Source organism: Euphorbia lathyris, chromosome 2 (genome assembly GCF_963576675.1).
Source record: "Euphorbia lathyris chromosome 2, ddEupLath1.1, whole genome shotgun sequence".
Lineage (NCBI taxonomy): Eukaryota > Viridiplantae > Streptophyta > Magnoliopsida > Malpighiales > Euphorbiaceae > Euphorbia > Euphorbia lathyris.
Genome location: NC_088911.1, coordinates 56,077,060 through 56,221,238, shown reverse-complemented (window position 1 = coordinate 56,221,238; position 144,179 = coordinate 56,077,060). Strand labels below are relative to the sequence as shown.

Genomic DNA, 144,179 nt, shown 5'->3' with positions numbered 1-144,179 from the left:
TTACAAGGGCTTCAGATTCTCAATAATATCAAGCCGAATAAGGAAATCTTGAAGAGTGATTCTCAGTTGGTAGTTTGTCAGCTCCCAGAAAACTTTGAAGCTCGAATAGACACAATGAGAAAGTTATTAACATTATGGCCTCTAAACTTCAGTTCCCAAATATAAATCCTTAAACTTTACATTATACTAACATTGAAATGTTTATATTATTTGATTTGGTGTTCACCTCTTGAATAACCGTTATCTGGTATTTGCCATATACTTGATGGGTAACCCGTCTCGACTCCTTTATATAAAAATATATTGATAAAGGTGAACACCAAATGAAGGGAAAATGAAGATTATAAAAAATGAACTATTCATTTTTAATGTATTTTAATATTTTGATAATTGGAGCGATTGAGAATTTTAGAATTTGGAATATTTATTAAATTTATAGATGAATTATTTATGGATGGTGTGTTAAATTTGTAATATTTTTTATTTTATGTATTGATTATTAACGGATACCTGCAATTAACATAGGACGGAAATGAGATTCATGAAATATGCCCGTTCAGGATAATGAGATGGGTACGGATAATGAAAAATCAAACAGTAAGGTTTTGGGATTGTCACTATCTGCGGATATCCTAGTGTTATCGTCCCTAACACTACCCTCTCTCTTGCCATAAATAGGGACAAATCTGATTTATTTAATTTTTTTTGTCAAAAGTGCATTAATAATATAAAATGTAATATAATAAATACTAAATTTTTAATTACAAAAGAAATCGATTTCACACTGCGAGAGTCTCATATATTTTTTTAGAGATCCTAAGTCGTTGCATGGATAACGTGATATGTCAGTCAAATAATTTGATGTCATATAATATTTTAATAAATACAATATTGGTATTGTATAATTAATTCATTATATAAAATTTTAGATCATGAAATATAAACCCTAAAAATAAACTATATACATCAAATTATAAATCTTAAACCTTAAACTATATGACGTAGCATGAAATTATTATTCCAGCACAGGCAGGTCAACCCTAGGCATACGCCGAAAGTGTGACCACCTAGGGCCTAAGGCTAAAAGGGGATTTTTTTTTACTATACGTATATAGTACAAGTTATTGTTATAAATGTGGTTATAATATTATTCAAACTTAAAAGGGATCTAAATAATTTAATATTTCACGTCTAAAAGGGACCCAAATTTCTTATTCTTTTATTGGAATGTATTTTAACTTTTAAGTACAATTTTTTTATTAAAAATATCATTATCTCTTCTCAATCAATTATCAAATGACAAATAGAGGTACTATACTATGAGTGATGTACACACAACTACTCTCATACCTCAGGGAGAACATAGAAAGCAACAATATGCACATTGTGGCCAAAAGGGACCGGACGTGTTTCGTGTGAAGTGTAGTGATGCAATATGAAAATTTATCTAAAAGACTTTAAATCTTCAACAATTGGTCATTTTTAGTGTTATCCTAAGTATTAAACACATATTCTTTAACTAAATGTGTAATTTGGAAAATAATCAAATCTTTTTCTCAAAGCTTCTCTCAAATAACCAAGTATTAGGTGTGTGCACCACTCCTTGAGGCTACATAGAGGCTAATTTTAGAAAAATGACTTAATTCAGTTTACACTTTCAAACATCCCCTCTTGACGCTGGGTACTTGGTGAAATTAGTTCACCTTTCCACATAAGCTACTCTGAATGACATTCTCAAGTATAAATTGTATTTCTCTAATTAGCTGGTCTAGTCAAAGTTATATGGTCAGTTTTATAGCAAAGTCGCCATTATAAGCGACGATTTTTCACTCACACCTCAAATTTGAAGGGTCAAATCAAACTTCTTACGATGGTCAAACTTCTCCTAACGGCCATGTTACTTCCGAGGGACATCTGGGAGGGTCCAATTATTGCATCACGTACACGTGAGGAATCATATCACATAGTTCGATATTATTGAACACTTTGAACATTAGATTTCTAAAAGACAGTCTCCATCCGGTTTCAGCCAAACTTGAAAATTCGATAAAGTGGGTCACGAATGATTAGTCTTTAGAGACTAGATGATACGTGGACATTCACTTACTTGACCAATTGCTAATTAATTTAAACTCTAATAAATAGTTTTCCCTATAATACTGATAACATCGGGATATTATCGCAAGGACCAAAAGAGATAATCGCCTCAAGTATGCCATGTGGCATAGGAAGCCGCCTGGCGGATCCCCCTGGGTTAGCTCTAAGAGATCCGCTGGCGGATCTCTAAGGCGGATCTCTCCATTTACTCAAGTAACGGCTAACCGTCAACTCGGCCATAATGATCATTAAATGAATCATTAATAGTCTTAACCCGCCAGGTTAAGAGTAACTTGTAACCGCCATTAAATGAGCATTAATGGAGACTCTCTAGTTACCTAGAAGTTACAAATCCATCTACTATAAATAGCCCACGTCTAGGCTATCAAGGTATACTCACTCATACTTGCTTTTCGCTAAGCTTTGTCCATTCAGTTTATTCTCCATATTTGTTACTGACTTTGGCATCGGAGTGTCCCCGGCCGATCCCAACGGCGCCTCACAGGGACGTGATCCGATCAGAAGTTTCACTAGTGTTATCAATTGGTGCGGTGAACGTGGAATCCTTAACCCAATAAAGGATTTTTCGGTCACATTGAAACATCATGAACGATGAAATACTAAATCCCTCCTCAGGGATCGAGTCGCCAGTAATCACACCATCCAGTGCTGGGCACACGAGTACGACCGCTCCCACAATGAATATCGATGGAAATATGCCCCCAGCATCCTTCCTTGATATGTGCGTTCTGGATATCGAGGCGCGATATGGGATTGAAATTGGAGACCGCCTTCGAGCGTTCACAACTATTCCTTATAGTAGTACGGTTTCTACGTCAGTGGTCTCGTCTCTACCTCCGTTAAACTTTGGTTTGGGACCAGGGGCTCGTAGCTCTTCATTCCTTCAAGCTCATAACGTAGATTCTACGGTAACTACCACGGCGCCAAGTGGATCACGACCAGTTATGAGGGAGCTGTTTCCTGGTGAAGGAAGCCGTAGGAATGACGTGGTCCCCCCTGGCGGATCAGAAGTTCCAAGGTTTAATCTTGATGGGCCGAATGTACCCAGACGACCACGGACGAATTCGTCCCTTGGGGGATTTAAAGAGCCCATTCGCAAAAAGCACAGAAAGAACAAAGATAAGCAGCCAAGATCTCCTTCGCCCCGGCGAACGAAATCTTCACGCCGTGGCAGATCTCCTCCATCTACTGGTCGTAAAAGGCGTAGTAGACCGGAAAAAACGTCTCATTTAGGAGGACCGCCACCCCATCCATCTTCGGGAACTGTTGGACACACTCTGACAGGAGGTCAACAAGGAAGAAACGATCTGAATCCTCCAAACAAAGGAAGTGGGGAAGGAGGCAATGGAGGAGGAAGGGGAGGCGGGCGAGGAGGACATTCGCCATCGGATTCATCGTCCGAATCAAGTTCTTCATCTTCTCCGAGCAGATCGCCACGAAGCGATCGTCCCAGAGCGGAGCCGGAGAATTTCGATGACAGAGTCAGGGCCCTAGTGCTTCAAATGAATGAAGAAAATGCTAGGCATAATCCATTCGCCAACAGGGATTCGCCTTTTGCGGCTTGGATTGAAGCAGAGGAAACCGAAAGAGCGTTTAAAATAGCTAATCTGGCAATTTATACAGGTAAAGACAACCCGGAGGCTCATGTTCGAAAATACAGAATCATGGCCAGACTCAATCGAGCCACCGAACCTGTGCTTTGCAAAATGTTTGTCACCACGTTAGGAGGCCCGGCTTATTTGTGGTTTCAATCCCTACCTCCAGGCTCAATAAACAGCTTCGATCAATTGAGCAGGGAATTTTGTGCTAAATTCGCCGGTTGCATTCCTGCAGTGGTGAAATCCGGAAAGCTTTTTGAGTTAAAACAAAAGGCGAATGAATCCCTCCGAGACTATATAGACACTTTTAATCAATTGTGTATACAGATTGTTGACGTAGATATCTCCGTAGCTGTGGAATGCTTTATGAGAAACACTACTTGTAAAAGTTTACAAGAAGACCTCATCCGCAAGAAACCAACCAGCATGGCGGAGTTAATGGAACGTTGCAAAGATTTTATAGAGGTAGATGATATTCACCGAGGCTCACCATCATCGCCAAAGAAGGATCGGGGCGAATCCCGCTCCCGAGACCGAGATCGGGACAGAAACAAACGTCAAGATTCTCCTCGAAACAAACGAAGAGATTCCAGGAACAAATCAACATTCGTCACCTCCTTCACACCTCTTGATGCTTCTAAAAGTGAGGTTCTTATGTGGATCGAGAACAGCCAGCACAAACGGAGCATTTCATACCCCGAGCCAAAAGGGGGGGAGTATACTAATAAAGGTAAGGATCCTAAAAATTATTGCAAATATCACAGGAAAAATGGCCATGATACGGATGCTTGCTGGGAGTTAGCTCGAGAAATTGAACGACTCATTGAAAGAGGTAAATTGGATCGGTTCATCCAAACGGAAGGAAAAGACGATGATAGATCCAAGGAGGATCCAAAGAAGAAAGGAAAGGGCACTATTAATGTCATAGCTGGTGGACCTGGTTATCAGCCAGCATCAAAAAAGGCAGAAATGATCAACCTTGATAGGATATCATTAAATCGCCCTTTCTCAGACGCAGGTCTGGAGATTGCACCCCATGCGGATGCACTGGTCGTCACAATGATAGTTGAAGGCTGGGAAATTAGACGGGTGATGATTGATACGGGAAGTTCATGTAACGTCATCACTCGAGAAGCATTCATCAAACTCAAAGTTGATCCTGTCCAAGTGGAACCAACTATGGTCGATATTCTGGGAGTCACTGGTCATACCATTCAGACGAAAGGCCAAGTTATTTTGGAGTGCGAACTTGCTGGGGATGATCAAATTTGGAAAGGAGATCTGGAGTTCTCAGTCCTAGATAGACAATTGGCCTACAATATTATTCTCGGACGACCATTTATCTCCGAAGTTGCAGCCCTTATCTCTATTCGCCATCTAACACTTTACATTCCTACGGTCAAGGGGGGAGTGATGGTTAGAGGTTGTCAAAAAGTGGCTCAAGAAACTTATTCGGCTTCGTTAATGATTCGCCCTCAATCTAAAAAGGAAACAGAAGAGGAATGCACCACAATAGCAATGGATGAGGATGATGCGGAGGACAATATATTACCACACATGGCGAATCTCTCGAGCCAACATAAACACTTGGTCAGAGAATGAAATACACCTATGGTCTTGAGTACTCTTTTTTCTTTAACAAGCTTTTTCCCACGAGGTTTTTCTTGTTAAAGGTTTTAATGAGGCTCATTTGCAAAGACCTATTTCCTGTAATAAGGTGTTTCTTCCATTAATAAAGATTGTTGGTTTTGTTATCCATTTTCTTTTTTATGATTCACTACTGCAATATCAATATTCCAGTCATAAAAAGGAGGCATCCAACGCTCCTCACAATCACAACAGATCTGCCACTTGGCAGATCATGGTCACCAATAGAGTTAAAACGATCCTTGGACGCAAGGTCTTTACACTCTCTTGTCCTTCCCTAAGAAGGACTTACAAGTCCTACGGGCGGATCGTTTCACCTCAAAGATAGGTGGCAAAACGAACCCCTGGGAAGCTTTACTTCCTCTAAGGAGGAATAGAACAGCTTCAAACCTTCACAGAGGTTCATACGGTGAAGTATGGCTGGCCACTTACTTCAAACAAAAATCCTGAACATATTCACATTCAAAACACTATCGGGCACAAAGTGTAAAAGTGAATTAAATAGCAATGTTTGGAATCATACTGGTTTTTACAAAAACTTATACAAACAAAAACTAAATGATAACAGGGGCATCCCCTTTTGCGCTTCCCTCACCCGCAGGGCACACCGGAGGATCCCTTTTCTCCACAGTTGTAGATTCGCCACCAAGAGATACCTCCTTGTCCCCTTTTGGTTCTGAATCAGCCTTAGACGGTATCTCCTGAGGATCATCCTCCACAGCTATGGTAGAAGGCTTAGCCTCAGGCAAGGTTCCTTTCATCCATCTTCTTACATAATCGCGGAGATACCCTTTGGCATCAGGCATCTTCTTGAACCTCGCTACATCCTCCGGCTCAGGAACGGCGAACTCATGATCTGTGAAATCGATTCCGGGATGAGCTAAGGAGAAATACGCCATAAGCATCTCTCCATAAAAGAATGTTTGTTCGCCTGCCGTGTATTCCGCCTCCCCGAGAGCATCTTCATGATTTTTAGCATCGGAGGCTATCTTTGCCTTTAGCTTCTGTATCTCCTCGTCTCAGAGAATCAAAGCAGCTGTGGCAGAGGCCAAGTTCGCATTAGCAGAAGCAAGGTTGGCATTGGCGATGGCAAAAGAAGAATTGGCATTTGCCAACTCTTTCTCCAGCTTCTCAACAGTAGCCCTATCCTGAAGCAGCCCGTTCTCCAAGGTACGTAGGCGAGCATACAGCTGAGAAAAGCAAAATAAGTTAGCCAAAAAGCAGAAACAAAGAAATCATCACACTCTTCCAAAAACTTACTGAAAGAAGCTCCGATTTTCCCTTTTGGACGTGGATCGATCTGGGGATTTGGTCATAGCCCCTTTGTACTTCTCCTACTTGTCCTAGAGCTTCGTCCAGGTTATTCAAAAGCGATTCATCCTCGAAAGTTCGTCCAGCAAACTTGGGGGACCAAGACTCGCCAGTACTGGGCTTCACCGTCTACACAAGTAAGAAAGACCATACGCCACTTCAAAATCCGACGAGCAGGAAAAAGAATTCAGAGATGCATTACCTGAACCGTTTTTTCAGTAGTCTTGGCAGATTTAATGGCATCCGCCATTATCTTGGTACTCCCAACGGTATTGGGCCGCCTCTTCTTTAGTGGCGGGTCAGCAGTCGTCTCCATAGGGCGTTTGCCCGTATCAGTTTGGGGGATAGCCTCTTGATTTTTCTTGCGGGCTTCCTCTTCTCGAAACTGCCTGCGCGTCTCTGCAAGAGCACGATTTGCCTTAGATGCAGCCCTGCCAAAAGAAGATATCAAAATAAATTAAAGCTCCAAAAATAAATAAGGTACCTTGATCAAATTGAGTTATTTTCGAGTAAACAAGTTGATCCTCCACTCGGCGGATCAAAGGAACGTCGCTCATCATGAAGGCTAAGGCATCCTCATAGGTCCAGGCATCCGCCTTAATTTGCTTCATGAGATCCGCCACAGTCTCATCACCAAGCGTTAAGATTCGCATGTCTCCCGCCATGTGTAGTGGACGAGAGTTCCAGACTAAAGGAAAGTCCAATGGCTCGTCCTCCTTTATCCTCACATAGAAGAAACTCTCATCTCAGCTGTGCACGTTAGACATTTTGTGGTAGAAGGGCGAATAAACACCAAATTTGGCGAATGTAAGATAGGACTCTGACTTCCTCTTAGAAGGTTTATGAAGGGCTCTGAAGATACAGCCATTATACGCTACGCCTAAATTCGACGCCAGATAACAATCCAAGGCCATATCAAGCCAACCATTAGGATGTAGTTGGCTGACAGCGATGTCAAAATACGAGAGGATATCCGCTAACATCTTGGGAAGAGGAAGGCGAAACCCTCTCTCAACATGACTACAAAAAACAGTAAAAAAGCCTGTCGGCGGATTGGAAGGGCGTTGATGTGAAGCAGGGAGTTGGGTTTCATAGTTTTTAATCCACGGAAAGCGATCCGATAGGTTCGCCAAATCCGCGGCACTCATGCGAGACGAAGTGGATTCTGCTCGAGGTTTCTTCTTCCTAACAGGAACGGAAGAAGAAGCCATTGAACCCAAAAACCAGTTACGGGCACCGGCCGGAGCGAAACTAGAAGGAAAAGAAGGATTTCCAGAAGAACGAGTTCGATAATGGCTCCACGCCGAGTTATTGAACTCAGCTAAATCGGAATTAATTTCTCCGGCGAGAGATTGGGAATCCTCCGACGAGGACGAAAACGAAGACGAGGACCAACTAAAATCTACTTCAATGCGAGGAGAAGATGGCAAATTAAAAAGTTCTGAAGTTGACCCCAAAGACGAAGATGAACTTCTAAACATTCAAAAAATGATATAAAGAACACTTACATGGAAACGCAGAAGCTTGAGGTTTCTGAGAAAAAGCTCCGAAAAGCAGAAGAAAATGGAAAGCAGGGGAGAAAGTGAACTCCGGAGAAAGAAGACGGCTTTTTAAAACGCTCCTAGGGCAGTGTGATTACACGTGTCAACCATCAAAAAACCTCGAACAGAGTGCTCATTAATGCGGAAGCATGTGACGGCGCGCAGAAGTCTAAAAGCCCTAAAGGACTTTGAAGGCATTTTGGGGGGGGCTTCTGATAACATCGGGATATTATCGCAAGGACCAAAAGAGATAATCGCCTCAAGTATGCCATGTGGCATAGGAAGCCGCCTGGCGGATCCCCCTGGGTTAGCTCTAAGAGATCCGCTGGCGGATCTCTAAGGCGGATCTCTCCATTTACTCAAGTAACGGCTAACCGTCAACTCGGCCATAATGATCATTAAATGAATCATTAATAGTCTTAACCCGCCAGGTTAAGAGTAACTTGTAACCGCCATTAAATGAGCATTAATGGAGACTCTCTAGTTACCTAGAAGTTACAAATCCATCTACTATAAATAGCCCACGTCTAGGCTATCAAGGTATACTCACTCATACTTGCTTTTCGCTAAGCTTTGTCCATTCAGTTTATTCTCCATATTTGTTACTGACTTTGGCATCGGAGTGTCCCCGGCCGATCCCAACGGCGCCTCACAGGGACGTGATCCGATCAGAAGTTTCACTAGTGTTATCAAATACTAAGTTTATTTACATGTATATGTTCTATATGTTAAATATAATATGCAAATATGCTTGTGAGGTTTTTTGAGATATAGATTATTCTTTACCAAGATTTTCCTTCAAGCCAATTTGAAATTGTTTATTAGAAAGTTTATTCTAAAGAATTCTTTTATTCAAATCACATTAAAAACTATTAAAGTTGAAAAGATTTTATTTCTAAAAATACCTTCTATTCTGAAATCGTTTTATTTTCTAAATCATAATGATATCATATATTTCAAATCACAAGCACAACAATAATTAATACAATTAAATAGAGAGTGTTGAAACACATTTTCACATGATTTTGATTTGACAAAATTATTTATGTGGTTGATAAAATATTCTAACACATTAAATTTAAATGCTTTGAATTATTCACACTAATGTGTTTGTCCAATGTTGACTTAATTTGATTTATAAGACATTAAGATAAAAAGCCTAAAGGCCCATAAGAGGAAATCAAGCCCAAGTCAACAGATCAAGACCTCACGGCCCATAAAGACAAAACGCAGTCGTTCTAAGCAAAGCACTAGCTCAGCATGAAGAAGGATCGAGAAGCCTTTTATCAATTGCTTCAAGATGAAGCTGCTGAGTTGAACGACAAGAAGTACAAGTCAGCGGCAGAACAGAACCAACTTAGAGACAAAGTATTTCTACTTTGGGTAAAGCTCAAAAGACGCAGTAAGCTGTCTGGAAGACTTTACTATAAATGTCGAAACATTCTGTTCATCTGACGAAAAGTTGTTGAGCACTGCCGTAGACAGAAGATACAAGAATCTCATTGGCCAACGACACTGAGCACGTCTAGAGTGAAAGCGACAGGAAGCCGTTAGCCTCCAACGGTTATTTCAAAATTCGAAATCACCGGTGCTTGAAGTGTCACTATAAATAGTCCTCTCAAATGCTTCATTCGATGCAGATCTTCAATCAAGTCGAAACGCTGACCAAATTCATACTTGAAGTTCTGTGAGAAAAGCAAAGCAAATCTTACACCAATTCCAATTATTGTGTAAAAGTCTAGAGTGATTTCATTCATCTAAAGTGTCTTAGCAATTGTTGTTTAGGACAAACACTTATCATTTCTAGAAGAATAGAAAGGAGAAGCTGAGTACTCGGTTATAGTACTCATCGGTAGTTATAGGAGTGAGTAGAGGAATAGAGGAAGGTACTCTTGTATACTCAGCTTCTGTTGTAAAAGGTTTCATGCTCTACCTTTAAAGAGCTCAGTAGAGGATTCAAAAAGCTCGGAACGAGTTCTGGGGACTGGACGTAGGCGGAGAGGCCGAACCAGGATATGTCTGCTGAGTAACATATTTCTAACCTTTAAACTCCTTTATATATTGCTTGCTATAAAACTGACTAAGTAACGAACTCACGCTGAGTTGAGTGCACTAAGAAGCTGAGTTCAGGAATAGACTTAAATGCTATCTCCTGACTCAAGGAAAGAAGTAGACTTAGTCACCAGTTGACTAAGCTTGTGTCTTAAAATTACTTAGCGCCGTTGTGTAAACCTTTTCTCAAAAAGAAAAGAAGTCAGCCTTAACGAACAAAATTTTAAATAGTTCCTATCCCCCACCCCCCCTTGGAACTAACCTTGTCACGTTATACCGGACCAACAAGTGGTATCAGAGCTTAAAAGCTCACTGAGCAAGATATAACTATCTTGAGCTGATCCCCACAATGGCTGAGAACAGCACTCGTTTCCTCCCAGGAAATCAGACAACTCAGATTCTTCCTGAGGGACTGTCCATTACTCGGCCTCCTCTGTTCTTTGGGTCTAACTACACCTTTTGGAAGAACAGAATGAAAAATTTCATTCAGGCAACAAATATGAGTGCATGGCTTTCTATAGTCCAAGGCCCATTTGTTCCTGTTGAAACTGTTGACGGCCAAATGGTTGTCAAAGTTGAGGTTAAGTGGACAGAAGATGACCTCAAGAAGCTACAAAATCATGCTTCGGCTACAAACATGCTTCACTGTGCGTTAGATGCTGCAGAATACAACAAGATTTCAGGTTGTGAGTCAGTGCAGGAAATCTGGAAGAAACTGGAGGTCACCTATGAAGGAACCAACAAAGTTAAGGAGTCCAAGGTGAACCAGCACATGTGGTTGTATGAGCTGTTCGAAATGAATGATGATGAAGGAATCTCTGAAATGAACTCAAGGTTCACAAACATAATCAACAAGCTCAAAAGACTTGGCAAGATCTTTACTGAGGAAGAGCAAGTCAAGAAGATACTGAGGAGCCTTCCCAAAAGCTGGCAAGCTAAGAAAAATGCTGTTGAGGAAGCTCAAGACTTGACCACCTATAAGTATGATGAACTCATTGGATCTCTGCTGACCCATGAGATCTCAATGAAGAATTTTGAGGTGAAGGAAAATTCTGAGGACAAGAAGCAAAAGTCTCTTGTCATGAAAGCTGACTCCACTGATGGGAGCTCAACAGACGATGAAGAGATGGCCATGTTCACTAGAAAAATGAAAAGGCTATTCAGAAAGAATGATAAATATTCCAAAAAGCCTTACAAGAAGTTTGACAAGTACAAAGCTGAGTCTAGTGACAGCAAGTACAAGAAGGACAGCTCAAAGCCCATCACATGCTTTGAATGTCATCAAACTGGCCATATCAAATCAAGTTGTCCTACCTTGAGGAAGGAAAAGAAGAACATCAAGAAGGCAATGGTGGCAACCTGGAGTGATAGTGATGAGTCATCATCATCAGGAGTTGATGCCACTGAGTCAGCAAAGATCTGCTTCATGGCAGATGAGCTTGCTGAGCCTTGTGTTTCTGAGCATGCTGACCCCTCCATTGCATCTGACGATGAGGCACACTCAACTGAGGTAATATCACTACCCCTGCTCAGAAATGAAATGATAAATGCCCTGAGTGACCTCTACACACTTATCAAAAAGTGTAACAAGAAGGTTAGAGCACTCAGCAGGCGATGTGATGAGATTGAAGAGGTCAAACTGAGTGACCTTCGATATCTTCTCCAAGACAACTCAACTTTGCATAGCAACGTATAAAATATGCACAAGTTTGTCTCTGAGGTCTAATCAGATTCTAAGAAACTGAGAAAGGATGTCACATCTATTCAGAATCAATTCAAGGTTCCAAATAAAAGAAATATTCCTCTGAACACTCAGTACCGAAGTACTAGTCAGCAGAGATGGAATCCTCAGCGGAATGTCCAGTGTGACTTCTGTGGGAAGAAGGGACACACCACAAAGGTGTGTTGGCATGCTCAACATTTGGGTGCTGACCAGTCAGTGAAATATCCTAAACGGAAGGTCAGCTGTGATTTCTATGGGAAAAATGGACACACTGTCCAAGTTTGTCGTCATAAGATTAAGTATGATGCTATACCTGCTGAGCCTAACAAACAAGGACCCAAAAAGACTTGGGTACCTAAAGATAACTAGATATATTGCAGGTAAGCCTGAGGTGTGCTGAGAAGTCAAAGATGTGGTACATTGACAGCGCATGCTCGAGGCATATGACTGGTGATGAAACTCAGTTCATCACACTTGTGCGTAAACAAGGTGGAAGCGTAAGTTTCGGAGACAAAAAAAAGGGTAAGATAGTAGGGTCAGGAACCGTTGGTGGTAATCCTACTATTGAGTCAGTCTCCCTACTCAGTGGACTTAAATATAACTTACTCAGCGTAGCTCAGCTATGTGATAACGGGAGAAAAGTTATATTTGATAACACTGGATGTAAAATACTCGAGGGAAAAACAAATGAATTGATTTTAACTGCCCCTCATATTGATAATGTCTTGATGCTGAATTTGGAAAAGAAATTTTCGAAAAATGTATGCTTAGTGTCAAAGGAAGAAAATTCCTGGCTATGGCACAGGAGACTTGGTCATGTAAGCATGGACCTCCTGACCAAATTAGCAAGAAAGCAATTAGTTGAGGGACTGCCAGAACTTAAGTTCGAAAAGGATCAATTATCCAATGCTTGTCAGGCTGGAAAACAAACTAAAACATCTTTTCATAGTAAAAACATTGTCTCAACCAAGCGTCCACTTGAGTTGCTACACTTGGATCTCTTCGGACCAGTCCAGCCGCTGAGTTTGGGTGGTAGAAGATTTTCCTTGGTCATTGTAGATGACTTTTCTCGGTACACTTGGATCATCTTGCTGAGTAGCAAGGATGAAACCTTTGAGACGTTTTCAACATTAGTAAGAAAACTTGAAAATGATAAAGACCTAAAGTTAGCTCACATCCAAAGTGATAATGGTGGAGAATTCAAAAACCAACAGTTTGTTGAATTTTGTGAAGCCAGCGGCATTGACCATAACTTTTCTGCTCCTAGGACGCCTCAACAGAATGGGGTAGTTGAAAGGAAAAACAGAACCTTGATTGAAATAGCCAGGACAATGCTGAGTGAGCATAGGCTTCCAAAGTACTTTTGGGGAGAAGCTGTCAACACAGCTTGCTACATACTTAATAGGGCTCTAGTCAGACCCATATTAAAGAAGACTCCCTACGAACTTTGGAAAGGACGAAAGCCCAACATTGGATACTTTCGTGCCTTCAGCTGTAAATGTTTTATTCTAAATACTAAAGACAGTCTTGCTAAGTTTGATTCAAAAGCTGATGAAGCTATCTTTTTAGGCTACTCAACAAACAGCAAAGCATATAGAGTTTTCAATAAACGAACTCAGGTCTTAGAAGAGTCAGTACACGTTGAGTTCGATGAAACTAACCCTGCAGGAAAAGACAAGCAGCTGACTGAGGATGATCCATACTCAGCACCCGCTGACCAAGAAATAGCCACTGAGTCACTACCTCAAGGGCTGACCAAAGGTAAAAGCGAAACTCGAATTGTTTTCACTGACCAATCTATACCTGCAGAGATTGTTGAAACAAAACCAGCTCAAGACATCACTCTACCAAAAGAGATCAGAATACCAAGAGGACACTCAGAGAGTGCCATTCTTGATGCTGCTGAAAACACCATGATGATAAGAAATCAACTCAGGAGATACCTCAGCAACGTAGCATTCGTCTCAGTTCATGAACCAAAGAACTTCTCTGAAGCTGAGCATGATGAGTTCTGGATGAGTGCAATGCAAGAAGAACTTGATCAGTTCAGAAGAAATGAAGTATGAGACTTAGTGCCAAATCTAAGAAGCCAGAAGACCATAGGAACAAGATGGGTCTTCCGCAATAAGCTAGATGAACAAGGGAACGTGGTCAGGAACAAAGCAAGACTTGTAGCTCAGGGCTATAGTCAGCAAGAAGGTATTGACTACGGTGAGACCTTCGCCCCAGTGGCAAGGCTAGAGGCTATAAGAATTTTATGTGCATATGCAAGTTATATGAACTTTAAATTATTTCAAATGGATGTTAAGAGTGCATTCCTTAATGGAGTTATAAACGAGGAAGTCTATGTTAATCAGCCTCCAGGGTTTGAGGATCCCAAGTTCCCAAACCACTTTTATAAACTCAAAAAGGCTCTGTATGGTCTCAAGCAAGCACCACGTGCTTGGTATGAGAGGCTGACCAGTTTCCTGCTGACTAGAAATTATGTCAGAGGTAAAACTGATACAACCTTATTCATTAAGAGGAAGGGTAAAGATACCCTACTGGCTCAGCTATATGTTGATGACATTATTTTTGGTGCCACTAATGAGTCCATGTGCAAGGAATTTAGTAAGCAGATGCAGACTGAGTTTGAAATGTCAATGATGGGAGAACTAAACTTCTTCCTTGGACTTCAAATCAAACAAGGGAAAAATGGCATCTTCATCAGTCAAACTAAGTATGCTAAGGAGATATTCACGCTGAGTGGTTATCTTAAACTGAGTTACTAAGCACACGAATTACTCCTTTGCGTAGAACTGACTACTCAGAACATTAAACGTTTAGAATTCTTAACACTAAGTGAAAGATCCGTTGCACAAATTAATGCTAAACACGCGAATTAAATAGCCACCTAGGATGACGTAACCGCAATAATTAGAAAATACATGCGCCGATTGTGTCATAAATGCCAGAATCTTTGTCGGTTGAGTATCTCGAGGTCAAACGTCCACCTTAATTCTTCAGATCAACTCGACACCTCTATAAATTGTGGACGAATTCCCACTTGTACCTCTTTACGCTCAGAAATTTCTGGTATTCAAATCTTCTCTTTTCTAAAATTCCCAAACTTCTCAAATTTCTCTAAGAATCATGTCTAACGATTCTTAGAACATCTCTGGTGCCGGTTACGATGATAACCGCTCCGATGAAAACCCTCCATCTCCTGCTCAGCAGGAATATAGTGAGACTCCCACCAAGTCTCAAGAACCTAGTCAGCGTGACCACTCTAAGGTCACTACCCCGAGCAAGAAAACACAAGCTGACCAAGCTACCTCTTCGAAAGGGAAACAGAAGCAGGATAAGGGAAAGAAACCGATGGAACATACCTACTCCCTTGTTTACAGCAGCGTAAGGGGATATAAAGTTGACCATTCCCACTGGTTCTTGAAGGGATTTGTGGAAGCTGAGCAACCCTTCTATGAGTGGATCTCCAAGAACGGCTGGACCGAGCTGTTCTCGACTCGAGAAGCCACCTACCCTGAGTTAGTGAAGGAGTTCTACACTAACCTAAGAGCCGCTGATGACAATAGGGACTACATGGTCACCAAGGTTCAAGGGAAAGATATCTTCATCAACCCTCCTTACCTTGCCTCACTGCTTAAACTAAAAACCGAAGGAGCTAAACTTAGAAAATCAGGTGACCAAGATAAAATTGATTATCCCGCTGAGTTTTGCAAACCTGTCGGTCATGTCGGGGAAATATCGAGTACCTCCATAGGTCAGAATCAAAAGATGGCCCATTACATACTGACCAACTTTCTCTTTCCAAAGGTCAACTCCACCTCCTCAGTGTCGAACTTCGAGCAGTGCTTCATCTGGCACATGCTGACCTACCAGCCGATCAACATGCCAGTCTTTCTGATCGGTGGTTTTCAAAGAAGTACTGGAACCCTTAGGTTAGGCTCCCTTATTACCAGAATCCTCAAAGATCACCAGGTAAATTTGGTTGAGGAAATACATGTCTAGGGGACTGAAATTACTGCAACTACACTATTTGGCTTGGTCTACGATCAACCCATTGTCCCTAAGAAAGGAAAAGGGGCCGCTGTTCAGGAAACAGAGGGGATGCAGACCAGAGAAGGAAAGAAAAAGAGGAAAGCTCAAGCTGACAAGCAGGACAGAAAGAGGAAAGCTGTTCAAAGCTGTTCCAAAGATAATGATGCTCCACCGAAAAAGCTTCGGTTTGTGTCCAAAGGAACAAAGCCTCAAGTTGCACAAGGTCAGGCTGAGCCTAAGTCGGCAGAAAACCTCAAAAGGCAAGTTGAGCCTGAGGAAGAAGAAAAAGAGGACACTCCTGAGCAACCACTTAGAAAGAAGAAGAAGATCTCTTCAGGGTTGAGTCCTATCAATGCACCTCCGCTTGACGTTGTCATCTCTGAAGACTCTCACTTTGTGAGAATTCAGGGAATTGCTCTTGAGAAGAACCCCACTGACCAAGATAAAGAAGAATTGGTAGGTCAGTTTGATGCTGAGGAGACAGCAGATGTTGAGCAACATGAGACAGCAGATGTTGAGCAACATGAAACAACCAACACTGAGCAGGTTGAAGAAGAAGCTGAGCCAACAGTAAAGGATCATGCTGATCAAGGGGCAACTTCACCTACTGACTCAATTGAGTCCATTCCTGCTGACCCCTCTCCTCAAAAGACTAAGAGATTAAGGAGACTTAAAAATAAGGCTCATAAATCCCCAGTGACTGATCTTATGGATGACTCACCACTACGGGATCCGATCACTGATCTCTCCGGTATGCAGTTTAAGTTCTTCTCAAATCCCACTGAGTCTCCTCCAAGAGAGCACCAGGAAAAGCAAGCCTCTGTTTCTCAACCGAAGGAACATGCCGACTCAATTGCTACTCAACATCAAGTTGATACCGAGCAAGTGCTCGAAGTTCCTGCTCCTCAACATATTGAGCTAGCTAAGGAAACACCTGCTCAGGTCAGTGCTGAAACACCTCAACCTCCTCAAACCAGTCAGCTTCAGCCTGACTCTGAGCAAGTAGATAATTCTGCCGATCATCCTCTTCCACATCCTCAAGTGCAGAATATCAACCAGTCAACTCCTGCTGGCAATCTAAACTCAAGTCCAGCCGCTGATCATGATGGCACTTCCAATAATGAACTGAACCAAACACCTCCTCTATCCGGTTCCACTCATATTCCAGCATTTGGGCCAAACTTTGATGGATCCTACAACTCCTTGCACGCTACTGAGTCTGGTCGAAGAATCATTGACTCAGCTCAAGCTCTACTCCAAGACCTCCATCAAACCAATGCCGACGCTGCTGGGTCAGTTCCTGTTGAGCCAACTCAACTTTCCTCTGTCACTCAGCTTCTCACAGAAATCAAAGGTCTTAAGGATCTTCTGAGTGTCATGACATCACTCTAGTCTCAACAGCCCAAGCAGGAATCAATAGTAAAGCTTGCCGAACTCCAGCTGACAATGGTCAATCACATGAACTCTCTCCAGGGTCAGTTTCAAAACCTTTCAGCTGCGAACTCCTTGTATGCAACTTCTGCTGAAGTTCATCAACTCGTCAACCAGCTTCACTCTGAGCAAGCCAGAACCAACGAGCAACTCTCTTCCACCTCCCAATGCTCCATTGAGCAAATTAGTGAGGCTGTCCGTCTATTCAACTTGAGTAAGGAAGAGATGGAAACTGACCAACTCAAGACGAATGAGCTTCTGCAACACTCCCAATCCATCTTCAAACATGTGCGTCATTCTAATGCTCAACGTCGGTATTATGACTCGGCTCTGCTTAAAATGTTTCATCAAGCCTATGCCATGCTGACTGACAGTATCACCTGGGTTGGGAAGTCTTAAGAATACATTCTGAGTATGCTCAGTGCCTCGGTCAGGGTTCCCCGCTCTATCCTCGATGATGGTGTTCCTGTTTTTGATGGTATAAATGAAAGCACGCGCAAGCTTAAGGCATTCTCTGTACGGTTTACTCGTGCTACCCTCAACGACACCTTCATTCCTCCTCCACCCGATACTGGCAAAACGGAGGAGAAAGAACAAGCTGAAAGAACTCAGTATACAGGAGAAGCATCTGGAAGTCAGCAGAAACAAAAGGGAAAAGCCAAAGAGCATTCTGCCCACATCAACTACAAGAAAAAATAGCTTGACTAGGATTGCTAGATTTAAGCTTTTACAACTTGTACTCTTTTCCTTATGTATTTTGTTGTGCTGACCATCAATTCAAAACTATGCATGCATCTACATTTTTTTTCAAATTGACTAAACTTTTGTGATGCTTACTTATGTTTTGTGCTAAACATTTAACGTATCTTCATTAAAACAACTGTGTTATGTGCTTACATTGCTTCATGATTGTCTGCTGTGTTGATCTATAAGTTGACCTCTTTTACATGTCTTCTTAACTAAAACTCATTGAACAAAGAAATACTTAGAGTACTCTGATATCTAAATCTTCCGCAGAACTTAACTGAGTTAAATAGAATATGTTCCATGAGCTGACCTATTTCTGAAAACTGACCTTAGACTTACTTGATTAAACCTTGAAATGTTTAAAGTAAAACTAAGTCAGTAGCTCAACCCTTACGGGGGAGTATCTTGAGAAAAACAAGGTCAACTATCATGGGGGAGCTCAACACTGAGTTCCTTACTGAATATTTTTGCCAACATCAAAATGGGGGAGTTTGTTGAAACACCTTTCCACATGATTTTGATTTAACAAAATTATTTATGTGATTGATAAACACATTAAATTTAAATGCTTTGATTTATTCACACTAATGTGTTTGTTCAATGTTGAGTTAATTTGATTTATAAGACATTAAGATAAAAAGCCTAAAGGCCCATAAGAGGAAATCAAGCCCAAGTCAATAGATCAAGACCTCACGGCCCAGGAAGACAAAACGCAGTCGTTCTAAGCAAAGCACTAGCTCAGCATGAAGAAGGATCGAGAAGCCTTCTATCAATTGCTTCAAGATGAAGCTGCTGAGTTGAACGACAAGAAGTACAAGTCAGCGGCAGAACAGAACCAACTTAGAGACAAAGTATTTCTACTTTGGGTAAAGCTCAAAAGACGCAGTAAGCTGTCTGGAAGACTTTACTATAAATGTCGAAACATTCTATTCATCTGACGAAAAGCTGCTGAGCACTGCCTTGGACAGAAGATACAAGAATCTCATTGGCCAACGACACTAAGCACGTCCAAAGTGAAAGCGACAGGAAGCCGTTAGCCTCCAACGGTTATTTCAAAATTCGAAATCACCGGTGCTTGAAGTGTCACTATAAATAGGCCTCTCAAATGCTTCATTCGATGCAGATCTTCAATCAAGTCGAAACGCTGACCAAATTCATACTTGAAGTTCTGTGAGAAAAGCAAAGCAAATCTTACACCAATTCCAATTATTGTGTAAAATTCTAGAGTGATTTCATTCATCTAAAGTGTCTTAGCAATTGTTGTTTAGGACAAACACTTATCATTTCTAGAAGAATAGAAAGGAGAAGCTGAGTACTCGGTTATAGTACTCAGCGGTAGTTATAGGAGTGAGTAGAGGAATAGAGGAATGTACTCCTGTATACTCAGCTTCTGTTGTAAAAGGTTTCGTGCTCTATCTTTAAAGAGCTCAGTAGAGGATTCAAAAAGCTCGGAACGAGTTCCGGGGACTGGACGTAGGCGGAGAGGCCGAACCAGGATATGTCTGCTGCGTAACATATTTCTAACCTTTAAACTAATTTATATATTGCTTGCTATAAAACTGACTAAGTAACGAACTCACGCTGAGTTGAGTGCACTAAGAAGCTGAGTTCAGGAATAGACTTAAGTGCTATCTCCTGACTCAAGGAAAGAAGTAGACTTAGTCACCAGTTGACTAAGCTTGTGTCTTAAAACTACTTAGCGCCGCTGTGTAAACCTTTTCCCAAAAAGAAAAGAAGTCAGCCTTAACGGACAAAATTTTAAATAGTTCCTATCCCCCCCCCCCCTTGGAACTAACCTTGTCAGGTTATACGGGACCAACAGAGAGAGCCATTGGTTATATTTCCCTCGGTGTGTTAAACCTTGGAGTATGCTGCCTCTAGTATTTGATGTGGTTTCTACACAAAGAGTCCTCTTGGATTGCTTTTGATCTCTGAAGATTATGTCGATCTCTAATGTTTGTCATCGCTAGTCGAAAAAAATGCTCTTTTCTAATCGGAGAATTTTCTCTCATTAGATCTTCTTCAGTCTCTCTCCAGATTTTCTTTCTTTCCTCTTTCTCTTTGTTACTTTTGTCAAGTATCTGTGCTCTTTTTAATAAACTGATTTTTATATTTTATTTGGAAGCTTAATTATGTCCAACTCATGAGATTAACTTACCAAAAATATATTAATTTTGATAAATTTTGGTCAGTTAATTAAATGATTGTGTAAAGACCTCAGATGGTCCTAATTTCACGGAAGCCTATTACAGCATTAATCTTGGCCGAAGCCTGGCCAAAGTCATGGCTTCGGCCATGTTGATCGGCCGAAGAATGTCTTTAGAGATATATTCGGAAACACGTGGACCAATGAACATGTTGGATTCCAAATACACGCTCCTCATGTTCAGAAATATTGTGGTACGAAAAGACAGAGTCTGAAGACCTATCAGGTGTTATCACGTGTCCATGTGCACTTTATTTTATCTATAAATAACAGAGACATTCCACAAGTTCAGGTATCTTACTTCAACTGGTCAAAACTTCATTTTTCTGTTATACGTTAGCAAGATATTATCTCTAATATCTTCTGACTTTAGTATCGGAGAGGGTTCGCCGGAACTCCGACCCCTTTTCTGACGTATTCTATGATCTCAGGTGATCGTGGAGAAGTAGTTTACAAGAAGTGCGATATCACTGTTATTTCACTCACATTAGACCTTATAAATAAGGTTTTCGGTAAAATGGAAGCAACTTCGTAATTTTTGGTTGGTTATTTGTAACTATATTAGTAACACGGTAAATATTTTAGACACATTAATTGAAAAAAGTTGTGGTTAACTTGTATGTTACAGACTTAGGTCTTGTTTGATAACCCATTTAATGACTTAAATTAAAATATTAAGCACTTATTTAATTTAAGTGCGTTTGATAACAATTATTTCTCCACCACTTAAATTAGTAAATTAAGTTAAAAAACACTTATTTTGGTAAGTCAAAATATTTAACTTAACATTTTAAGTTAAACATTATCAACTAATATTTTTATAATAATTATATCACTCAATATTTTCAGCACTTGTAATATTCAGCACTTAAATTTTAGCACTTAATTTTCAGTTTTATCAAACAGCATCTTAGTTTTTAGTATTTTAACAAGTTTTTTGTGACTATATAGTGGCACGTTAAATATTTTAAACGTAATTAATATTTAGAATGTCCTATTTGATAATTAAATAACAGTAAAACCATCATTTTTAATTTTTCAATGACATAAGACTAATATTAATATGTCTTGAAAATGTTAGTATTAAATTTAGACAATCTAAAACAAAATTTGCACTTCATCAAATTTGGTCCCATATATATAATTAGGGTGTGTGCTACTATTACTTTGTTAAAAGGCAAAGTACACATACTTTGTGTTTCATGCCATTCATCTAAAAAATATACCAATCTCATCCGTTCATTTATTGGATTAATTTCAACCGGTTACTTATTCTCTCGGTTAGAGATTAGTTTCTAATTAACCACTACAACCCCTTTTTTCTCTTCTTTATCTGATTATGGATTTACAACTTTGCTCCCTTCCATATAATTTTTTCTAATTGCCATTCTACAGCACTCTCTTCTTATTCTTTTTTTTTTTTCCAATCCCCGTTGTTCATTGAAATTTCTTATTTTTAACCATGTACTTCAATTAAACCAATTAAGATCTTAGCTTATAATAACCTCGACTTTAATTAAAAAATCAATTCAAAATTCTCTAATTTGAAGTGAAGCATATATTTAGTGTTTGACATAATTTATTTACGTAAAGTTATACTTAATTTTCATAAAATTATTATTTTACTAAAAATTTGAACTAACATCGTGAAAAATTGAGTTTCAAGTAAACTTTGAATTTTACGTAAATCTTCTATTATTAAACATAATATTGCAACATGAGCTTAATTTACATTAACTTGTTATTTTACAAAAAAAACCATAAAATTCTCGAAAAATCGAGCTTCACGTAAAATCGTTGAATTTTACATAATTCACATATTATTAGATATAATTTACTTGAAATGAACTTAATTTATGTAAAATAATTTTAAAAAAATTCACTAACTTCGCAAAAACCTTTGAACTTTATGTACATCGTCTATTATTTGACCAGTCACTTGTAGAATTGAGAATCTACGACTAGCCCCAATCGATGGTGGGGAGCAACAGCAATAGTGACCGATCACCGTTAGAATATAGGTCCTTGGAGAAGCGATGAATGAACGACTGTGTAGGAGATTTCTAATCAGTGAAATGGAGAGGAATTCTGGAAAAAAAAAAGAGAGGGATAAAGGATTGGGACTCGTTGCTTTAATATTTCTAAAAAGAAGGGATAAGTAAGAAATTAATTTTTACGTTTACCTATCATAAATTTTAAATAGATTGGTTTACTATTATATGACTCGATATTTCATTATCACATACTTTTCAAATATCATGTCTAAAATATACGTAAAGTGACACTTAATATACGTAAAGTTGTTACTTTATAAAAAACATTTACTTTACGAAAAATCGAGTTTTATGTAAATCCTTTATTTTTAAACATAATTTACGTAAAGTGTGACTTAATTTATGTAAAGTTGTTATTTTATAAAAAATAACACAAACTTTGTGAAAAATCGAGTTTCAGGTAAAATCTTTGAATTTTACGTAAATATTTTTATTAAGCCTAACTTACATAACATGTGACTTAATTTACGTTGATGACTAGTGGAGAATTTCCGATTAGCTTCCGTCCCTGTGGGGGGTGTCGTTGGGTTCGACGGGGGGAAGCTCCGATGACAAAGTCAGTATAAGTTATGAAAGAGTAAACTGAATTGACAAAGTAGGGTTTCTAGGATTGTGTGAATGTGTACCTTGATAGCTTGAGATGCAAGCTATATATAGTTATGAAGTTGTAACCTTTAGTAACTAGAAAGTCTCCATTAATGCTCCATTAATGGCGGTTACTGGTTTCCTTTAAGTATGCCCGTTAGCTTATTAATAGCTCATTAATGGTCTTTATTGCGGGATCGGCTCAGCTGTTCCACTGGCGAATTGAAAGGTTATGGCGGATCGCCACATAGGTTTGATTGCGGATCTCTTATAGTGAAGTCTTGGTGATCTGCCTATCGGATCTCCTTGCTCGATACGCCGTAACACTTCGGTATCTGGTGATCAATACGCGGCGGTTCTAGGCGAATATCTCCTTTGGTCCTTTGGATAATATCTCAATGTTATTAGAAGCCCCCCTAAAGTTCCTTTAAAGTCCTTTAGGGCTTTTGAGCTTCTTCGCGCGCCGTCATGATGACTTGCATTGATGGTCACTCTGTTCGATGCCAATTGACGGGCAACACGTGTCATGGGCGCGCCGCTCGAGGGGAGAGAAATCGTCTCCTTCCTTCCTCTCTTTCTCTTTCTATTGCATTTGCACTCTTCTCCCATTTTCGTCGAGTTCTTTTGCCCAGAGTTCTCCCTGAGTTCGGAATCTTTCAAAGCTTTTAACTCTCATGTAAGTGAATTTTTTGCTTTGATTGCTGAATGTTTAGGAGTTCTTCTTCATCTTCTGGGTCTACTTTTGAGCTTTTTAATTTGACCACTTCTTCCGAAACAGTAGTTAGCTGGACTTCTTCCTCTTTGGAGATTCTAATTCTTCCGAAGGTACTGTTAGTTGCGATTTAGCTGAGTTGCGTAACTCGGCGTGCAATAGCGGTCGAACTCGTTCAGGTAAGATTCGGAACCATCCCGTCACCGTTGCTCGTCTTGCTCCGGCAATAGATTCTAGGTGGTTTTCGGGGATGGAGGCATCTTCTTCAGCCCCGTTTAGGAAAAAGGCGCCTCGTGCGGAATCCACTTCCTCTCGTATGAGCGCCGCAGATTTAGCGAATCTGGCGGATCGCTTCCCTTGGATAAAAGATTACGAGACAAAATTGGCGGAAGCTCATCAGAGACCCGCCTGTCCGCCAACGGGTTATTTATCTGTATACAGTTGTCACGTAGAAAGAGGGTTCCGGCTTCCTCTTCCTAAGATGATGACGGACATCTTAGCTTACTTTGACATCACTGTCAGCCAGCTGCATCCAAATGGCTGGTTAGATGTAGCTCTGGATTGTTATTTAGCTTCCAATTTAGGGGTAGTTTGTAACCCTCGGGTCTTCCGAACTCTTCACAAACCGACGAAATGAAAAGCCGAGTCCTTTTACACCTTTGCTAAGTTTGGAACCTATTCGCTGTTTAGTGGCAAGATGTCCAATGTTCATCTTTGGGATGAAAAATTCTTCTATGTAAAGATAAGGGAGGGCGAGTCTCTAGGATTTCCGTCGGTTTGGGGTGCCAGACCCTTGCATATGGCTGGAGATATGCGAATATTGACAGACAGTGATGAGCAAGTGGCGAATATCATGAAAAGCGTCAAGGCGGAGGCTTGGACATACGCCGATTCCTTGGACTTCATGATGAATGACATCCCTTTGATCCGCCGGGAAGGGAACGAGATTACTTATGTGAAGTTTACACAACTTGATGAAGGTAACTTTGTTTTTCCTTAAACCTTGATTATTTTACGGTTCTTTTTGTCAGGGGTTTGTCTAAGGCCAGTCACGCTCTTGTAGAGATACGCAAGAAACTGAAGGAGGATGAGGCTTGGAAGAAGGGGCAGGCAGCAGATCCCCAGAAGGGTGCAGGAAAGCGTCCCGTTGATACAATGGCTGATCTTCCTCTACAGAAGAAGAAGAAGCCTACAACTTCCAGCGGACGAAAGTTTATGGCGGATGCCATGAGAGCCGCGATGCCCACTGTGGATAAAGAACAGGTAAGCTGCTTTGATGTTTCTTTTTCCCATATTGTGAATCTAAGTTTTGATCTTCCAATCTTTGTGCAGATGGTGAAGCCTGATCTGAGCGGTTACTGGTCCGCCAAATATGGTGATGAGGGATCTTTGAGGAATGAATCCGTCATCAATGACCTGGACGAAGCTCTTGGTCAATTAGGCGAGGTGCGGAAGAGTCAAAATGAGATCCCAGGATCAGCCCATGTTCAGATGGGAAAAACGGAGCTTCTTACGGTAAATTCTTTCTATCCTTTTTGCATTTTTGGATGAAAGAGTGATCTCCTTTGGGGAGAGTTTTGTTGTCGTGCTTTCGCTTGAATTGGGCTTTTGCATTGATAGGTATACACCCGTATGCGTGCCATGGAAGCGGATCTCCTTCAAGGAGTGGCAGACAAGGCAACCATTGAAAGGTTAGAGAAGGAGATTGCCGCGGCCAATGTGAACGCTGCGTCCGCCATTGCTCTAAAGGATGCTGAGATCCTTAAATTGAAGAAACAAATGGATGCGGATGCTAAAGAACATGAAGCTGCCTTAGAGGACACGGAGATTTTGGCTGGGGAGCGAGCTTACTACTACGGCGAGTGGATCATGGCGTATGTCCAACTGGCGCATCTCGAGATTGATTTTACAGATCCGGAATTCATGGTTCCTTGCGTGGATGTGGTCCTTAGGTATCGCAAAATCCCAGAAGTCAAGGACTACATCCGTGATCAGATTCGTAAGATGATGAATGGATCTGCCGAAGAAAGCAAACCCCTTGTTGATCTTGAGCCAGAGGGCCTCGATAAAGTGCTTCCAAAAGCGAGTGACCAGAATGAGAAGCTGATAACCGAGGATACCATTCTTCAAGGAGAAATTATTTCTGTAGAGAAGGAAGCCCCTTTGGAGGGCACATCTAATGTAGTAGATGCTAAGGAGGATGCTCCTGTAAATGTTTAGTTTTGTAAAACTAAGTACAATTTTTGATCCTCGCTATAACTATTTATGTTTACTTTATGCTTTGTGCAAGTAAATTTATAGGCTTTAGGATTGATTTGAAGTAGGTGGCCAGCCATACTCCATGGTGCGAACCTTTGTGAAGGTTTGAAGCTGTTTTATTCCTTTAAAGGAAGTTAAGATGCCTTAGGGGATTGATTTGCTACCTATCTTTGAGGTGAATCGATCCGCCTTTAGGACTTATGAACCCTTCTTTGGGAAGGATGTAAGAGAGTGTAAAGATCTCACGTCCGAGAAATGTTTTAACTCTATCTTCTAATGGTGATCATTTAAGGATTGATCTGCCTAGAAGATTGTTCTCCTATCTTTGAGGAGAAAAAGTAGCTATGTCGTGATAGCATTACTTTTTGTGTGGGAAGCGTTGGTGCCCCCCTTCTTTTTTAATCTGGAATATTTATATTGCTACAAGAAAATACTTAAAAAAGAATTTGACGAGACAAGAATTGCTTTTTATTGAATGGCGATATGCCTTATTACAGCAAGCGGGTCTTATATGTGAGCCTAATTAAAACCTTTAATAAGAAAAACCTCATGGGAAAAAAGCTTACTAAAGGAAAAAGAGTACTCAAGACCTTGATTACATTCTATTTTCTGGTGAAATATTTGCGGAGGTTTTGGAGATTCCATGTACGCGGCAACATATTTCCCTCCATGTCTTGAATTTTAAATGTGGCGAATCCAATCTTGTTGATTATTTTGTATGGACCTGTCCAAGTGAGTCCCAGCTTTCCTTTCCCTTCCTTAGATTGGATTTTGTCTGCTCTGCGGAGCACGAGGTCTCCCATATTCAAGTTTACAAGCTTGGCATTTTTATCATGATAAGCTGCGATCCGTTGCTTGTAAGCTGCCATGCGTACATATGCTTTTTCTCGCTTTTCCTCCACTTGATCAAGACTTGCTTTCAATCTTTCGCTGTTTTCATCCTCGCAATAGAATGCAACTCTGTCACTTGGGACCTGTATTTCAACTGGGATTACATCTTCCACACCATGAGAAAGGGCGAATGGCGCCTCGCCAGTGGCTGTTCTGGGAGTAGTGCGATACGCCCATAGGACGCTCATTAACTGATCCGCCCACTTTTTGTCATGTTCCCCCAATCTCTTCTTTATCCCTTTAACGATCGTCCGATTTGTAACTTCGGTCATACCGTTAGATTGAGGATAATAAACTGAGGCGAATCTGTTCTGAATGCCCAATTTTTCACAGAAAGCTTTGAACTCTTCACAGTTGAATTGCGTTCCATTGTCAATGATAATCGTGTGGGGAACTCCATACCTTCCTACGATGTTATCCTTGACGAACTCCACCATTCGTTCAGCAGTGATAGAGGAGACAGCCTCAACCTCTACCCATTTGGTGAAATGATCCACAGTCACTACCACATACTTCCTCTGTCTTCGGGTAGGAGGAAATGGTCCAACGATGTCAATTCCCCAGACTGCAAAGGGTCGACCTTCGATGATGGGCCTTTGAAGGTGTTTAGCTGTGTGTGATTCATTGGCATGAATCTGACAATTATGGCAAGATTCTACTAACTTTTGAGCATCAAGTTCCGCTGTTGGCCAGTAAAAACCCGCTAACCTGGATTTCTTCAAAATGGAGGCAGATGCCTCATGAGCTCCACAAGTGCCTTCGTGCAACTCCTTGAGGATCTGTTGTCCCTCTTTCGGTATGATGCATTTCATCCAGGGGTGGCTAAAAGACTTTCTGTATAAGCAATCATTTATCATGGAGAAATAGGCCGCCTTTCTTACGATCCACCGAGCTTCTTCCTTGTCCAAAGGCAATGTTCCATCTATTAGATACTGGCGGATGGGTGATCTCCAATCACTCTCCACAGACATGAGTAAGGATACCATCTCCGAGGCGAATGCCAGCACTGTCTTGACCTCAAACGGGCATTGCAGATCCGCCCAATGCTCCCTGCTCAAAGCCATTTTGGCTAGGTGATCAGCCTCTGTGTTGGATCCTCGGGGCGCATGGATCAATTCCCACTTGGTGTCTTTGGCTTCGAGGTGATTTAGCAGTTTCTTAACCTCGTCGACATATTTGGCTAGAATATCATCTTTTACCTCGAAATTCTTGATCACCTGGTTGACCATTAATTTGGAATCGATGTATATTACGATCCGCTCGGGAGTGATTTCCTTTAGCAGGCGTAGTCCCAATATTAAGGCCTCATACTCCGCTGCGTTGTTGGTTGTGAGGAAATCCAATTTTGCTGCGTAGTGTAGCTTTATATATTGGGGACCTTTGATCACGATGCCAATACCTGCACCTTCAGCCGAAGAAGCCCCATCCGTGTACATCGTCCATTCCTCAACTTTAGATTTGGGGAGATTCATTCCCTCTTCAGTGAATTCATTAACAAAGTCTGCCAAGACTTGACTTTTCAGGGCTGATCGGCTTTCATACCGAACATCGAATTCCCCTAGGCGGATTGCCTATTCCATCAATCTCCCCGAGGTTTCTGGCTTTTGCAACACTTTCCTCATGGGTATGCTTGTACGAACTATGACTATATGAGCCTGAAAGTAGGGCCTGAGGCGAATTGACATGGTGACGACGGCCAGCGCCATCTTATCCAACTTGGAATATCGGGTTTCAGCATCTTTTAATACTTTGCTCACGTAATAAATCGGATACTGTTGGCCATCTTCTTCCCTTATCATGACCGTGCAAACGACTTTATCTGTAACCGAGACATACATGTAGAGATTCTCACCTTTCAAGGGTCGACTCATCAGGGGTGGCTCCGTGAGAAACCGTTTGATCCCTTGGAAGGCTTTTTCATAATCCTCGCTCCATTCGAACGCCTTTTGCTTTTTGATCACTTCATAAAAGGGTTGGCATCGTCGAGCTGAACACGAGATAAACCTGCCCAAGGCCACGATACGCCCGTTAAGACGTTGTACTTCTCTAACATTCTGCGGCGTTTTCATTTCCAAGACTGCTTTGATCTTGTCGGGGTTTGGGCTCACACCCTTTTGGCTGATCATGAATCCTAAGAATTTTCCATACGTCGCTCCAAAGGTACATTTCTCCGGATTCAATTTAATGTTGTGATGTCGGAGTACGCTCAGTACCTCTTTTATATCATCAGCATGCTTCTCTACAGTGGTACTTTTGATGATCATATCATCCATATAGACAGAAAAGTTATCACCTTTGCTTTCCCCGAATATTTTGTTCATCATCCGTTGATAAGTTGCCCCTGCATTTGAAGCAATAGGTGGCTTGGTGTGTCACGAACGAAGTTTTGATTCTATCCGAAGGCTCCATTGGAATCTGGTGATAACTCGACTTCACGTCGGTGAAGGAGTACATGGCGTGTCCTGCGGTCCCATCTACTAGGATATCAATACACGGCAAGGGGTAGTTGTCTTTAGGAAAAGCTTTGTTGAGATCTGTGAAGTCAATACACATGCGGTATGATTCGCCTGCTTTTTTGACTAGAACCACATTCGCCAGCCATTGTGTATAAAGTACTTCTTCGATGGCATCTGCCCGTTTGAGCTTGGTGATCTCCTCTTCTATCACCTTCTGCCTTTCAGGGCCATGGTTTCTCCATTTTTGTGCCACCGGTACCGCGTCTTTGTCGATGTTGAGTTTGTGAGTGATCACATCTAGGCTAATCCCTGGAAGAATCTTATCTTTCCATGCAAAGACATCTTCTGACTCATGGAGAACCTTGGTGATAGCTTCCTTAATTTCTCCCTTTAGCCCTTTAGCCATCCGTACCTGTTTTTCATCCGCCATGAGGTACATCTCTGTTTCACCCAAGGCCATTGTGACAAGTTCTTCCTCGTCCTCATTTTTAGACTGCGGGCGAATCATCAAAGATGCCGAATACGTCTCCTGAGCCACCTTTTGGTTTCCTCGGATCATTACACCTCCATTGGCCGTGGGGATGTAAAGAGTTAAGTGGCGTATGGAGATGAGAGCTGCGGCTTCGGAGATAAAGGGTCGCCCAAGGATGATATTGTAAGCTAACTGGCCATCCAGGATGGAGAATTCTAGATCTCCTTTCCAGATTTGATCTTCATCGGCTAACTCACAATCTAATGTTACTGACGTGGCCTCACGCGGTTGTGGAGTGAGGCCAATCTTAGGGATAAGTGTACCCCGTCGTTATCAAGTAATAAAATTCTGGAAAGTCCAGGTATCGTCCACAGGATTTATTTCTGCAAGTATCGAGTTACTTGGTTTCAGGTGTTATCTAGGCTTAGGGGGTTTTGAGTTGGTTTTTCTTAAGTTAATCTACTCCTAGGTTGGATTATACTACTCCTAGCTAAGTTATCTGACTCTAACTAAGTTATTCTACGCCTAATTAAGTTACTCTACCCCTAATTAAGTTAAACTACTCCTAAGTGATCTTTTACCAATGCAATTATCCAAAGGAACATGAAGGGATACGATGATAATGAAAATAGATTGTTTAAGCCATTGAATTAAAAACCTAAGTCACTTGTGTCTGAGGCGATTAACCCGACCTATCCTCCTAAAGTCCCTAGTTCGTGATTCCCTTGTAAGGCCAAAACTAGCTCTAAGGCTCAGCAATTTGGGCTTAATCTTCTATAGGGTCGTCAATCCTATAGGCACTGACTAGGTCAGATTCAGCTCGCAATATGTGTCAACTTGATTTTGGGATTATCGAATGAGTTAAACCAATCAGACAAAGCGTAAGACAAAGATTAAAGCATTAAAACAATTGAATGAACAAAAACCATGATATATATCAAAGATGAAAGTATTGTCACGAAGTTACAATGAACCTAGGATTCATAACATGTATCAGAGGCTAGACAGAATGTAAAAGAAGAAAAATCCCTTTCAGGGAACCTGTCTACCAATGCAGGCGTCTTCCTAGGACTTAAGGATGGAGCTTGAGAAATCCTCGGTGAGCGGAGCTTCGGAGGTGTCTTCAATGGAGGTTTGAAGGATATGGAGGAGGTGGAGAGGATTTCTCAAGATGAAAAGCTAGGAAAATTACAAAAGATAAAAGATGTCTAATTACATTGGAAAAATCCTATTTATAGACGTGGCTCGGGCCCTTTTCTTGACCTATTTTCGTGTCCTTATGCAGGTAGGAAGTCGTGGGGTCCATCGTGGCGTCGTGGGGGCGGAATTGGTCTTTTTGACCAATTCCCGCAGGTCTGCTCGCCGAGCAGGGCGAGCTGCTCGGCGAGCAGGCACAGCCTGCTCGGCGAGCTGGCCTACGAAGGCCAGCTCGCCGTGAGCTGGCCGCGCCAGCTCGCCCGAGCAGGCCTCTGAGGGCCTGTTCGACGAGCTGGCCTAAAATAAGCCAGTTCGTCGAGCAGTTTAGCCCGATGCGCACCCGTGCGGTCGCCGAAATGCCAATAATGTGTCTTTTCGCCCGAACTTATCCCTGCGCATGCACAAAAACTCCAAACAACATTAGTCCAAAGGCTAAATTGACCCACCAATCGCTTATTTTGAGCAAACGCTTCGTTTGGTGCGACTTTTGACGGATCAATTAGCTTCAAAAGATAACGGAATTATAATATGCATGCCAGTTTGGCCGTATTTGCTTAAATCGATCATAAAACGAGCCTAAACAACGAAAAGTAAATAAAACATTTCCAATTTCTAACTAACTCACACAAAAGAATTTAAATGCGAGAATTGCTCGCTTATTAACTAAATAACGCTAAAACCCGTCCTAAAACCGTACCTAAAGATAGGGGTTTTTGACCCCTATCAAACCTCCTCGCACTTAAAACTTTACTTATCCCCAAGTAAACTAAAAAAACTAAACCCGCAATCATAAGCAAGCTAGAAAACCTCCCGGTTTGACTAGGTGCTTGACACAATTTCGAGCATCTGTAATTACATGCATTCGGAAATACAAAGTAGAGACACGATATCCAAAAGCCGCATTTCAATTATCATAGGTCATATATTTTAAGAAAAAGGACACATGTTCAATTAAACGAGCTTGAGGGGATCGCTAAGTAAGACACCTCACCATGGGTAGTTCACTCATTTCACACAATTTTGGTGGCTAAGGTGTTTACTCTCGGCTTATTTTCTTGCTTAGGATCACGTTGATTTTGCACGTTCATCCGAGTTCCTCTACTATGCTATATGACTCCGATGATATCAAAAACAGCCTCGAATTGGGGTTGTAATGTGGTTAGAGGGTTAAAGGTACAACAAGGGTTAATAGTTCTAGCGCTAGAAAAACAAAGTTTCAAATGGCTTTAGCAAATATGAAGTGACTGAGTTTTTTATTCATTCCTTATTCTCTTTTTAGGATGTTTTCTTGAGACGTTTTGGTTTTAAGAACTGGGGAATGAAGTTCTCCCCTTTTTGTTCGTCTCTTTTCTTTTCTTTTCTTTTTCTGTTTTTCTGTTTTTCTCTTTTCTTTTTCCCCCTCTTTTTTTTTCTTTTTGGGATAGCGATGCTCATTCACTTTTTAGCCTTTTGGCTTGCTACTATGATGCCATAAACAAAGATAAAGCGCTAGAACGACAAAGGCTCGATGTGAGCTTTGCAAAAATGTAGGGTTAAGTAGCAAACCAAATGATGGTTTGCAAAAATTGGGTTAGAACGAAAGAAAAATCTATAAACTACAAAAATATAGGCTCAAAGGGGCTTCCTAGAGTGGATGAAAAAGGGAAAATAAGGTAAAGAAAAGGGTTAATTCTAATGAGGTTGATTCATCGTTTATCATCTCAAATCATTGCATGTAGGTTCAACGCAGTATTAGGTGCAAAATCTGTAATCTTTCCACAAGTCAAAGCATTCACACAAAAAATGTCAAGAAAAAGAGCTTTTTGATGTTCGCTCTTAGGCTCAAGTTCAACTCACAATTCTTTGGGTTTCAATTTTGTGTTTACTAGTTTCCCCAAACTCAAGTTTAACATCACATGCCTTCAATTCTTAAGTTATCTACCTAAGTAATGATTTTAGCATTTCTTCAAAAGTAGGGTCTAAATGCAAACTTTAGCTCATGCTTTTACAGATACAAGGATTGTGTCCTACACCTAAACTAGTTGTCATGCAATCTTAGATTCGGTTCTCAGCCCTCAAGTACAAATAACGAAGTTTAGATTCGAAGGAGGTTCACGGTTTTAGGTCCTAAACATGCAAAACAAAAAACTAAACTAGACACGACGCAACAAAAATTTAAAAATTTTACAAGTTTTGTAAGTTTGTCTACCCCTCCTCCTCACACTAAAAATATGCAATAAGTTCCAACATTGCATCACAAATCAGAAAGAACAAGTGCAAAAAGTTAGGGTGGAGAAGACAACTTACTGATCGGCTGGAGGAGGTGGCCACTGCATGTTGTAGCGCTCACAGTAGTCAGCCGCTACGTATTCAAGGCCCGTGAGCCTTTGGTCCATGTTCTGTTCGAAGGTAGTGAACCGTTGGTCCATTTGTTGAACAGTATTGAAGGTCCGAAGGTTAAGGTCTCTCATTTCTGCCATCATGGTGTTAATGGCGTGGAATTGGGCCTCCGTCCCCGGCCCTTGGTGTTCCGTTTGGCCATCTGTTGCTGCAGCTTCTTCTTCCTCAGGTTCGTCGTGCTCTCCCTCTCTTAGTTGTGGTAGGTTTCTTACCCGTTTTCTTTCTCTCCCACTTGAGCTTGCCCCTCCAGATGAGTTCCTGTTCAAAACTGAATGGAAAGTAGATTTTCCCAAAAATGCGGAGTTAAGCAAGGTGGGGTGGAAACCATCTTCCCGAATATCCAAATCTTTGAATTGGTTATCAAAGAAGTTGGTGACCAAATGTCCAAGGCCAATGGACCCGCGTTTTTTACTTGTTTGGCTTGAAAAGCCTTCAAAGATGGCTTTGATACTATCAACGGGTTTATGGTTGGCCACACACCACAGTATGAGCAATTCTGTCTTTGAGATCTTATTGCTCTCGGTTTTGCCTAACAAGTTGTGAGCCACAAACTTGTGTACAAGGTTTAGCACTAGGTCTAAGAGGTGGATTGGGCTAGCAGTGCGGGAGTCAAATTCTGATAAGCCTGTTAATTGTTCCCAAGCTTTATCTTTTGTCATGGGTTCCTCAAAACCCGAGACTGCCTCTGGATGGTTATAGACTCCCATCAAGGCTGCTAACGTAGTGTCACTAAGACGGTAGGGTACACCGTTCAGTCTGAAAGAATGCTTACCACATCCCACAGGCAACTCTTTTTTTAAGGTGGTCAGAAACTCTACAGTGAAATTGTAATACACTAGGGTCCTTTTTGTGGCCAACCTATGCCAACCGTGGAATTTTAGGATTTCATTGAAATCCTTTTCCAGACCTATAGATGCTAGATATTTCTGGTCAACAGTGATTAGAGTAGCAAGTTCTTGCCTAGAAAACCAACGATATAATAGCCCCTCTCTCTCATCGCCTAGCCCAAAAGGTGGGTTATACTTAGCTTGCAGAGCGTCACTAAATTCGATGTTAGAGTCGGCTTCATTGTCAACCGTGATCTTGGCCTTACCTTTCCTTCCCATAGTGCCTGAGAGATAGACCAAACGGACTAGTTAGAATCTCTTCACAAACATAAACATAAACCTCCAAATAACCAATAAATAGGTAAAACCATAGTTTAGAAACTTAGGGACCAAAACCGTAAGCTTTCAGTCCCTAAGTAATTTCACCCGTAATCCTTAAATTCGTCCAAAATTAAAGATGCCCAATGACTAAAATGTGTTAAGAATGTGATATAGAACTCTATTGGCAAGTTGTCAACTATAAACTAAATAGTTGAACTTTGAGCTAAAATGGAGATTTTTCCCAAATTGAGCAATTTCTCCAAATATTCACAAATTAAGAACAAAAATCATACCCAAATCACATATTGATCATAATGTAACTATATATTGCAAGAATATCAAGAATTAAAAGCAAGTAAAAGGTTATTTGAGAAAAAAGATAAAAATCCAAAACTTAGGTTTTGTCCCAAATCCCACAAATTAACACCCTAAACTAAAATCTAAATCTAGAAACATGTTAGAAATCAAAAATAGGTAAGAATACATACCTTAGTTGTTGAATTTGGGTTAGTATGGAGGATTTGGGGTTTAGGTTTTGTGAAAAGGGAAAAAAAGAAGAAAAGAAAGAGAGAAGAAGTGAAGAAAGAAGGAAAGAAAGAAGAAGATAAGGAAGGGGATGATGAGTCATCCCCCATCTTTATCTTTTTATTTCTTATTACTTTTTCTTTCTTTTTTTTATTTTTTTTATTTTTTTCTTTTAGAGAGAGTATGGGGTGCAAAGCTTGACAAAATATATATAAAAAAATATGAAATCAAAGACTAACAATCAAACTTAATCAAAACAAAAAGAAAAAATGCAGAAACAATTGTTCAAGCTTGAAATTAAACCGAAGGGAACTCGATTTCTCCCCCTTACTCAATCCTTTCTCAGGATCTTTGGATTCTTCTCCGTTGTGCTTGGGAGAGAACCCTGTGGCCTTTCCTGCCTGTCCCTATTGATCTGGGCTACCTGATTGCTCAGATCCTTGCAGAAAGCTTCATTGTTGGCAAGCCTAGCTGAGATCTCCTTTAAGAGGTTAACCACCTCGTTAGATTCCTCAGGAGGTTGCATTGGCCCTTGGTTCTGCTGTTGATATGGGGGCATGCCAAGCCCCTGCTCTCTATGTTCCTGAACAAAACCGCTGGGAGGTCGAAGCACATTCTGATTTGAATTCCCGTAAGATAAGTTCGGGTGCTGAGGCCTCCTGTAGTTGTTGCTATTGTTGTAGGAGTTGTGGTTGTTGGGGTTGTAGTTGTTATAGTTCTGGTTGTACCTCGGTTGCCCCCCAACATAATTGACCATCTCCACCCCATCTCCAGCGAAAGGGCTCCCTGCTTGACAGTCCTTTCCATGGTGGCCGCCGCCACAGTGCACACAGGTGGGAGGTTGGCTGAATTTAGCCAACAGGACGTCCATCTTCCTACTTATGTCCGCAACACTTGGATTTTGTTCTTGTTCTTCCACAGCAAACACCCGCTGCCTTGTGGGGCCAGTGAGTTTCTCCTCTTGCCACTGCACGCTCTTCCTAGCCAGCTCGTTAATCATGTCATACGCCTCTGTTGCTGTCTTCCTGAACAAATCTCCACCCGCTGCGGAGTCTACAATAGCTCTGTTGGTGGGTGTCAGTCCGTGATAGAAGACGCTCACCAATTGATGCTTGGGTATGTCATGATGAGGGCACATGCGCAACATTTTTCTGAATCGGGTCCAAGATGTGTGGAGCGCTTCGTGCTCGGGTTGGTGGAAGGATGTGATTTCTCCCCTGAGCATTGCTGTCTTCGAGGGAGGAAAGTAGTAGGACAAGAATTCCTTCTCCAATCCTGCCCAAGTCGTGATTGATCCGGGCTCCAGTGTTCTCAGCCATTCCAAAGCTTGCCCAGTCAGAGAAAACGGGAACAACTTCAGCCTAGCAGCATCTTGGGGAACCCCATTTGTTCTTGCAGTGTCTGCGAACATTAGGAAGCGATCCATATGATCATTCGGGCTCTCATGTGCTTCTCCTCCAAACAATCCGGTCTGTTGGATCAGGTGAATTATACCGGACTTGATTTCGTATGTATTAGCCGGAATGTTTGGAGCGGCAATGCCGGACAAATGCTGGTGCCGGTGTGGTGCCAGGATCTCACTCATCAGACGAGTGTCATTTTCTGGCCCGATGTTCTCAGTGTTCCGTTCATTGTTCCGTTCATTGTCAGTCATCTTGATAGGTTCGATGATCTCGTCTTGCTTCAGCTTTCGGATTTGTTTGCTCCTGCGAAGAGTACGTTCAAGTTCAGGGTTAAGAGGGACACACGGTATTTTCGCTGATCTCGTAGGCATACGCTGAGAAGAAATAAATACAAGAAATAAATGAAAGCGGAAAGAAAATTATACACAACATACAAGGTTGCACAGATTTATACAAATATTCTTATTACTGACATATATAGATTGATGTACATGGTACAACTAGTAGAGATAAACAAGTATGCATAAATATGACTCGGAATATGGACAAATATAAATATAAGAATGAACAAGTATAAAAGGTATAAACAAGCACAGACAAAAAGGTATAGATGAATTTGACAAGTATAGATACACGTTTGTATAGACAAGTATAAATAAGAATAGGTATGAACAACTACGCATGTTATGAGAGAACATGGTAGATATAAACAAGTATATAAATAAGTATAGATGTTATAAACAAAGGGTATTTACAATGAATGCCTAAACTAACAAATCGACCTTTGGTTCAATATTGCAGAAGCAATAAATCCCCGGCAACGGCGCCAAAAACTTGACGCGGCCTCAAGCGGTTGTGGAGTGAGGCCGATCTTAGGGATAAGTGTACCCCGTCGTTATCAAGTAATAAAATTCTAGAAAGTCCAGGTATCATCCACAGGATTTATTTCTGCAAGTATCGAGTTACTTGGTTTCAGGTGTTATCTAGGCTTAGGGGGTTTTGAGTTGGTTTTTCTTAAGTTAATCTACTCCTAGGTTGGATTATACTACTCCTAGCTAAGTTATCTGACTCTAACTAAGTTATTCTACGCCTAATTAAGTTACTCTACCCCTAATTAAGTTAAACTACTCCTAAGTGATCTTTTACCAATGCAATTATCCGAAGGAACATGAAGGGATACGATGATAATGAAAATAGATTGTTTAAGCCATTGAATTAAAAACCTAAGTCACTTGTGTCCGAGGCGATTAACCCGACCTATCCTCCTAAAGTCCCTAGTTCGTGATTCCCTTGTAAGGCTAAAACTAGCTCTAAGGCTCAGCAATTTGGGCTTAATCTTCTATAGGGTCGTCAATCCTATAGGCACTGACTAGGTCAGATTCAGCTCGCAATATGTGCCAACTTGATTTTGGGATTATCGAATGAGTTAAACCAATCAGACAAAGCGTAAGACAAAGATTAAAGCATTAAAACAATTGAATGAACAAAAACCATGATATATATCAAAGATGAAAGTATTGTCACGAAGTTACAATGAACCTAGGATTCATAACATGTATCAGAGGCTAGACTAGGGGTGAACTCGAGCCGAACCGAGACCGAACAGGGACAGGCTCGGCTCGGCTCGAGACATGTTGAGATTCGGCTCGGCTCGAGCTCGAAGCTCGCCGAGCTTGGAATTTTAGAGCTCGGCTCGAGCTCGATATGGGTTCGGCTCGAGCTCGAAGCTCGACGAGCGGCTCGTCGAGCGGTTCGACGAACGGCTCGAGATCGAAGCTCATCGAACGGTTCGAGCTCGAAGCTCGTCGAGCGGCTCGTTTTGATTTTATTAAAAAAAATAGTTTTAAATAGACTCAATTTTACTATAATTAATATTTTATTATCTAAAATCAACCTTCTAACGAAGGAATGCCAAATTTAAACTCCAAAAAACAAATACAAGCATACAATCTACAACAAATATAAAATTAAACAAATATAGAATGTAACAAATTCGAGTTTAATATGTAATCTACAACCACAGAGTTTCAAATTTGCCACAAATTCATCAAGCGAAAGAAAAACAGTCCTTCATAGAACACAATCTAATAATCTAATTCTAGGCAATCGGAAGAATGATTTCAATTGGTCTGTCTTTATCATCATCACCCTGTAAATATGATTGTATTGTATTAATATATAATAATTAACTATAATACATAAAAGAAATACAAAACCATCAAAAATGAAATAAATATACTTACTTTCTTGACGTCCTTCAATCCATAAGTCGACGTACACCAATCTGACGTGCAAATCAACATTTGCACCGACTCTGGTGTCAATTTAGATCGATAAGTATCGATAACCCGACTTCCGGCACTAAAAGTAGACTCAGAAGCAACAGTGGTAATAGGAATAGCTAAGACATCGGTTGCCATTTTAGACAAAACACGGAATTTGCTAGATTTATCCTTCCACCACTCCAAAGCATCAAACTTATGTCCTTCATTAATACAAGTTCCATCCTCAAGGTACATATCAAGTTCTGATTTTTTAGTCTCAGCTGTTTCCCCACTTCTCACAACTTGTAAAATTCTAGACATTCCTGGAAGGTTTTCCCTTCTACCAATATTTGAAACTCCATTTCCAGATTCCCCAAATTCCTCCACTATATGGGGATACATACTTTTGTACTCATCATACAATTCATACAATGTATCTCTAACCTTGTTAATATTCTCCCTAACAAGATTTGGAGGAAACATAGTAGGAAATGTAATTTCAACAACATTCATTTTCAAGCGAGGGTCTAACACTCCACCTATAGCCATAAGCAAATTACACTCACTCCAATACTTATCAAACCTTTCTTTCATGTTTTTTATCATGCCTCTAACAAAATCATCAAAAGAATCAGAATTTTTATCCAACATTTCTTTTATATAATAAACCTCACTAAGAAAAAAGTTAGAAGTCGGATATTCTGATCCTGAGATAATATTAGTGGTTTCATAGAAAACCTTTAAGATCTCAAGCAATTTCTCAATTTTACTCCAATCATCAACAGTAGGACAACAAACATAATCGCTATCCTCTAAAGCAAGTCTAGAAAATACCTCCTTGAACTTGATTGCACAAGCTAGCATATCATAAGTAGAATTCCATCGAGTCTTACATTCAAGAACCAATCTCCTATCTTTAAGATTAAATTGTTGGACAAGCTCGGCAAACTTCTTCAATCTATGTTCACTTCCATTGAGATAATCCACGGTGTCATGAACATTCTTAATGATAGGCTTGACTTGCTTGAGACCATGTTGCACCATAATGTTCAAAATATGTGCACAACAACGAACATGAAACAATGCACCACCACAAAGCAACCTCTTGGTATGTGAGAAAGTGTCTTTCATGATTTTTATGCAAGAATCATTTGCACTAGCATTATCCACAGAAACTGTGAACACCTAAAATAAAATAAATATCGATTAAAATAACAATAAACTAACTTGTAAGGTAAAAAAATATTATACAAAGCAAAAAACTACTTACTTTGTTTTCAATGCCCCACTCTTTCAAACATTTGAAAATGCTATTTGCTATGTCTTTGCCTTTTCGAGGAGGAGGTAGATGGAAAAATCTCAAGACTCGCTTCTGTAGCTTCCAATCATGATCAACAAAATGACCCGTAAGAACCATATACTCAATCTTTTGTGCACTTGAACGCCACAGATCAGTGGTTAATGAAATTCTATCCACACCTTTTAGAATGTCTTTCAATTTCTTTTTCTCTACCTCATAAACTTTCTCCATATCCTTTTTTATAGTGGTGCGTGACACAGATGTCCATTCGGGTATTCCCCTCTTCAACATCATGTTAAAAGATGGATGTTCCACAGCTGAAAATGGTTGTTCAGCCATAGCCAACCAAATTGCCATCCCTTCTCTAAAAACAAGCTTATCAAACTTACCATCATGTAAAGCACTAACAGCCCCACAATTTGATATACCCAAGTCAGTTGGCAAAAAGTTAATTAAACTTTGTTGCTTTACTTTTAACTTCTTTTGCACGCAATTCTTCAAATGTCTTTTGAAATGACTTGTAGTGCCGGATTTCAACACACTAAAAGAGGTTTTACAATGCTTACATTTTGTTTTCCAATCCCCACCTATAAGTATAGGATCCTCCAAATCTTTCCACACTTCGGATTTTCTTGGTCTCTTAAAAGGATGAGCCGGATCTTCATCATCTACATCCTTATGTGAGTCCTCTTGAGTTTCTGCTTCTATATTTTCTTCCTCCTCTAAATGTAACATCTCATTCTCATCATCAAGATGTACATAATGCTCTTCTACAATAGGTGTAGATGAACAACCCGGTGTTGATAATGGTGCACAAGTAGAGTTATTATCTGTGAAAAAAATAGTCAATAAGAAAGTAAATTACTAATAATCATTACAAACACTTATCTAACAATTAAAAAAAATAGACATTAACAAATTTTAATGAAGTTATACAATTTTGAAAGAAGTTTTACTACTTTGGACTTCAAACGTTTAGATTTAGTTATGTTATTGGTTAGTAGTAGCAGTATGATCAAGTTGTACAAGATTTAGGTTAAAATGACTTTGATTGAAATACTTTTCAAAGTCGCTTTGTCTTATAAATTGAAGTTGTACAAACTGATACATTATAAAGCTAAGGAGCAATTGTCATTAATTCCCAGATGTGCCCAAGATGTTCACTTATATATACGAGCATGCACACAAAACGAATATTTAAAGCTTTGCCTAATCCACATCTAAAATATATTTTCTGCAATGAGAAAGATAGTGATAATATCCTAACAGTAGGTTGTCCAAATATTCATTATAATATATCAGAATGACCCATATGGGGTTATTATAATTAACAGGACCCATCAAGAAGACTGGTTAAACTTTCAAGCCAACTAAAACACAAGCTTTCAGTCTGAGTGCAGCCTCCGTTACACTAGCAATTCAATGCATAGAGAACTGAACAACAGTCCAGCAAATTACTACATCAACTTCTATCCACTGAAGCTCACAATTCACTCAACTTAGGAATGTACATTCAGCTTCCAACAAAACAAATTACTTATAATGCAGGTAACAACTTCAATTACTAGCTAGTTCGACCATGAATGATACAACCTATACACTTCATGCTTTTACTAGTAACTAGTTCAAACAAGCAAGTAGATTCGCTACAAAAACAATATGAATTGCATATGAATAAGATTCACTCTGCAAGCAATAGGGATTGATTGCATATGAATAGAGTTGTCAATTTCTGACATGACAATACAATTTACAAAGACAACCAACCAAAAACAATCCCTTTGAAAGGATTATCACTTTGTTGCATTTATATCAATCATATGATCATTTTGACACTTGTTCATATGAAGGGAAGACATCTATTGTCAATTGAAATCCTTAATTTACTTATTGAGCGAGCTTCTAAATCTATCAACTAAGTTACATTCTCATTTATGATTTCAACCAAGATCGAAGTGAACTATCTTCCCTTCTTTGGAAGCAATAATATCTGCAACTACTACTCATATAATGGACACCGTATACTCTTCTAAAAGTTAGAAGTATTAGACTCAAATCAATATAACGTATCTAACCAAGATCAAGATGAAATCTCAGTAATATGTGAAACTCCTATTGAAATTGATATGATCTTAAATCTTCTATTCTGAAAATTCCATATAGGCAGAAACCATTCATTCACATTAACACAAATCTAAACAAAAATATTTCAGGATGCGACTAAACAAAAATACTAGTGAAAATTGAAACAAAAAAAACTGCTTACCTAAATCACAAATACAGAAAGAGAAAAACAGGGCAAAAACCAAATGTAAGTAATTGTATGTAATGTATACTAATGATAACAACCCAAATTATTCTTGAATAAGGAATAAGGAAAAATTAATAGAAATAATGGCAAACCATTATTCATTCTAAAAGAGATATTTATGCATGATTAATGTGGAATTAATGATAATTAATGCAGGGGCGAATATGCAAATAATGAGAAAAAGGAAGGAGTCTCTAGCATTATGCCACGCCACATTGACCATGGCGAGATACGCCATAACGAGATACGCCCGATGAGAGCGAGTAGTGGAGACCCGCCATAGCTCTCAAGGAGAGCGTACATACGCCTTGACGGATCAAAGAATATGAAAAGGCGCCTTTATTACCATCCATGAATGGGAATAAATACAATTAAATGGCAATTAATAGCCATTAAAGGGGAATAAAGACTTGACTGTTCGAATACCTCAACTCTGAGGGTTTCAATGCTAAATGCTGGGATTAATGGAGAATTGATAGCAATTAAAGATGAGTAATGACACAACTCTTCACCTGCTTCCCCATTAATGCTGAAGGTTACAGAAACCTATATAAATACCCCAGCTTCCTAGGATCAAAGGGACACTTACTGATTCTCTACTTTTATGCTTACAGTTTATTCTCAGAAATATTACTGACATTGGCATCGGAGTGTCCCCGGCCGATCCCAACGGCGCCTCACAGGGAAGTGCTCCGATCAAGGTTTTTTCCCCGAGTTATCAATTGGTGCGGTGAAGGTGGATCTCTAACAATCATAAAATCTTGATTGTATAGAGTTTCACAAAGAACAAAACAATGGAGTCAACAGAATATAAATCACAATCTCAAACTTTGGCTCAATCAGTACAACAAATCTATCCAAAGATACAGTTCTCCATATATTGGTGGGAAAGAGTTTTCTACATTAAATCTGGAATTTTATGATGAAAAAGATAAGTTTCCTCCCCTTTCTTATTCCATTTTTAATTAAAGAAAATTGAGATCCCTCACTCTGATAAAGTGCTATGAATATCATTACATGTTATTATGATAAATTTAATAAACTGTGAAAGATGAAGTCATAGACACAAATCTTTCATTAAATCTTGCATGCTTACTATGCCCTCATATTTTTATGCATGACAAGTATAATATGATATTATCATTGAATTAGTACAAATGCATGTATAAGATCCGTAATCTTGGGATTCACAAAAAAATCCATCCATTCAATGTGATTTTGTCATTTGATATTAAAATATCATAAAAGGGCTCATGTAATTACAAATGATTTAGATCTGGTCGGTCTTTTGGATGAACATGCATATAACTATTAGAAGAAATTACAAAAAAATCATATTTGGTTTTTCCTTGTACAATTCACCATCTATATATGACTTTTCTCCTATATAGTACTTTTAATATCAGAAATTCATATTTTTGAATATTGTTTTGTCAAACAGTTATTTCATTCCATTTTTTACAAGGATGTGTCTATTCATATAAAAACTGTTTATTTGACATTGTTAGAATTTCTGTTACCAACACAAGAGACTTGAAAATATTGAGTCTATTTGTAATTATCCTATAATTGTCCCTAACTATTAAGGCCATTATGGGCTGATGAATTACCAAATTGGATAAACAAAACTTTCATATCCTGAGCTAACTACAAAATAGTGCAAGTGTCAGTTTCGGATCAGAACATTAATTTATGCAAAATTCTTAGGATATACATGAGAATTCCTTAAAGATTGGAGGATTGTATGTGAAGGTATGTGAGAGTGGATTTAGAGTAATTTTCCTTACACTCTAAATTGGAGGAGAATCATAGTACATGTATTTTTCTTCCAAAATTACCCTTTCTCTTTTATTTTATTCGTACAAATGAAATGATATAAGAGTAATTTTATATATAACTATATTATTAAATCATCACTTACCTTTTTTTAATTACGCCTCATTCAAATGAGCCTCTAATGATCTCTGAATGCCATTAATGTATGGATGCACAATATTAATTGCAAGTAAATAGCAACTATGTAAGATATCTTACCCAATATAGTATGTCATAACTTTTATGACGTTTAAAATAAATATGCTATCTTGGATATTAATGCGCATTGAAATACAAAAGGACATTATTCTTAAACCATTCTCATTATGGTTATTTATTAAGAATTCATTATGATATTCATGTGCAGTAGCAATCTTTATGGTTATGACCGTTATACGTGATATTATTATTAAAACAAGCACAATTAAAATTCTATTATGAATTTGTTTGACATATAATATTTACTCGGTTTTATCCTTTGACTAAGTTCATTCTAGAGTCAGGGGCCAACGTAAAGGAATTACTAAATTTATTCTAAGATGAACTAAGAATTCCATAAAGAGACATTGCATCGTACATGATATTTGCCAACAAAGGTCAATGCAAATAGTCTTTCACTATGAAGTCAATTCCATGGATCAAGCCATTGATCCCCAAGGTAAGTGAATATAGCTTTTATGCCTTACTAGAACCTTTTAATAATGGACAGGGTATGCCCCACTTCTGGAGTTCTTTCAGTGCTAACCCACAGGTACAAGGGAATTGCTAATAATGCAACCAGTGCCAAACACTAGCATGAAAAATAAAGCTCAATCCAGAGAAGTGTATATTCAGAGTCACTTCAGAAAAATTCCTTGACTATGTCATTAGCAAAAAAGGAGTTAGAGCAAATCCAGATAAAGTAAAAAGCCCTGCGAGGAAAAAAGTGAAAAGAGCGCCTAAATAAAAGCCATGCGAGGAAAAAGGTGAAAAGAGCGCCTAAATGAAAGCCCCACTATGGGTGAGAAAAATCCAGAGGTTGAACGGGTGGATCATCCTACTAGAAATATTGTCAATAAGCATATCAAGGTATAAAACAATTCCTAGCAGAACCACCCTTGATGAGCAGACCAATCTGAAGGGGAGACCTGCATTTGTATCAATCTGTCATGGATAAAGCTATGTGCACCGTGGTTATTCAAGAAGAAGAAGGTCAGCAGTTCTCCATCTATTATGTTAGCAAAATGTTGAAGGATGCGGAGACAAGATATTCGAAGCTAGATAAAATGGCTCCCACGGTTGTGACAACATCCATCCGCGTTAAACCATAGCTCTAAGCATAACCTCAACATGATCGAGATCAGGATCAAGAGCCGGCTTCACCATCATGATTCAACATTGAACACACGGATGATGAGATTGAAAGATGAGTGCATACCGCTCTATATAGACAAGAGAACAATGCAGAAAGGTACGCCATCAAGTTAACATGAATTCGCCATTCACAGCACGGATCCTAGGGTACGAAGCAGACAGAATGTTTAAAGCTTCCAACTTGCCACAATATAAAAGAAAAGATTCAATATAAGCGGGACATTACATATCCCGAACCCAATGGAGGGGAGCATGTAACCGTTGGAAGAAACGCCAAAGCGTACTACAGGTTGGCCACCACACTGAAGCTTGCTGGGAGCTGGCAAACTAGATAGCTTTGTCCAGAATAACAAATAATAAGATGACAAGCAGAAGACATATCCCAAAAATAAATTCAAAAGGGTCATTAATGTCATAGCAGATGGACCAGTGTATCAGCCACCCGTGGAAAAAGCAAAAATATCCGCTCTGGATAAAACATCCCTCCATTGCTCCTTTTGCAGAAACAGGTCCAGTAATCTCTCCACATGCAGATGCATTGGTAGTAACAATGGCGATTCAAGGATGGGAGATAAAATAAAGCAAGTAAAGACACGGGAAGTTCTCGCAATGTCATCACCAAAGGTGCATTTGCCAAACTAAAGGTTGATCCGATCCAAATAGAAACAACCATTGTTGACATCATTGGAGTGACGGGTCACACTATCCAGACCAATGGCCAGAGGTTGCAGCCCTAATTTCCATCCGTCGTCTGACAATGTACATTCCCACCAACAAAGGAGGAGTAATGATTAGCGGGAACCAAAAGGTGGCTAAAGAGACTTATACTTGGCGTCACTATCAATCCACCCACAATCCAAAGAGGACGAAGGTGAGAAATATTAACTTGTCATTACAGCTTTGGGCGACACAGAAACGCTCCTTATTGCTGATGGAAAGCGGGTGCGGATCACCAAAAGATTAAAACTTGAGATCAAAGAGGATGTTAAAAAAGTTCTCATTGAATCTGAAAGCATATTTACATAGGAGAATGAGATCCCCACAGGAGTAAGCCCAGATGTGATTACTCATAAGTTAAACATCATTGAGGATGCGGTTCTAGTTGCTCAGAAAAGACGGAACCATGGGCCTAAAAATCAGTATTCTTACATATTCTTATATGTGCATTAAACTGTTATAGTATCCTACATTTTATAATTTATTCTTTCTTGCCATACTTCTTATATTCATTTGCCTAGCTTTTAGTGCTGATATACGCCCAGTGGCTGGCGAATGAAAAGTTCCACAGGCGGATCAATTACCTCAAAGATAGGACAATTGATCCCATCACGGGCGGATCCCCTTTCCACAAAGATAAGAAGCACAGACCCTCAGGAGCTTTCAAATGAGCTCAACTCTCTCCTCAAAGACAGGAAAAGGATTGACCACCATCAAAAGCGGGTTAAAATCGTCTCAAACATGAGATCATTACACCCTCAACTTTCTCCTCAAAGATAGGAGAACACTCTCATGGGCGGATCCATCTTTAGATGATCACCATTCGAGAAAGAGTTAAAACATTCCTTGGACGCAAGGACTTTACACTCTCTCACTCCCTTCCCAAAGAAGGGTTCACAAGTCCTACGGGCGGATCGCTTCACCTCAAAGATAGGTAGCAAGTTGATCCCCTAGGCAGCTTTACTTCCTCTAGAAGGAATAGAACAGCTTCAAACCTTCACAAAGGTTCGCACAACGGAGTATGGATGGCCACCTACTCCATATTAAATCCTACAAACTTATATATTTACTTACGCAAACGTAAAAGTAAATGGCGACCATAAGGATTAAAACAATTGTACTTAAGTTTTACAAACAATCGGACAATAATCTCAGCGGCAGATCGATCTACCTCAAAGATAGGAAACAATTGATTACCGTCAGAGACAGAGTTAAAACATTTCTCAGACGTGAGAACTTTACACTCTCAAATACTCTTCCTAAAGAAGAGTCTCAAGACCTGGCGGCGGATCGATTCACCTCAAAGATAGGAAGCAAATCGATCGCCTAAGGCAGCTTAACTTCCTCACCAGGAATAAAAGCTTCTAACCTTCACAAAGGTTCACACATTGGGGTACGGCTGGCCACCTACCCTAAACAATCGGAGAAATCCTAAACCAGATTCTAAAAAGTTACTTGCTAAAAGATATAATGCATTAGTAGAAATAGTTCTGGAAAGCAAAGGGTTCATCCAAGTAATGAAGCCTCATCTTCATCCAAGTAATGAAGCCTCGTCTTCATCCAAGTAATGAAGCCTCGTCTTCGTCTCCAAATAATGAAGCCTCGTCTTCATCCAAGTAATGAAGCCTCGTCTTCATCTCCAAACAATGAAGCCTCGTCTTCATCAAAGTAATGAATTCACGTCTTCATCATAGAAATAACAAAGTGCACAAAAGTCCCTAAATGGCTGATCATTCTTACTGATCCCTAAGGGCGGGTCATTCTCCTCAATATGGCAGAACTGAAGAAAAGAAGTCCCTAAGGCGAATCATAATCCTATGCGGTAGGAACAAATGGTCCCATAAAGGGCGGGTTATTCCCTTTCTAAAGGAAATATAACTCTCAAGAAGCCCCTAGAGGATAACAATGGATGCGGTTGGCCACCTATCCACAAGAAAGCAAAAGCCCCTAAAAGTGCATCATATCCATATATGATCCCACATAGGGCTGATCTTGTTCATAAGATCCCGCATAAGGAAGCCCCAAAAGGCGCATCATTTCCATATATGATCCCCCATCTAGGGCGGGTCCACTTTCCTCCAAGATAGAAAAATAAAACACCATTTAGACAGCCCTAAAGAGCTTTTTATACCTTTAGGGGGGGCTTCTGATAACAACCCAAATTATTCTTGAATAAGGAATAAGGGAAAATTAATAGAAATAATGGCAAACCATTATTCATTCTAAAAGAGATATTTATGCATGATTAATGTGGAATTAATGATAATTAATGCAGGGGCGAATATGCAAATAATGAGAAAAAGGAAGGAGTCTCTAGCATTATGCCACGCCACATTGACCATGGCGAGATACGCCCGATGAGAGCGAGTAGTGGAGACCCGCCATAGCTCTCAAGGAGAGCGTACATACGCCTTGACGGATCAAAGAATATGAAAAGGCGCCTTTATTACCATCCATGAATGGGAATAAATACAATTAAATGACAATTAATAGCCATTAAAGGGGAATAAAGACTTGACTGTTCGAATACCTCAACTCTGAGGGTTTCAATGCTAAATGTTGGGATTAATGGAGAATTGATAGCAATTAAAGATGAGTAATGACACAACTCTTCACCTGCTTCCCCATTAATGCTGAAGGTTACAGAAACCTATATAAATACCCCAGCTTCCTAGGATCAAAGGGACACTTACTAATTCTCTACTTTTGTGCTTACAGTTTATTCTCAGAAATATTACTGACTTTGGCATCAGAATGTCCCCGGCCGATCCCAACGGCGCCTCACAGGGAAGTGCTCCGATCAAGGTTTTTTTCCCGAGTTATCAACTAAGTAACTTAAACTTGTTTTTTCTGGTTTTAAGACAAGCGAGCAGCTGAGCTTCAAAACAAAAGCTACTGAGCTTCAAAACAAAAGCTATGAGCTGCTCCCTAAAAACCTTGTTTCCTTTCCAAAAACGAATATTTAAAGCTTTGCCTAAACCTGTCATGGCAGAGAGAGAAAGCCTTCTTCCTAGATCGACGGCGAGGAGAGAAAGCCGAGACCGGTTGCCGGCAGATAGAGAGAACGATGACAGAGAAGAAGAGAGGTACGGTGTGTGGGTGGCTGCGTCGCTATGTATGTGAAGAATACTGCTGCTGATCGTATAGTGTGTGGGTTAATTAGGTTTATCAACTTTTTATTTATTCTTCAAACCTTATTCATAGCCCAACCCAAACTAATGGATTATAAATTGGGCCACTCCACTTCCATTAACGTTTTTTTATAAATTGGGCCACTTCAATTAACGTTTTTTTATAAGCTAATGGACCCTAGTTACATATGTTTTTATTTTTTAGGGTAAATCAAAAAATTATTTTTTTATTTATTATTTTTTTACATTATAAATTAATTATTAAAATATATATAGTAGTTAAAAAATCAATCGAGCCCGCTCACGAGCTTTCGAGCCGAACCTAAGGAAACTCGGCTTGGCTCATGAATGTTTTGAGCCGATCCCGAACTCGAACCGAGCTCTATCGAGTCGATCTTTGACCGAGCTCGGACAGTTTGCGAACCACCCTGGCTCGCTTGCACCCCTAGGCTAGACAGAATGTAAAAGAAGAAAAATCCCTTTCAGGGAACCTGTCTACCAATGCAGGCGTCTTCCTAGGACTTAAGGATGGAGTTTGAGCAATCCTCGGTGAGCGGAGCTTCGGAGGTGTCTTCAATGGAGGTTTGAAGGATATGGAGGAGGTGGAGAGGATTTCTCAAGATGAAAAGCTAGGAAAATTACAAAAGATAAAAGATGTCTATTTACATTGGAAAAATCCTATTTATAGACGTGGCTCGGGCCCTTTTCTTGACCTATTTTCGTGTCCTTATGCAGGTAGAAAGTCGTGGGGTCCATCGTGGCGTCGTGGGGGCGGAATTGGTCTTTTTGACCAATTCCCGCAGGTCTGCTCACCGAGCAGGGCGAGCTACTCGACGAGCAGGCACTGCCTGCTCGGCGAGCTGGCCGCGCCAGCTCGCCCGAGCAGGCCCCTGAGGGCCTGTTCGGCGAGCTGTCATGGCCAGCTCGGCGAGCTGGCCTAAAATAGGCCAATTCGTCGAGCAGTTTAGCCCGATGCGCCCCCGCGCGGTCGCCGAAATGCCAATAATGTGTCTTTTCGCCCGAACTTATCCCTGCGCATGCACAAAAACTCCAAACAACATTAGTCCAAAGGCTAAATTGACCCGCCAATCGCTTATTTTGAGCAAACGCTTCGTTTGGTGCGACTTTTGACGGATCAATTAGCTTCAAAAGATAACGGAATTATAATATGCATGCCATTTTGGCCGTATTTGCTTAAATCGATCATAAAACGAGCCTAAACAACGAAAAGTAAATAAAACATTTCTAATTTCTAACTAACTCACACAAAAGCATTTAAATGCGTGAATTGCTCGCTTATTAACTAAATAACGCTAAAACCCGTCCTAAAACCGTACCTAAAGATAGGGGGTTTTGACCCCTATCAGTTACCTGGCCCTTCGTTTGGACGGTGTGTCCTGTTACTCCCAGGATGTCCACTATGGTGGTTTCCACTTGGATTGGGTCAACCATAAGCTTGGCGAATGCTCCTCTTGTGATGACATTGCATGAACTTCCGGTGTCAATCATCACTCTTTTCATCTCCCAGCCTTCCACCATCATAGTAATGACCAGGGCGTCCGCATGAGGAGAGATCTCTGAGCCGGCATCTGCAAAAGGGCGATTAAGTGATGCCCTATCCAGAGCAGTGGTTTTTACCTTTTTCAACACAGGTTGGTATCCAGGTCCGCCTGCTATGACATTGATGGTCCCATTTGCCTTCTTTTTCTGATCATCTCTGGATCTGTCGCCATCTCCCTTCTTGCTATCATTTTGGACGAACCTGTCCAACTTTCCCCTTTCGATAAGCCTTTCTATCTCTCTGGCTAACTCCCAGCATGCGTCTGTGTCATGGCCATTCTTCCTATGGTATTTGCAATAATTTTTGGGATTTTTTCCAGTGTTGGTGTACTCCCCCCTTTTTGTTCGGGGTATGAAATGCTCCGCTTGTGCTGGCTGTTCTCAATCCACATTAGCACTTCGCTTTTAGAGGCATTGAGCGGCATAAATGATGACACGTATGCCGATTTGTTCTTAGAGCTCCTCCGCCGACCTCTAGAGGACGAATCTGGGTGCTTGTCTTTCTCCTTATCCCGATGGCGAGATTCGCCTTTGTCCTTCTTGGGCGGAGACAATGACTCTCTGCGGATATCATCCACCTCCATGAAGTCCTTGCACCTTTCAATTAATTCTGCCATATTTCTGGGCTTCTTCCGAATTAAATCTTCCTGCAAGCTTTTACACTTGGTGTTTTTCGCTAGAGCTTCCGCTGCCATGGAGACATCCACATCGACAATTCGTATACACAATTTGTTGAAATTGTCTACATATTCTCGAAGGGGTTCATTCGCCTTCTACTTTAATTCAAAAAGCTTTCGTGATTTGACCACTAGAGGGATACATCCGGCGAATTTAGCACAAAACTCCCTACTCAACTGATCCCAACTGTCTATCGATCCGGGAGGTAAAGATTGGAACCAATCATAAGCGGGATCTCCTAACGTGGTGATAAACATCCGGCACAATACTGCCTCACTTGCACGGTTAAGGCTGAGCAACATTCGGTACTTTCTAGCATAGGCCTCGGGGTTGTCTGCACCCATGTACACCGGGATATTAGGTATTTTGAAATGCCTGTCTGTTTCCTCAGCTTCGATCCATATCGTAAAGGGCGAATCACGATTGGCGAATGGATTATGCCTGGCATTCTCTTCATTTATGCGGAGCACCGCAGCTCTGACGCGATCATCAAAATTTTTCGGACCCGCCCTCGGAGGTCTCCTATGGGGAGATCTACTTAGAGAAGAGAATGAGCTAGAGCCGGACGACGGATCTGATGGCGAACGCCCACCTCCACCTGTTTGTCCTCCAAAAGGAGCTTGTATATCCTCCTCTTGGTTCGGTGGTGGTTGTGGCCTATCCGGATGAGGTGTCTCTACTGGCCTCTTACTTGGTCTCCGACCTGAGGATGGGGGTGACCTACCCCGTCGGGATGACCTCTGCCTTGGAGGTGAAGGTGACTTTGATCGTCTGCTGCTTCCCTTCTTCCTCTTTTTGTGTCTTCGGCCTCCTGATCCGCCTTCTGGGAGATTCGTCCGGGGGCGATTCGGGGTACCTGATCCGCCCAGACCCATCCTAGGGTTTCCTGGTCCCCCCGGGAGAGTTTGGTCATTCCTTCGACTTCCTTCTGCTCCATCAGAAAATAGTTGCCGATTGAGTGGCGGGTTACCAGCTGCAACGGTAGTAATCACCATGGAATCCGTAGGTTGAGTTTGGAAGAATGAAGAATTATGGGCGTTCGATCCTATAGCTTCCTGTGGCCATTGAGATGCTGTAGGATTTGTGCGCCGAAGCTCTGGAATTATCATGAACGACCTTAGGCGGCTCTCCATCTCAGGCCAAACACTCTTCCTATGGATCCCGCACATGTTTCAATGAATGTATCTGGCGACATACTCCTTCCATCATGCGTCGCAGGAGCATTAATATCAACGCGTCCAGCGCTAGTTACTGGTTGGCTTGATGGTGTTACCAATGGTGTTTCAATCCCTGAGGAGGGATTCTGCTCTCCATTCGTCATGTTTTATTGTGAACGAAAAACCCTTTTATTTGGCTAAGAGTCCACCTTCACCGCACCAATTGATGACTAGTGGAGAATTTCCGATTAGCTTCCGTCCCCGTGGGGGGCGTCGTTGGGTTCGACGGGGGGAAGCTCCGATGCCAAAGTCAGTATAAGTTATGAAAGAGTAAACTGAATTGACAAAGTAGGGTTTCTAGGATTGTGTGAATGTGTACCTTGATAGCTTGAGATGCAAGCTATATATAGTTATGATGTTGTAACCTTTAGTAACTAGAAAGTCTCCATTAATGCTCCATTAATGGAAGTTACTGGTTTCCTTTAAGTATGTCCGTTAGCTTATTAATAGCTCATTAATGGTCTTTATTGCGGGATCGGCTCAGCTGTTCCACTAGCGGATTGAAAGGTTATGGTGGATCGCCACATAGGTTTGATTGCGGATCTCTTGTAGTGAAGTCTTGGTGATCCACCTATCGGATCTCCTTGCTCGATACGCCGTAACACTCCGGTATCTGGTGATCAATACGCGGCGGTTCTAGGCGAATATCTCCTTTGGTCCTTTGGATAATATCTCAATGTTATCATACGTAAAGTTGTTATTATACAAAAAGAAATCCACTAAATTTACGAAAAATGGAATTTCTCGTAAGACCTTGAACTTTACATAAATCCTTTATTTTAAAACATAATTTATGTAAAGTGAGATTTTTAATTTATGTAAAGTAATTTTACAAAAAAAAAATCATTAAACTCGCGATCAATCGAGTTTCATGTAAAATATTTGAACTTTACTTAAATCCACTATTTTTATACATTATTTATGCAAAGTGTGAATTAATCCATGTAAAGTTGTATTTTTATAAAAAAAAATCATTAACTTCACAAAAATTCGAGTTTCACATAAAATCTTTTATTTTTAGAGATAATTTACGTAAAGTTGTACCAAATTTATGTAACTTTGTTATTTTAGGAGAAAAAATCCATAAACTCTCTGAAAAATAGAGTTTTACGTAAAACCTTTGAACTTTACATAAATCTTTTATCTTTAGACATAATTTATGTAAAGTTGTACTAAATTTACGTAACCTTGTTATTTTAGGAGAAAAATCCATAAACATTGTGAAAAAATGAGTTTTACGTAAAACGTTTGATATTTACGTAAATATTTTATTTTTAGACATAATTCACGTAAAGTTATAATAAATTTATGTAACCTTGTTCTTTTAGGAGAAAAAATCCCTAAAGCTTGTGAAAATAGAGTTTAACGTAAAACCATTAAACTTTACGTAAATCTTTTAATTTATGAAATAATTTACTTAAAGTTGGACTAAATTTAAGTATCCATGTTATTTTAAGAGATAAAATTCACAAACCTTGTGAAAAATAGAGTTTTACATAAAACTTTTGAACTTTTAAATCTTTTATTTTTAGACATAATTTACGTAAAGTTGGAATAGATTTACGTAACCCTGTTATTTTAGGAGACAAAATTCATGAAGCATGTGAAAAATAGTTTAACGTAAAACCTTTGAACTTCACGCAAATCTTTTATTTTTAGACATAATTTACGTAATGTTAGACTAAATTTACGTAACCTTGTTATTTTAGGAGAAAAAATCTATAAAACTTGTGAAAAATAGAGTTTTACATAAAACCTTTGAATTTTATGTAAATCTTTGAACTTTAGACTAAATAATCTTGTTATTTTAGGAGAAAAAAATCTAGACACCTTGTGAAGACTAAAGTTTTACGTAAAGCCTTTAAACTTTATGTAAATCTTTTATTTTAAGACATAATTTACATAAAGTTTGACTAAATTTACGTAACCTTATTATTTTAGGACAAAAAATCCATAAACCTTGTGAAAAAACGAGTTCTACGTAAAACGTTGGAACTTTATGTAAATCTTTTATTTTTAGACATAATTTACGTAAAGTTTGAATGAATTTATGTAGCCCTTTTCTTTTATGGGAAAAATCTACAAAGCTTGTGAAAAATATAATTTTACGTAAAAAAAATTGAACTTTACATAAATCTGTTATTTTTTGATATAATTTACATAAAGTTGGACTAAAGTTACGTAACCTTGTTATTTTAGGAGGTAAAATCCAAAAACCTTGTGAAAAATAGAGTTTTACGTAAATATTGGAACTTTACATAAATCTTTTATTTTTAGACATAATTTACGTAAAGTTGGAATACATTTACATAACCTTATTATTTTAGGAGAAAAAATCCGTAAACCTTGTGAAAAATAGAGTTTTACGTGAAACCTTCTTTGCGTAAATCTTTTATTTTTAGACATAATTTATGTAAAGTTGGGATATATTTACATAACCTTGTTATTTTAGGAGAAAAAGTCCATAAAGCTTGTGAAAAATAGAGTTTTACGTAAAACTTTTGAACTTTACGTAAATCTTTTATTTTTAGGCATAATTCATAAAAATTTATACTAAATTTACGTAACCTTGTTATTTTATAAGAAAAAATCTAGAAACCTTATGAAAAATAGAATTTTATGTAAAACCTTTAAACTTTACATAACTATTTTACTTTTAGATATAATTTACACAAAGTTTGACTAAACTTATGTAACATTGTTTTTTAGGAGAAAAAAATCGTAAAGGTTATGAAAAAAACGAGTTTTACACAAATCTTTTATTTTTAAAAATAATTTATGTAAAGTTGGACTAAATTTACGTAACCTTGTTATTTTAGGAGAAAAAATCCATAAACCCCGTGAAAAATAGAGTTTTACATAAAACCTTTGAACTTTACGTAACTCTTTTATTTTTAGGCATAATTTAAATAAAGTTGAATTAAATTTACGTAACCTTGTTATTTTAGGAGAAAAAATTCATAAACCTTCTGAAAATTTGAATTTTATGTAAAACGTTTCAATTTCACATGAATCTTTGAACTTTAAACATAATTTACGTAAATTTCAACTAAATTACATAACCTTGTTATTTTAGAAGAAAAAATCCATAAACTTTGTGAAAAATAGAGCTTTACGTAAAACCTTTGAACTTTACGTAAATCTTTTATTTTTAGACATAATTTACGTAAAGTTGTACTAAATTTACGTAACCTTGTTATTTTTGGAGAAAAAATTCACAAGCCTTGTGAAAAATAGATTTTTACGTAAAACCTTTGAACTTTACATAAATCTTTTATTTTTAGACATAATTTACATAAAGTTAGAATAAATTTACATAATCTTTTTATTTTTGATGATAAAATCCCCAAACCTTATCGAAAATAGAGTTTTATATAAAACCTTTGAACTTTATGTAAATATTTTATTTTTAGACATAATTTATGTGAAGTTGAACTAAATTCACATAATCTTGTTATTTTAGGAGATAAAATCCACAAACCGTGTGGAAAATAGAGTTCTATGTAAAACCTTTGAATTTTATGTAAATCTTTTTTTAGACATAATTTACGTAAAGTTCGACTAAATTTACATAACCCTATTATTTTTTGAGAAAAAATTCATAAACCTTATGAAAAATAGAGTTTATGTAAAACCTTTGAACTTTACATAAATCTTTTATCTCTAGACATAATTTACGTAAAATTGGAATAAATTTACATAACATTGTTATTTTAGGAGTTAAAATCCACAAACCTTGTGGAAAATAGGGTTTGACGTAAACTTTTTAACTTTACGTAAATTTTTTATTTGTAGACATAATTTACGTAAAGTTGGACTAAATTTACGTAGTCTTGTCATTGTATAAGAAAAAATCAAGAAACCTTGTGAAAATTAGACTTTTACGTAAAACATTTGAACTTTACGTAAATCTTTTATTTTTAGACATAATTTACGTAAAGTTGGACCAAATTTACGTAACCTTTGTGAAAAATAGAGTTTTACGTAAAACCTTTGAACTTTACGTAAATCTTTTGTTTTTAGACATAATTTACGTAAAGTTGGACTAAATTTATGCAACCTTATTATTTTAGGAGAAAAAATCGACAAACCTTGTGAAAAATAGAGTTTTACATAAAATATATGAACTTTATGTAAATCTTTTATTTTTTGGCATAATTTATGTAAAGTTGGACTAAATTTACGTAACGTTATCATTGTAGGAGAAAAAATCCAGAAACTTTGTGAAAAATAGAGTTTTACGTAAAATATTGAACTTTACGTAAATCTTTTATTTTTAGGCATAATTTATGCAAAGTTGGACTAAATTTACTTAACTTTGTTATTATAGGAGAAAAAATCGAGAAACCTTGTGAAAAATAGAATTTTACGTAAAACCTATGAATTTTACATAAATCTTTTATTTTTTGGCATAAATTACGTAAAGTTGGACATAATTTATGTAACCTTGTTATTTTAGGAGAAAAAATCCAAAACCTTATGAAAATTAGAGTTTTACGTAAAACCTTTGAACTTTATGTAAATTTTTTATTTTTAAATATAATTTACGTATAGTTTGACTAAATTTACGTAACCTTCTTATTTTAGGAGGAAAAATTCACAAACCTTGTGAAAATAGAATTTTACGTAAAACCTATGAATTTTACGTAAATCTTTTATTTTTAGACATAAGTTATTTAAGGTTTGACTAAATTTACGTAACTCTTTTACTTTAGGAGAAAAATCCACAAACCTTGTGAAAATTAGAGTTTTACGTAAAACCTTTGAACGTTACGTAAATCTTTTATTTTTAGATATAATCTACGTATAGTTTGACTAAATTTATGTAACCTTTTTATTTTAGGAGAAAAATTTTTACAAACCTTGTGAAAAATAGAGTTTTATATAAAACCTTTAAACTTTACGTAAATCTTTGATTTTTAGACATAGTTTACGTAAAGTTTGACTAAATTTACGTAATCTTGTTACTTTAGTAGATAAAATCCATAAATCTTGTGAAAAATAGAGTTTTACATAAAAATATTTGAACTTTACATAAATCTTTTATTTTTAGACATAATTTAGGTAAAGTTTGACTAAATTGACGTAACCTTGTTATTTTAGAAAAAAAATCCACAAACCTTGTGAAAAATAGAGTTTTACGTAAAACCTTGAAACTTTACGTAAATCTTTTATTTTTAGACATAATTTACATAGAATTGGTTTAAATTTACGCAACATTGTTATTTTAGGAGTTAAAATCCACAAACTTTGTGGAAAATAGGGTTTTACGTAAAACCTTTAAACTTTATGTAAATATTTTTTATTTTTAGATATAATTTACGTAAAGTTTGATTAAATTTACATAACATTGTTATTTCAGAGCTAAAATCTAAAAACATTGTGAAAAATAGAGTTTTACGTAAAATATTTGAACTTTACGTAAATCTTTTATTTTTAAACATAATTTACGTAAAGTTTGACTAAATTTATGGGGTAAATTTCATAAATGGTGTATAACCTTTGGCCCATTTCACACTTTGGTGTACAAACTTCAATTTGTCTCACTAATATATACGAACTTATAGGTGACCTCCTACTTTGGTGTATGGCCGGTTAAAATGACCGGTCAACGCTAATCAACGCGCCACATCATTTTTCTTATCTCTCCCATTTAAAAATGTGGAACCCCTAAAATTGAAATATCTAATATACCCTTATTTCTCTTCTCTCTCCATAATTCATCTTTTCTCTCAAACTTCATCTAGCTAAAGAGTAGGGAATTTTGTGAGATCCGCGTGAATCTCACAAAAAAATTATCATGGAAGTTTTGTGTGTGTTCTTCACCATCCATGAATCTCATTCCTTTATTTTCTTTTGATTTAATTATTGTTTCTTTTTCTTTTTCTATAAATGTTATTTTTTCAATTTTTCTAAAACCAATTCAAACAATTCTTTCTTAATCCATAACATAGATCAGCAACTAAAATGAGATTAGGAATTTTAACAGATATCATACGAGATCTAAAAAAGAAAGAGGTGGTTTTACATCGAAGTAGTCGACCATATTCATGGATATATAAGATATGAGTAAGAAAGATCTGGGCATACAAGAGTAGCCGACCCATATTTGGATATAAAAGATTTTCTACATGTTGGAACGGATCCTTCCTAGTTTCATTTCTATAAGATTTTTTTTTTGAATAAAGATGGAAGGGTTCTTCTGATACTGAAGCAAAATCGATTTCAAAACTAAAAGAGAACTTGAAATAGGATGTCAGAGAGAAATGGAAACCGGAACTCGAAATGTTCCGGTACATAAAATCGACAAATTTGTTCTTCAAAACCCAGATTTGTTCTTCAGAATGGACAACAGAGAGATGAGTTAGAGAGATGGTGGAAGAGAGAGAAGTTGGTGGAGGAAGAAAGTATGTTAATTAGTGGAAAAGAAAACCATGTAAAAGTAATTTTTTAATTGGGGGTTCACAATTCATTTTTTTTAGTTAATTAGGAGGAAAAACAATAGGGGTATTTTAGACATTTCAATCTTAAGGGTCTCATTTTTTTTTAAATGGGGGAGATAGAAAAATGATGATTTGGTGTGTTGACCGGTCATTTTAACCGGTCATAAACCAAAGTGGGAGGTCACTTATAAGTTCGTACGTATTAGTGAGACAAATTGAAAGTTATACACCAGAGTGTGAAATTGGTCAAAAATTGTATACCATTGATGAAATTTACCCTAAATTTATGTAACCTTGTTACTTTAGGAGATAAAATACAGAAACCTTGTGAAATATAGAGTTTTCTATAAAACTTTTAAATTTTACGTAAATCTTTTATTTTTAGACATAATTTACGTAAGGTTTGACTAAATTTACATAACCCTTTTACTTTAGGAGAAAAATCCACAAATCTTGTGAAAAATAGAGTTTTACGTAAAACCTTTGAACTTTACGTAAATCTTTTATTTTTAGATATAATTTACGTATACTTTGACTAAATTTACGTAACCTTTTTATTTTAGAAGAAAAAATTCACAAACCTTGTGAAAATAGATTTTATGTAAAACCTATGAATTTTACGTAAATCTTTTATTTTTTGACATAAATTACGTAAAGTTGGACATAATTTACGTAACCTTGTTATTTTAAGAGAAAAAATCCACAAACCTTGTGAAAATTAGAGTTTTACGTAAAATCTTTGAACTTTACGTAAATATTTTATTTTTAGATATAATTTATGTATAGTTTAACTAAATTTACATAATCTTTTTATTTTAGGAGAAAACAAATTCACAAACCTTGTGAAAATAGAGTTTTATGTAAAACCTATGAATTTTACGTAAATCGTTTATTTTTTGACATAAATTACGTAAAGTTGGACATAATTTACGTAACCTTGTTATTTTAGGATGAAAAATCCACAAACCTTATGAAAATTAGAGTTTTACGTAAAACATTTGAACTTTACGTAAATATTTTATTTTTAGATATAATTTACGTATAGTTTGACAAAATTTACCTAACATTTTTATTTTAGGAGAAAAAATTCACAAACCTTGTGAAAATAGAGTTTTACGTAAAACCTATGAATTTTACGTAAATCTTTTATTTTTAGACATAATTTACGTAAGGTTTGACTAAATTTACCTAACCCTTTTACTTTAGGAGAAAAATCCATAAACCTTGTGAAAATTAGAGTTTTACGTAAAATCTTTGAACTTTACGTAAATCTTTTATTTTTAAATATAATTTACGTATAGTTTGACTAAATTTACATAACCTTTTTTTAGGAGGAAAAAATTCACAAAACTTGTGAAAATAGAGTTTTACGTAAAACCTATGAATTTTACGTAAATCTTTTATTTTTAGACATAATTTACGTAAGATTTGAATAAATTTACGTAACCCTTTTACTTTAGGAGAAAAATCCACAAACCTTGTGAAAATTAGAGTTTTACGTAAAAGCTTTGAACTTTACGTAAATCTTTTATTTTTAGATATAATTTACGTATAGTTTGACAAAATTTACGTAACCTTTTTATTTTAGAAGAAAAAAATTCATAAACCTTGCGAAAATAGAGTTTTACGTAAAACCTATGAATTTTATGTAAATCTTTTATTTTTAGACATAATTTACGTAAGATTTGACTAAGTTTACGTAACCTTGTTATGTTAGGAGAAAAAATCCACAAACCTTGTGAAAATTAAAGTTTTACATAAAAGCTTTGAATTTTACGTAAATCTTTTATTTTTAGATATAATTTACATATAATTTGACTAAACCTTTTTATTTTAGGAGAAAAAAATTCACAAACCTTGTGAAAATAAAGTTTTACATAAAACCTATGAATTTTACGTAAATCTTTTATTTTATCAGTCCCTATGTTAAATATCTAACATATTGTTTAGTTCTCGTATTTTAATAATATATTGTTTAGTTCTTATTTTTTATTTTGATCAACAGTTTTGTCACTTTAATTTTTAAATGATTGAATAGATTAGTCCCTCTATAAGGGACTAAACTGTTGAATTGAGCTAAAATTAAAGATTGAATAATGTATTATTAATATATAATGACTAAATAATGATTAGATTAAAATATAGAGACTCATATATTATTTACCTTATAATTAATAATTTTTAAAATTTTCAGAATTAAATATTATCTGCTATAGCAGGTTACCTTTTTTTTATTAATTTTAATTAACATTATTTTTATTAACACATGTCTAATTACTATTGGATACTAAAACAAAATATGATTACTTATTGGATACTAAAACAAAGTATGATTACTTTGTTTTCCGACAAAGTAAACATAGAATTTACCATATAATTAGATATGTTTAATGAATTAAAAAACTAATGATTTGAAAAGAAAAAATAATCGGTTAATGAAAAGAAATAGTTTAAAATTAAAAAAAAAGAATTTATTGAAAGATACAATCCCAACAAAAACAAAAGACCTAGAATGATGGGTTGAACTTTTTATCTTAGTGCTGAAGTATTTAAGTTAACATTATCCTGTCTGCCTTGCCTTCTATTCCCTCTGTCAACGAAACAGCATCAACATGGGTAGGAAACCTATGTCTGTCACTCCCAAGAATGCAGACAAATCTCACAAGGTCAGAAACTGCCCCCTTTTTTTTTTCTTTTTAAGAAGAACGATTTACTACACCAATCTATCACTACCACTATGTTTTTGTTTGGCCATGGACGACTTCTTCTGTGTATTTTTATCTCGGAATTCAGGCTGAGCCCTACATAATAATGATGTTTTTCCTGCATTCATTCGTATTAATTTCTAGGGTTTCTTTTATTTTTTATATATCCAAACTAAAATACACAAATATGAATTCATATACTCTTATAATGGATTTTCATTCAACTAATTAGGGTTTCAATGGAGGAGTTAAATCCATGGTCTGTTGTTAATTAATTGGGACCCCATTTGGTTCACTCAGTTCCTGTGAAATCTTTTATCTACCGTTTATAATTAATACTCCCAAAATAAAACCAAATGGACAAAAGATGTTTATGGTTCAAACCGAACAAAGATGATTATCTGAAATAAAGATGTTTATGGTTCAAACCGAACAAAAGACTGTGCCTTTCTAGAATTATGGATACTAGGAAGAAATAAGTGTTTTTAGATGAAAATTTGTTTCCCTTTTTTTAATTGCACTTTTTTTCTTGAATGAAGTATCTGTCCAAACTTAATAGAAAAGGTATCATTATATCTATGAAGCACGGACTCTTCCCCGGGTCGCCATGGCCGTGTCGGACTCCCTGGACTCGCCGGGGACACGGTGACATGGGACACGGATGGGACTCGGCAGGGACACGGCTGGGACTCGGCTAATAGTGAAAATATGTAAAAGTTTAGGGTTTTTTTTAATCTTTTAAAAACTATGGTTCAATTATAAAATTTGACAAAAAAAAAAAAAAACCTAAATTACATCTAATTCTCACTTGTGTATCGCGATTATAAACGCTTAGAGCTTCTTTCTCTTCCTTCTATTTTATATCTAATATGTATATAATTAATTATATAGAATTTGCCGTGTCTCATATTTTCTAAAAATGCCGTTTGCTGTGTCTGCACCCGAGTCGGTGCTTCATAGCATTATATATGTTTTTCTTAAAAGGAATGGATGCATATTAATTAATGTGTTTGATGAATGTCTGTGGGGGTGGGGCAATGAAGGTTGTGGTTGTTTATTCTGAGTTTGCAATGTTTACCATTTTCTAGAATTTGAAGATGTTTTGTGTTTTAGAGTGTGAATAATGCGGAGGGTGAAATGGATGATAATCCGTGCTTAGCAAGTTTGAAGAAGAAGAAGCGAATATCTAGTACACAAGATAACAAGATGGATGTACAAGAGACAACAAAGACACTGAAGAAGAAGAAGAACAAGTCCCCTCTTGGAATTAGACGATCTGAGAGGCTTCAAGAACCAACACCTCAAACTATGGATGACAAACTTCTTCATGACAAAATTGACTTTCTTCTGCAACTTGTGCAGGCACAACAAAAAACCATCGATGAATTGAAATCTAAGGTACCTACTTATCTTAATATTATTCTCCTAATTCATTATGGTGTTGACATCACATTCATTCCAGAGAATTGAGAAATGCTGCTTTGCTGACAACTCTGGGAAATACAAGTCCATGTATTTTGACTCCCAAAAGAAGGTACTTTTGTTTTGTTTATTTAGTGGTATATATAATGAATGAGCTTTATGTCTTATGTTTGATTGTGTTTGTTTGTAGATTGAAGCTCTAATCAAGGAAAACAATGAGCTCAGTACCAAGTTGGAATATGCTCATGCTCAAATGGAACTTGTAAGTTATAACTTTTCAGTTGTGGAACTGTGGATAGCATTTCAAATTTGATTTTGTTTGCAGCTTAAGAAAGCAGAAGAGGAAATATCCGAGAAGGTCGAGGAAATGGGTTTCATATTATGTAGGTCTAGTGGGACAATAAATGCAAACCAAACATTGGAACCTAAAGGAAAGAGAGGTCCCAATTAACTCTATGCAGGTTAGCTTTTGCTTCTTTTCAAACTGATGGAACTCCACTTCACTTAAGATAATCAAATTTTCATTTTCAATTCGGTAATAGTCAAAAAAAATAATTTTCTTCAAAAAATTGTATTTAAAAACGGTTTTATTACGGCACCATAATACCGTAATAACAGCATTATGGCAGTGAATTGCTGTAATGGTAAAAAAAAAACATAAGATTCTCTTTTATACTATTGCAGCCAGTTCACCGTTGTAATGAAGTGTGTTAATATAGAGTTAAAAATAGTATTTTCCAACTACGAATGGAAATAATTTCCTTAAAACATGCATTTGAATGTTTAAGCCTGCTTCACTAGCCTTCATATTTATCTGGGAGTCTCATCTTGATCACCTCTACAACAGTTATTGGTCAATCAATTAGCACAAATCATTGGCTAATTAACATAGCAGAGTATTAGCAATAGCAAAGTCAATAAAAATCAATAAGAGTCTAGTAATTAACATTCTTCTTTAAAAACAAACCTACAAAAATAGTCCATATTTATTACGCTTTGACTATAACTTAAGAGAAAAAAGAAAAGACAAAATTAGTCACTGAAATTTTGACTAAAACTTGTCATGCCTGTTCTCTTTTCTTAATATCATAAGGTAAGAAGTTTTTAGTTATGTTGCACGGAAACGGAAACGAAAACGGATACGGATACGGATACGGGAAACGTAATTTCTGAAAAACATAGGAAACGGAAACGTAGGGGAAACGTGTAAATATGAAAAATATAGGGGAATATTTATAAATATTAAAAATATAATAATATATTAAAAAAACAAGATTGAAGAACAAGAGGAAGTCTCAGCTCAATTGAGATTCAACAGACAAAGATTATAGGAGAAAGAAATATGGGTAAGTTCTTTAAATTGAAGGATATAGGGAGGAATTATCTCTCAAATATGAAGTTTCAATTTTTCTAATCTTAGATTGAATATAAATTGCAAAATAGAAAGTTTGAATTTCCAAAATTTTAATCGAAATAGGTAGGGAAACCCGTTTAAAAATTGAGAGAAACGGTTCATATTTTGGGTAATTACGGAAACGTGCCCGGAAACATTTCGTATCAGTTTCCGAGAGTTTCCGTTTCCCACATCTGCTGGAAACGGGGAAACGCATGTCACGAAGAGTTTCCGTGCTTCATAGGTTTTTAGCTGTTAGTCTGTTTACCTTACATATCCTATTTTGATTTAATACCGGTCTTTGCCAATAAAATGAATCTCAAAATCCATATCTATTACGTTTTAAAGCATGAGACTGTTTAAAAATAATCAAAACCACTGAATTTATATTTATATTTTTCTCTTTTTATTATTAACATTCAATTAGTTTATTTTTATCTTTTCTGTTTTATTATTAACTATTTGTTTATGATCTATCCAAAATATTGTTTTTGCTCCCTAACTAATTTATTTGGCAATTTTTTCTGAGTGGTCTATCAAAATTGGTAAAAATGTTATCAAATAATTGATCAATCAGCAAAAACCAATGTTTTGAATAAGTCGAATAATAGATTAGGAGCAAAAAATAATATTTTGAATACATTAAGAGCAAATATCCTTTAATCCTCAAAGAAAATGCCTTTCAAATACTGAATGTAAATGAGGTTAAAAAAAAAATTCAGTTTGAGAGTTTAAATATGGAGGTAAATGAAAGTTAAATTTACTCGACAGAGATAAATTTATTAATGATCTGTTATTTTTATTAACGCCTAATTTGGAGGTTAAAAGGAAGTAAATATTTAACTTCCATTAAACTTCATTTATTCTTCAAAAACAACACCCAAAATTAATGTGATATTTAGTCTTGCATTACTCTTATTTATCTCCGCCTAAACAAAACAAATATTTTAGAGAAGAAAAAAAAAAAAAATATACCCACTGGTGCAACTTGTTCTTTTATTTCCTTTTCTTGTTGCAGCTACTCCTCACGGTGTGGAATTGCTTACAATTTGAGACCATACAATCTGATGCCTAAATCTTATTTTTGTTTAGATGGAGAATGAAGTCGCCGAGCATATATAAGAGGAAAAGGGGAAGCAGTTGATTGATAGAAGAAGAAGAAGAAGAAGAAAAGGATTTTTGGTCTTTTTTTTCTTGTCTTTTCGTATGCTTCTTTAAATTTGTAATAAAGTCCCTAGACTTGTTAACTTCTTATATATTTTTATTTTAATGGACCCTCTACCCTTAGTTTAATATCATTACAATCTTATCCAACTCAGTTCACAGGTTAAAAAAAGCCTACCAAACATTGCCTTTTAATTTTGGCTTTTTTAAGAAATAATCAGATTGAATACTGTTAAATAAATTACCTCAAATTTAAAAATTTTGAAATTGTAGTCATTTTGAAGTGTTAATTTTAATTTAGTGGTGATAATGTAAAAAAAAATAAAATTAAGTGGCTTTTTATATTAGATGGGTATAAGTGTAATTTACTCTTAAAATGGAATAATAAAGGGTTTCGTCTTTTCACCTTGACGAGTCTGCTGAAATACTTGATAAGTCTTTCTCCCTATATTTTCTGCGTTTACTGGGGTTTTTGTCTGCGAACAAGAAAACAAAAGATGGTTAGGAATCGCAAGAAGGGAGAAAAATCTCACAAGGTGAAAACCCGCTTTTCTTTTTGAACGTCTTAGATATCAATATCCCTGGACGACTCTTGATCTTCTTCTTCTTCTCTGTGTTTTTATGGAATGCATGTCCAATTTTATTTCTAGGAATTCTTTTATTTCATCTAAAGCGAAGAAGCTATATTTAAAATGGAGAATCAGGGGAGGATTGATCTCGATCGAGTTAAATCCATGGTCTATCTCTCTCTGTAACAGCTGTTATTATTTCAAATTTTCAATTTTTTGCTTTTCTTTTTATGATATCAGTTAATCAATAAAATTGTCTTCTAAAGGCTATGCCTTTCAGCCTGTGGGGTTTGCAACAAATGATGTCAGATTCGATTTTCACTACCTCTGGAGAGGGCTGAGCGCTTTAACTGTGACTAAACCTCTGTTCAAACCGAACAAAAAAAAAAAGCCTAACCCTTCCTAAAATATGGATATTGAGGGAGGGAGGGATCATTGTGTATGTTGTCTATCTGCATAATTTTTTTATTTTTCTAAAGCCAATGGATGCATATTAATGTACATTACCACAAGTTTCATGATTGCTTTGGGCACTAATATTAATCTATTCTGAAATGTACATAAATACAAGTTTTATGAATGTTTATGTCTTCAACCTTGTGCTTGTGCTTGTTTATTCTGAGTTTGCATCATTTTCATGTTTGGCATATGATCATTTTATAGAATTTGAAAGTAGAAAAAGTAAGATGTTTTGTTTTTAGTTGAAGCAAGAGAGGGGGAATCCATCCAGTGAGGGTATGGAAGCAGAGCCTGAAATCGATAATAACAGTTCCAAAGTCAATTCTAAAAAGACAGTGAAGAAACCTGCTCTTGGAGTTAGGCGATCTGGGCGCCTTCGAGAAGCAGTTATGGCTGCAGAGAACCATCAAATTGAACAGATAATTGAAGAGATAACTGTTAGTGAAAGTGACGAAGAAAATGAGCCTGCAGATGATGAGTTTCCCAAACCTACTATGGATGAAAAACAACTTCATGAAAAAATTGAAGGGAAAGATATACATGAAAAAGTCGATTATCTTGTGGAACTTCTGATAGCACAACAAAAGGCCATGAGTCAATTGAACTCTAGGGTATTTTATTTTTCCATATTAACTATATTCTACTTCGTTCTTGTTTTCGGAATACACTGATAATGAAACACCTGTTGAATTCACTGCAGAGAATTGGTGAAAGATCTGGTGTAGGGGCAGTCAAATATAAATCCATGTATTTGGATTCCCAAAAGAAGGTACATTTTGTTTAATTAGTGGCACAATTAGCTTCCTGCCTTTTGTTCTGAATCATAATCAAGAATATTTGCAATCTTTGTTTGATTTTTCCATGCTTTTGTGTTTGTAGATTGAAGCTTTAACGGAGGAAATTAAGAAGTTTCGAATTGCTTATGCTAAAATTGAAAAGGTAAGTTTAGAAGAGCCCAAATATGTTGTGGAGAGCATATAATTAGTATAAATGGTGTTTCAAATTCTATTTTGTTTAGTAAAATCTGATAACTCGTATTTGGCATTGATATTTTGTATAATGTTTGCAGTATTATAAGAAAGCAGGGGAGGAAATTTTGAAGATGAAAGAAATAATAGGTTGGTCAGATGCAGAAGAGGATGCTGGAGAAGACGAGGGCAGTGCAAATGGGACAAAAGCAACGGAAGCTGCAGATGAATGCGAAACTGGCAAAAGAAAGAGGTCTTAATTAAGAGTATGCAGTTCATTTTGAGTCTTGGTAATGGCAGCTGCTGCTGGTGTGTATGTTTATGTGGTTAGACAATGTACACCAGCTAATCATTTTTTGTGCAACTGATGGAACCACATTATATAGAACCACATTGATTCTAGTAAAATGTGCTTTTGATGCACCGAGTTATTACCAGATAAAAAAGTGTTGGTTATATTTTTCATTGTGATTTTGGCCGAGGGCAGTCATACTTGTTATATTTTGGCTGATTTTGGTTATAGTTGTGATGGTCATACTTGTGATATTATGACAGTGTAGTGTTTCACAGTTATTTGGTGGGATGATGGTTAAACTATTCACCTGGTGTGAATAGATTATCGGTATGAGTATGGTTGGTGTTATTTGGCTATCTTCTTTAAATCCAAGTTTGTGAAGAAACTACTAATAAAAAAAATTACTTTTTTAGGTAATAAGCAACTTTCAATTAATCAAAAAATGACAAATCCTTACAAATAGAGTTATATAACTAACTAGGAATTTGAAAAAGACAAACTCACCGGTATTGGAAATAGTTTGCCTTGCAGTTAAGTGGGCAACTTTATTCGCATTCCGAGATATAAACGACACCCTCACGTCTAGTCTATCAGTAGTAAATAGAGATTTACACTCTTGAATGATCATTTCGAATAATCAGTGAGAGGTGTTGAATCCATTCGCTACTTGCTTAGCATTAATTTCGATATATACTTCAATTGAATTGAGTGAGAATCCACTCAATAGCCCTTCTTATTGCCACCGCTTGACCATCGCAGCTACATAAATACCTGCAACACAATAGCTACATCACCCCACGAAGCTACCATCTGCAGCTCGAAGAACCGCTCCAGTCCCGTGTTGTATTTCAGCCAAGAAGAGCGAAGCATCATTGTTGCGCTTTACTGGACTGACTGACAGCTTAGTCCAATGCAACATACATATCTCCCTCACCATTGAACGAGCTCTGAAATGTCCCTAATTCGCTCGCCACTCATGTACCCAATGTTCAGTATGCGCAATAGCAATATGAGCATCAGTAATTTTAGAATTCCATAACGTTTTATTCTGTTGCTGCCATATGGTTTATAGGATCATCGCCACTCTGCAGACTTCCATCGTAGAGGTAGTAGTACAAAACCGAAGAAAAGCCGAATGAACCTCCTCCATTCCGACGCACATAAAAGAACAGTCTGCCACTTGCCAACATGAGACCGCAAAGGAGCAACCCATAAACAAGTGCCAGTCATGTTCCACATCCTCCGAGCAAAGAACACAGCTAATCGGTACACTTAACCTTCTGCCACTAAGCCGTATATGTTTAATTCATCCAAGTACTTATATAGATGTTTTATCCTATCACTTATTACGGTTTTCGAGATTATTTCGTGTCTTTTATTATCGTTTTGTATAATTTAAATCGTTTTAATATTTGTTTTGTCAATTTTTAGTTTTTAGTTACATTTTTAACATTTATTTAATTTTGTTAAGTATTTTATTATTTTCAATAAAATGATTTATATATTTAATTTAGAACTTTAATTGTGTCAAATTCATGAAATTAACTTACCAAAATATATTAATTTTAACTTGGTATGGATAAAAGAGATTTTGGTAAATTAATTAAATGATTGAGTAGAATGATGGACTCTTTTGTCTTGAGCCGCGCTTCTGATACAATAGACGTGTAGTCTACCAACTTTCCATCTTAGGTGTGCACAGAGAGACGTTGAGGGGATAAGGCTTTTGTAGCTTGTACTTATTTCCAATTTGAGGAATAAGCACGATGTGACAGGGTCAACACCATATGCCCGCCTCTTTTGCTTATGGGCTTCTGGTTACTTTGGGCTTATGCTCTTGGTTCCAGAAATTAGCCTTTGAGCCTTTGGCTTTCATAAGGTCTTTTATATTTGTTTTGATCTAAAGCTTAAGTATATAATTACTTAGCAAACATGTTAGCTTAAATCAAATTTAATTTAATTCATTGATTTGAATATTTCAAGGGATCTAATTTCATTAATAATTTATTTTTCTCAGAATCAAAAACTCTTAGAAATCGTGTTTCAAACAAATAGTTTGTAAATAACTTTTATATATAACCATAAACTTGTACATATATGAAGATCACAATACTAACTAAAGGTTTTTTCATTACAAAGCTAACATTTAATTATATAAGAAGCATAAACATCTAAACCTTGAGTATCATGACTTGCTCTGCCCATTCTATGCAAGTGATGTCATCCTTTTGCTCCTTGCAACATAAAATACACAAGTTAATTGAGTGTTGGTCTTCAAATTAACAGAGATGGATGCTTGAAATAACAGTATATCCAATATTTTGGCATGGAAAGACTAGCAGTACATTAATCATTGCTACAAGAAGTCAATTGAAAGTTTAAAAGAGTTGTCAATTTATAGTGTGTTTAGATTGCCCCACTAGGTGGAATAGCACTGATTTTGGTATATTAAAAAGCATTTGACAAGTTAGAAAATCTTGATAACAATTGTGTAGAGAAATTTGTGAATGATATATGAATTTATTATCTTATTTGAATATTTATGAATATGAATTTGTTTTATAACATGTTAACTGAATGATTGTTATTTAATTTTATAGAAATTAGTTTAGATCCCTCGAAATTGTAGCATCTCTTGTATTCATATTTCAATTGGATTGTTGATTTTTTTTTAATGTAAAGCAACCTTTGGAGGAAGCAAATGGTTTTAGAACTCAAGTCAACTGATTTTAGATTTTGTTCTTTAGCAATTTTGTTCATCAATTACTTTATTTAGGTTGAAATTAATATTTGGTATTGTAAACACATATTATTTATTTTGATTAAAAATTTATATATTTATTATCTTGGAAATTATATTTTTAATGGGTAAATTCCAAAAAAAACCCCTGTGGTTTGATGTTGTTCCAAAAAAACCCTTGTGGTTTGGTTTTACAAAAAAAAAGGACCGTGGTTTCGCCGTTACCCCGAAAAACGGAAAATGACTTAACACCGTTAAAAATGCTGACGTGGCAAGGGGTAGAGTTGGAAAAATATTTTTTTTATTTTTATTTTTTTATTTTTTCTTTTTCTTCTTCTCCTTCTTCCTCTCCTCCTCTTCTTCTTCTTCTTCTCCTTCTTCCTCTCTTCTCTTCTTCTTCCTCTATTCTTCTTCTTCTTCTTCCTCCTCTCCTCTTCTTCTTCTATTTTTTTTTTAATTTCTAAAATCGAGACGTTACGTCTGAAATTCAGACGTTGAACCTCTCGCGGCGGAAGCTCTTTGTCACTGATTTATCCTCTGGTAATTTCATTTTCAAATTTTTCTGTATGCTGATTTTATGGCTTAATTCTGATGAGTACTGGTTGGCTATTGCATTTCTTTTCTATTTTAATCGTTTTTGGAGGGTTTCTATAGGGTTGTGCTCAATCGATTTTTCTTTTTGTTCGTTGGCATTGTTATCTCTTTGTTGATCATTAGAATACATGAAACAGGAATTTAAGTTTTCGTATGTTCTTTTAGTACTTTTTCTCCAATACGATTCCAAGTCTGTGTTGATCAATTGGATTTTTTATTAGTTTTTTATGAGTTTGTGGTTCTTGCGTAGTCCATGGGACCTGGATTTCAGAGAAGAAGATTGAGCCAAGTATTCGCGTGGAGCTGAAAGAGGGTGATTCTATAAGGGTGGGTGGTTCTACCAGAGTTTATAGACTGCACTGGGTTAGTTTGAGTCGCGCATATGATTCAGAAAATCCCTTTGTATCACGTCAGCATTTTTAACGGTGTTAAGTCATTTTCCGTTTTTCGGGGTAACGGCGAAACCACGGTCCTTTTTTTTGTAAAACCAAACCACAAGGGTTTTTTTTGGAACAACATCAAACCACAGGGGTTTTTTTTTGGAATTTACCCATTTTTAATTTATTTTTAGTAAAAGTATAGGTATTTATTTGACTCGGCTCGTCAAATAACTGTACTGGATTGGACCGAAACCAAATCTCCGAATATTTGAATTGAACCGGACCAAAATTTTTAATCTAATCCTGGAGATTCAGTTTTAGAAATCCCCAAATTTTTTAATCTAATCCCAAATTCAATCCAATCTTGAAGATTTTTTAATCCTAAACTGTACTCATCCCCAATATGATTGCCAAACCATGTAAAATTTTTTTGTGTAATTTTATATTCTCTTCTAAAAAGGGCGGCCGGCGTCCCCGTTAAGCGAGGGGTCCCACCACAAGGGTGTACTAGGGGCAAGCCTTCCCCTGCCAATTTATTTGACAAGAGGCCGCTCCTAAGACTCAAACCCGTAACATCTTGGTCACACGACAATAACATTTACCGTTGTGTCAAGGCTCGCCCTCAATTTTATATTCTCTTTTATTTACCTAAAATTAAATATTTGCGTTCTGCCGCGCAAAATGATTCCTCAATGAAAGTCACTTTTCTAAGAGAAGTAGCGGGAAAAGAAAATACACAGAGAAATCTAATAAGACACCTCACGGTATATAAAAACAATAATAATAAAAAAAATATAGTGTCATTCTCTACTTCATTTATTATTTTTCATATCTTGATACGTAGGCGAAATTTACAATATCATCTAAAAACTTGAAAGTAATAATCGATAAATAGCAGAGCAGGCCTTGTAAAATTGAGAAACCAGGGCAGGGCAGAGGTGTGCCACATCTATTTACTGCTGCTCTTCTCCAAAGCTTTGGTCAAGAGAAGTGGAGAAACCACAAATATTTGTTCCTGGTGTTCGTACAGCTTCTTCTTCTTCTTCTTCTTCTTGTACGATTGATGATGGAGAAGAAAAGTCTAAGCACATTCCATGAATAAGTTGTTCATAAGATGCAGAGAGATCATGGGAGGTGAGCTGGTGATATTCTACAAGCTGGTGAAGGCATTGATTTTCCCTCACCAGATTTGCATTTTCGTTTGCTAATCTTGATTTTTCAGCAAGCAGCGCCTCCATTTGAAGCCTCATCTGTCCGTCCCATCATTCAAATTTTATCAATCAAAACTTTCTCCTTTTTCATTGCTAACAACAAGAGAGGAGGAGGCTTACTTACCAGGTCATCTTCCTCTGGTCTGATTCCCTTTGAAAATCCATCTCGAAGCCTTGTGTTTTCTTCCTCCAGTAGATTGCATCTCTCTTGCATAAAGCACAAATCTGATTTTATTGATTTCAGTTCTCGTGCAACTGAAGCTGCTTTTGTTGCCATTGAAATTGCAAGCTGCAAATTACAAATAAAATAAGTTCCCAATTCACAACCATTGCAGATAATGCACAAAGAAAGGACAAGAAACCAACATTCTTGGCTTTCTTCAGCTTATTATTCTCATCAATTTCATTTCCTTGATCCACTGAGTTATCAGTTTGATAACATTTCCTTTTCACTCCTTTATTTTTCTCTTCTTCTTGTTTTACATCCTCTGACTTGCTGAGATTGGTGTGAAATATTTCGCTCAATGTAGGTGGTTCAGCCAGACATCTAGCTCCCTGAGAACATATAACTTTGTGTTAAGTTACAAAATCCATTCAACATAAACAAAACTGTCTCTCTCTAATCCAAAGATCATGAAATAATGAATTAGGTTAAACCTGAATAGCGTTGTCCAGATTGTTGGAGAGCTGAGATAGTGTGTGGCCAATGGAATCAAAGCCCCTAAGCAAGAGCATCGAATCCTCCTTCATTCTATTGGCTCGATCTGATTTTCCTACAGCCTACATCAAAACTATCTGTTGGGTGTCCAATCTATAAGGAAAATCGAAATCAGAACCAAACTAAAAAAACTGACCTCATCGGAAGCTGGAGAGGGGTCAAGATTGAGCTGATCTTGCTTGAATGGTACTTTGCAATGGCGATTTTCGAGAATTGAATCAATCCTGCAACGGAGAGCACTCCAGAAACGCTTGTCCGAGGCAGGGCTAAACAGAGGAGAAGACAAGCTCTCCTGAAATCAAATTCAACCAAATTAATTAGCACAAATTCCAGAAATTAATCGATATAACAAAGAGAAGAAGGAAGAGTTACCTTGATGTTTCTGAGGGGAACAGGGGAGGGGGATTCGACTGAGGCTGCCATAGGAGAAAGAGGAGGAAGAGGATACCTAACGGCTAGTTTGAAGAAGGAAGAATAATGAGAAAGAGAGTTTGATTTAAAAAGAGAGAGGAGTAACGTTATAAAATCCAACTAGATTATTAAAGTAGATTCATAGATGTGAATCGTAACAAAAAGTGAAATGGACCTACTTCCTTTGCTGTGATCGAAGCCGCTGTCTTTTTCTCGGCAAAGTCTTTTTTTTCTTGTATATTTTCTTAAAGCAGTGTTTTTTTTATAAGCAAAAATTAGCTTTTAATAATTATAAAATGGAGAATTGGATTAATTCATTGTAAAGTCAAAAAAATAATTAAAAAAAAAAAATTTTCACCAGTTGTCAAATAGGTACATGTAAAAAAAAAATTATCCAAATGAGGATTGGGAATTTTTTTTTTTTCGATTAGTAGCCAAATACAATGACCTCCAAATTAAAATAGCGTTATCGATTTTAAAATTGAAAAATTGAAAAATTCAAAACTTAATTTTAATTATTCGTTCGAAATCTTTTAGGTATTGTTTAGTGAGGAAAGAAAGTGAATGTTTAGAGAAGGAAAATTCCGAAAATGATAATTTTGAAAATAAAAAAATTGGTTCAATAATAAATGTGATACTAAACAATTTTATTTTTTGAAATTTTCAAATTTGATGTTATTAACGGTCATTTTTATAGTATCAAACTAAAATAACCTCGTTTTTAACAAAATGAAAACCTCAGTCTCCATTTGAAAAAAAAAAAAAAATTACATGTTTCTGTTTGACAAACCATGAAAGTACATCAATTTTTTTTTTTTAACTCTTAGTTTAGTTATAGCATTTTCAAGAAGATGAGAAAGAACAAATAAAAAATATAAATAATTAGTTAAATCCTCTAGTGTTGGAATAATGGCTTGTTGTAAAGCTTTTTATTGAATATTTTTAAATGATTTAAATATATAGTAACTTTAGTAACCGATCATTTATTATAATAACGGTTTTGTATTTAAACCAAATATAAGTTCTGTAACTAACCATTTGTTTTGATAAAGGTTATAACAAGTTTTAAATGTGTATTTAATTCTCTTTCTATAAATAAATTTTCTTATTTTCAATTTAAATAAGAGAAGAAAAACTTTTCTTTCTGATTCATTTCTTCCCAAAAATTGTGTATTTTAGTGGGCTTTCAAGTTATTGTTCCAGGATTCTAACCTCGGGTGCACGAGTTTAGGGGCTCACTTGCTAACCTTTGGGAGCGACCAGTGATTAAGATTGCACATATGTCTACCGGAAAAATCGCTTTTAAAGCAGTGGTCCGTCCACGACACATTAATTTTTCAATAAGCGTTTATTATTTTGTTCTTTATTTCCAATGGCTAGTTAAATTTAGCTAGTGAAAATGATCAGCTAAATATTTCGGAGTCATGTCACTCTGTTGGAGTGTTTCACTCTCTAAATAGCTAGTTAAATTTGACAATTTAAAAAGTCATGACACTTCGTTATAGATGTTTAGCATTTACTTGTAATTTTATACGGTTAGCAAGGTGCAAAAGTGCATTTAACGTCGGCAATCAAAAACAATTTTACCTCTAACCTTATAAATGGTATAGATATACATCTAACGTGTATAAATTAGATCAATTTTGTCTCTAACTATTGTTATACTCTACACGGCCCTGAATTTTACTATCTTTTACTCCACTTATATGTAATCTTATCACTCATTGGTAACAGATCAGAGATATGGGTACACATGTCTTTGATCCGGTGTAGGACACGAGATGTTTTTTAACTTTATTTTTATTTTCACATGTACACATTTGATTTGTAGTTGATAAGTGATAACGCAAAGAACATGGCATAATCAATTTTTTAACATGTACACATGTTTTTTAACTTTATTTTTATTTTCACATATACACATTTTATTTTTTATTTTCACGACATAATCAATTCCCTTGTGCATATCCGAGATCATGGTAAAATTATCTATATCCCCAATACATTCTTTAAGCTTGGCCCTAAACCAAGTTCATTCATCATTGCTCTCGTTTGGTCCAATCCCAAAAGCAATAAGATAAATCTGATTATTACCATTTTTTCCAACTGCAATGTACAATTGGTCAGAATATTTACCTTTTAAAAACGTTTCATCAACACAAAGAACATGTTGAATATGTTCTTAAACGCTCTAAGTGAAGGACTCATCGCCATAAAGAAGTACTTGACGTGATAATCATCGTCTGTTTGAATATGTGTCATCGTACCTAGATTATTTTATACACTTTCTCAAAATCTTTCACAATGTCTTTTGGTCTATACACTTTATCCTCGAGATGAAACTTATCTACAAATAGTATATCGGCAACTCGTTTCCCCGCTAGCTTGTGATGTGGTAACATTTGATCTTTGGCACATGTGTGTTTGTTCATTTCATCCATTCTTCAGAGCCTGAACATATCGAAATTGGGTATCGCAATACCTCTAGCACGTCATTTACATGTCTTATCATGCTTACATCTAACTTCAAACATAGACTTGTTAGACTTATACACTCTCCATTCAAACTTGTTCTTAACTGCGTATTTTTCAAGTGCATCTTACAATTCTCGTTTATTTGAAAATATATCATGCACCTTTAAACCGACAATGACTTTTGATGCACTAGATTCAATAGGAAGCACATATGCTTCATGGACCTCTGGCAGCCATCAAAATGGACCAGTCCTCTTTCTTCTTCTTTTTACATTATCCACCTCATAGATACTTACTGATACATGCCTTTCGGGAACACCTTCGCTACGAGATTTTTTCCAAGGGATAGGTAGTTCATCATATACCATTTCTTCGTTTACGTTTCTTCGGGGTCAAAATAACCCCAAATATCTTCTTCATGTATCGTTTCTTCTGGATCAAAAAACCGATTCAAGCTAGGTTGGATGCGAGGTTGAAATCAGTGATCTTTTGTTTGTCTGGCCGATGAGTTTCGACTTCAACGGTTGTGTCCACTTCAACGGTGGAATTACAACTTGATTAAATAACATTCTTTGGCTTCATAGCTCGCGATAGTTGTGCATCTATTATTCATGATTCAAAATTAATATATAGTGGGATAACATCATTTGGATTCATCCGGCAATACTCTATGAAGCACTCAACATCACTTGAATCAACAATCGGAAATATTATCTTATGAACTTTGTTTGGACCGTATGTAATTTGCATAGTCATACGCACGTCACATGATGTTGAATCAACACATTCAGAAGTACTCTCTTGAAGCATTTCGAAGTTGATTCTTGTTGAAAGCCGAAGCTACTTCGATTCACCCTCCTCGTATGTCATGGCTTTTCTCATGGTTTTCCATTGGTCGTTCCACATGATCACACACAAGTAATTGTCGGTTGACATAATGCTACTGTTAAAAAACAAGAAAAACAAAGATAGTGCCAAACAATGTATTAAAGAAAATAAGATATTGTGCTTCACGGTTAACTAACACTTAACTATGAAGTCGCAGTTCTTCGCGGTCTGTGGAATCACAGAGTATTTTTATGTTTTGGCTTCGCGGTTTTAACTTATCCGCAGAGGCTTTAAGCTTCGCAGTTTGCGATTCTGCTCGCAAACTAGGAAGCTATTGGATAAAAATTACAATTTCAAATTTCATAAGCTATAGGTCCAATCTAACTTCAAATACATAAAACTAACTAGCACATTCTCATGGTTTTCCATTGGTCGTTCCTCATGATCACACACAAGTAATGGTCGGTTGACATAATGCTACTGTTAAAAAACAAGAAAAACAAAGATAGTGTCAAAAAATATATTAAAGAAAATAAGATATTGTGCTTCACAGTTAACTAACACTTAACTATGAAGTCGCAGTTCTTCACGGTCTGTGGAATCACAAGAAATTTTTATGTTTTGGCTTCGCGGTTTTAGCTTATCCGCAAAGGCTTTAAGCTTCGCAGTTTGTGGTTCTGCTCGCAAATTGGGAAGCTATTGGATAAAAATTACAATTTCAAATTTCATAAGCTATAGGTCCAATCTAACTTCAAATACATAAAACTAACTAGCCCAAAGGGATTTATGTATATAAAATGAACATAATACTTACATCAAAAGCTTGGAGTTTGGATTGATGTATGAAAATAAAAAATTTCCAATTAATAAACTAAGAAAGAAAGGAAGAAGAAAGAGGAAGATGCTAATATTATATATATATATATATATATATATATATATATATATAAAAGGTATTGTGGGTAATTTCTAAATAGAATGTTCTAAATATGTAGTGTGTTATGTAACGGGTTTAAATATGTAAATCTTCCAATTTGATCCAGTTTTATAATTTACCCTATTTAATCATATATGGTATTTAGAGAAAAAGACATAGTATGCCATGAAATCACACTTAAAAATGAGGCATGTGGCCTGAATTCCTCTAATTTCAAGCCAACCTACAAATTAACGGTTAAAATGGCCTTTAAACTTGTAATCAAAATGGACTTAGTCCAAATTGAAATATAGGTAAGAAATCAATTCTCAAATTGTTAAATTTTGACAAAATCATTCCTGAATAAAAATAGTTTTAATATCTAAAATTAGACTAATTTATCAAAATTAAAATTGACAGTTTGATATCTAAACTTTGATTTTTTACTTAAATATGTAAAATTCAAATTTACCCGGGAAATTAACTGCAAAGGCAGTTAAAAGAAGCGGACATGAGCTTTATCTAATGCACAAGACTATAAGTTGTGGTTCAGTGGTTGTCGTCAGCCATCTCTAAACACCAACTGTCAATGGCTGCTGTTGCTCCTTCATCTCTCCTCTTCTCTTCTCCTTATTCCTCAAAGCTTTCTTCTTTTTCTTCTTCTCCACTTTCTCTTCCTTGTTTCTCTCGCTCCTCCTATCATCTCTCCATCTCTCCAACTTCTTTAACACACCCCAAATTCTCAACCAATTTCCCGGCAGCCTCTGGCTTCACCGTCAATGCGAGTGCCGCAGCGAAGAAGAAGGTTCTTATAGTTAACACAAACAGTGGTGGTCATGCCGTTATTGGGTTTTACTTTGCAAAGGAGCTTCTGAGTTCTGGCCATGAAGTCACTATCTTCACCGTTGGTGATGAGAGTTCTGATAAGATGAAGAAACCTCCATTCAGCAGATTCTCAGTAATTAATTAATTAAGCTGTACTTTTAGAATTTCATTAATCTATTTATTTATTGTTTATGTTTTGATGAAGGAAATTGTGAGTGCTGGTGGGAAGACTGTATGGGGAGATCCAGCAGAAGTAGGAAAGGTTGTGGAAGGCGCAACATTTGATGTTGTGTTAGACAACAACGGAAAGGATCTTGATTCTGTCAGGTTTGTTCATTAACATGCTTAAACCTACTTAATTAGTATAATTCATTATTTATAACACAAATGTTGACTCACTCACACATAGGCCTGTAGCCGACTGGGCCAAGAGTGCTGGTGTAAAGCAGTTTTTGTTCATCAGCAGTGCTGGAATCTATCTACCAACTGAAGAACCTCCTCACGTTGAAGGGGTAATTAACTAATTAAAAAGCATTCAAATTAACTAAATATTGCACAATTACTTATGAATGGACCGGTACCATAGTAGAATTTCTCCTTAACTAACCTGTCTTCTTAACCGTTACAGGATGATGTTAAAGCTAGTGCAGGTCATGTTGGAGTGGAAAAATACATTGCAGAGACTTTCAGTACTTGGTCTTCATTCCGCCCCCAATACATGATCGGTTCCGGCAACAATAAAGATTGTGAAGAGTGGTTTTTTGATCGTTAAGTAGAAAATCAATCAATAATATTCATGTCCAAATATTGGTTAATAATATTGGATGATCATGTTGTCAACAGGGATTGTACGGAACAGGCCAGTGCTGATCCCTGGCTCCGGGATGCAGCTCACTAATATTTCCCATGTTAGAGACTTGTCCTCTATGCTTGCTGTAGCTGTTGAGAACCCTGAAGCTGCCAATACCAACATATTCAATTGTGTAAGTGATCGTGCTGTCACTTTGGATGGAATGGCCAAACTCTGTGCTAAAGCTGCAGGTTTAGCATTTAAAATCGTGCATTACGATCCAAAATCTGTCGGAATAGATGCAAAGAAAGCATTTCCTTTCCGAAATATGGTAATAGCTCGCTTGCTTAAGTTGTATATGATGTTAAAGTTCCAATTTTTGAGCAATGACAAGGATACAAGTACATGGTTGTGTTCATTTATTTTGCAGCACTTCTATTCAGAACCTAGAGCTGCTAAGGAGATTCTGGGATGGCGTTCTACCACAAACCTTCCTGAGGACTTGAAAGAACGATTCAATGAGTATGTGAAAATTGGACGAGACAAGAAGCCTATGAAGTTCGAGTTAGATGATAAAATACTGGAGTCTCTCAAAGTTCCAGTTGCAGCGTGATCTGTTGAATATTAAAATGTCCAACACTGATCTCAGCATTTCCAAATCTAGCAGTCGTACAACACTGGTCTCGGCATTTCCAAGTTTTGTTGTATTCTTTTCACTTCATTCCGCAGGACATCAGTGGCAAATAAATAAGAGTTCTTAATTTGAGATTAAGGCTAATTCCGCTTTCTATTTCTATAAGAGATGTATCATAATAAAAATTATGAGGGCAACTAGTATCTTCCTGTATGACAGACAATTGTACGTTTTGCTCAACAGTATATAATATCTGAGAAAAGCTCATTTGAGCTGAAGTAGACTAAACAGAGAAAAGACATTGACTTAGGTATGCTGAAAAACAATTGGAAAACAGGAAACTAATATTGTTCATCTGAAGACATTAGGTAATGAAGTTCACAAATATGCCACAAAATTCAGCCAAACTTCCAGATAATGAGCGACTAATAAATGAAAACAACATACTGACTACTGCATTACAACATTGCCTAACAAGTTCTGAATCTAAACCCAACTGCGAGGCATCTTTATGCCACAACTGCTACACTTTTCTTATATGAACCGTACACTGGACAAATCTACTACTGGAAAAGGAGCACTTTTCTAATATGAACCGTACACTGGACAAATCTACTACAACTGGTTCATGCAGCAGGACCATAACTGCATAAAAAGCTTCCAAGTTCCCACCCGAAAAACAAAAAGAAAAGAAAAATCAGCATTCTATGTTTTAATTCTGGAAAAGCCAAGAAATCATACTACTTCAGGTGGAATTCCTATTCATGTTTGATCTCAAGTCCCTTCAGTTTGGATTCCAATTCATCCTCGTTATCTTCATCCTCATCTCTTTCCTCCCCGTCAAGATCTTGGCCTTCCGGATCATTCTCATCCAAAGGCCCAAGCACACCAGGTAAGTTCTTGAATATATCCTTCACCTCATCAATCCCTTCATCAGATATGAAATTACCATTGATATTAAGCAACTTAAATCCAGGCTTCAGTACAACAGCCTGTGCCAAGAGCCTAGCCCCAGCCCTTCTGATCGAGTTAGTGCTCATATCAACTTCAAGTAACTGACCATGACCACTCTCTATTGCCTTGGCAATTAGAATAGCACCTTCATCTTTCATTTCATTCTCACCGAGGCTTAACTTGCTGAGAAATTGCTTAGATGCAATGCATGCTGCCAAAAAAGATGCTCCTTTTTCAGAAATATCATTCCCAGCCATTTCTAGAACTTCAAGTGATGGTGCAGACTCTTTTAGAGCATTGGCAAGTGCTTCTGCTCCCTCATCCTCTAAGTTTAAATAACTGAGGTAAACCTCAGTGAGATCTACAAGTGCATGTACGGACTTACTTAGGGCAACTCCAGCTTCAACACCAAACATATTGTCACGCAGATCAAGCTTCCGCAAATGGCTACATGTTCCAAGAGCTTCAGCCAAAGCAATGCCACCATCTGATCCTATCCTTGTTGAAGAACATCGAAAATCCTCCAACAGAGGAGAACTTTTCACCATCTCAGCAATAGCAAAAGCACCTTCATCTCCAGTCATGTTATTGTGAAACTGAAGGACCTTAAGCTTTTTAGTGGAAGGTATCAGCTCACATACTGCCCGTGCAGCTTCCTCTGAGATGCCATCATTTATCAGATATAGCTCCTCCAGATTACTCTGTGATTTGAGAAGTACCCCAAAAGCCCTCAGACCTTTTTCTCCAAGGGCATTGTTTGAAAGATTCAGATACCTCAAGTTACAACCCTCCAGGGCAGATGAAACTATATTCATGACTTCAAGAGCTTCTAACTCAGGCCTTCCAGCAACAAAGTCTGATAAGTCTGCTTCTGTTAATTGGCCCTTCATAGATGACAATATTGGTGCTACAACACCAGCTGCATCCAAGCCAAAACTTCTATTGCTGAAACATATCTTAGTATATCTGTTTCCTGGCTCCTTGAGTGGCTTAAAAAGATCCTCCGCCTCCTCCCCACCGATAAATGACCGTCGACCACCAGATATATCAAACTTATCAGCAACAGCAGAATCCTTCGCGACCATCGTTATTTCTCCATCCTCTTTCACTTTAGGGCCCCTTTTAAGAACTTCTAGCATGAGTTTGCTTGATTCTTTAGCATAAACCTGCACTGCAGAACTTCCATCACCATCTGGCTCTTTCTGATAGTTTTGATTGGCAGCAATAAATGCCATCTCTTCTATTTGTTTCGCATCTTCCTCAGCCTCTTCTTTGCTTAAAAGGCCATACTTTCTGGAAATAATTGATGGAGTAATAAGATTCTTGGTCATCCGCTCCACAAGCATTAGCCTAGTACTCTGACTAGGAGGCCATAATTTGACAGAAAGCACACGGTTTGGGAAAGCTTGTGTTGTAGAATCCATGTCAATAAAACAAAATTAAAACCTGAAAGAAAAATACAATAATAGAGCCATGATTATATTATAAATGCAAAAATAAAACAAATAAACAAGTACATAAATGATATATGCTGCTGATAGAAAAAAAAAGGGAATATAAATTTTCAAATAGGAACTACTTTCTGACAATCCTTTGAAATGTTGCCTTAGGCTTAGACATATAATCCCTCACATACATGTGCACCAATTTCGAAGATGTGGCACTTTATGGATGTATGCTTAAAAGTTCACTTATTTGCTACTTAAAAGTTGGCTTATCTAAATTTACAAAGATTTATCCCGAGTCCTACAAGATGAACACAGCTGAGAATCCAAACATTTAAGTCATTTAAGTCATGTTTGCCTTAATGTTTAGGTCTGAGAAGCAAAAGAAAAATAACTCAAGGAAATGGAGAAAATGGAAGTCTTGATATTTTATTTAACTCTCTTCATAATGCACAAAAGCGAACAATGACTAACTGACAAGAATGAAAGCAACCACTGCCCTGGAAAATGGAAAGAAGAAAGGCATTCCATGACTACTTTAATGTGGATCAGTACAAAATTAACAAAATCTGAGACTGAAACAACGATGTGGTAATGGCTGCAGTCACATCAAGAATTCCACAAGCATACAACAATTAACATGGGAAAAAGAAAACAAAGGGATTTTATCGTTCACTTTCAAGAACTCTTTGAATCCAACAAGCAAGCAAAGCAAACAATAAATCCAATATAAAATACTCTTTAGAAGTATTTCCAAGACCTAAACAGAATATATCTAAAAACTCGCAAAGGGCCAAACGCTGCCAAGTTTCTATGATACGGATGATTAAAAAATAGTAACACCATATAAATTTGGGTGATTGTGCACAAGGAAGTGAAGACAGCAGTGAGGTGAAGAAACAAGTGTGTTTGTGGATTGCAATGAAACATGCAATTTCATGATTAAGACCAGCTACGCAAGTAGACATTCAGTATCAGCAGTGAAAAGAAAAAGGAGATTATGTGCGGTGGCAGCAGTAATTTACTAATTTACTACTCCCTCTGTTCCATTATATAAGTCATTCTAGTTTGTTTCACACAAATTAAGAAATACAGTTAATATAGAGTCAAACTAATGAATTTACATTGGTTAACTTAAAAAAAATTCTCTCTCATACAATGGTTGGAGAATAAGCATTGGAATGTTCAAAAACACATGAATACATTAAAAACCAAGGCAAAAATGCAATGTTTGAATCGAAAAACTAAACTAAAAATTCTTGGAAAACTAGAAGGACTTATATTTTGGAAAAAAAAATCACTTTTTAAAACGACTTATACAATGGAATGGAGGGAGTAATTTACAACATGATAGTAGTGGCACGAAATAACTTCAGCATCAAAAGACTGCGAGGTCAGCAAGGTCTTCATTTCATAAAGACTACACCATTGCAAAGTAAATACAAAAAGATAAGTACTCCTAAACTTCAGGAGTTTTAACCATGAAAGCACAATGCTAAAGAACCAAGGAGAAACATCTTCACAGAAATTTTACAGGTTCAAATTGCTCAATGCACAAGATAGCAGTATATATCTACGAAACAAACACGAAATGGAAGAGCCCTGCATTTGTAGCTCCAATGAGAATAGTCGCTCAACAACAAAAGAGAGGGGTATGGTTAAAAAGTTCAAGCAATAAGAAGGCTTCAGAAAATTAACGATATAACTATAATTCATGATTGCAAGCCACGGACAGAATCAGCTGGCATGCTAATTAAGTCAGTACCAAGATCCGCATTACAAGATTATTAACATTCCCTCTGTTTCAAAATAGATGACTTTCTAACGAAATTTTTTGTTTGATAATACATGACTTTTTTATTTAATCTTTGCACATTAATAGATTTTTAACAAAGATACCCTTAGTTAAGTTGTTGCATTGCATTTATAGGTAACAATTTGTTAGTTGATGCAATTATTATAAGGGTAACAAAGACTTTTAATTAATGTAATAAACCAATTAATTACATTTCTTAATTCTTGTGAATTCTACTAAAAAGTAGGATGGAGTAGCATATAAGATCATAAGTTGAACCACCAAGTATGCAAAACAAACGCAATGAAGTTTCTAATCTTACTAGGCCCCTTTTTAATTTCTTCTTTAGGCTATATGAAGCCTCAGTTTCCTAAACCATTTTCCAGACAACAAAAGGCTTTGCTCAACAAAATCAAAATATGCAAGATAAAAGATCTACGAAAGCAAAAACCCCAAAACCGAATTGAAATGAAATGTTCATATATCAAATTACCCAATAAGAAAAGGAAGTTATCTTTTCCAAGTCATAAACTATTAATTTAATAGACATTAAATTTCTAAAATGAACCAAAACAACTTGAATAGCAGTAGAAGTCCAAATAGAAGAAAGAGAAGACAGATCCAGAAGAAACCGAAAAGAAGTAAAAAAAGAACGGGGGAGAAAGAGACATCTGACATCAACAAAACCAAATCAACCACTCAAAAGTATATTCAAGAATTAATACTAAAGCCGTCAACGAAATCAATTTGAAGAAAAAGAAATGGAATAACGAGTACCTGAGACAAAGCGAGCCTCTTAGAAACCCTAAATGAAGTTGGGAAGCAAAGAAAAACGGTGTTATCTTCCCCAGAAAGAAAAGAAAGTAGAAATGGAAATCAAGAATTTAAAAGTGATGGTCGAAATGGTGTAATCATAAGATTGGGAAATGGAGGGAAACTAATCAGAGTTTTCCTTTTAAAATAATCAGAATTATTATTAGGAGGAGCGAGCGACTGAGGATTTGTGTTTGGCAAATCCCTAAATTCATGTTGTTGAAGACCTAAACCCAACTAATGGAAAATCAGAGGAAGCCCAACCACTCTCAAAGCCCACAGATCAAAAACTTAAGAATGGGCCTCCTCAATAAAAAAAAACCTGGGAAAATTACACAGAAATTCATCTTTAAAAAACTATTTACAATTATATCAAGTCATAATTTTATATTATACCAAATTAGTAAAATTAGTACTTTTAATATATTTTAAAAATTACAATTTATAAATTAGAAATCTAGAATATATTTTCTAAGATTTATTATTTATGAAATAGAGTCTAGAATTTTTGAACTATGATATAAAATCATAATATATAGAAAATAATGACATATTAAAAATGTTTACGACACTTCATTTTTAATTCTAATTTGAGGAATTTACACAAATTACTCAATTTATAATAAACTGAAAACTCATGCAATGCAATGTACGAAATTCAAGTCTACCTACAAGTAAAATTATCATTATCATGTACAAATATTAGTGAATATATAAGCAGAACTATGCATTCAAATATTATTTACAATTTCTATTTAAATAATAAAATTATGTGAAATAAATGAATGAGTGTATATTACTAATAAAAATTATAGGATTGATTGTCTTTACAAAGAGGCCCAACCAGCCAATTAGGAATAGAAAACGAAACAAAGACACTAGCATTGGAAAGGGCATTCCTTGCAATGGCATGAGAAACACCGTTCGTTAGTCTCGGCACATAAGACACTGAAAAGTCTTGTCTGTTTTGGAGAATCGACTTGCAATCTTGTATAATATTTCCGAGTTCTGATCGATCCACAGAGTTAGCTTGCACTTTATGGACGATGGCTTGCGCATCGGTTTCGAAGAACACATTAACACAGTTAAGAGAGTCTGCCCATATCAACGCCTCGAGCAGTGCTAACGCTTCGATTTTACCCGGCTCGGTGCTAAACTGATAAATCCGACTCCGACAGGCCATAAATGTTCCATCTGAACTTCTCAAAACCGCTCCAACCCCACTCGCTCTGTCCTCCCTAAATACCGCACCATCGCAATTGCATTTTACACTGCCCGGTGGAGGCTTTACCCAAGTCACAGATCCGCGAACTCGTGCTGTCAACCCCCTCCCATTTCGCTGCTGATTTTTCTGCCACTCATCAACATATGATCGTGCGGCGTTAATTGCAGGGCTGGGTAATTAGAGCTTGTCCTCCCCAAACGACCTTGTTACGCTGATTCCATATAGTCCAGGCAGTTACAGCCACCCGACACACAACAGGTTCAGATACCGAACTCCAAATCTGCAACAATGAATCACTAAAGTATTCTGAACCAAAAATAGCCGGGTCAATCCCCATAAGCATCCAGCACTCTTGCGCATATATGCACCCAACAAATAAATGAAATCATGTTCAATATCCTCTTGACAAATAGGACAATGAGTAGGGATTGGAAGTCGTCTACCTGCCAGTCTATTCCTGGTTGCGAGGCATCCTGACATAACTTTCCACAGGAATGATTTAACCTCTGGTGGTAGAGGCAATTTCCACATTTTCGACCAGCCCTCTTGGCTATTACCCGGATTTTCAATAGCTTGTAAAGCCTGATAACCTGATTTACATGAATATTGACCATTTTTGGTATGATACCACATAAGGGAATCAGCAGTGTGTCTTACCGGGGGAATTAATTGCAGAACCTCTAGTGCACTTTCAACAGATAGGATTGACAGAATCTTACCTCTATCCCATATCCTTGTTCCTGGAATAAAGAGAGAAGCCACTTTTGCATTTTCTTCAACAATAGCAGATAGGGGTTGCGCGAGAAAAGGAGGAGCTGTAGCAATCCATGGGTCTATCCATAGCGATACTGATTGTCCGTCACCCACCCTCCATCGGATCCCTAACTTTAGAACCTCTATCGACCGCCACACACTCCCCCCAAACTGTACTGAGATTATTGCCCAGCTTAGAGGAAAGAAAAGTCACATTAGGATAATACTTTGCTTTGTACATTTTACTAACCATAGTGTGCGGATTCGTCAACATTCTCCACCTTTGCTTGCCCAACAATGCCAAATTGAACCTTTGAAGCTCTCTAAACCCCAGCCCTCCACTCTCCTTCCTCGGTGATAACCTTCTCCAATCAAACCAGTGAATACTTCTTCCACCATTTTGTTTTACCCCCCACCAGAACGAATTCATTATACGTTGAAGTTCCATACTTAACGTTTTTGGCAAGAAAAAAACACTCATACAGAAAGCAGGAAGAGCTTGTGCAACAGCTTTAATAAGTATCTCCTTCCCAGCTGCAGAAAGGAACCGGTGGCTCCAACTACCCAACCTTTTTCGTAATCTCTCTTTAAGAAAGCTGAATATCTCCTTCTTACTCCTACCAATCAACGACGGGAGGCCCAGATATCGTCCAGTATCAAGTGGTTGAGTAACTCGGAGAATCCTCTTGATAGCCTGTTGGATATCATTATTGACAATAGGGCAGAAGAAGATACCATATTTCTGGAAATTGACTGCTTGGCCTGAGGCCGCTTCATAATCTGACAAGATTGCTGCAATTGCCCCACACTCCTCCAAAGAAGCCCTGAACAATAGAAAACTGTCATCCGTAAAAAATAAATGGGTCACCACAGGGGCCTCTCTAGCAAGTTGGCACCCATGAATGCTACCATCTACTTCAGCTTTAGAGATTAAATGTGACAGCACTTCGGCACACAGGATAAATAGGTAAGGAGAAAGGGGATCTCCTTGCCTAAGGCCTCGCCCAGGCTTAATAGGGCCCACAAAATCATCATTTACTGACACAAAGTATTCAACAGTGGTCACACACAGTATTATCCAGTCAATCCATCCATCGGCAAAGCCAAACCTGTGCAAAACAGCCCTGAGAAATCCCCAATCCACCCGATCATACGCTTTACTAATATCCAGTTTAAGCGCAATTTCACCCACTGAACCTATATTTTTCCTCTTCATGTGGTGCAAGGATTCAAAAGCAATCATAATACTATCTGTGATGGATCGATCAGGGACAAAAGTCGATTGATTCTCAGAAATGATCAAAGGCAACACTTTTTCAGCCGATTTGCTAAGACCTTTGCAATTAATTTATACAACACATTGCAGAGAGAGATAGGGTGAAATTCATGCATACCTTCAGGACTGTCGACCTTAGGAATAAGAACAATGATGGTATCATTCAAATTAGCTGGGAATTCTTTTCGATCCAAATAACCAGCACAGGCACGGAACACCTCCTCACCAATAGTATCCCAAAATTGCTGAAAAAAACCAGGACTAAGGCCATCAGGTCCAGGGGATTTGTCAGGGTGCATCTGAAACATTGCAGTTTTGAACTCTTCTCTTGTAAAAGAAGACATAATGTCTTGATTCATCTCAGGAGAAATAGCGTGAGGGACCACGTTAACCAAGTCGTAATTAGCATCAGTAGCAGAAGCAAATAACTTAGAAAAATACTCACTTGCTATGCCATTAAGTTCAGCTCTACCTTCCACAAGTTGCCCTACTACATTACGCAAGCGTCGAATTTTATTTTGCTGCCTCCTTGCCTTAACACACGCATGGAAGTATTTGGAATTTTGGTCACCTCCTTGCATCCAAAACATTTTAGCCCGTTGGCGCCAGTGTATAGCTTCTGCTTCCAGCAACATGTTCATATCACGTTTAGCCCGAAAAAACCGATCCAGACTCTCTGCATCATCAAGATCTGCTAGCCTGCTTATTTGTTTTTTACATGCCTCCAGCTTCCTATGGAACCGAAATCGGTACTCAGATCCCCACTGCTCCATATGACACGCACAAGCATATAATTTATCGGTCAAGCTCTGTCGTACTTCATTAATCCATCTATCACGTACCATGGCGCAAAATTGAGAATCCAACAGCCATTCATGCTCAAACTTAAACTTCCTACTTCGTCTATCCTCATCACGCCTAACAATTTCCAATAGGATGGGCGCATGATCAGAATACGGAGACACCAGAAGACGTAGCCTGTGGTTCAAAAATCTCTCCTGCCAGGAACTCGAAACCAAAGCCCTGTCGAGTCTCTCCCTAACCCAATACCTGGTGCCATGGCTGCGCTCCCAAGTAAATCGACCTCCATGGAGTTGCAGGTCAGTTAGAAGGTTCTCCTCCACCGCCTCCTGAAATTGCCTGATTAAATACCCTGGATATTCTGCACCTCCCCATTTCTCGCCAGGTGTGAGTATACAATTGAAATCACCTATGATCAGCGTTGGAAGAATAGATGTCGAAGCTGATTCAACAATTGCCATGAGTGATTGTGTTGATTCCTGTTTGCAAAACCATAGAACCCTATCATTCTCCAATCTCCTCTTTCCTGATCCTGTATTTGAACTTCAATGTGATGCAAGGAATAAGATAAGACCTGAACCATACATGTCCCTCTCCCCTGGCAATCCACATTAAAAGCTCCTGAAAAATCAAACTTCCTCTTCAAACCTTCAATACGCTGCTTAGTAACTAATGTTTCAATTAAAAAAACAATATCCAGTTTGCTTGAATTGATTAGCTCCCCGAACGACCTAACTGCGCGAGGATTACCCAACCCCCGGCAGTTCCAACCTAAGCAATTCATAACCCTCGGCGGGCCGGATACTCAGGCCTCGCTGCTTCAAATTCTTGGGAAATCACTGAATCCTTTGGACATGTGGAAACAGGTGAATTCAAATATTGAGTTGCTAGTGGAGCTCTTTGTTCCTCACTGTCTGCATTCAGCTCCTTCAATATGGTCGCCTCCGATGAGGCCCTTCTCCTTTTCCGATCCTCCAACAGCTCAAGCCCCTCCTCTTCGCTGTCTACAACCATGTTTACCAGCCCTTGTACATCATAACTAGTTACAGCCCCTTTAACAGGTTGCACATTGATGATCTGCCCCCTAATATTAGTGGCTGAAATGTTCTCCTTTTCGGCTCCCATTATAACTCCACACATACTCCCTGAACCGCTACCAGGCTCTCTTAACCATTTACTTTCCACTGCTTCACTACCTCTGCGCATTGGTGCTTTCAACCATTCTCCCCATTCTCGTTTTATCACTCCTTGCCTTGCCGTAAAGAGCTTCTCATAGAGCCTTTCAGTGTGCCCTAGTAGGCCACAAATGTAGCAGAAGTTTCCCAGCCTTTCGTATTTGAATGAAATATAAGCCCAATCTTCAATACCTTTCCTTATCTTCTTAGGACGTTTTAGAGGTTTCCTGACATCTATCAAGACACGTAGCCTCATAAGTTGCCTACACATACCAGCATTATTATTCAAGTCATATTCCTCAAATTTCCCCAGGAAATTCCCAATCTGTTTGCCTACTACCTCCGACATAGATCCAATAGGGAGATCATATATCTGAACCCAAAATGCAACTTCATTCAACTGAACATCTTCTGGAGAAGATTCGTTCTTCCATTCGGCTAGGACAAGCAGGTGGTTGTCAAACGACCATGGCCCCCCAGTAATTACTCGTGCTCAATCCACCTCATGAAAGAACTCGAATACGTATCGATTATTGCTGAGTTCTGATATTGCCACACCCTTTCCCGGATGCCAAATCATAGCAAGTCTCGTCTTCATAGCACCAACATTAATCGTTCGCTCAGTCAGAAATCTCCCAACAAGGGACATCCCTGCATTTTTAGCAATTGGATTCGACGGCGGACCCCTTAAATCCAACTCCTCTTCCTCACCATCATCCAGCGAAAGAGTTAGCAGAGAATCCTCCATCAAACAGGTTGTGTACAGAAATTAGAAATGATGGATTCAAAGATAATTACCCAACAAAGAACCACTCAAGCAGATCGAAACCAGATATAATGGAAACAAATCAACTAACAGAACTAGGGCAGGGAGCCGTGAAATGGAATCGGAGCACCCCTGATACCGGCCAACAGCAAACCTCTCACAGTTGGAGAGAACGGCAACCTCTCACACGAACCGCTCGGGAGAGACGTGGAAGTTCTTAATGCTTACTTTAATTATTTAATGGAATGGAATATACTTTTTGGATTCCTTATCGCAAATAAGAGTTTCCAACCATTTTTCTTTCTTAATTTAGAGATTGTAACATATAGTTGACTATGGCTAAAAATCAAACATGAAAAATATAAACCAATATGTGAAAGTGATTTACCTCACTTTTATTAATTTAAACAACTAAGGAATATTGTCATCCTTGAAATTTGAATGGTAACTTGGTATTCAATGGAGTTAAAGTAAATAGAGAAATGATAACTTTTTATCCAATATTACAACTTATAATTTTCTGAGTTTCAATCACATATTTTCCTAATTGATTTACCGTGTCATTGCATATCCACTAATGTGATTTATATTGTGAAGTAGAATAATAGACATTACAATATTCAAAGTCAATTTGTGATTTGGCAAGCTCGATAATTTTATGCTATTCAAAAACTTTAGAGTGTATACACACATAAAAAAAAAAGTTAAAGGTTGCATTGTCGACTATTTCCAGTGAGAATTATTGAATAAGGAATCCCATAATGAGTATAATTTTTTTTTTGTGTGTGCATAAAAGCAATCAATACAGCTGTTGTGATTGTTGATATTTCCTCGCTTTCAATCCACTTTTTGAAATGATCAACAAAGACGATTACAAACTTTCATTATCTTGATGTTAAAAGGAAATGGACCCACAATACTTATCCCCCACAAGGGAAAGAGCCAAGGGGAAATTATCCTTTTGAAATCATATGTTGGGACCCTGTGTGAATTAGCATGAAATTGACAATCGAGAAAATTTCGCACCAAAATAGAAGCGTCTTTGTCCATTGTTAGTCAATTTAATCTTTGCAATCGAACCTTACAAGAAATTGTCTTGACTCTTTGATGTGAGTTGCGGATTCCTTTATGAATTTTTCACAGATCCTTTTCCTCAATGAATATAATTTTTAGCCATAGATGATTGATAAAAAAAAATTATACAAAGTACTCTCGCAAAGTGTTATTACTCATATCTCTGCATTGCTAATAAGGCCTCATTTTATATTTTGGAAAATAGTATAGAGGTACTGGATAATGGGTTGTTTTCACCCTTCTTCACCTACAGTTGCTAGATAAATATGCATGATCAATGCTTCACTTATAATAGGGGAATATGCTTACTCAATTAACAAATCCCAAGAAATAGGTTAATAATTAGTTGCAACAGTAGCTAATGCATCTGCCTTTTGATTTTCCTCTTGTGTTACCAAAATTCTTAGGTCGTATTGTAGTGAGATCCTTGGATAGGTCTTTACTTTGGCAGCTTGTTTCCATTACGCATACTTCTTCATGGACGTTGAGGTCCCAAGTCTAGATTGCAGTCTTCTAGAATATCTCCACCCATTCTCGAAGGCTTTCTTTTAGCTCTTGGACCAAATAGTTGAGGTCTTACATCGTCTTACCCTCTAGTATGGAGGTTGTGAAGTGTTGGAATAACTCGCCATTTGATTGAAGCTCCTAATGGATTCAGATAGAATTTGTTTGTACCAGTACGCAACCACATCCTTTAGGGTCGTTGGGAAAAGGGGGCACATAACATATCAGTGGTCATTGTAGTCTATAGTGATTGTTTTAAGTTCTTCATGTGAATTATGAGATCTTTGAGTTTGTTGTACTATTTGGGGGAGGGATATTTGAATCCTCAAGGCATCACCTCGTTTAGAATGCTTGCGCAGAGTAAGGAGTCGGTATCTGTTACCTCTAGGATTTGAGTATCGACCCCAACATCTTCCATAGAATTTTTCAACTCTTCTCGGATGAGGTTATACATATCCTCTTTGCCCATAGGGGATTTTTCATTCTCATCACCCTCAAGGGAGCTTTTTTTGTAGGACGATCGTTAATCTTGGGAAGATTTTAGCTTAGTAGATTTTTACTATCGCAAGCATTGATCACGAGGCTTCGGTTCGATACAGTTTCTCCAGAGCTTTATCCATCCTTGTGGATATTTGGACTTGACGGAATGTTTTTAAATCCTTCATCGTCCTTGAGAAGATATGGGCACAATAAAGCATTTTCTCAACGATCATTTTGGTAGAGCGGAGTAAGTTTCTTCAGATCTGTTCGAGCTACTCTCGCTAGAAGGTAAAGAGAGTGATTTAGAGTTATTATTTTACCGCATGCATGTGTTGCACTCCTTCTCTCTAGATCTTTACCTTTGGTTTATGCGTCTCGAGGTATGTAACTTCTCCTTCCGACGAGGGCAACTATGGATGATGTGATTGTTGGGGATTAGTCATCGAAAATTAACCAAGTCCAGCGGAAAACTACGGTTAGATTTTCTATAATCCAGTTTAAGATCGTGTTAGACTGCCACGGAGTGAACTTCAAAACAAAAATTAAAACAAAGATCCAAGAACTTACGGGTGATGTCTCTTCTAGAGACAGCTGCAGGAATCCACAACTCGAGTGAATCTCCTTAATCACATGCACCAACTGTATAGGAACTGAACCGGTGCTAGCCTAATCGACTCAGAATGATCTGAGCATGAAGAACACGAAGAACTTTGTGTAGGGACTAGAGGCGTGCAAAATTGGCAGAGGGAGGCAAGTCATAATTAGCTTTCTAAACCTAATAATGAATATATACTTGTATCAATTAGGTTTAGGTTAAGTGGTTAATGTCTAATTGGTCCCTCCTTGGTCCCTAACTATAAATATAACCCTACAGATTATATTTAATTCAATTAGGTCCAAATAGGCCCAATTTAATTAGGGTGTTGTTAAACATAGTCTCAATTTTCCACCCCTAGCCCCGTGAAAGGACGAAAATACCCTTTCAAGTGTTGGGGTGCGAAAACATAATTTTTTTCCTCTCCCGACACGCGGGCGTGATACCCACACGTCCACTTGTCGGATAAGGAAAAAAAATGTTTTGAAGCTTGTATAATATTGCGGATTAAAAGATTTATTGTGGATTATAGTTATTAACCTTTTAGTTTTAAATATACAATATTAACATTGCAATTAATTAATATACACAAAATATTTACATATGTTTTCAAATGTGTTAAAATGTGTTAAAAACAATAAGTTCTAGTATATTACAACATATATCAGTTCGTCCGGCGCCACTCGTCCATAAACTGCTCCATATCAGTCCTAATAAGTGGAGCCTCCTCATCGTTTTGCAAGCGAGCGCCCGCTCAGTGATACGTGCAAAACGGCTAATCCACTGCAGAAAATTAAATATTAGAAAACAAACATATGTAAACCAATAATAAATAAAATAATAATAATAAACTTACATATCCGTTGTTGGAGCGAGCATGGTGGACCGAGGCATCCCGAGGGGAATGAAGCAGATGAGGATGTGAATATCGTCTGTACCACTCTATGTACCCTGCATCACAAACAGTGGGATCGGCTCCAACTGACTGGCATCTCCTCCGATCAACGCCACGAGTCGATTGAAATCTCCGTCAAATATCATCAACTGTAACAGATGAATGCGCGAGTCTGTACGATATAGACTTCCATAGCCGGAATGCAGTATCAGCTCTAATATGCTCAATCGGGATATGCTGAACATAACCGACCTAACGTAGGACTCGATCGGGCATATACGGCTCAACAATGTCTCTACACCGTATCCAACCGACGTAGGACACTCGTAGCTGATCGTCATCGGCGACTGGACCATAAGGCAACCACGCTACCTGCAAAAAAATAATACTCAACTATAAATAATACTAAACTATACTATAAATAATACTAAAATTATAAATAATACTAAAACTAAAAATAATACTAAAATTTTAAATAATACTATACTATAAATAATAATAAAATTATAAATAATACTAAATATAAAACTAAAATTTTTATGTTCATCATCACCATCGTCACCACCATCAGATCCGATCGTCGCTTCGTCTCGGCTAACTCTTGAAAATACTTATCGACAACGTCAATACCAGGATCTCAGTCTCCCGAATCATCCGCCTCCTCTCCCCCAAACTCGGACTGATCCAACACAGGCTGCTCTATCTCAGCTGCCCACACCTACTACGGCGCAGCCCCTCTCCGTCTACGGCCTGATATATCAATACCACGCCTTCTCGTATGACGTGGTGTATCCTCCTCATCCATATCTAGCTGCTGATGGGATAGATTTCCCCGCTACACTCTCCCTCTCCATCTACACATATTGACCACATTATTTAACTAAATTTAACTACAATTAACAAAATAAAAATTTAACTAAATTAAATTAAACAAAATAAAATTAACAATATAAAAATTTAGTTAAACTAAATTAAATAAAATAAAATTTACAAGAACTAAATTAAAAAAAATAAATTATTTTTTTGATTGAAGGCCGATTAGGGAGAGAGTGTAAAAAACAGACTTTCCAGCTATGCTTGCACCTCTGAAAATCACAGTAAACCCGAACCAATATTATTAAAGAAGAAAAAAAAATTTATAAATAATCAAATACAAAATTTCAAAACATAACCATGTCAAGCGAAGCGATAAGAACCATGCCCCACAAGATCATGAAACAAAGTCGGGCAACAAAAATCAGGAATTAAATCCCACCAATACAAACTATCAACCATACGACCAAAAGAGGCAAGAGAATCAGCAACCGCATTTCCTTCACGATAAATGTGAGAAATGACAAATTGCATGGAATCTAATTTTGGTAAACAATCAATCCAACTCTGACGAACCACCCAAGGAACAATAGTCGACTTACTACGCAACAACTGAACAACATAAGTGGAGTCACTCTCTAACCAAAGGCGAAGCCAACCTTTGTCAAAAGCTGTATGAATCGCATAAATGGCAGCCTTCAACTTAGCTAAAAAAGCAAAGGAAACGTCAAACGGGAATGCAAAAGCACCAAGGAACATACCATTTAAGGAACGGTAAATACCGCCACAACCCGCAGCACCTGGACTACCCAAAACAGAAGCATCAGTATTAACCTTAGTCCAACCGATCGGAGAACGCTGCCAAACCACATGAATAATACGAGGTCCCTTAGGAAATCTTCTATCAATTTTCAATTCCCTAAGAATTTGTAATTCCACAGAAAAATTCCAAGTAAAACCACGATCCTGATTTGCCGCTTCACGAATTGCACTCCAAATACATCGAAGAACCAAAGAAATTACCGGTTTCTCATCATTAAAAATTTGATTGTTCCTTGCTAACCAAAGAGCCCACACAGTGTTAACAATTGCCACAGACCAAAGTTCAGCAATTTGTGAACTAAACCTTTGTTTACTAGCCTCCAAAATTAGAGTTTAGAAATCACCGTCCAAAGGCAGACACCTCCCAAACAAAGTAGAAATACCTCGCCAAATCTCCTGCGAAAAAACACATGTTAGCAAAATATGATCAGTCGTCTCCTCATGAGAAAGACACAACAGACATCTAGGAACAATCAAGCAACCCCGCCGCCTCAAATTCTCATGGGTAGGAAGATAACCCAAAAAAGCCCTCCAATAAATAAATGAATGTGCAGGGGGAATAAATCGGCGCCAAAGAAAACAATACCAATAAAATTTACAACATAAAAATTTACCTAAACTAAATTAAACAAAATAAAATTTACAACAACTAAATTTACCTATAATTAACAAAATAAAATTTACAACATAAAAATTAACAAAACTAAATTAAACAAAATAAAATTTACAACAACTAAATTTAACTATAATTAACAAAATAAGATTTACAACATAAATATTAACAAAAATAAAAATTATAATCAAATTAATAAAATAAAATAACAAAACTTAAATTAACTTAAAAAAATTAAGAATTCGCCATACGGGCGTGAGGCCTTCACGCCCTCACATAGGCCAACACGCCTCACCACAGGTGACGGTGTATGAACATCACGCCATCGCCTGTGGTGAGGAATGAGGCTATCATGTTGTCACCTGTGGTGCGGCATGATGTTCATACATCGCACCAGAAGTGACGACGTGATGGCCTCACGCCCCACCTCGCGATTTTGAAATCCCTAATAATCCAAATTCGATTAAAAAAAGTCCAAACATCAACAAAATCAAACAGAATTTCATACCATTAGTCCTTTTCTTTTATCGCCCCTCCCCTGATCCATGTTTTCGTTGATAAATTAGTCTGGATTTGATCCAAGAGAATTTAGGGTATTTGAGAGGATTTGAGAATTTTGAATTTGATTAAAAGATATTTCGGTCTATTCCCGAGGCTAAGTGTGGGAATTAAGGGCTAGGTATAGTAATCCACTTTAATTGGCTAATTTTCTAATTAGTCCCTCTTTGATCCCTAACCATAAACATAACCCTACAGATTATATTTAATTCAATTAGGATCAAATAGGTCTAATTAAATTATCCCATATAAATATTTAAGGCCTAATAGTATTTAATTGCATTAATAATTTATCCTATGCAATCTAATTAATCAATTGATTAATTAATTATATTTGAAAATTTAATTAATTGACTATAACCAAATTAAATATCAAAGTGATTAACTTGTTAAATAACAAATAATCAATTTATTCTTTGTTAATTAATTAGCAATTAATTAACATATTACATTCTGATTAAATACATAATATGTATTTAAGATTATACTATTATTCAATTCCACGAGTTGTGTGTGCATGATCCTAAGGGTTCGTCCTCAACCAGACATGGGCCCAAAACCCAATGACCATAAGTGGGTTCTAGCAAATCATTAAGGCCCCTGGCTGATACGAATTACTTCAGCCGTCTATAGAAGACATATGAAACCCAGTAGATGATCTCTCAGTATCTCTTACCATTTGCATATCCATACTATAAACCAGAGACATAGTGGTTGTCATTCTCTATGTGGTTTATTATATTTCTTGATCTAAAGTGAACTGATGAATCAGATAAGTAAACTACTTATTAGGGTGTGGCCACACACTTCTTCGGTTCCACTTATCAAGTGGCCGGTGATATCGGCTCACTGTTAGGTGAGTGGTAATCTCATCACTTCATCTATCTGCAACAACGTGTTCAACGATCCACCCAACATACCCGTATTTGACATCCTATTACGGACCTGTTAGGCGTATATCAAAGTGAACCACATCCCTTGTCATTTACTATAACGAAATAAGTCTGGAGATAATAGAGTTCTACACTTAGAAAGATCAATGACATGTTCACCATGAATCTTTTTAGAGCGGATCGGTCCAGTCCCACATTGAGCTACATCAATACGTACATGTATCCATATCTGACTATACAAGTATTGTAGTAGTGCTTCTTACACAACTACACAGATACTGGATGCATAGAACTTTAGTTATATTCGTTCCCATGAATAGAACAGGCCTCGGACATTTTATGATTATCAATCAATGGATACTCTATACATGTTTCATAGCACAAGATATAAACATTATGAATTATTGCCTTTATTCATATAACACATATACAATGTATTCAAACAATATACAAAATGTCTAATACATATTGTAGGACCAATGCCTACGAACTAGGGCACACCAACAGTGATGTCCTATTGAACATGCACTTGTGTCTTAATTTCAAGAATGTTTGATAGCTTCCTCCACTTTTTTTAGATAAGCCTTGACATCTTCCATATTTGTGGCGTATTCTCCCCTGATTATGTTTACAACTTCTTGGGCGTTTCCCACATTTTTGGTGAGTTGCTTGGTGATCTCACCCATAAACTTACTACTCACTGGGTCTAGTGAACCTAGACATTTTTCCATATCACCTCAAGGTACTTTTTCTCGAGTTTTGAAACATGGGTCTGTGTTTGAAAATGGTCAAAATCACATGGTTTTTTTGTACATTTCCTTAAAAGTAATTTAGATGTAACCTTACCTTACTCTCAAACCAAATACAACTAACATTATTAAACCATAACTTACCTTACCTTGTTTCTAAACACAATAAGGTGTTTCATATGGCAACTCTGGATGATGTGATGTTCGATTGAACAAGGACTTGTGTCTTGATTTTAATAACGTTTGATGGCTTCCTTCACTTCTTTGAGATTATCCATGATGTCTTCCATATTTATGGTGTGTTCTCCCCTGATTATGTTTACAACTTCTTGGACATTTCCCACATTTCTTTGGTGATCTCACCCAAGAACTTACCATTCACTGGGTTTAGTGAACCTAGACATTTTTTCATATCCTTATCTAGACCATAGGTGATTTGGAGGAAGCTGGGAGGATTGCCATTAGCATCTATGAGAGTTCTGGGCTGAAGGGTTTTGGTCATAGAAAACTAGGCGGAAACATTTCTATAAACACCCAAAAACACATGCATCTTAAGGAAGGTATTAAGAAATTATCAAACACCATGGAACGAGAGTTGATCCATTTGATACGAGTTTGAGAAGTTGAAAAGTGAACTCCCTCTACCATTTCACAAACAGGAACAACAACTGAATCATCTGATGTGCTAGTAATGATCACCATGATCTTTGGGATTCATTTGTGCAAAAAGCTCCAAGCTTTTAAAACTCTCTCTATGTTTTTCTTCTTTGTAGTGTCAAGGCAGAAAACCAAAAACAACGTCTCTGGGAGAGAGAGCCAAAATCTACGGATAAAGGGATGAGTGGGTAGTTTTTTTTTTTTAAATAACTACCCATTATCTTTCATTTTATCAAATAATTAATTAATTAATTTTTTAAATCCTAATATAAATTAATCTAATTAATTTGTGTTCTTATTATAAAACTAATTCACATAATCTAAATTAATCTTAAACATATATAAACTATATGATAAAATTAATTTATGTAAATTAATACCTAATATTAATTGTTTGTTTGGTTTTCTTTTCCTTTTCCTACTAAAAAAAATACCTAATATTAATTTACCTTGATTATGTGGGCCTTTTAATCTAGTACGACTGGAACGGGTTTGGTCTGACTTTAATCCAATTAAATCAGCCACAACCTTATTGCACATATTAATATTCGGAATAAATTTACTTCTTAATTTTCTCGAAATGATTCAATCTGGTTTCCTTTAGTGTGTGATCCCGTAGGTCTATTCAAAACTAGTAATGGGCCTGATTCCATATAAATGCACTCTAGTAAGTCATTTAGATCGTCCAGATTGAATAATAAAGCTTGTATGGTTGTGAGTACCTAATAGTAACCTTATAAAGTTCATTTACTAATGAATATCTGATTAGCATGAGGCACAGTCCTTGTCACCCTCATTAAGTGTTATATGTGCCTTGATCCCTAGTGAACTAATAAGCTCCAAATGAACAGTTACCAAACTGTCTCATTTGGGAACGGTCGTACACTTCTTAGTCTCACCTATCAAGTGGCCTTTGATATCATCTCTCAATTAAGAGAGTGGTAATCCCTTCAGTTCACTCATGGTCCCTCAGTATGATTGAAAACATACCTAGCTAACCCATACTTGGCACCAAAATTGCTAGCCCGTTAGGCAATAACAAAAGTATGTTGCATCTCATCTAAGTACCATAGTGATTTCAGGTCTAAGAAAATCCACTATAAGTGTTACATAAGAACCATCTATGACACTTGACCATGTGATGTTCCCATAGCGGATCGATCCAGTACTTACCACCCTATAAGCTCTTATGCCATTGGTTCGATATTCCATGTTTGTGGCTGGTGAAACACCATCACTACCAAGGCACATATTGGTCTTTGGTTCATCATCATTCCCACGGTGACAACAGATTATGGACGTTTTAGTATAGTATTTTGTTGTCATATGGTTTCACTTTTTTGGGTCCAATAGGTTCAATGGATTTTACTTTGTGTCACAACTATATCGTATTCAATTTCAATCAATAAAGAACCGATGGGTCCGATTACACCAAGAAGGGGACTTAGACAGGGGGATCCTTTGTCCCTGTATTTGTTCATATTATGCGCAGAGGTGCTATCACAACTTATTTATCAAGCGAAAAGGTCGGGACTGATTAGGGGTTGTCAAGTATGTCGAGGGGCTCCAGTGGTTTCTCTCATGTTCTTTGCAGATGATAGCGTCCTATTCTTTGGATCATCGGTGGAGGAAGCATGAGTGGTAATGGAGATTATAACTTCTTATCCATGCATCAGGTCAGGCAATAATGTTCACAAATCATGTATCTTTTTCAGTTTTGTCAAACAAGATATCAGGGATGGGGTGTGTGAGCTTATAAGTGTTTGGTCTCCTTTGAACATGGGTAGATATTTAGGTTTACTGCCATCCTTAATTGGGAGATCTAAAAAGAGTGTGTTCTCATTCTAAATTGATAGATTGAGGAAGAGATTTGGTTGTTGGGGCTTTAAATTCCTTTCTAGTGTGGGTAAATATATTTTGCTTAAAACTGCTACTCATGCATTACCTATGTTCTGTATGAGTACATTCTTGTTACCTAAGTCTATTAGTGAGGAATTACAGAGAGTGATGAACTCATTCTAGTGGGATTCGAAGGATGATGAGAGAAAATGTATTCACTGGTATTCACTGGTTTGGGTGGGATAAATTATGCAGTTCTAAAAATCAAGAAGGGTTGGGGTATAAGGAGTTAGAGCTTTTTAACTTGTCGTTATTGGGTAAACAAGAGTGGAAATTAATATCGAGTCCACAGTCTTTAGTCAGTAATTGGATAAACAGCCAAATATTTTCTTACTAGTAATTCTCTTACTTCAACTTTGGGCAACAATCCTAGTTTCATTTGGAGGAAACGTTCTAAATTTAAGGTTAAAATGGAAGGCCGGTAATGGGGAGACAATTCTGGTTTGGAGGGATCATTGGTTGGACGGTGGAAACTAGTTTCTAATAGGTTCTAGGTCCGATGGAGGAGATGAGGATAAAGGAGTTGTTTATGCCAGTCCTCCACAAATTGTTCGTACCAACCCAAAATTGCAGTAGAATAACAACCCATAAATATATTCCATTAGCTTCAAAATGCATTGCTAAGTCACCGATCCAAATACCTTGCTAGTGTGAGCAATTCAAACATAAAAACACTCATTGCCATCAATCATTAGCTCGTCATAGAATACAGCTAAACATCCTTCTCATTTTCAATAACATAGTGTCATGGGGTAACTTACACTCATGGCCATCGAACTTTACCAATTTTAACATTACAGCCACTGAACTTCAATTCTTAGCAGTATGACCACTGAACTTTACACTTTTTAAAACATGTGGCTACTCAACTTTAACTAACTTCTCAAATGACTGTTAATGACATCAAAATGAAAATATTCAAGAATTAAATTTGTTCAAATCGACATTTACCATGAAACCACATTTTATATTTTCCAAAATCGTATTTTTTTAGCTTTCTCTCTCTAAAAATTCACACACTCTCTCATAACAAAAAACATCTAAATGACCTCAAAACGAAAATTTTCAAGAACTAAGTTCCTTAAAATATCATTAACTCTTTGAATTTTTTATTTTGAGGTCGTCAACAGTCGTTTTGAGGCGTTGAGTGGCCACCGATATTAAAAAGTATAAAGTTCACTGACCATATTGTTAAGAATTGAAGTTTAGTAGCCACAATGTTAAAATGGATAAAGTTCAGTGGTCATGAGTGTAATTTACCCTAGTGTGATGCATTCTTTTCTTTCTTAATTGTATTTTTTTAGTTTTTCTATTTTACTAGTTTAGCTTCTTTTTTTCTTCAAACAATTTGTTTTACTTCATGAGGTTAATTAATAGAAGCCTTGGTGGAAAATTCAATATGCTTTAAAAAAAAAAAAAAAAGCTTAATCTTTAACGGGGTGTTTGTTAGAGACACGAGAATAAAGATAAAAAAAAACTGAGATAATCCTATATTTGGTTTAGAGATAGATTAGAAAGATAAGAGAGTAATATGAATCTTATCCCTCAAGTCTTATATCCAAGAGGATGAGGTATAAGGAGTTGGGATAAACTTGTGCGATTTTAATAGGATGGAAATGTCAATTTTATCATTCAAATTAATGTTATGTAGTTTAAATAAGGTTAAAATAGTAAAATATATTATTCTATCTCTATCCTTATCCCGCGTACCAAACGTTGAATAATAATTATCAACTATCATATTTTTATCTTTATCTCAATTATTTATTTTTATTTTAATATTTATCTTTATCTACTCGGTAAGTTTAAATTAAAAAATAAATGACGGAGTTATAAGTGAATAAAAACTCAAGAATTTAATGAGACGTGTTACAAAAAATATTTAAAAGTAATGATTAATTGTTGGTTGAAATGTGGAATTATAATAAAAATAATCTGATAGAGAGTGGAGTCTAAGGAGGTGGGAAAATAAAAGGAAGAAAAAACAAAGTTGAGGTGGAATCCATTTGGATTAATATATTAAACAAAGTTCCAATGATTGTTATTTTAAGTGAAGCACTGACGGTGCCGTGATTTATTAATTGATTTCATTCTCTTCTCTTCTTTTTCTTCTCTCTTCTTATCAGTAAACAAACAGTGTGAAATTAGATAATGAGAAGGGAGAGGGGGGTCCCACAAATTAACCTAGGGTAGGAGAGAAGAGAAGGCAAGAAAGAATCCGAGAGAAGAGCTTTCTTTAACAATAACAATGGTGATTCAGCAGCTACCGACACTATCTTCCATGTAAAGCTTTTACATTAAAGAAAGAAACTTCCCACCTTTCCATTTCCATGTGAAGTGAGAGAATATCTAATATCTAATATCTATATACCATATATAAAATTGGAAAAGCGGCCTCTCCGCCTCTCTCTTTTCTTTTCTAAAGAGAACACATGACTCAGATACCAGCAATTTCCAATCTTTATCTGTCTCTGCACACTCTTTCTTCTTCGTCCTTGATGCCTCTTTAGCACCCGATTACCCTTCCACAATTATGTAAGTTCCTTTTTCTTTTTTCATCTTTACTCTATTTCAATTTATCAAGATTCCATTTTCTTTTTTCAACTCAATTGGGTTTCAAGTCATCACTCAGATCTTTGCCCTTTGATTTGGCTACAACTCGATTGAATATGTTTTATCAATTTTTTAATTTCTTAATTCTTCTTTCAGAGCTACTATCAAATGAATTTTGTATCTTAGGTCCAATTGCATTCATTTATCTCAATTCAATTTTTATACCTTTCTCAATTTTCTCTGGGCTTTCATTCAAGATGTTATGTTGTAGTGATTGTTGCATTTCTTCGAGTATAATTTATTGTTCTTCAACTACATTGATGAATGTGCTTAACTTTAATTCAGTGCAGTTTAGCGATGGGGACATTGAAACTTGATTCTGGAAACGCAGACTCAGACTCAGATGTATACCTAAGTCTGGGGCTCAATGGGTTAGGAAAAGGAGTTTTGGGAACTCCACGGGCTTTGAATCTTGTTGCTTCACTGTTGGACAGATCTGTTCAGAAAAATGAAATGATACTTGAGACTACACAGATCAAAGATGCTATTACAGTATTTCATGGTTTAAGAGCACCTCCTGTTACTATTCAGCAATACATAGATCGCATCTTCAAGTACTCTGGCTGCAGCCCATCCTGCTTTGTTGTAGCACAAGTTTATGTGGATCGATTCATACAGAACACAGATATTCCTTTAACATCTCTTAATGTTCATAGGCTACTCATAACAAGCGTAATGGTAGCTGCAAAGTTCATTGATGATGCGTAAGTACTTATTAATTCATATTTATGCTGATTGAGTTTTAAGAGGTGTGAAATTGTTAAGATGAATGTCTGTGGGTTCTTTTCAGATTCTTCAACAATGCATACTATGCCAAAGTGGGAGGAATAAGCACTGCAGAGTTGAACAGACTAGAGATGAAATTTTTGTTTAGTATAGATTTCAAGCTCCATGTAAATGTCAACACATTTGGAAGATATTGTTGTCAGTTGGAAAAAGAAGCTGCTGAAGGTCTTGTTCAGATTGAAAGATCGATCCAGGCCTGCAGAATTAAAGAAAGTTGGTCAAACAATGAAGATTCTAACACTTGTGCTCCCACTATTGCAAGATGAAGATTCCACTTAATCATTGTAATTTGTAAGATCCTACATTCATTTGAATACACTTTAAGAGTTGCTTCAACGATTATCCAGAGATGGCACTTGCCACACACTAGCCTGCATTTTCCATTTAGTGTCTTTCTATGTACAGATTATGAAAATTGATTCTTCCAGTTCCTAAGCATTCCTCAATTTCTCTTTGAGGAAAATTGTATGTTTGTTTTCTTTCAGATGATTTCTTAGTGTTTGATTATTATGTCAGCATGATCTTACTATCTTACTACTATAACTGATTCATGACCCAGTTTTAAGTCTTAAATCATACACTACTTGTTTGTGTTATTGGGTTTCTCAATTTCAACTTTATTCTAATAAAGTCCTGAACCTTATAATTCAAATATATTGAGCATTTTCTTAACATGAATAATTTGCTATGTACATTATAGATAAATGTGTGATGAAATTGATAAGCAAATCGTTTTTAATATAAATAATGTGTGGTACTATAAAAGCCGTGTGATGAAACTCAATACTTTAAATTTTAACATTCATAGATTTAATAAAACTAAAAGGGACTTAATATAACAAATAAATTTAAGGAGCTTAGTAAAGTTAAAAAGGTTAAATAGTGCAAATTCATAAAATTTGGAAGTTCAAAACTATATTTAGTCTTTTTGTTAGTTAAACCTTAATCAGCTCGTAGCCTTTGATTAGTAAAATTTGATATCTGAATTTTAATATGCATTAAAGTGTACTCCTTAGGACGGCTCCATAAATTATTCCACACGCCAAGTCCTGACTCCCATCAATTGAGGTATAGATTTATGAGAATTAAAATTCAGAGGTTGAAAATCAAAATTTGACTAAATACAAGGCCTTAAAATATTGTTTTGCCTAATTCATGCTATTTGGTATATACTTTGTAGTGAGCATAACATGCTGTTTCTTTAGGTAAAATCCAGGTGTAGTTAATTAACAGCGTCTAATTTGTACCCTGTTTGAGCCCTTCCCCTAAGTTTGGACTAGTTATGTTATGGGGGTAGAAATTACAACACATTTGAAACAAACATGATATAAGTATCTCTGCTTCTGGCTACAGGCCCCCTCCTCTCTGTTTAGCTCTCCTGCAGATTAACAGCTCAAGGATCTCCATAGTTTAAAGCTCTGATACCAAGATCAATCTTCAAAAACTCCTTTCTCTCAAGGATCAATACCATGGATTTAAGCTTTAGAAATAGCCACGATGTTCATAGCTACCAAAAAGGTTACCTGGGAGGCCTCTCCAATGCCACCCAACCGAACTTTCCTTTCCGAAAATCAGACAAGATTCGGAATGCTGCTTGATGGGTATCCGCATTAAACAACTGTACTGCAAGCTTCTGAACAAACCTGCATTGACATATAAACGCCTACGATGTCAAATATGGTGGCTACTTGGTTACGCATATATAATTTATAGAAAGCTTTGAAAAACCAGCAAATGGTAATTTTCCTCCGTGTCTGGTTTGCGGAATTCAGAGTAAGCTTTGGCCTCATGCCCAGGAAAAGACTATAAAAACTTTATAAAACAGATAGAAGAATGAGACAGAACTAGACATACGTTCTACCATTCTTCCCATCAATATCAACATCCATCTTGTACCGTTTATTAAGAGATCTTGCACCTGTCAGTCCGCGGACAAGAATCGAAATTAGTAACCATGTACGGAAGGCACTAAAGTGAAGAATAAACGATATGCATTACCTACTGATGGAATCCTTATCAACATCTGTACAAGAATTGAAGCTACATCAACCACATCATACGATCTCTCTCCAATGTCATCACAGATTGCAAGCTTTATAGCAGCTGATTGATCATTAATCCGCATAGGGAGCATGCCAGGAGAGTCTAGCATCTCAAGCTCTTTCCCAAATCGAACCCATCTTTTAAGCAACAACGATGCACACCCAATACACAGGCATTAGAAATGGCAATTTTTTTTCTAGAAATCGTTAATAACGTGATACCTAACATTCTAAGTTCAATAAGGTTACAATTTTCCAAGGAACTCACAAATTCCTGAGATTTTTCAGAACAAAACAATTTTAACAAGAAGAGAGTTCATGAACTTCATGGTCAAATATCCCAATATTTTTTCAACCATAAATGCAGAAAGAACTTTGAAAACCAAACTTACTGTAGAACGTATCTAATTCTGGGTTTATCCCGAACTGATAACCTTTTCATCAATATTTGCATGCTGCAGCCACTTTAAAGGTAAAGAAGCCTAAAATTGATAGATGTTAAAGTATCACCCTCTTAGATTTATCAACGTGGCAATGCCTAAATTTTCGAACTTATTTAGCTTAAAACCCCTATATAGATCTTCCAAGAAGATGAAGAAAAGTTCAACGAAATACATACTTCAATTCTCTAGTAACTCCAGGTCTGGGGGCTGCATCACACATTCGACGCTTCAGCAAGCGGTTGATCAAAGATGATTTCCCCACATTCGGATATCCAACTACTCCAGCTCGAACCTACAAGATAAAGAAAGATATCTCATCATACAAAATCCTCAGACAGTAACTTTACAACTTTCCTCACTCTGCAGAGAATCTGTGAAACTCACAGGACGAGGAAGGAGTCCTTTAGCTCTGCGTTTGACATTTACACTAGCAGCTAATGTCTTTGCTAACCGGTTCAATCTCATAGTACCCTGCATTTGACACGAGGTAAATTAGTTTTTGTAAATATTATCAACCAAAAAACATAGGCAGAGAACTTGTCGTTTTGATACCATTCCAAGTTTCCCATTGGAAAAGATAGCCCTTATTCCTTGCCTTGAAAAATAATTTGCCCATGCATTCCGGTCTGCCTTGGATATCATATCTTCCCTATTTAAAACTAAAATCCTTTTCCTATTCCCAAGCCATGAATCCATCTGCAAATAAATTTCATAAAATTATCTCCCAATGCAAACCTACAGAAATATAAAATTAAATGAACACTAAATTAATTCTGACAAAATGTTCTTTGAAAGAATTGATTTGAGTGGAACTTAACCTGCTGATGGGTTGTGGATAAAGGAATTCTTGCATCTCGAACCTCTATCACAACATCCATTAACTTGAGTTGTTCTTTAAGTTCTTTTTCTGTTTTTGCGATATGACCAGGATACCACTGCATAATTTCCAGCACAGGATAAGAATATAAAGTCACTCAAATGTGAATCCCAAATTAAGAAATAAGGTTTCGACAATCAACACCATGAGTAAGAGTAAGTGGAGGAGGAGGAACCTTATCCACACCTGTACAGGACGCATTTGTTTGGTCCAATAATAAAGCTCAGTATCAAGATCAACCCAATCAGCCTCGCCTGCAATGCCATCAAGTGTAGTACTAGAATCGTCAATTCCATTCCCACTTTCATACCAATTAGGATTTTTTCCACCAACAACCTGCCACCATGTTTTCCTTCAGAATACATAAACATAAGGCTTATTTTACCGACCAATTTCTGCCCAATAACTGAAGAAGCTAGCAACGAAAAGCACAAAACCATACTAATTCCCAATTCTTCCTGAGCATAAAAATAAAAAAAAAAACGTGCACAAATAAGAAGTTTTCTTGCCTGAATAGTGACAGGCGGTGACGAGAGAGAAGCAGTGGTTGAGAGTGCTGCAGCTGGTAGTGAGATGAGTCGCTTGGTTCGAATTTCAGGAAAGTGAACCAAAAAAGTGGGATTGGGTGAGGATAGCCCCAGAATATGCATCCGCATCCTTGTTTCTTTCTCTTTCTCTTTCTCTGCTAATGAAAATGAATAAAATTCGTTGCCTGAAATTGTATTCATCATAATATCCCCAAATCCATTATTGATTTCTAAAACATGGACTTATCAGGCTTCTCCTAACTATATGGGCCGAACCTACAATTTTGCATCCCCTTTTTCACTTCTCTTTTTTTCTTATTATTATATATTGGGAAATTCACCCGTAAACCCATGCTCGGGGTTATGGGTCACCAGTTGAACCGTTCGGGTAAATGATTCCAAATTTCAACAATGTAATATTTTAGGCTTATTCAAAAAAAAAAAAAAGCTGTTTTGTCTAACGGGTTCGGTTCAATCGGTTCTGATAAAATTGCCCAAATCGGATTAATATTAAGGAAATTATGTATATGCTCCCTCTAAAAAATCATTATGGTAAAAACCGTATTTATTCTTTCATATATATTAGAGGGCGAGTCTTGGCGCAACGGTAAACGTTGTTGTCGTGTGACCAAGAGGTCACGGGTTCGAGTCTTAGGAGCGGCCTCTTGCCAAATAAATTAGCAAGGGAATGCTTGCCCCAAGTACACCCTTGTGGTGGGACCCCTCCCCGAACCCTCGCTCAGCGGGGACGCATAGTGCGGCTGGGCCGACATTTTTTTTTATTCTTTCATATATATATTATTTTTTGAACATTTTGTAGATATCATTTTTATGTTTTCGGTTTTCACTTTACCATTTTTTTCATTTTCGCATGTTTTGTTTTATGCTTTTCTCTCTCTTTTCTAGTTGCTCACTTTGTCAATAATTTTATGTTTTGTTTTCATTAGTTTGATTTTTCTACCGCATATGCTTTCATCGTATGCTTTCATCGGTTCGTTGTATGTTCCATTCCATGTTTTGTTTGTATTTTCTTTTTTAGTTTGATTGTATGAGTTTTTGTCGGTTTGATTTCTATTATATAATTGTTTTATAAGTTGTAGATTTTTTTTTTTTGTTGATGTTGATTTTTATTTTTGTAATTTTATGTTTTTGTAGCTTTTGTAATGATCAATGATGTACGATCTTTACCTCATTTCACACTTTGGTGTACAATCTTCAATTTGTCTCATTAATATGTATGAACTTATAGGTGACCTCTCACTTTAATGTACAGCATGTAAAAATGACTGATTAACGCGCCATGTCAGCGTTTGACCGACAAAAAGTTAAAATTTAACTCATCCACTTAAAATTACTTTTATATCCTCTTCTTCTTTCTTCCCTTTCTCTTTCCCTCTCTCCCTTTCCCAATAATTATCCTCACAAATAACAAGATATGCATTAAGTATCCTCATAAATAACAAGATATACATTATTATCAATTGATGTAATTCTATAATATATTACCTCTGCTAATAGAATAATTTTGATAAGAAAATTACAAGTCGTTCATGGCAACCACCCAATCTATAAAGACACTGGAAAATTGCCGAAGGACTCCGCGATTTCTGTTGCTGAGTTCTCTCTCCCTCTTACATATTTTAATACCATATGGTTTGCAGCAGATTGTAGATCCCGCTTAACAAGATGATACAAGAGTTAGAGATAAGAGTGAATGATATGGACATTGAGTAAGTAATGACAGAAATTTGAAATTCAAAATTATTATGCAGGTTATTATATTATGATTGGAGTTGCTTTATGGCACAGATTTTGGATTGGGGAAGCCGAAGAAGCTAAACCCTAAACTACTCTTCCTTTCTTCTTTCTTATTTCTTGTTAAATTAATAAAATTATTTCTCCATGGAAGAGAAAAGCAGCAAGAAGCAACTGATGTTTCGGCTGAGCTTGGATACCTTGTCGAAGCTTCTGGTGCGTCCTTCGTCGGTTAACTCCTCAGGTGGTGAGGCTAAAATGATGTTTCAGAGTTGATACGAGTTCACTCCGGCGACTTTGCTGTAAACGGAGATAATCTTTGGGAGTTTGATGTGAAGATCCCAAGTTACGGCTCGTTCGGCGTAGGAAGTGTTGAAAATTTTAATCCTAAACGTATAGCATTTGATTATGGACTGCTGGAGAAAAGATTAATACAAAAATAGAGGTGTAGTTATATTTAATAAAGAGAAATAAGAGAGATAGGAGTTAGATAGAGAAAGTGAAAGGAAAAGGGAGAAGGGAGAAGGGTGAAGAAGAGGGTATAGAAGTAATTTTATGGTGGATGAGTTAAATTTTGACTTTTTGACCGGTCAAACGCTGACGTGGCACGTTGACTTCGCATTGACCGATCATTTTTACCTGCTGTATACCAAAGTGGGAGGTCACCTATAAGTTCGTACATATTAGTGAGACAAAATTGAAGGTTGTACATCAAAGTGTGAAATGAGGTAAAGGTTGTACATCATTGATGAAATTTACCCTTTATATTCCTCTAAACATTCATCATCTAGTGGGAGGAGTATAATGCATTTTTTAGGGAGTAATTGGAAAAAAAAAAGATGTTCATTCTCCCATTTCAAGTATTACAAAGAGGAAACATGATGTTAATAGTGATATTTCAATGAAGAGACAGAACAAGCAAGAGAAGTAAAATAAGCTTAAGAAGAGTGGTAGTGTAAGTAAAGGGAAAGAGTTTGGATCAATTTGGGAAATTTCAAGTATGTTGATTTTGCATTTCATTTTTTTGGTTGTGTTTTGTTTGCTTTTATTGATTTTTGTCATATTTCATCCGGTTTGAATCAGTTTCACAACAGGCGATACTTGTTTTGACATCAATTTTACTAGTTTCACAATAGATTAATTTGGGTAAAACTTATATTAAACTCCATTGAAAGTATTTTGAAAGTCGGGTGAAAGTTTATAAACCCTAGCATTATTGTTTCAATTGAGTTTCACATGAGTTTTTCATGAGTTTTGGTTTCTGTTTCATTTAGTTCTGTTGATTTTTGTTGAGTTTCATCCATTTTTTAATCGATTTCACAAGAGATGAATTTGTGTTTGACATTAGTTTTACAAGAGTTGAATATGGTTGAAACTCGTGTTGAAATTCATTCAAAGTATATTTGATAGTGGAGTGAAATTTTATGAAACTGGGTCTTAATATTTTAAATCAGTTTTGCTTTTGTTTTGTTAATTTTTTTTGTTTGGTTCTATCCATTTTGAATCAATTTCACAAAAGGTAAAAATTGGGTTTGACATCAGTTTCACCAATTTCACTAGAGGTGAAACTAGATGAAATTCAAGTTAAATTTCATTGGAAGTATTCTGATAGTCGAGTGAAGTTTATGAAACATGGTGTTAATGTTTCAAATATGTTCTAGATAAACTTTTCATGAATTTTATCCAGTTTCACAAAAGGCAAATGTTGGTGAAACTTAAGTAGAACACTATTAAAACTTGTTGAAACTGATGTTGGGGTTGATGAAACTTTAAACCTTGTTTCTTACTAAAAGTTGTGTCTAAACTTTTATATTAGTGTTTTTTCGGTTTTTTTCTTAAGATGTGGGATCCATATTTCATACCTTATGGATATTGGAGTCACAAGTTGATATTAAAAGTGACATCACTATATTGAGATTTTTAAAGTCACTTTATGGATAATGCATGAATGCTTTGGCATATAATAAATATTAAGTTGAACACAGACTTATTTATTATAGAGAAGACCACACATTGAAGTTTAAAAAATTTAGTAATCAGTTTAAGCAAGTGAGTATCACGAACGCCAAATCCAGCAGGTGGGGGAACTATGTTATTTTTTTGCAACCATAACAACGAGGGCTTCTATTTGTACCCTTATAGTGTTGAACTTGTCTTCCATCTGTTTCATCATTTCCTCAACTATTTGGTCAACCATCTAATTGACCGAGCTTTCTAAGTCTAAATGATAACTAACACAGTGGAGTGGACTAAATGAGACCTTGGCGAACCCAATGGGAATAAATTTTGGTTGCAACCATAAGGTATCAAATATAAATATGATTCATGGTGTGTGTCTATGTTTTTTTATAAAAAGAAAGAAAATGAAAACAAACCCAGCAAACTATTAGTCAGAACACATAATATAACATTATTCATTCTAACCTTATTCCTCCCATACACGCATGGTTCGAGTCCTTTCTTAGGATTTTTTTTTGTTCGTTTCCGTCAACGGGGGATACACGAAATCAACGACATGCAAAACTCTCAAAGTGATGTAAATAAACCATCATACAAAGTCGACCTTAATTCTCCATTATGATGGACTATATCAATTTTTTAGGTCATATGGGACCATGAGATACGACATAGGCCATATTAACGGTTAGGGTCTTATTTAGGACAAACTATAATAATCTAATCTGTAAAATTCATTCATTTCAACGTTTGGAGTTTTAAACCTCTTCAGAGTGATTTCCAAAGTTGGATATAACAAGGGTCATACTACACAAGTTAATTCCTTTTAAAATAGGTTATATCAACCTTAGACCAAAAGCACATTTACATTTAGGATAGAATTGAAAACTATAATGGGGTTTTTTCTCATTCTAGGCATGACATGCACTAGCACTACTATAAATAACATGTTTGTTTTGTTTAATATAGGTTGTACCAACCTTGATTTCCACTACTATTTTGATTTGAAAGAGCGAAAAAGATATTTTTAAGTAAATGGAAACTTTAGGCATAGTACACACTATAGTAAACACGTTAGTAAACTTCCAAAATGTATGCAATGTTAAACATTAAATTAAAGTCACACTGATATACGGAATGACTAAAACGTTGTGTAAACACATAAAGAGTTTTGAAACATTAAAAAAAACTTCATTTAAAACGACTTTACACATGAAAATTTGATAAACATAAATTTGAACACATTTTACAGGTTCTAAAACACACAATGAGTATTTAAAAGTCAGAAAAATGAAAATACTTAGTGGAAAATTGCATAAATGGGAAATTCGGTCGGATTGTCTCTTCATAGTTAAGGCAATTCAAATGGGTTTAGAAGGTCCTTCGTATTTAGTTGACATTATTTCTGATTGTACTCATATATTACGAGATTTAGAGTTGTGCTCTATCTCCTTTATTAAGCGTTCACTGAATTCGGTTGCCCATGCTCTAACAAAAGCGGTTAATTCTGTGTCTGTTCGAGGTGAGTAGGCATGTCCACTACCATTTCTTAGCAATATTCTTTCATCTTATTTAAATTAATAAAACTTGGCATTATTTCAAAAAAAATCGATATAATATTGGATATTATATTATTTATTTTACTAGACCGGTTTTAAAGCCCAAGGTTATTCTAATCTCAAATGTAATTAACCCATATTAGACATGTTATAACATAAATTCTAGTTTAGTTTTCTTAATTGGATTAACAAGTTGGTGACATTAAAATTAATGTTTTCATTTAAATAAATGTTTTGGTAAAACATGTAGAATATGTTTTATAGGAAATTGAATTAGGAATGTTTATAAGGCACATGATATTCTAGTGTTATAAAAAAAAATCACTTATTAGATAAGAAAATCATTGAGTGATTTTTGGAGATTCAATTCATGCCATTTCAAACTTAGTCATGGTTAGTTTTAATTGGTAAAACAAAATGGTTTTTGAGGTGCTACATTTTATATGTTTTGTGAGTGACATGGACTTATGCTTTAGAATTGATGGGTTGTGAATTTCAAGTTTACAAATACGGCATGCATGCCGTTTCAGTATTTTGTAATTTTTTTTCTTAGTTTTATGTAATCAAATGAGAAAAGAGAAAACTCAAATTTAGAAGCTCAGGTCCAGGTTTGAAGTTGGAGCTAGAAGTGAAGTTTTTCAATTTTATAAAAGTTGAGAACTTTATAGGCTTGTACTTGAGCTACATATCACTTTACTTTACGTGTTTATTTATTTATTTCATAGCATTCAAACCGCGTGTTGAAATCCATGAGCCGTTTAAAAAGTCGCTTTAAAATCAATAAATAAAATTCGTCAAAGTAAGTCAATAAATGTTTTCCACAAACAAGTCTTGTTAAGGCAATGATCTTCCAATAAGAGTCGTGCCAAAGTCGGGTGTGTTGGAACATCTTTGTGAGTCAAGGGTTAGAGTGTTGGATGCGTCTAACTTTGGACTGGTGGTTTGACTTAACGTGGACCCAAGGTAAACCATGGTCTAAGCATAGTTTGAGAAGTGCCAAAGTTTGAAAGATTTTTTCCTCCAAACTGAGAGTTACATAAAATGTAATCGAATAGTCTTACCTAAATAACTTAGACTTAGGTGTACAGATCGAGTGTGACTAAGTCGATGCCAAATGCGGATATCGACTCACAAAGTAAAAAGCATACCACAACATGAATTGGGATATATGGATATTAATTCATTTAGTGAGTAAAAATAAAAGACATTCAAATTAACCAACTTTAATTTTCTATCTGCACTTGGTAAATCGAAAATGCGAACTCTTTTTTCATGGGGTCCATCCTTGAATTAATATGGTATGTTCTTAGATTCAGGCATGATTTGCTTTGTTTTTGCTTCTTAGTGTCCCCTTTGTAAGACTGCTTCAGAATCAATTAATCATTTCATGCTTCCTTGCATGTTTGCTAGTGCTATCTAGTGCGCCATTAACAATGCTTTGGTATGTTGATTGATACATCATCTTCTATTGTTCGGTTGATTACTCCTGCTGCTATGACTCCCTTGAATTCCAGGTTTACTCTTTATGGATCGACGTCATCGTCACTGATTTTTTTACTAATTTGGAAGTTGTAGAACGGTGCTATTTTTAACAAAAGGGCATCAGCTATTTAGTCAAGCACTTCGCATGGTGTGGAAGTCGAATTTTTCTGAACATCTGATTAGAGACATGTCAGTTAGGTGGCAACCTCCTCCATGTTCATGGTTTAAAGTTAATACCGATGGAATCTCTATGAGCTGGGGACAGAAGAGATCTTAAAAAATTGTCGAGGTTTTCCAATGGCATCTTTATCTCTTCCTCTTAGTTAGAATGAAGCTTTTTTTTTTGTTGAGCTTAAAACTGATATTTTTGCCATTATGCGTGCGCCAAAACTCAATTGGTTTCCCTTTTGGGTCAAATATGACTCGCTTTATATAATGAACCTATTTAAATCAAGATCTTGTGAGGTTTACTAAGATCTCCCAAATTAGTTAGACTATCAACATATTTTGGAGAATAATATGGTGCATATTTCTCATACTTATAAAAAAAGGAACATTGTTATTAACTGTCTTGCAAAGTTGACAATTACAATAAATTTTTATATTGATAGTTCATAGTTACAATTAATTTTTATATTAATAGGACTATTTACGATCTATAACATTAAAAATAAAGATTCAAACTTCTCTGATATATTTTTAGATTATAATTTTTCAATTACTTATATCAAAATATACTATTTTCGCTTGAATGAAATTATTATCTTTCTTTAAAATTATTAGAGTTTTTTTTAAAACGTATCCTTGTTTTTCTGAATTTTGAAATATCTGCAAAATCTAAATATTCTTTTGTACTTGGTTAAATTTGAATATTAAATGTAATAAAAAAAATATTATATTATATAATTTTGTAAAATGGATTTAACCGCAGTTGAATCCCACTTTTAACCCTTTTTTTCTTCGAATGGGCTTTTCATCCATTTCAGCTTGTAGATATATATGTACTGCAAAAAGAGTAACTACTTACAAGTAGCTAACCTTTTTAATCGTTGTACACATTTGCGCATGTGGGACCATCATAGTTATAAAAAAAACAAAATAATAAAAAAAAAAACATGCTTTGCATATTCAAAATATCTCTATAATTACATAATAGTACCCACAAAATACTTAGGCAGGCAGGCTAATGAGAATAGCATTCTTAACATGGTGATTAAGCACTAACTAAGCAGACAGTATCAAAATGAATGGTTGCTACACCTTCTAAGTTAAGTTGAGAAGAATAACTAACTGCATTAGCTCAAAATTTCTGTACATCCTTCCTTTCACCTTACAGGCTAGTTGAAGACCAAAACCAGATGAGAAGAATCATCTACACACCACACTACAATTCACTCAGATTTGCTTGGGCAGGTTTCGCAAGTGCTTTTCTAAAATAATTTCTTATCTCCGGCACCACCTGCGGAATTAACTCAGAGTACCTGTACAATTATCATCATTAAGTAAAACACCTCAATTATGTTCAAATTCAAACAAATTATACCAAAACTGGAAAACTCATTTAACAGCTCCTGCTTTACATTGATGACAGAAATGAGAGGAAAAAATTAAAGACTAGACAACCAGGTAAGCTATTAAACAGAAGTGAAAAGAAATAGCATACCATGGCTTGGAACTCAGTTTGTCAAATTGCTCTAGAATAAACAGTATACAAGCTTCCTTTAATGATGCAGCATTTAAACCCTCTGATAAATCGTACATGACTGAAACATTTTCTACAGAAATATCCTTTGAATAAAACAACAATTAGTCAGACCATCTCTAATTTGTTAATGGTGTTATTAGAGAGAATGTATCAACAAAAGACACTAGCCAACCTGTGAAATTGTATATTCACAAAGACGCTTCAGGCCTTCCAAAAGATATTGATCAGCAGCTCGAAGGAGATCCGGTGCAATTTCAATAGCTACATCTACGGATCCTGTATATATGAACCTAGAGCACAACAACCAGTTCAACTATCAAACCTAAAGTTCACTTTTATCAACTAAACAAAAGTCAGCAAGTCACACCTCATCATTAACTCAAAAACATCCCATTTAATATTTGGGATTTCCACATCTTTCGCGTCCCTTTCCTGCAATTTTCAAGTAAAAACCTGAGATTTAAAAGCAATTTCTCCTGAAACTTTGGATTTGTTTTTTAGCTCTATAAAGGAACACAATATAGTACATGACATTGCAAAAATCAGTTAAAGCAAGATGACGTTATAAACAGCTAGATCACTAATAATATAAAAACAAACAAGACTAACAAAAATTGTATTATACAGTTGAATAACTTTCCTAGGTGTTAAAAAAAAAAAAAAAAAAAAAAAAAAAAACTTTCCTAGGTGTTTCTAATAATTCATTTGAACGGTAAGAGCAAAATTTTAAAAGAAAACACTAATACTTCATCAGATTCATACATCAAAAAGGAAGGTTAAAATTAAGTAACGGATTCTCACCCTGTAACCTCCATCAAACATTGCGCGGAAAGCATCCGAAGAAGCAAGCAAACAAATTCTATGAGCATAGAATCGTTTACCTGGCACAACAAAATTACAATCATGCGTTCATGATAAGATGGCATAAAAAGCATAAGCTTAATATGTTGAAGATTGTTTATTACCTTCAATTAGGAAGGTAACGTCAGACAATGTAGGATTGTTCACATATTGCTCCCCTAAATATACCTGAGGGAAAACAATGACTAAAGAAATTAGTTCTGCAGTTTCTATTTTCACCCTCACTGAAAGAACTTCTTATGGTGCTAAACCACCTGAGATCAAATGAGGGGGTAGTAATTGCCTCAAACAATTATTGGAAAAAGCAAATACTGATTCATAGAATTAACTTCAAATTGCACAAGTACTATGTCCGTACATACTATAATAATATAGTCTGATACCACTAAGGTTTCAGGAAAATAAGATGAAATATCACACATGAAGGGAAAAAATGATGCAAAAGTAACTCACTTGTGGGATTGGGGATAAAGGAGCTGCATCCAAAGGGGAAACTGAAGTGGTTTTGGTGGCTAACTTATATAAAGCCTGTGCACTATCATGTTGCTGCTTCAGGTTCCCAGACTCAAAATGTTCCAGAAGTAATTCCAATCCTGCAGAAAACACATGTTTGTACAGCATTCAAGAAAAAAAAAATCCCATATGAATGTAACTGACAAGCAGAAAAGGCAGCAATAAAAACATTATAGCTCATATAGTATTTCTACCATTGTTATCAAGAAAAAGGACTTTTCGATCATCAGGCGAACAAAGATGAGCAAGAGCCAAAGAGATTCGTCTCTGAATGTCTGTCTCAGCAGCCCGCATCAAATATAAGAGATGGCTCAGTACCTGCAGACAAGGAATAAGTTCACTGTTATACTCAAATGACTAATTTTGCAGTTCAAAGCACAAACCTCAGCTCACAATGTATAATTGCAAAATTAGTAATCGAAATACAGAAACAATGATATGACAGTTAGCAACTTACTCTCCCGTGAATCTTCTCCTCCAGTCTTTTTAATGTTTTTGCAATGCAATCCTTCGTAGGCTGCAAGCATCATAAACAAAAACAATAATAAGGGCTAGAAAATAGCAATAAATGTGCAGATAATATAATAAGCTCAAACACCATGGAATAACTAATGCAAAAGAAATTCAATGTAAATGAAAACATACTTGAACAATGAACTCTCCGTCTTGAAGAATCTGAACACCACCTAATTTGACAAACTCTGCAACATTATCCTATCAAAACAATCTAGATAATTTCAGAATATTGCAATGCTGTAGCAAACAAATCAATGTAGTAACTAGACTTGAAAATTAGGCAATGAAACAAAAATAATATTGAAAGACCTCATTGTCTGCAAGTCCATATAGAGCAAAAGCTGCATTATGTTGCAAAGATGCATTCTTTGACTCAAGAAGCCTAAGTAATGGCACGATCCCACCATCATGGGAAATGCCAGCTTGATTGTGTGCCTCCTGTACAAAGTGATTATTTAGAAAAAGGTTTGTAACAAAGCCCAGAAAGCAAATAATCATTGCATACTACAAGCCAATGGATTATCTAAAGACAAACAAATAACTAATAGACAATTTTTAGTTCAAATAATATTGATTTTTAACTCTTTAATGGGGGAAATGACTAGAACAATGCAGCAATAAAGGTGTCAAAAGGGGCAGAGATCCCTATCTACAGTCAATAATGATTGTGAATTATAATATTGTTCATTATATTTATCATGCTGCTTTATGCTTGATAACATGCTAGCAGCTATCCATTCTCTTCTACTCATATGGCTGTACAGCAACATTGATAAATGAAAAAGAATTAAACAAAAGCAAAATTAAGTTCGACCACTAATTTCTTGTCATTGTACTATCTCTCTTTCACAAGAGCAACTGTGCAACAAAGCATGACCATAAAATAGAGAATATGTGCTAACCTGTGCCAGTCTTCCAAGGGCAAAGGCTGACATTTCTTTAAGCTGTGCATCCGAGGACTCGAGCATCTCAATTAATGGCCTGACAGCTCCTCTTTGAACAATATGCACCTGCATCAACCTCATTGTTAAAGCAATTAGATGGAATAACCAACACAAGCATGCGAGACCTTTAATTTTAGGTGATGTACATATCTAGAAGCATTAAACTGGTGAATACATAGTTTTAAGGTACCACGTTTATGCGCCAAGCTTTAGAACCATAAATTATTTTAGGTCTCTACCTTACAATCTGAATCAGCAGCAGCAAATTGACCCAACAACAAAGCTGCTTCTCTTTGACTCTCTGAACAGCACGAGCTGTCAAAGCAGCATGATTAGTAGCATGTCTACTACAAGTAACAGAGAGATAGGAATAACTTGAAGCAAACAGTTATAAGATGCTAAAAAAGGAACATGTGGACAATGATTAAAATTGTATATTACCCGAGTAAACCTATCACAGGTTGTAAAGCTCCAGCAAGAATAACCTCTTTCTTTATGTTTGGAGATGAGTGTACTAGATTTCCAATCACACCAACCTGGAAACCTCTTAAAAAAGTCATGTTGCAGCCAAAGACGAGAAAGCATGAAATAAAGAATTCCCTACAAACTTTCCAGTTCAGAACCAACCGCTTCATAATGTATAGTAGTATCCTCTGATCGAAGCATCAGTATAAGTGTGGGTAGAGCATTGCATAGTACAATCTGCAAAATTACAATCAATATTAACAAACTGCTCATTGATGACCCAAAAGCACCATTCCAAAACAATTAAAACCACCAATGTGCATATCTTCACAACCTTTTACCAACAAATAAATCAAAGTAACAAGAAAACTCATCTACCTGATTTTTGTTTTCATCATTTTTAAATGCAAGAGTCCGCAAAGCCCCAGCAGCAGCTCTTTGTACCTTTACATCAAGAAATTGAAGCAGTTCAACAAGAGGTGGGATTCCACCTTCAAGCCTGCACGTACACACACAATATTATAAAAGGGTTACACAATTAATAACTAATATAAGAATAATAAGAAAGTGAACAAACCTGACACGTGTTTTAATGGAATTGTTCTCGTGAGCAAGGTTAGTAATTGCATCAGCTGCTCTCCTAATAACACCATTGACTGCTCGAGAATTTACACCACTCTTATGCCTCATCAACAAATTGACAAGATGAGATAGAGCTCCAGCATCTACTATGAGTTGTTGATGCTCAGGCTATTATGAAACAATTGAGAGAGAACACATAAGATTACAAAGGAAATAACAATAATGCATTTTATGCATTAGCGAAAGCAAAGGAAAGCGATAACAAATGAAAGTATTCAGGGGAAATTAAGAAGCTAGCTGTTATCATTGCTATCTAAAAGGCTTCTTATGACCTTTTGTACAACTCCAACATGCCAATAATTCTAGTCAAATAAAACTATCGCTTGGCAAAAAGAGAGGGGCATAGAAGATTGAGGAATATGTCTTCCATAGAAGATCATCCCACTCCACTCATCATCTATTTATTCATTTCATGACATATATATAACAAGTAATTAACAAGACTGAAAATTCCACTCATTAGCATCCAAGGCAACCATCCAATACTCATCGCTACATAATCAAATGCCACCTCACGTTATTCCTTTTATTAGTTCCTAAAAGCTACTCTGCCTGCCACCGGATGAAAACGTCACCTCAAAAAAAGGAAGCATTAATATCTGAATCAAGTCAAAACTTATAATTATAATTATGTAGTATGCAATGGACTGCTCCGAACATTATCCATGATGCTTTCCTCCAATGTAACAGATAATTTTGACAGTTTATGATAATTTTGACAACTGACGACCAAAAATCAAGATTGCACAAGCATCAAATTCCTAAAACAAGGTATTGAGTCAACTGAACAGTTTATGCTTCCAAAAGAAAAAAGATAGAAAGCCTTATATGGAATTACTTTAACTGCAAGAAGCCCGAGCGCGAAAGCACTCTCTTTCTCCACCTCATGCTCGTACGGTTTTGGCCCGTTTTCACACGATGGCGCTTGAAGATACTTCACCAGTACAGGCACAGCGCCACACTCCACAATCGAATTCACAATGTCCTCTGCAATAGCTCAAGTTGACAAAACCCGATAAACCCCAAATTAAATAATAATAATAATAATAACGCAAAAAAAAACACTTCAACTAGAATATTGAGGGAGTAAGAGAAGGAAGTGGCACTGAAACCGTTGTTTGGGAATCTTAACATATCACTTGGGTACATCAGAAAACAAATAAAGAAATAAATTGAATCGCACAAAAAAAATAGATTACCGTTTTTTGCGAGCTGAGAGAGGAAGTGAGCTGCGCGCTTGGCAGAGGCGCGATCGGCCTCCAGCGACGAGAAAACAGAGTTAAGAACATCTACTTGGGCTTGAATATCACGCGCCAGATCTTGTAAAGTCTCGTCGGGTTCGGTGGCTGGACGCTTGCGATCATCTTTTTCTTCAAGGAAATCCTGCTCAAGCTTTCGCTTCAAGCTCCTTCTGGTGGTGGTTGATTGGTGATCCATGTGGAGAGAAAGAGAGAATGGATGAAGATGGAGGAAAGAGGGTAATTTGGGGAAAGATAAATGGAGGAAGGAAAGGATGGTTGGATGGATGGTGGGATTAATTATGCAAATAATAAAAATTGGAAAATATATTTTGGGCGATAGGTAGGACGACCCGCCATCTCGGTTTCCTATTTCCTTTTATTTTGCTTTTTTGCTTTCGCGCCTCATTCCCTTATCAAATTTAAACCTTTCAATGTTCCCGCCATCTTGCCTATCCATTATCCTTTCTAAATTAAAACTGTTATCTAATTACACTCTTTCGGTTATTTTTACAATTTTATTAAATTCCAATATTTTTTCATTTTTTTATTTTAATTTTATAATTTTATGAAATTCTAATATTTTTTTATTTTTTTATTTTATCTTTATAATTTTATTATATTCCAATATTTTATGATTTAGAGTTAGAAGCTTCTAAATTTAACTATAGTAAGATTATCATATTCTTTCTTCATTCTATAATTTTTATTTTTTTATATTTAATAATTGTCAATTCTATCAAAATAATTTTTACTATAAAAAATAATGGGAAGTCCATTAATGTAGATTGGAATTGATATTCTAAGATTGGGTCTCACAAGGAAGATTAGGAAAGGGAAGTCCATTAATGTGCGGGAGGATTCTTGGATTCCGAATATTGAGGGTTTCCAAATAAATTCATTTCAAGTTCCTAGTTTGGAGAATATGTTTGTTACTAATTTGTTCTTAGAGAATTCAAGGGCATGGGACAGAGAGGTAAAATTTTGGGTTGCTTTAGCGAGGTGCAAACGAAGACCATTTTATCAATCATTTTGCCATATCATGCTCAAGAAGACGATTGGGTCTAGAATTGGACAAAAGATGCCATCTACTCTGCTAAGCCAGGCTATAAAGCGGGATTGAAGAGGCTTCGTGATAACAATCTGAGAGAAGGTTGGAAGTGTAGGAAAATAGACAAGCATAAGCGCAGCGGAATAATAAATTTTTTATCTATTTTGTCTATTTCTCTTTTCCAATATCTGTTAATTGTTATTTCATACAAAGATGGATATAATGAAATACATTGTGTGACGAACTATCTACAGTTGCAAACGAAGTGCCTACAGCTTATTAGATTTAATCTGTGAGCCACGAACGATTTGATTAACACAGAAAAGAATAACTGTTAGTAATCAACCTTAATAATAGCAATCGCAATGGCTGCCTTTAAAGGAATCGATACGAGATCAAAGAGAGAGTAAGAAAGATTGTAAATTAGTCGGGATGATTCGGAACGGTTCCTCTTTCCACCTTATGTGTGTTGGCCGAAATTCCTAAGGTGAGGGTCTATTTATAGACTCCTCAAATCCTAACCCTAGTTGTATTGTTTGATTAATTAATTAGAATTCAATTCGGAATAGAATTACTAATTAGATAATTAAATAAATACTTAATTATTATCTAAATAATAACTAATAATATTCAGACAATATTCAGACAATAACACTAATCTAATTAGTTATTTAATTTAGGTTAGGGATAATTAATTAGAGTTATAATCACATTAAAATCTCTAATTAATATTATCAGATAATCTTTTAATTTAATTCAAAACTATAATCTAATTATAATTATTAATCAAATGAATTATCCTTATTAATACACTAAATTTCAGGCCATGTAATGTGTCCCACTAATTACAGTTTCATCCTATGGTTCCAAGTCCCATGTGCAACCCGTTAGGTCCTTTATTGCTACTAGTCGTATATATCCTCTAAAATTAATTCATCCTGATTAATTCCAACATATGTATAACGGAATATCGTCGCGAGATGTTAGTAGCAGAACCTATGATATTCCCCCGGAGCAAATAAGAAGTCAGGTTGATAACTGACGTTAACCTTTCCGCATTAGGTGCACTATAATTCGATTCTTCATCAACTATATCCTTTTGGTCAATTCCTTATAACCATGGAACGTGTCAAGGTTACATATAACGAAGAGTCTGTTTTACTTGTACAGGTTGAATTTACTCTGAAAGATAAGTTAAGTGAAATTTCTATTTCTACTCTTAATTGTATCACCTTGCAAGGATTTCAGTCAATTCACCAAAAGCGGCCATTTAGATATATCTCTCACTTATCAGGAGTGACGAATGCTCAATCTAACATTAACTATTCTGTAATTACTTTATATGATACCCAACCATGTTCTCACACACCCCAGGCACTCACCTGTAGTGGATCGTGTTCGCACAGAATCAAAGCATCATACTCCATAATCCAGAATCACTGATTAATGAATGGTTGAGTCTGAGGATTAGTTACACATACTAATACCAATGAGATGGACAGTTGACACATTAGATAAATCAATCCATATTGTTATCTCAAGTCAGGTCCCAATCCTAATGAACTCCTTCATCAGATCCATGTAACTGTCTAGATATCTCTATATCTAAAGCTTGTGAGATCAACTCTCTGTCTCGACAGAAAACACTGTTACATGCAAGTCTCAACAGTAATATTCCAACCCCTATAACATATTACTTGACTTGGGTTGATTTTAAATTTATTGATCTATTATAAAGTACAGTCTCACTTCATGCTTGTATGAACACTTTATAACCACTTAAACAAACTTAGGATTACTTTCTTTATGAAAGATTAGTGCCTTTATATATAGTTACATTTTAATGCTATATATCTTATTAAACAAATGACCAAATAAACAATTTAGTCATTAATATTTATATCCTAAAACAATTGTCTTTAGGACACTAAACTCTAACAGGAAGGAGGTATGGGCTTTGTCTGTTCCTCCTAGATTGAGGAACTTCTTATGGCGCTTCTGTCGGGGTTGTTTGCCAACACGGAACAGACTGGTGCAGAGACATTTGAATATTACTAACCTATGTCCATTTTGCAAGAATGATTCTGAAACAGAAGAGCATTTGTTCATCTCATATGAGGCTACAATTGAAGTTTGTGGAGAAGCTGAACGGGTTGTCCCAGTGCTGAAGACGGGCAGTCTAGCGGATTGGATTCTCAAAAGTATGGGACGAGGACTGTCGGACGATAGAACCGATATTGCTATGGTGCTTCACGCCATCTGGTCCAGGCGCAGTCATCTAGTATGGACGACGGAGCTAATGCAAGCATCTCAATCTTTACGACAGTCGCACGAAGCAATTATGGGCTGGGCTTTCAACGTGTATAACATGGAGGAAGGGCAAAAATAAGCATTCAGACGAGAATCTTATGGCAGGCCTCGAATTATGGTTTTGTTAAATGCAATGTTGACAAGGCTTTGTTCACTTTTTACGATAAATGCGGGATGGGTGCAGTTGTTCGTGATGCTTCGGGTCAGTTTGTCTATTGTAGTAGCAGTCTAATTATGGGAATGAAAGAGTCGAGAATCATCGAAGCTCTTGCATTGAGAATGAGCTTACTGTGGACATGCATGGGTTATAGCCGAGTTGAATTTGAAACCGATGCAAAACTCCTCGATGATAAGATTGGTGATCAGAAAGAAGACCTATCTGAATTCAGATCCTTGATTCAAGATTGTAGATTCATTCTCCAACAGTATCCAAATTTTAAAATTTCATTTATCCTTTATCTAGCGAACGGCATAGCCCACCTTACGAATAGGCATACTTGTTCCAACACTAGCGACTTTATTTCGACGGTAGTGCCACATTGACTAGCCGATGTAATCGTTAAGGGTATGCATCCTTCATCTTGATAATAGTATTCTATTTCCCAAAAAAAACAATGAATGGTTGGAATGGATATTTTGTTTTTGTTACACCCTTAAACTATTTTGAATCGATTTTTTAATGAAATGGTATTGATATCTTTCAAAACAAACCCACTACCTCGGGTACTTGGCACGCCATTGTTGCTGGGAGCGAGCTTCTATCACGAGGAGTAACCATGCTCATTTATAATGGCAACATGATAAGTTTTTGGAAGGATTGTTGGTGTGGGGATACCACTCTTGAATCGACTGCTTTGATTCCCCTGGATGAGATGATAGAAAATTGCTCGGTTTTTAGCTTCTAGAATAAAAACTAAAACGCCTGGTACTAGGATGTACTTCAATGTTGTTGTCGTCTGATATTTTACAACAAATGGTTACATATGCCATGACTGTTGATTGCGAGGTGGAGGACCAATGGTGTTGGAAGGGCTCGCTTACGGGAGCATATCATGTAGCATCGGGTTATGAGATGTTGCGCATACCAGTTACAATTTCCAGAAATGTGGAGATTTGCTCTTTAATTTGGAGTGAAATGATTCCTAAAAAAATTAAAAAATTTATTTGGCTAGTGGTACATGGCGGTCTTCTTTGCAACTCTAATTGGGTCAAGAGACACCTTGCTTCGTCTCATGTGTGTCCAATGTGCAGGGACGCTGAAACTGAAATCCATCTCCTCTATGACTGCCCCACTGCCCCGTAGGATTTGGATTGATTTCTTGCCTCAAAGTCTCCACGCCCGGTTTTTCTTTGCCCTTCTGACTGAATGGTTACAATTTAATTTGGTGATTCAGATTTTTATCAAAACCTGGAATGGTCGCTATTGTTCTATTTCAGCGTCTAATGGATTTGGAAGTGGCACAATCAACACGTTTTTGAAGGAAGTCCGAACTGTAGAGATTTAATTGTCCGCTTTAGTTTGGAATTTCAACTGTCCCGCAAGTTTAGTTCTGATGGAAGAAGAGGATCTCAACAGTGCATTTGGATTCGTTGGCTACCCCCGGATTCGGGTTGGGTTAAAGTTAATGCGGATGGTGCTTGCAAAAGGAATCCTGGGTGCGCCCCCGCTAGAGGTCTAATTAGAGATGAATGAGGAATATAGTTGGGTGGTTTTGGTGCGAATTTAGGAATTTACACAGTTACATTATCAGAGTTATTGAGACTTTTCTTTGGTCTTTATCTTGCCTGGGACAAGGGCTATAGGAAAGTAATTGTGAAACTCGACTCGAAGACAGTTTTGAGTATGATGCAGGAGATTTGTGATCCCCACCACCCGTATGGTTGGCTTATTCGTCGTTGTCATGCCCTAAAGTCTATCAAATTTACACACACCTTTCGTGAAGGCAATAACGCTGCTGATTTGTTGGCGAACTTCGCAGGTTCATGCTCCTTGGGTCATCATGAGTTTGATGTGCCTCTTGCAAGCCTCCAAGAAATCCTGTCATCTGATGGCAGATGTCACACCCGACCCTTAAACGACCTCAATCGGCATCGAACGTGAAATAGAAAGATCACAATCAACACTTAGTAGTCTTCAAATTATCCAAATATCATAAATATCACTTTTATAGGCATTCCTCTTAAATGTATATTCTAAATAAATCAATATTCCTGCTACATTATTCATTCAAGAACCTCAACATATTTACCAACTCTCCATCATATTACAATTGAAATACTAAGGTTCTAATAATAATTCTAACGATAAGCAATAACTTCCAATCCTCGCCTAATCAGTCGGTAATCTTCTCTATATCTTGTACTTTCTCACCTAAAAACATTAAAACATTTAAAAAGGCGAGACAAAAATCTCAGTAAGCAATTATCAACTACATAAAGTACTTATACTCAAAATAGCTATATATATAGTTTAATTTTCAAAATACATCATATAAAATTCATATTATTAAAAATGAACACTCTATAGATTAAACCATAATAAAATACTCAAAATAGTACTTTTAACCAAATATGCACTTTAAAATATCATAAGCTTGTTATAAGCATTATTTCTCAAATATCACACATTGTAAAACTGTATTAAAATACTTAATACAAAACTTGTATTCAAAATAGCTATATATATTTATTTGTTTAAAATCTCAACTAAACAAAATAAATAAGTTCGCAATTAATCATTTACTCAAATCAACTGTAAATCAATAGTTACTTCATAACCGTATATCAATAATACTTCACAAATCATATCTCGATAAACACTTCACAAACTGTATATCAATAAATTCATCATAAACCGCATATCAATAAACTGTATCCATCCGAGAGACAATCCCCGTATGTATCAATCCCCACAATATAATAGAATTGAGATATCTCATAATTTGCCTAACCCGCATGGTCTTACTCAACACTTCTTTGTCATACCCGATAGGTCTTTCAACTGTGTACACAAGCCGTATTTCTCACTAAATACGGACTTTAATAAAAACCACCTATCCGGATTACTCTTGATGGATACTAAAAATATTATATCATAAAATTATAACATGATCAAATCTCTTTTCACAATCAAATTTCATAACCATAAACCATTTGGCCTCTACAAAAGAACCACAATTATTCAAATATTCTCAAAAAATTGCTCAAAATACAAAATCATTTAAAATCCAATACTCCTTTAATATAACTAAAATCAGAAATATATATATATATGTAAAAATATATATATAACTCATAAATCAACATCTTAAAGTTTTCTCAATACCTTTACTCAATGCATTTCCAAAATATTAAATCCTACTTTATTATTGTACTAAAATCACCAATAAATAATTTAAATATATATACTTATCAATACTAACTTCAATTTCTTGAAAATACACATAAATCATCATATATAGACTTATTTCAATAAATCATAATTTCATCAAAATTAATATTTTAACAACCTTTAATTAAAACTGAAATTTACTTTGAGAAATAAATTTATAGAAAACCACTCATTTACTCTTCAAAATATCAAATCTTACACAAATATTAATCAAATATACTAAGTTCATCAAAACCAAACTCAAATCATGTATATATAAAGATATATTATATGTTGAAATTGACATGCAAATACATATATAATCACTTGAACTTAACTTTAAGCTCATGTTAAAAACTAAATCATAAAAACTCAAATTAATCAAATGCATGTCAAAAATCACCACAAAAATTTAATTTTCTGAAAAATATAGAGTTATATATACATATATATACATAAAAACTTTAAAGGGTAGTTGACAATTACTTACTTTAGCACTAATTGAGAGAAAAACACATTAAAACCTCAAATCTACCACCATAATCTGCCTAGGTCGAACCCCATGTAGGAATCCCCAAATCAAAATCACACCGACCACAATGTGTATTAGGATGTCTAGAAGCTACTGTAAAAAAATCAGCTCGATCCGACGGTTTAATCTCTAGATATCAAGGTATGATTGAAACTTGGTAAATTGAATGTTTGAATGAGAAAGAGAGGATGATGGAGATGAATTCTTTTTTTTCTTTTGGGGTAATGAATCAGCAGCCTTGAAGCACGAAATTGGCTTCTTAAATTGTGTTATTTAGATTCCCAAAGAATGGAGAATATCCATTTTGATCCCTATAAAATCCAACTTCTTTTAAAACTTATCCTAAACTTTTAATTTTACACTTAAAACCTGAAATTGGCATTCAAACTATATCCATAATACTCAATTAATTCTCCAATCAATAAATAACTATAATATAGGGTATAATAACTACAATTAAGGACACGGATGTGACAGCAGAGACTCGATGCTTAGCCGTATTGTCTTTTCTTAGTTTGCCTTTCTTGTTTTTTTTTTCTTTTGGGCCTGAGACTTCCTCGTCCACCAAAAAAATGAAAACATTTCAATTTTCTATAAAAAAATCCAGATTTATCCAATTAATTAAATACTTACTGATTAATTAATATAATTAATTAGAACTCTTAATTCCATATTTCCTGGCCCGCCGCTCTCTGTGTCCTTACCCTGCTCTAGGGTTTTGTCGAATTTATCCCAAATTGGGATTGCAAATCTTCTCCTGCTAATCCAACATCCCTCCCATCATCGCCGCCTGCCGCCCCAAACCTTACTCCCCATCTGCTAACTCCATCGCAACCTCTCCCTCAACAAATATAATCACCCTAAATTTTTTACCTCTACAAACCATATTCTTATGAATGGATGCCCTCTCCAACAATTACCTGCAGTTATCGCTAGAAGAAGAGGATTCCGCACCGATCGTGGTACCAGATAGGGAAGCCATGCCTTTGTATGATTTACAATGGAGCTATGTAGGCCGTTTCATCTCGGATAAACCCGTTAATGTCGAAGGTATGAAAATCACCCTGTCTAAACTATGGAAGCCAGCAGGGGGCTAGCAATTGTGGATCTAGAGCCGAACCGATTCCTGTTTCAATTCAATCATGTTTTCGATATAAATGCAGTCATGAATGGGGGGCCTTGGTCCTTTGAGAATAAATTACTAGTCCTAAAAAGAGTGGAAAAGCATGAGGAACTGAGTACAGTCCAGCTTAACGAGGCAGCCTTTTGGATTCAATTACATGATTTGCCAGGGGGATTTAGATCAAAGAGAATTGATGTGGCCTGCGGTAAGTATATAGGAATTGTTCTTAAAACTGATCCAAGGGACTATGTGGAGGCTTTCACTGGATATCTTCGGGTTCAGGTCTTAATGGATATCAGGCTTGCATTGAAACGAAGAATGAAATTAGGGATATCAGAAACTCGATGGATATGGGTCAATTTCAAATATGAAAGACTTCCTCACTTTTGTTTCTTTTGTGGCTTATTGGGACACAGTGAGAGAGATTGTGCTGCATACCGAGCTCTACAAGACCCTGAACACCCAACCCTTTATGGAGCCTTCCTAAGGGCAGCACCACGTCGGTTCCAACATAATACATCTCCATGGCTGCACTCCACACCCATACTAATCAACACCGGTAGTTCAGAAAAATTGCAAGACAAGTTAGTAACCCTTCGACAACAGGCAAAGACACATAATGAGGAGATTGAGAAGGGGGAAGAGGAAGGTCTACTTGTCTCCGAGCCGAAAAGAAAGAGAAGGGAAGAAGACTCAACATCACATTCTGATATGGATGGAATTCAAACTGAAACAGAGATATCGGCAGGTTCCGCTGAGCGGACCAGCCGGAAGCTATGACATGCCTCAGTTGGAACTGTCGAGGAGTGGGCAACCTCGAAACAGTTCGAGAGCTTAAAGAGCTCATCTACGTCCATAAACCGACCATTATAATTCTCTCAGAAACAATGGTTGGACCGACTACAATTGGAAACTTACAAATCTCACTTGGATTCGATAGATACTTTACGGTAAATAGTGTACGTGGGGGTGGTGGAATGGCGATTCTTTGGAAATAGGATATCTCGATCAGCTTAATGAAATACGGGCCAAACTTCATTGATGTTAAAGTCTCTCCGCTGGGAGAAGAAGAGTGGCGGCTTACGGGCTTCTATGGTTTTCCGGAGAGGGGAAGACGGGCACTGTCCTAGCAATGCTTAAAGGATCTCTACAGGATATCTAATCTCGCCTGGGTGGTTATAGGTGACTTTAATGATATGTGTCTTGCTTCGGAGAAACAAGGAGGTAGAAGACATCCGGTGCAGTTGTTAACAGGCTTTAACGAAACTTTGGATCATTGTAGCTTATCAGAAATCCATATGCGAGGTCAATATTTCACATGGTTCAGATACAGACAGGGTGATCCCCCAATTGCAAAGAAACTTGATTGTGGTGTGGCTAACCCCCTATGGCATGATTGGTTTCCGACGGCCTATGTCCTATCAGTAGTAACAGAACAGTCTGACCATTCGGCTTTGATACTGCAACTGAGTGAACCGTCTACCACAAGTCCCTATCAATTCAGGTATGAAAACTCATGAGGATTGGAAAATGGGTGCAGGGAGACTATTTTTGCAAGCTGGTCAGCTAGTAGCAACAGGCCTTTTACTGAAAGGATACAAGATTGTCGAGGCAAACTCCAAAGCTGGGGCTTACAGTTCCGCAACAAGTTCAGGGGACGAGCACGACTGCTACAAAATAAGCTTGAAAGAGCAAAAGGGACCTCGGATACGACAACAATTACACAATTAAGTACAGAGTTGGAAAAAGTTCGCCTTGAGCAAGAAGTTTACTGGAAACAAAGGTCTAAGTTGAAGTGGCTTAAAGAGGGTGACCGTAATTCTCGCTTCTTTCATCTCTCTGTTAAAGCAAGAAGGAAGAAGAATGATTTTGTGGGGCTAAGCAATGAGCAAGGAATCTATAACACATGGGACACGAGTTTGGCGGAGCAGGTTCAGATCCATTTTCAGCAGATTTTTCAATCCCAAGGGGTATCAGGGCTGGAAATTCTAGAGGCAATTACAAACCGAGTTCCTGAACATATGAAACAAATGCTCACTAGGAGGTTCACAGTGGAAGAGGTGGCGAAAGCGGTTCAGGATATGCATCCTGATAAGTCTCCGGGCCGGACGGCCTCAATGCCGGTTTTTTTCAGCAGCACTGGGAAACGCTGGGGGAATCTGTTTCAAAGTACTGTGTAACCTGTCTGAATGCCGGCACAATCCCAACACCCCTGAACCAAACCAATCTTATCCTGATCCCAAAGAAATCCCCTCCAACCTCTATCTCTGACCTCCGGCCTATAGCCTTTTGCAATGTGCTGATTAAAATTATGACCAAGACTATTGCTAACCGGCTTAAAAGGGTTCTTGATGTAGTTATTTCCCCGTCACAAAGTGCCTTTGTCCCAAAAAGAGCTATCACGGATAACATTATGATTGCATACGAGGTAGGTCACGCACTTCGGTTGGGAAAGGGGGGGGCGGAAAGGCTACTCTGCACTAAAAGTGGATATGACGAAGGCATATGACCGAGTGGAATGGGCCTTTCTAGAGGCAATCATGGTTCGACTGGATTTCCCAAGGTGCTTTATTGACCTAATCATGAGCTGTGTCACCTCTGTTGAATATCAGATTGTAAACAAGAATGCTCAGTTTTTAGTTATCAAACCAACAAGGGGGCTACGACAAGGGGATCCTCTCTCACCTTACTTATTCATCATTTGCACTGAAGGTTTAACGGCACTTTTTCAACAAGCAAAGAGGACTGGTCTTATTCATGGGTGTCGGATCAGTAGGGGAGCTCCAACAATATCGCACCTTCTTTTTGCTGATGACAGCTATTTTTTCTTCAGAGCTTCATTGGAGGAATGCAGGGCTGTTAAGGCTATTTTCCAGAAATACGAATGCACATCAGGTCAGAAAATTAACTTTTCAAAATCTAAAATAACTTTCAGCTCCAAAGTACCCAGCGAAAGAAGAGAAGAGCTTTCCACCTTTTTAAATGTTGCACAGGCTGACAGCAACGACTACTACTTAGGACTCCCCTCGAGAGTGGGTCGAAATCGAACGACAACCTTCTGGTACGTGGTTGACAGATTGCAAAAAAGAATCAGAAGCTGGCAGAGCAGGAAGCTTTCTCAGAGTGGTAAAGAGGTCTTAATCAAGGCAGTGGCACAATCCATCCCTTCATACATCCTACAGGTTTTCTCACTGCCTAAAACTATTTGCTACAAACTTGAGGTTCTATTAAACTCTTACTGGTGGGGAAGGGGAATAAAATGGAAAGCTTGGAAAGCTCTGTGTTTGCGTCGTGAGTGGGGAGGTATGAACTTTAGGCAATTCCATGAGTTCAATATTGCTTTTTTGGCAAAACAAGCTTGGAAATTCTTTATTTAAACCTCACTCACTGGTAAGCCAACTGTTTAAGGCACGTTACTTTCCAAGGACTGATTTTAAGGAAGATGTTGCGGGTACTAACCCAAGTGCAATCTGGACAAGCATACTTCAAACACAGGAATTGATACGAAAGGAAGTTGGTATGCGAATCGGAAATGGGAGAAATACACGTGTTTGGGCTGATAAGTGGCTGGGAACGCAAACAGGCACATCGGTGCGACTAAATAAGGAAGTAAATTTGGAATGGACGGCTGATCGGTTCATCAAAAACGGGCAATGGAATGTTAAGATGCTCGATGCTTTTTTTCACCCTGAGGATCGGAAAGCTATTTTGCAAATTCCTATCTCAAGTGGTGGAAGAGATGATCACTTATGTTGACAGAGGGATAAGAAAGGAAACTTTACGATTAAAACTGCTTATTACGCTCTGATGGATGCCCATCCGAGCCCCCCAGAGGCGGTTCAAAACACTCCCTGGAATAAGCTCTGGCAAATGTCGTGTCCCCCGAAGGTTAAAAATTTCATTTGGCGAGCTGCGTGGAATATAATCCCAACAAGAGTATCTTTATTCAACCGTCGTGTTGATATCAATGTCTGCTGCCCTTTCTGTCAATTGTCAGATGAATCCATTTCTCACTTATTACTCCAATGCCCTGAGACACGTAAAATGTGGGAATCATCTAATGTTGCTAATTTAAGGAACATGTATCCTTTGAACTTCAATGAATGGTGGGTCTTGGCCCTCTTGAACTGTAATGTGGAAGTCGCGGGAAACTGGGCAACGTTGTTATGGTTCATATGGTACCGGCGCAACAATCTAATCTGGAAGCAACAGTCCAGTGAGCCAGCTAGCATTGGACAACAAACTGAATTGTTTTTGCAGACATGGAGAGCAGCACAGCGACTGGGAAATCCCAACAATGCTGGTGGCACGACGCGATCAAGAAGACAACGCTGGGAACCTCCCTTATCGGGACTCAAGGTGAATTTTGACGCTGCAAAAAATGACCAGGCTGGGCGCTGCGGCATTGGAGCCGTTATCCGGAATCAAAGAGGTGAGGTGATTGCAATCCGACACCAACAGCTTCAGGGCCAATTTCCTCCAACGTTAGCAGAGGTGATCTCGTGTAGGGAGGCATTAAGCTGGATTAAAGATAGAGGCGACACAGACGTTTGTGTCGAGAGAGATGCACAAATTGTAATTAATGCGTTATGTCAAGACCAGGAGGATGATTTCTCGAGCCTAGGCCTCGTTATGGCGGACTGCCAAGCAATATCGAACTCAATCTCTCGTTGCTACTTTCGTTTTGTTCATAGAGAGTCCAACGGCATAGCAGATGCAGTTGCTAGACTAGGGTTAACATCTTCCTGTACTACAATAACCGATATTATCCCTGATTCGATTGTAAGCCTATTGGCTATTGATTTTTCTTGAGCAATAATATTCATTCTTTCATTAAAAAAAAATATATAATTAATTAGAAAATAATTTAATTAATTATGAAATAACTAATTTTCCATAATTATAAATTTGGGCTAGAAATTTAGATAGTTTATCAATTCAGTCAAAAATGGTACATGCTACATGAGTTAGACTGGAAAAAAGTAATCGATGGCCCAAAAAAATATGAGTATAACAATTGTAAAATAGTTGAAAAATAGGGTTCATGTATATTTCTCTTAAGATGAGATTCATAACCGTGTGATAAGTTTAATTTTTTATAATTAGCTAAATATAAATTTTTTTACAAATATTCAATCAACCGTATTGATTAATGCATTTGTAACGAGCAACATCTTATAATTAAAACATTAGTTATATTGGGTCTATATATATCAATACAAATAGTTCAATCAACTTGATTTGGCTATACTATTTACAATGTTATTTCTATTTTATAATCATGGAACAAAAAAAAAAATAAGGCAAATGATATATACAACCCTTAGGGTTGTATATAAGTATTAATTCTCCATATATTTTCAATAAAATAAAATAAAATCTTAAATCTAAAGCATTTATTTGTATTGGAAATATAATTAATTTACTAGTTTTTATGAGTATTTAATAATTTATTTTTTAAGTATTAATAAATTTTATTATAAGATTATCTTGAAGCACTAAATTAACACTAAATATAGTAATTTGTGGGGTTTTATTTACAGCCCAGGACCCAAAAAATAAATTGTGTGCACATAAATCCTAGCTTTGCTAGTGACATTTATTTTCTACTAATGCATATTAATTTTAAAATCAAATTATCATATTTTCATGACACATAATAGGAAAAGTTGAGGAATATATTTATAACAAAACATAATAGGAAAAGTTGAGGAATATATAGTAATTAATCACAAAAAAATTATGGGTAAAATATACTTATGGCTTCTAAACTTGCCTTCATTTTTTTATCCTTCTAAACTTTAAAATTGAATATTAGCCCCCGAAATTTGCTCTTTATAACATAGTAACCCCTTTTACCATTGACCAAAGTGATATTGGTTTTAAGGTTATTTAAATGTTGTTTGGTTTAGAAGAATAAGAATACTCGGTCTAGGTAGTTGATATTGCTCCTGATAAATTAGTTCTTCCAGTTTCCTTTGTGCAGCTCTCTTTCTTGAAGAACCTAGTCGGGAATGAACTTCCGCTCGGAATGAATTTCCGTATCATCGTAGGGATTGTAGGCAGGTATTGTAGGCTAAGAAGTTTCATTCGGTAAAGAGCTATTGTTTAGAGAAAAAAAACTCCTAATATAATAATTTGGAAATTCGAAAATGATGGTTTTATAAAAAAAAATATGATTATAAACAATTTTAATTTTTAAAATTTTATATTTTGAGACCGTTATCAATTATTTTAATTTTATCAATAGTAAAAAAAATATGATGTTAATAAAATGTAAAATTCATTAGCTTTAATAACCGGTTTAAAATCTAAAAACGAGAAGAAGAAAAAAAAACAAAATTAAAGAATTATGAGTTTAATTTACGGCAAAAGTATTAGGATTATTACTTATTTTTTTAAGTTAAGGGATTTTTACATAAAATCATTTTACAATTAAATTATATTATCAAATTTAGTTTTAAATATATCACTTTTTTTATATATTATAAATAAAATATGATTTTATACTCTAATTTAAAAGTTATAAAACCCAATTTATAAAACTTAAACTCCAAAAACATATTATAGATACATAATTTATAAATTTTAACTCTTAAAAATAATAATTTAATTAGTTTAATATAATTAAAGCTATTGCTGCCTTAATATAGTTATAGAATTTTTTTTTTAATCTTCCAAAAAAAAAGATTAAAAAAAAAAAAGAATTTCTACATAAATTTCTCAAAAAGATATATGTGGACCACAATTTGAATAAGAGACATAGTGAGGTAAAGTTGAAAATTGAGTATGGCCCCACACCCAATCCGAAAGCCCATAAATCCCACTTAGCTATGAACAAATTTCAATAGGAGTTCTGCAGTTTTTGCGTTTAATTAGTGCATCTTCGTCTCTACAACTTTTTGTTTTTCACGGTGTGATTTTAATTGTTATATTATTCGGAATCTTTTTCTTTTTATTATTTGAGCAAGTATATTGTTAGAATTTTAATACAACTTCATTTTATTTTATTTTATAAAAATGTTTATAACACATGAAATATTAGGCTAAAGCCTAATACAAGATCCATAAAATAAAGAATAAGACTATAAAGAGTGACTAAAAAAAACTCATAAAAAGTACAACTAAAACAAAAAGACAATAAATCTCATATTTCTCTTGAATCCAAATTCGTATAGAAACAGTTGTAAATCAATCGTCATTATTTATATTCTTCATGTCAATCGGATTTAAGTCATTTCTACTGTTGCAACCTCGTAGATCCATAAATCTACGTATATGATAATACATTTATGCTCTTGCCAAAACCGAAAAAAGTGTAAATGAAAGAGTTATAGCTGACAAATGCAATGAATTTTAACTGGAAGAAAAACATTGACAAAAAAAAAAAAAAGAGAATACTAAAAAAAGTGGGGATTTAGATCACTTTTAATTTGTAATACTCAATTAATATTTTAATATATTTCTAAAAAATAATATTTTAATATAAATATTATTGATAAAATAAATATTTGTTTTAATATATTCTCAAATATATATTATTTATACTTAATAAGAATTAGGGTCCGTTTGTTTTATATACAGTTTGCTGTTTGCTATTACGGTTTGTTGTTTACAGTTGGAAAAAGCTGTTTTTCCAAAAAGCAGAGATTCTCTGCTTTTGTAGGTATAAAAGGCAAACAGGAGGTCACTAACCAAACACATAATGCTACTTTTCAGATATAAAAGGCAAACAGGAGGTCACTAACCAAACATCTAAAATTCTCTATTTTGAAGTGAAAAGGCAAACATGAACACGAAAAGGAGCAACCAAACACCCCCTTAATAAAATGGATCAATACATATTATTTTATTTTACAGAAAATTAAAAAAATATATCCATGATCTGGGATATTTGCAAACACAAGCACGTGGAAATTTATAAATAAAAACGTGTGGTATGTTTTGTTAATAAAAAAATATTTTAAATTATAATGCATTAAGTTCTGATGATAATCAATGACATTTTTATCGTTTAAACTACATTTATATATCGATAAAATACAACACTCCAAAATGGAATTACAACTACGGAAAATGAACTTAAACGTTAACATTCAAATTAGTAAAAAATGCAAAATATTCAACATGTGATTTTTATTTGGGAACCTGAATTTTGGGGGCCTTGTTTTGTTGATACTGTATATAAATGTAGTTTTTTTAAAGGAAAAAGTGCTCTTAATTGTCAATTGTACATTTTATTAGAATTTAATAATGTGACGTAATTTAAAATACTATGTGTTAACACCACATACCTCTATTTATAAACTTTTAAACTATAGACATGTATCTGTTAGAGATAATTACTAATGGTATCTATAATATTATCTGTAAGATAATTATCATTATCAATATAGATAATCATCTTAATTATCTTCAGGATAATTAGGCTTTGATTGGATGAGAGGTTTTGAAGGATAATTAAAGGGAGTGTAGGGAAGGGGAAGGAGGGAGAGAGAGGGTATTACCCTTACCCTTATTTGGGAGAAAGGGAAGGGTTCATCAAAACCCTTCCAAACCCACCGATTTGGTGGGTTTAAAATCTATTAAAAGCTTATTAATTTTGAACCCTTCAAAACCCTTCAAAACCCTTACCCTCATATTTTTTAATCTTCCAAACAAGGGTTTCCACTAATCCTTCCCTACCCTCCCTTTAATTACCCTTTAAAACCTCTCATCCAATCAAAGCCTTATACTCTTAGACTTAGTATTGTATGTAGATTATACTTCTTGTCATATATATACATCCTAATCAATGGAACTCTACTTAAGGGAACATAATTAATCTCTCTCTCTCTCTCTCTCTCCCCCCTTCACTATAGCTGAACCCCTCTATCTCTCTATAATCTCATATTCTGCAATACAACATGGTATCACGAGCCTCTCACGGTCTGACTCTCTCCCACAGCAGCCGCTGTCTTCCCAGCAGCCATCTGAACATATCGGACAACAGTCTAGCGGTCCGTTTTCTGCAACATCTATTACGACTGCAGCAGCTCGGGCAATGTCGACACCTGCACCCGGGTTGACATCAACAACAACTTTAGTTTCGTTCTCTGGAATTCCACAACAATCAGACAAACACTGAATATACAGTGGCCACTACATCTCCCTCATCTCTGCAACCTTCTTCCGGATGGAGATTTGAATCTCCTTTCACCATTGTTGCATAGTCGATAGTCACATCAACCTATCTGTTTGATAAACATGATGATGCGATTTTCCACGAACTCGATCAAAAAATAATTGGCTATGCTGTTTCCTCCACCAGGTAATATTTCTCAACCCACAATTCGACCTAGTTTTGGTCCCCACCTTCATATCATAGTTCTCAAATCCCATCCTCTTTCTATCCCAACTCCTCTGACTCCTTCATCTCTAATCCCAATCCAAATTATCAGCACTCTTCTTCCATGAATCATGTGTATTCAAACTTAGTTGCTAATTATGTCAGTGTAACTCGTCCTGTTCCCACTCACACCTCCAGTCATATAAAATTAACTCCTCATAATTATAATGCTTGGAGTATGGCCATTGTGTCTACTCTCAAATCACATCATTATTTTGATCATGTTATTAGTAATATCCCACCACCTCCTAAATTTCTATCTCACAATACCTTTATGAATGATCAAATAATGTGGTTATTAACCTTACTTACACTACCTGGGATGATATGGAGAATACTGTCATGTCTTTACTATTACATTCTATTACTGAAGAGGTTTATCCTCTGATCATATGCTTTCATTACTCTCATGATATTTGGGTGGCTCTTGAAAAGGCATATGGCATCATTACAAATAGTAGACAATTTGAGTTAAGTTTAGAACTGTATGAACTTGAACATAATGAGCTTTCTATTTAGTGCATACATGCAGGAACTTAAAACTATTCTTGATGATCTGGCTGCTTCTGGTAATTTGTTTCCTATGCATCTTTTACCTCCTTTGTTAGACAAAAATGTTGGTGAGGTTTTTAAATCCTCCATTCAGAATATTATTACTCAGAAGGGTATGCATATTTATAATTATGAATTGATCAGTAGTCTGAAAATGGTTGAAGGGCTGATTCAATCAACCAAAAAATCTTATTTCATTATGCCTATATCTCACACCACTTTTCTTGAGGCAAATATACCGACTGTCTGGCCTACTACAACTACAAAATAAAAAACCACTAAAAAGAGGCGGGGTGGTAAGTGCTTTAACTGTGGTGACCTTGATCATTAGGCGGGCAAAGGCAAGCGTCCAAAGGGCTATGCGACTCAACATTGCACCGGTGCATAGGCATATGCAGCTTGGCAGTCTCCTTTGGATCCCTTTGGTGGCCCACAACAACCTTGGTATCCTAACACTGGTGCTACCAATCACATGACAACCAATCTTAATCAACTTCAACACATGTATCCTTATCCAGGATTTGATACTGTTCAGTTTGGCAATGGGCAAAGTTTGCAAAATTCTCACTTTGGACACTCCAAAGTCAGTAATCTTAACATTACAGATGCTTTACTTGTGCCTAAACTCACTAGATCTTTGTTATCTGTTCAAAAAAATTGTCGTGAGAATTCCTGTTTCTTTGAATTTTGACCTAATCATTTTCTTGTGAAGGATCAAACAACTGGGGAAATCCTGTTACATGGGCTGAGTAAGGATGGGCTCTATATGCTTCCACCCAGCTTGAAAGAGGCATTAGTATGAGAGAAGGTGTCTTTTGAACGGTGCATGCACGCTTAGGACATGGTCATAATCAAACAGTTAGCAAAATCTTGAAGGATAACAATTTATCATCATCAGCATCAATAAGCAGTTGCTCTTTTTGCCCCTTAAGAAAATTAGCCAAATATTCTTTACCTTTAATTGTTCGTTCTAGTACTGCAATTTTTGAAAATTTACATTTGGATTTTTAGGGCCCCGCCCCTAATTTATCATTTAGTGGACATCGTTATTTTCTTATTATCATTGATGAATTCACTCGTTTTAGATAGTTGTAAAATAAAAGTGAAGTTGCCATAACTTTTCATAATTTCTATGCAATGATCAGAAATCAATATGGTTGTTCTGTTTAAAAAATAAAAGTGAAATTGCTAAAGTTAGGAATTTTTATTCAGACCTTGGAGAAGAATTTCAAAAATTACAATCGTTTTTACAAACCAGTGGCATTGTTCATAAAATTGCTTGCCCTCACATGCATGCTCAAAATGACATTGTAGAAAGAAAAATTCGGCATGTTGTTGATACATGTCTCACTTTGCTAGCAATTGCATCGCTACCTTTACAGTTTTGGAATTTTGCTATGATTCACAGTTTACACCTGATTAATAATCTCCCTACCAAAACTCTTCATGATAAGTCCCCGTTCTTTCTTTTCACAAAAAACAACATGCTTATTCTTCCTTGCGTGTTTTTAAAAGTGGCATTTATCCTTGCTACGCCCTTATAATAAACACAGATTTGGTTTTCGCTCCAAGCTTTGTGTCTATCTGGGTCAATCTACAAATCATGTTAGTGATATTTGTCTGTACTTTGCTACTAGACGCATCTACGTTTGCAAATTTGTTCGTTATAATGAAGACATTTTTCAAGCATCTCAACCATCGGCACAATCTCTCTCTCTTAGCATCGAGCTGGACACTACAATGCATGAGCTACTGTCTTTACTTGGATCGTACCAGGTACGACTTCAGCTATTCCTATACCCTCTAATATATTTTCTTATACTTCGTCATTTTTTCCATTGGTCTCGGATCCCATTATACACACTATTGCTCCTACTTCTGTCTCAGTCCCACTGCTTACACAAAACATCTCTCCTATGTGTTCTACATTTGGTTCTCTATGCTCTGTTGTCTCGGTAAATTCTATCCCTGCTCCAGTTGCACAAAAAATTCCCAGCAATCTAGATGTTACTAGTTCGTCTGCTGTATGCCCTATATGATGCCTACTGCTATTTCGAGTGCGCAAACACGTCTGGTTGTCAGCTCAACTCGTCCCGTAACTAATGTTGTTTCACCGACTGCTTCTGCTTCATCTGTGCCTTGGCATATTGCTACTGCACCATAAACAGTCCAATCCCATCGCCTAGGCAATAGTCCCGTAGTCTAGGAACCTTTCTCTGAAATTCAGACGCTACCTACTCTTCCTATGACTTTTGCACTGCCTTTCTCGGCTCATGAGGATCCGCTTGCATCAGCACACCCAAGGTGGTATGTAATGCAACTTCGGTAAATGATGCTACAATCCCTTGGCAGATTTGAAGCGCTTCTTGTAACACATTCGGAGGGAAGGGTTGATCCAATATGCTTCAGCAAAGCACACAATTTGCAGGAATAGCGCTAGGCAATGTCAGAAGAAATAAAAGCTCTCATTGATAATGGGACATGGCAACTGGTTCCTCGACCTTCTGGCAGACACATCATTACTTCTCGTTTGTTATTCCGAACCAAGAGAAAAGCGGATGGATATCGGTTGATCGTCATAAAGCTCGCCTTGTG

General features: G+C 36.7%; 8 protein-coding genes across 10 annotated transcripts; 4 read left to right on the top strand and 4 right to left on the bottom strand.

The window, feature by feature from the left end:
* Positions 1 to 61,848: 61,848 nt before the first annotated feature.
* On the top strand, positions 61,849 to 66,104 carry LOC136220697 (uncharacterized). The gene is made up of 6 exons (XM_066008489.1): positions 61,849 to 61,948; positions 63,101 to 63,385; positions 63,450 to 63,521; positions 63,600 to 63,671; positions 63,735 to 63,870; positions 65,895 to 66,104. The coding sequence occupies exons 1-5, from the start codon at positions 61,895 to 61,897 to the stop codon at positions 63,858 to 63,860; spliced, it is 609 nt and encodes a 202-aa protein (XP_065864561.1). The 5' UTR covers positions 61,849 to 61,894; the 3' UTR covers positions 63,861 to 63,870; positions 65,895 to 66,104.
* Positions 66,105 to 66,367: 263 nt separating this feature from the next.
* Positions 66,368 to 68,587, top strand: LOC136218288 (uncharacterized). 2 transcript variants are annotated; one of them, XM_066005085.1, is made up of 5 exons: positions 66,368 to 66,502; positions 67,237 to 67,605; positions 67,695 to 67,763; positions 67,874 to 67,933; positions 68,064 to 68,587. In XM_066005085.1, the coding sequence occupies exons 1-5, from the start codon at positions 66,464 to 66,466 to the stop codon at positions 68,220 to 68,222; spliced, it is 696 nt and encodes a 231-aa protein (XP_065861157.1). In that variant the 5' UTR covers positions 66,368 to 66,463; the 3' UTR covers positions 68,223 to 68,587. The 2 variants fall into 2 exon arrangements, with proteins under 2 accessions (XP_065861157.1, XP_065861156.1); XM_066005084.1 differs by lacking the exon at positions 66,368 to 66,502 and adding an exon at positions 66,611 to 66,703.
* Positions 68,588 to 72,738: 4,151 nt separating this feature from the next.
* On the bottom strand, positions 72,739 to 74,390 carry LOC136220474 (uncharacterized). Its single transcript, XM_066008286.1, has 6 exons — positions 74,273 to 74,390; positions 74,037 to 74,192; positions 73,840 to 73,962; positions 73,549 to 73,737; positions 73,307 to 73,471; positions 72,739 to 73,221 (listed from the first exon to the last, which is right to left on the bottom strand). The coding sequence occupies exons 1-6, from the start codon at positions 74,321 to 74,323 to the stop codon at positions 72,925 to 72,927; spliced, it is 981 nt and encodes a 326-aa protein (XP_065864358.1). The 5' UTR covers positions 74,324 to 74,390; the 3' UTR covers positions 72,739 to 72,924.
* A 4,691-nt stretch (positions 74,391 to 79,081) lies between these two features.
* On the top strand, positions 79,082 to 80,917 carry LOC136218287 (chloroplast stem-loop binding protein of 41 kDa a, chloroplastic). Its single transcript, XM_066005083.1, has 6 exons — positions 79,082 to 79,488; positions 79,561 to 79,682; positions 79,765 to 79,867; positions 79,984 to 80,122; positions 80,199 to 80,476; positions 80,576 to 80,917. Exons 1-6 carry the CDS (start codon positions 79,120 to 79,122, stop codon positions 80,756 to 80,758), a joined length of 1,194 nt encoding a protein of 397 aa, XP_065861155.1. The 5' UTR covers positions 79,082 to 79,119; the 3' UTR covers positions 80,759 to 80,917.
* A 188-nt stretch (positions 80,918 to 81,105) lies between these two features.
* Positions 81,106 to 85,983, bottom strand: LOC136218286 (RAN GTPase-activating protein 1). The gene is made up of 2 exons (XM_066005082.1): positions 85,751 to 85,983; positions 81,106 to 83,179 (listed from the first exon to the last, which is right to left on the bottom strand). The coding sequence occupies exon 2, from the start codon at positions 83,155 to 83,157 to the stop codon at positions 81,538 to 81,540; it is 1,620 nt and encodes a 539-aa protein (XP_065861154.1). The 5' UTR covers positions 83,158 to 83,179; positions 85,751 to 85,983; the 3' UTR covers positions 81,106 to 81,537.
* Positions 85,984 to 104,457: 18,474 nt separating this feature from the next.
* On the top strand, positions 104,458 to 106,248 carry LOC136218285 (cyclin-P3-1). Of its 2 annotated transcripts, none has more exons than XM_066005081.1 (3): positions 104,458 to 104,869; positions 105,238 to 105,651; positions 105,738 to 106,248. In XM_066005081.1, the coding sequence occupies exons 2-3, from the start codon at positions 105,245 to 105,247 to the stop codon at positions 105,997 to 105,999; spliced, it is 669 nt and encodes a 222-aa protein (XP_065861153.1). In that variant the 5' UTR covers positions 104,458 to 104,869; positions 105,238 to 105,244; the 3' UTR covers positions 106,000 to 106,248. The 2 variants fall into 2 exon arrangements, with proteins under 2 accessions (XP_065861153.1, XP_065861152.1); XM_066005080.1 differs by having other exon boundaries at positions 104,460 to 104,869; positions 105,233 to 105,651.
* Positions 106,249 to 106,790: 542 nt separating this feature from the next.
* LOC136218284 (DAR GTPase 3, chloroplastic) lies at positions 106,791 to 109,853 on the bottom strand. The gene is made up of 9 exons (XM_066005079.1): positions 109,605 to 109,853; positions 109,282 to 109,431; positions 109,037 to 109,153; positions 108,771 to 108,914; positions 108,603 to 108,689; positions 108,395 to 108,510; positions 107,732 to 107,913; positions 107,588 to 107,651; positions 106,791 to 107,376 (listed from the first exon to the last, which is right to left on the bottom strand). The coding sequence occupies exons 1-9, from the start codon at positions 109,824 to 109,826 to the stop codon at positions 107,253 to 107,255; spliced, it is 1,206 nt and encodes a 401-aa protein (XP_065861151.1). The 5' UTR covers positions 109,827 to 109,853; the 3' UTR covers positions 106,791 to 107,252.
* Positions 109,854 to 117,479: 7,626 nt separating this feature from the next.
* Positions 117,480 to 123,573, bottom strand: LOC136218283 (ARM REPEAT PROTEIN INTERACTING WITH ABF2-like). Its single transcript, XM_066005078.1, has 19 exons — positions 123,220 to 123,573; positions 122,859 to 123,007; positions 121,956 to 122,128; positions 121,757 to 121,877; positions 121,541 to 121,615; positions 121,355 to 121,449; positions 121,153 to 121,228; positions 120,872 to 120,979; positions 120,279 to 120,407; positions 120,099 to 120,167; positions 119,911 to 119,970; positions 119,648 to 119,771; positions 119,394 to 119,533; positions 119,045 to 119,108; positions 118,881 to 118,960; positions 118,447 to 118,511; positions 118,252 to 118,369; positions 118,038 to 118,162; positions 117,480 to 117,855 (listed from the first exon to the last, which is right to left on the bottom strand). Exons 1-19 carry the CDS (start codon positions 123,455 to 123,457, stop codon positions 117,759 to 117,761), a joined length of 2,106 nt encoding a protein of 701 aa, XP_065861150.1. The 5' UTR covers positions 123,458 to 123,573; the 3' UTR covers positions 117,480 to 117,758.
* Positions 123,574 to 144,179: the final 20,606 nt, after the last annotated feature.

Bases quoted from the DNA above. Each gene is read 5' to 3' on its own strand.
- LOC136220474 (XM_066008286.1), bottom strand. From the start codon at position 74,323: ATGGCAGCCTCAGTCGAATCCCCCTCCCCTGTTCCCCTCAGAAACATC. The intron at 74,193-74,272 runs GTAACTCTTCCT...ATTTGATTTCAG, and splicing joins TTCCCCTCAGAAACATCAAG to GAGAGCTTGTCTTCTCCTCT. The intron at 73,738-73,839 runs GTTTAACCTAAT...ATATGTTCTCAG, and splicing joins ATCTGGACAACGCTATTCAG to GGAGCTAGATGTCTGGCTGA.
- LOC136218287 (XM_066005083.1), top strand. From the start codon at position 79,120: ATGGCTGCTGTTGCTCCTTCATCTCTCCTCTTCTCTTCTCCTTATTCC. The intron at 79,489-79,560 runs GTAATTAATTAA...GTTTTGATGAAG, and splicing joins CTCCATTCAGCAGATTCTCA to GAAATTGTGAGTGCTGGTGG. The intron at 80,477-80,575 runs GTAATAGCTCGC...TTTATTTTGCAG, and splicing joins CATTTCCTTTCCGAAATATG to CACTTCTATTCAGAACCTAG.
- LOC136218284 (XM_066005079.1), bottom strand. From the start codon at position 109,826: ATGATGAATACAATTTCAGGCAACGAATTTTATTCATTTTCATTAGCA. The intron at 109,432-109,604 runs GCAAGAAAACTT...ACATGGTGGCAG, and splicing joins CACCGCCTGTCACTATTCAG to GTTGTTGGTGGAAAAAATCC. The intron at 107,652-107,731 runs GTAATGCATATC...GCGGACTGACAG, and splicing joins GATAAGGATTCCATCAGTAG to GTGCAAGATCTCTTAATAAA.
- LOC136218288 (XM_066005084.1), top strand. From the start codon at position 66,659: ATGGAGAATCAGGGGAGGATTGATCTCGATCGAGTTAAATCCATG. The intron at 67,606-67,694 runs GTATTTTATTTT...AATTCACTGCAG, and splicing joins TGAGTCAATTGAACTCTAGG to AGAATTGGTGAAAGATCTGG. The intron at 67,764-67,873 runs GTACATTTTGTT...TTGTGTTTGTAG, and splicing joins ATTTGGATTCCCAAAAGAAG to ATTGAAGCTTTAACGGAGGA.
- LOC136218285 (XM_066005081.1), top strand. From the start codon at position 105,245: ATGGGGACATTGAAACTTGATTCTGGAAACGCAGACTCAGACTCAGAT. The intron at 105,652-105,737 runs GTAAGTACTTAT...GGTTCTTTTCAG, and splicing joins GCAAAGTTCATTGATGATGC to ATTCTTCAACAATGCATACT.
- LOC136220697 (XM_066008489.1), top strand. From the start codon at position 61,895: ATGGGTAGGAAACCTATGTCTGTCACTCCCAAGAATGCAGACAAATCT. The intron at 63,386-63,449 runs GTACCTACTTAT...CATTCATTCCAG, and splicing joins TCGATGAATTGAAATCTAAG to AGAATTGAGAAATGCTGCTT. The intron at 63,672-63,734 runs GTAAGTTATAAC...TTTTGTTTGCAG, and splicing joins CTCATGCTCAAATGGAACTT to CTTAAGAAAGCAGAAGAGGA.
- LOC136218283 (XM_066005078.1), bottom strand. From the start codon at position 123,457: ATGGATCACCAATCAACCACCACCAGAAGGAGCTTGAAGCGAAAGCTT. The intron at 121,616-121,756 runs GTAGATGAGTTT...GTAATTTTGCAG, and splicing joins ATGATGAAAACAAAAATCAG to ATTGTACTATGCAATGCTCT. The intron at 118,370-118,446 runs GTGTGACTTGCT...GTTGTGCTCTAG, and splicing joins GTTTTTGAGTTAATGATGAG to GTTCATATATACAGGATCCG.
- LOC136218286 (XM_066005082.1), bottom strand. From the start codon at position 83,157: ATGGATTCTACAACACAAGCTTTCCCAAACCGTGTGCTTTCTGTCAAA.